Raw genomic sequence first — 144,179 nt, forward strand, 5'->3', positions numbered from 1 at the left:
GTGTCAGTCCACCTTTTCTTTGGTGAGAATGAGCCACAAATATCCAATATGCTTGGACTGATTTTGCATTTGAATGTTTGCAGCAACAGAGAACATGTCATAACAATAAAGGGGATTGGGGTTTGAGTGGGAGTCACTTTTTCCTCATTACTCTGCCATGACATCATGATTGTGTAACAGGTGGGATAACCTCACAGTCCCGCTTCTTATGCTTCAAATAAGTGGAATGAATGACTTCTTTGTTTAAAATAGTTAGCAACTTATTCTAACCATCCAGCAGCTGAAAATTTCCAACACATAAGTAGATGAATTGGGCCAGGCTCAGGTCCACTACTGAAACACTGTGATGTGGGGAACTTTTCTCAACTTCTCCCGGATCACAGACCACATGACTCACTAAAGACTAGATTAAAGAAGAGCTTGTTACACAAATGAGGTACAGGAACTGAGCAAGCAGAGAACCTGAACAGCAGCTTGCACACACTGGGACTCCTAATGGGAGAGGGAGGAGGAGAAGGGGGGGGGGCTGAGGGGACGGCAGTGAACTGTAAGGAGCCTAGTCTTTTCTCACAAACTCCCCGGGATGAGGCTCAGTAATGAATTCAGGCAAATTTTGGACCAAGAACTTCTATATGAATGGATGCTCTGTACAGACAAGCCCCTGTCGTCAGGTAGTACTCTACTGTACTATTTCAACAGTGGTGCTAAATTTTTTCATCAGTCACGCAGACTCAGACATTATCTTCAACCCAGGAGAAAAAAGTCAGTAGGGTCAAAGGTCAGCACGGGAGGCATTTATACACTGTTCAGTTAACAAAGGAAATTCAATTAACCGGTGGAGATTAAAACTTCTCCTGTACTGGGTGGCTGACTATAATATATGACCTGTACTCTGCAATGTATAATTGATTGACAAATGAGGTCATTTTTATATTTTGATAATTAGAATTATATATCACATTTAAAACAAAACCATCAGCTATGGCAAAAGAGTTTCAAGAGTTACACTTGTAGCATAAAGCACAAGGTTTTCCATTTATATCCAAATCTGAGCATGCCCAGACACTTCAACTGGAGAAATGCCATGGCTCAAGGTTTTCATTCAACCTTGTCACCTTGAAGGACACCCAAGAAATAACGTTCTGTAAAATAATTGCGTGACATTTTTATCCGGCCCCCACCACACACACACCCATTTGAGTGATGTTCGCTAAGAGCCGGGGGTTTGCAGCTGCTTCACTACCATCATTAGGAGCAAGTGGCTTTTACAGTAATTATTGCTCCTCTTAGGATTTGTTCCTGTGATCCTGGGTATATCAAGTGTCCTGTACTTTATTATATCCTGACAGGCAGCTTGTCAACCTGCCCCGTCCTTTCTCGGTTCCCTAGATACGATAAACTTGAGATGCTGAATCAAGCATTTCACTTCCACACTTCCAGTCTGCAACCCCTTGAGAAAAATCTTTACACTGCAGAAAAAAAAAGTTTGTCTTGCATACTGCAGCAAAACAAGTTCCAGTCTTATTTTGTTGTATAGCATAACATCCCATTTCATTCAGTGTCCCCTCAGACAGTGTGAGGATGAGGACACCTCCACTGCACTTTCACCAGCCCCAGAACTAATAAACGGTCAATGGCTGTGAATTCTCCCCCTGAGTATGTTACTGATCATCTCCCCTGGTCCCCAAGCAATGCATACCACAGGATATAAATTAAATAAAATGTTAACCCACAGGACAAACACACAAACACACACACACACACACACACACACACACACACACACACACACACACAAATCTTACCATTTCATTCAAAGTGCCCCTGTGTTGGGAATATACTACTGGTCACGATACTGCTGTGTATTGAGCAGGTACATACCAAATATTCCAATCCAATCCTGTCCAAAGCAACATATAAGAGATGCATTTGACCCCCATATGAACAAGAGCTAGATGTCATCAAAAAAAATGGCGGTGTAACTCTGCTAAATAAACAAATAAAAGTATGGAAAAAAGCACTGCACAGTGTACTTTACAGGATCTACTGTTAAAATGTCACAAATTCAGTGCAGATATTTGGAATTACGCTGACCATACAAAACGTCTCCTTCATTACAGTGTCATCTTTCTTTTTATAATGTCAACAATTAAATATTGATTCCTCGTCTTAATTTTCCACTTAACACAGTACAGTGAGTTCAATGGTTCCTGGTAATCAATTTATTTAGGGATTTATGGAGGACAAAAGGTGTGACACAAGTCATGTCACGCAGAAAATACACATGCAGTATACTGATATTCTCTCTCCTTCACATAAAAACACAATCATACACATACACACAGACATATGAAACTTAGATGCAGTCCTCATTTGCTCCCCAGGGGTAAAACCTTTATCATGTACCCAGTAGCTCTGAGAGGAGATCAGTTGACGCAAGAGAGATCACTGCTTGGGGAAACTGTCAGGCTCTTGAGCCGTATCTCTCCAGCTAATCAGCACTGATTTAATTTAACCCGGAGGAAACACGAAACCAGACCATATGTTTCGACTGAATCAGCAACCCTGCAGCACTGTGAATCCAAATCCGCCTCTTTGACAGTGCTTCAAACTCCCCGAGTGACGACTGCCATGGTGTAAATTCCCAGGCTGCGTTGCATCTGCTCAGACACCGCAACAGATGAGTCGAAATCTCAGGCATTTGAACGAGCTGTATTAAAGACCCAGAGTGATTGAATCATGGTGGGACTCAGTGGAGGATGAGAGTGTACCTCAGGCGTGTTTCCTTTTAGCTCTGTGTTGCTTCAGTTAGGCGATTAACTTCACAATCTTGTCTATATTCTCATCTCACTTAAAGTGTGATATGAGGAGTCCAGGCTGCAGTCTGGTGTGCCACGGGGGAGAATAATGTGAAGCGAGCTTCATGTGTGTGCAGTGAACCTGTTGATATCCTCCTGGGATTGCTAATGGAGGGGCTGCGAGTTCAGTCCATGTAACTCAGTGACTGTATCTGTCCCGCCCAGCGTGAACAGCTCAGACAGACGGTACGCAGAGTGGAGCCCTCACATCTATCATGTTCATCCGTCTTCCCGACAAGATAGAGTTTTGAGAGCAGGGAAGATCTAATGATGGAAAATCTGCCCCACAGTGTATAGCAGTAAGGGAAAACACTGAGAATGCTGCATGAACGTTGGGGGGAAATGGAAGCCTGCCATCTTTTCTGTGTCAGATCAATAGCCAAGCCAACGAGGACATTCTGCATCTACCACAATTTGGTTATTAAAATTTCCATGATGGATCATTTAATTTTATTTTTATCAGGCTAGTCCAAAGATTAAGATACGTGAATGACATCAGCGGGATCTCTAAACCACTGCCTTATTGGCCTATTGATTTTATTGCTAAAAGTCACCTTGAAGAAAAGCTGATAACGGTCATTAATCTCAATCTGTTCACTTTAGTGGGAAGAAGAAATGGTGAACAGCAGAGCTGCTGTTCGCCCAGTTTAAACTGAGATTTAAAGGAATAATTTGAAATTTTGGAAGAGACTCTTGGGAAATATTCTAATGCACACAACCCCTGTAAAACCACAACATGTCATTTTTTTCATTTCCTTTTTGCTCTGTGTTGCTTCAGTTAGGCGATTAACTTCACAATCTTGTCTATATTCTCATCTCACTTAAAGTGTGATATGAGGAGTCCAGGCTGCAGTCTGGTGTGCCACGGGGGAGAATAATGTGAAGCGAGCTTCATGTGTGTGCAGTGAACCTGTTGATATCCTCCTGGGATTGCTAATGGAGGGGCTGCGAGTTCAGTCCATGTAACTCAGTGACTGTATCTGTCCCGCCCAGCGTGAACAGCTCAGACAGACGGTACGCAGAGTGGAGCCCTCACATCTATCATGTTCATCCGTCTTCCCGACAATATAGAGTTTTGAGAGCAGGGAAGAGCTAATGATGGAAAATCTGCCCCACAGTGTATAGCAGTAAGGGAAAACACTGAGAATGCTGCATGAACGTTGGGGGGAAATGGAAGCCTGCCATCTTTTCTGTGTCAGATCAATAGCCAAGCCAACGAGGACATTCTGCATCTACCACAATTTGGTTATTAAAATTTCCATGATGGATCATTTAATTTTATTTTTATCAGGCTAGTCCAAAGATTAAGATACGTGAATGACATCAGCGGGATCTCTAAACCACTGCCTTATTGGCCTATTGATTTTATTGCTAAAAGTCACCTTGAAGAAAAGCTGATAACGGTCATTAATCTCAATCTGTTCACTTTAGTGGGAAGAAGAAATGGTGAACAGCAGAGCTGCTGTTCGCCCAGTTTAAACTGAGATTTAAAGGAATAATTTGAAATTTTGGAAGAGACTCTTGGGAAATATTCTAATGCACACAACCCCTGTAAAACCACAACATGTCATTTTTTTCATTTCCCCTTTTTGCTCTTCAGATTAAACAAACAAGATATAATGTGTTAATTAGTGAGTTTTAGAGCTGCTGACAGGCAGGTCTTCGGACAGAGCCAGGCTAGATGTTTTCCTGTTTCCATTCTTCCATTCATTTTGTGCCAGGCTAAGCTGGTGGTAGCTTCATATTAACTGTACAGACATGAGAGTGGTATCAATCTTCTCATCTACTGCAACTCTTGGCAAATATAAGACAAATCAGTTCATCACGCTCACATCGTATGGTGGGTGTTTCTCAAGGCAACGAATCTATATCTGTATAATTATCAATGGAAAATCCATTAAATTTGAGATTAAAATCTGAAGATAATTAGTAAATGTGTGAAACATAACAGGCCTCCTTAAATTTTGCTGCGCCCCCCCCCCTCCAACTATGTGCTCATTCTCCACCTCCCCTGCAGCCTCTGTTGTGTGTCCACTTTGCAGGCTGCATCGCTTTGTGCAGCGCTGGCGAACTTTGGCGCACTGGCCATGGAGTGACCATCATCGTAATCCAGATCCGGGGAAAACAAGAAAAATTATTCTCTGAAATTGTGTATTATATCATATTCCGAAGACAGATGTGTGTTTTGTGCATTCATTGCCAGAAACCACTGAAAAAAAAACCAGATGAAATACTTTTACAAGGATTAGCTGACTGGAAATTACACTTTGCTCTCACTGTTGGAGCACTTACACTTTTGTGAGCATAATTTTCTTACAGCACCTTGAAAAGGTCAAAGATACTGATGCCTCCTTTAATTGGTAGAGGTGAACAAGGAGAGATAAAAGCAGAAAGCCAAAAAGAGAGAAGGAGAGGGAAACATTAGTACATTTAAGGTCATACTGCAAGTGAGGGAAAAATGAATGATTGTCTCACCCCTCAGCCAACTGTGCGCAGAAAGTGAAACAATGACCTGTTTCTGCATGTTCCTGCCACTGTAACAGATGGTGGTTATGGTGGATTTGACTCCACACTTTCCATATATACAGTATAGTTGATGTGGGGGAAGTATGGATGTGTGTTTCTGTACTCAGCAGTCTAGCTGGGAGGTAGCACGTAGCTGATTTTGGGTGCTACAAACGCCTCTCATTTTCTCCTCTGCTCTTTATCCTGGACAATGTTGGTGCCACGAGGCCTTCTTTTCATCAATTCTTAGTATTTTTCTCGTTTTTTTGGATAATACACTACACTCATTCACAGGATATTTTACCTTTTACATCCAGGAAGTCTTTACACTGATATTCCCAGTATCCCAAAGCTGGGATGTGTCAGTGAGCATATTAAGTGGGTAACACTGTGTATTGATTGGAAAAATGTAGCCCCGGTCTTAAGCAACATATCAGTGTTTCCCACAGGTTGTACTGCTGGACTATTTTCAGTAGTGATAATAATGTGCTCCCTGAAAATTCCCACTGGGATCGCAAAACCATTGGAACGGCCGACACTCTGAGTGAGCTCTCTGTGTCTGCAGGCACCGCTAAACCAAAATGGAAAGGAAGAGCGCAGAGGGGTGACGTACAGTTCAAAAAGAGTCATAGGGATTGCAGTTCTAAATAAACAGTACATGTCCATGTCTGAGGACGTATTCTGTTTCAAGAAGCCTCCTCCAGTCAGGGCACTCTGGCCTGACCGCCAACACAAAGACACTTCCTGTCTGATCTGTAGAGAGAAAGTCTGCATGTCCCTGGTGGAACAAGCCTGAGTGCAAAACACGAACTACTGACTATATAAGGAGCTTATGGACTTTGTCACCACAATACAGATCAGCCATACAACCTAGCTTGTAAACAAAATTGAGTCACACGGTGATGGGGAGCACTTTCAGAGGAGAAAAAAGAAACAAAAAAAAGGAAAGAGAAGGCAGAAAGCAAAGATTATCACACGTGTACACTTGTGAGCTGCCAGGCCTTCATTATGAATTAGTGGGGACCTCCGGTAACTCATCCACCATTCACATGCTGCTACAGCCTTTTAACTAGATTAGTGGAGGCTTTGTCTTTTCCCTGCACTTCCTCACCGTCTCTTTTTTTCTCCTCTCCTCTGTAGCTGGAGTGTCAGTCGGTGAGGGAAGCAGCGAGGAAGGGGATGGGGTTGCCATGACGATGCCAACCTAACGCGCTCTGTCTGTCTTCGTGATTGCGGGTTTAATTGGATGTCATTGAGGAGGAACAAAAACACATTTGAGCCGAGTGACATGAATGCAATGAATCTCTGTCTAGCTGTCTGTCTGTCTTAATGTCATACCCCCCCCCCTTTGTGTAGTTATAAATGATTAATAGTGATTATGTAAGAGCTGTAGTATGTGAAGTGCATGTAGTCATGTAGTCCACTGAGGCAGAGAGAGGGGACTTCCACATGTACTCAGAATATTCATGTATAAATAAATCTTAATAAGAGCATTTATGTCATCTCACATGCTTTCAACTGAATTAAATGTTTTATTTATTTAGTGACAAATTCATTCTTGTTAAGAGATAACCGGTTATACTTTTTTTTCTTAAATGTAATCCTACGTAAGTTGCTTGGCCGGCAATGCGATGTTACTGTTTTCTATCCAGCTTCTCTTTGACATTTGATGAAATCCTTTTGTATACAATATGAAGTGCAGCCTCAAAAATACTTGTGATACACCAGTGATTGTTGATAACTTAATATGCCAAATCCCTCAAAGGCAGAGACACACACACACACACACACACACACACACACACACACACACACACACACACACACACACACACACACACACACACACACACACTGTGTGTGTCTGTGTCAGTAACAGGAAGGCAGATAAACCAGGCAAAAGGAGCAGGCAGTGGCAAAATCCAAAAACAGGCAAGAGAGGCTTGAAAGCTACAGCATAGAAAGTATAACAGAGTCTGGCAGAGAATGAGTGGAAATGGGCCGGTATAAATACTAAGAGCTGATTAAGGGAATCGGGAACGGGTGAGTGGGTTTGTTGGGAAGCGTCGGGTGGCTGAAAGGAGGGAAAGCCCAGGGTTACTGCAGGGCAGGGGGGCATGGCAGGGTCTGAAATGACAGGAGAGTTAGTGATATGGAAAAGGCATGCAGAGAATGAATGAACCCATGAATGAACTATGACAAAAATGTATTGCTTCACAGAAAAATGCAGCTGGTTTTCACACATACTCTTTAAAAAGAAAGCTAAAGAACAAAACCGCAATCAAAGCAGAGTGTTGGAGTGATGCACAGTTACAAGTTCAATTACCACTGGGACAGCAAGCACTGAAAAGTGGGCTAATGTTGTAAAAGGGAAAACATAAACCCTATAAACAAGGACATTCCTGAGAGACACAGAAACTTTATTGTGAAATGAAAAATATTAATAATCATGCATAAGCAGTTGAGTTTCCTTTATGATCTTGCCTGGTTTAGGAATATTTTCTCTCCTCTAAAATGGACAAAGTATTAATATAAACACAAACACAAAACAACACCGAGGTAACTCCACAAAATCTGGCCTTTCCATCTTCATGCCACTCTGCAGCAAAAAACCTCTGATAAAATGTGATGCTTTTAAAACTATCCAACTGTACATGTACAAATATATTTCTTTTTCCTCATCATTAACTGTCATTACCACATTTAGCACATATAACTAAGGTCACACTAATGACACATCATTTACTGATGAATCGCTGCACAGCAAAAATGTTGCTCTTGCATTGATTTATGTATCAATGTATCAATGCTCTTGCACTGATACATGATAACTGACAGGGTTTCAAAACTTGTCTGAATTTCAGTAAGACTGGGTGCAGTCTAAATGTTGTGGTGTAACCCTGAGGATAAAACATTTTATGAGGCAGTTAAGACATGGTTAATACCTATCCATGTCCACTCACGCTCATTTAACACATGGACCAACATTTAAATCATAACCAAAATAATCAAAGCCTTGTAATTTAATGCAATTTATTACTAATTAATAAAAATCATGAGCTGCTCAGTGCCCTGCCCTGCTGCAGCTCTTATTTGCGGGAGTTTAACCCCCCCCCCCGCTCAGATGCCAGTAGAGCTCTGACGTAATCATTGGAACCTCTTCCACCTGAAGGTCTTTTTACCATTTATTGCTCCACTGCCTCAGTTTTTAATTATTCATCCTCCCTTTATTGTCCAGCTTGTCCCCTGCTTCTTGTCTCTGCAGTCATTCATGGGACGTTATGTTTTATATATTATCTATATATTATCTTTTTTTAACACTTCATCTCCAGAGCTGAGTTGATGTTCCTCCTGATAAGCAATGAAGAGCTCAGAGTTACAGAGCCGTGATAACATTCCACCAGAGATAAAGTTTTATAGTGTGTGTAGTCTGCTGCCAACTCTGGTCTATATAAGGTGAGGGGTATCCATCGTCTGTGTCCATGGGAAAGCTCATTACATTTGGTTGTACTTGCGTCAGAATGTTTCCGGTCAGAATTTCCTTGTACCAGTGTCAATTTGACAAACCCATACATATTTATAGCTCTTTTTAAAATTACGTCTCACTGATGTCAAGTATATACCAGTAACGACTTAGTGACAGCACAGCATGTGGTGTAAATCCTTCTGTCTTGATTCCTAAACCTCATATTAGTAGCTTTCCACTCTGGCATTTCACACGTTTGAAAACTCCCGAGGCTTTACCATGATTCAGGAAGTGTTTGTTGAATGAACTCACGTGTAAAACTGCAGTCAAGTCAGATGAGCGTTTGTTGGTTAGTACGTGCTGACCCCTATTGGTTACTGCGGCTAGGTGCAAATAACACAACCCTGCAGCTTCAAACTTAACATAACTAGATTATTTCACTGTAGAAAGAAAGAAAAAAAAAAATGCAACCTCAATGTATGATGACAACTTCAGAAAAATTATGTAGAGGTTATGGAAAAAAATGTATCATAGTAAAACTTTAAACATACAACATTTGCAGTTTGATGAATTGTGAATGTAGTATAAAATTCCTCTGTGTATATCCTTAATCTTGATCCACCCTTTCTTGTGGAAATGGGTTCTGGGAAGTTGGTTAAAAAACAGTAGGTGGTGCTAATAGTAAGTGAAGACTAAAAAAGAAAGCTGCTGAAACTTTCACCTTTTCGGTGTGTTAAAAGCCATTCTTACCTCTGACCTTTAGGGTGATTCTTTCCATTGCAACTTCATGATGCAGTGCAAGGTAGGGTGACATCCTGCTCCATATTATGTTGTGCTTGTTTTTATCTCACAAGGACAGCATGCCTGAAAACGTAATGGACATGTGACATGTAGTATATTCAAGAACACGTGGAGATATAAAATGTGCACACATAGCCCTAACATTACATTTATACCAAACACATTTTATTTGCTATTTGAGACTCTAGGAATACATTTAGTTCCATGCACGACTTACAAAATATATGTATCATACCACTATATATAAAATCTTCATGGATGATTAACACGTTTTTGCACAGTGCAATGTGGTCAGTTTACCAAGAGCTGATGAGACCATCACTTGTAGTCGTTTTCTTAAATGCATGCCCCCCCCCAAAGTAAGGCAACCACCATCCGTTCCCATTTATAAAATGGGATTGGCTGATGGATTTCACTTTCTCTTCCAAAATAGATGGCTATAACGGAGGGCTGGGTCGCCATTTCTCCACCCACACCAACACCATTTCTAATGTCGCCAAAGGTACTCTGCTGTCAAGATGTTTCGCCTCCTACTCTTCCGTAACAGTAACCACTGTGTCTGACGTGGGTGGCGTACAAATATTAAAAAAAAAAAAAAAAACACAACTCAAAAACAAACAAACTAGACAGACAAAAACAAAAAAACAAAAAAAACAAAACGGACGAGTGGGTACATAAAAAGTCACCTAGCAGGAGGGCACAGTTTCTCTTTTCATGTAAAAAACGGAGAATATTACTTTCTGTCTCCACCGGATATAACGCGCATGCTCACAACGGGAGCGCCGTTTAAGAAAAAAAAAAAAAAATAAGTAAAGTTTTTGTCGATAGACCAGGCCGCTAAAACCTAAAAAGGTTTCACCCAAACCAATTCAGATACAAATATATGTAACATCTCATGACATTTAACCTTATACCAGTCCTTATTGGGCCTCATATAAATGGCCGTAATGGTATATGGTGCAATACTATTGCCAGCATTAGTGAGAAACTGCAAGGGTTTTACAGAATGAAGTCATACGTGCCATATCATGGCCCAATGTAAATGCTCCCACTGACCCTGTTTTTCCACTGCTACAGTTTTCTGAAGCTGACTGGATGTAATATCTTTCGCAATGCTTGTGTAATGTGGAATGAGTAAGTCGTCAGTGACAGACTTCGTGACCTTATCCTGGCTTGGCCGCATACACACGTATAAAACTAGCTGCCTTTAAAAAGAGCTTAAAGCAGAATTTGCTACTAAAATGTTTAAACTTGTGTATCCTGAAAGGCTGAGGACTTCAGACCTGGATACTCTACTGTGCTGTTATTTCCACTTGCCACATATTGTGTTTGTGTATATTTCCAGTTGGATTATTGTTTGGACTGATGGTACAGATGATTTGGGAACGTTTAGCTGTGCTTTTTAAAATTTATTATTATTGTTTCAGGGTTCGTTTCAGCCGTCTTCTCGTTGTAAATGTATCTGTGCATGCAGTGTCTGGGCCCCTATTCACAAGTTTCTGTAGCTTATCGGAGTGTCCCATTTTCACCCATCCTTATTATGTTTTGTATGATTTTACTTGTACTTTATGTTGATGTTTTTGGCAAAAAAAAAGAAGAAAAAATGTACAGCTCTATTTGTGAGGCACTTTCATCGACTCCTAGCTAAAAATACGACGTCTAGCTCTCCTAATGGGCGTTAGGCGAAAGAGGAAGTGGCCAGCAGTAATTCTCTCGCCCTGGTTTTGTACTCTTTGCTGGATGTGTGCTGTGGCTGACAACCTTCCAGTCCGTCGCAACAACAGCGGCAGCTGCAGCTGTAGCAGTGTATTTATAATCGCAGCAGCCGAGGGTAGCGAAGTGAGCCGGAGGACGGAGAGAGAGAAAGGATTTACGGATCCCGACCAAGCATGGCTACCCAGACGACAGCATCATGCACTGGATCCACTCTTTTGCAGCCAATCAGCGAAATTATCAATCTCCCTGTCGACCAGGTATGATTTTGGATTGGAGAGAACACGGATTCGTGAACCGCCCGAGTTGAAAATGTACTTTAAACGGCTTTTTTTTTTTTTTTTTTTTTTAATCGTAGTTAGCTAGCGTATGTGGACAAAACGTTAGCAGAGGCTGATGATGCGCACCACTGTTATACCTAAACGTTAGCTTAGCCTGTATACGTTGCGGATTTACTGAAAATGAGTGCACAAAAAAAACAAAAAAACAAAAAAAAACCCACTGTCGGTGTGTCGCTATCACCATCAGTTTGCACCCTGTCAAGATACACTACAGCTAATACCTTTAGTCTCTTCCTTTCGATTCACAGAGCCGTATCCAGCGGTTACCGAACTGGGGTCCGAGGACCCTCAGAGATCATTTGATCTGCTTTCCGCCAGTTTAATCTGGATTAACTAGTTAAATTTCACTAATATTCACTGTAACTTAACCTTAGAACAGAGTGTATTTAGGCCGCAATGATTAATCTGTTGTTATTGTAACTGTTTTTTCATTGCCAGGAAGTCAGACAACAAAATGTAGTTATATGTTAGGAAAAAAAAAAACAACTCAGCTGTAAGATGGTTTCTTAAAAGCCAGGGAACCTGTAGTTTAGAATGAAATCGTATTCTGGATTTGGCATGATCCTAATATGGTTGTTCAGTGGTTCATAGCCACTTCAACACATCTAGTCTGGAGAGACCAATGAAATCCATATGTTATTATGAGGCAGAGCCTGAATTTTAGGAGTCCATAATTGTGGGGATCACAGCCTTTGGAGATTTACATCTTTAAACCTAAATAGGGCCAAGAGAAGGTAAAAACATGTGGTTTGTGGCGTTCATTCAGGCACACATGACTTTCCTGGTCATCATTGCTCACCTGTTATGAGACAGGGCACCACACCTTCTCTGTCAGTCTTTTCACGTTTTGAAGCAGTGCGGAAATGTGTGGCTTATCTGGAATATGATATGATTATATTGGGATTGTATTATATAGTTTACTGCAGTGTGATTCACTGCAACCTGTGTACAGATGTTTTCTTTGTTAACATTGACACTGTCAGATTCACAAGCACCACACCCACCGACACACATGGATGTGTGCAAAGTACATTGCCATAGCAGTGAACGAAGCTCACATGCTGGAGAGCCTGTGGTCGTGTGGGGAAGTATCCGGTCATGTCAGCAGGGATCAGTGACTCAGTGTTTGTTAGACAGGCTTCTCCCGAGCCCAAATACCCCCCCACCAAACCACCAGTTTTTTCTCTTTTCTGCCCCCGCCTCAAGTGTTGATACCTTTGATTTGTTGAAATGCCAAAGTGGCTTGTCTGAAGAAAGTTAGAAATTTCGCACGTTAAATTTAAATTTATTGTTCAAACAACTACCCTTTTTTTCTACCCTGTGTTAGCAACAGAGTCAGAGATATTGTTTTTGCTGTAATCCGGCGAGGTTCTGTTCTGCTGAAGCACTTTTTGATCTTGAATTAGACTTGATTTCCAGGCTTTCCAGTTTATATGTGAGCATCGGGGAAACCTCTGTCTTGTGCCATGCCCATTGCCAACATCAGTCTGAATAACCCTCTCTGGTGTAGAGCACAATCAGAGTCAAAAAAATACACGTTGCCTTTTTTCTTTCTATGCTGACGTAGCTTTCCCGTGCATTTTGTCTGTGTCATCAGTTGGAGAATCAGTGGTTCTTGTCTTTACTCCTTCCTTATAGACATGGGGACACATATAGATGTGCCCGTTTCCTCCAACCGCCAAGTACTTTTATGTGCAAGCCACAAGCTCGTGACTTACTTCATTTTTTCCAATTGTACAAAAGATTTAATGTTTGAAATCATATAAGAAAGCGGTGGTGGTCCATCACTCTCTACACCCCTTTTTTTGAAATAAGATTTAACGCTCTCATACCCACTTGTCTTACAGACGTGCATGATATTAATTTACAGTTTCAATGTTTAAAATCATGCATTGAATCTTTTCATATGACCTGTGTGTGCTAACGTGATCTCAGCTTCTTCATCAGCAGATCGTGTCAACAGCTACCAAGCCACGTGACGCGACTCCTCGTCTTGTAGTAGCTCAAACGCAACAAGAGCTCCGTACTACCTACATGTGCAGACTGGAATGTTTCATTATTTGTCTCAACCCTAAAGCGCTGAAACCTCTGACAGGAATGTTACATGGCAGGAACTCATCTTCTTAAAGGATCTGGTCTGGATCGCAAAAACAGATAATTCTCTGCACTTGGAAAGGAGTTCAAGTGTATTCATACCGTGCCTCTAATTAGTGGAACAATGACACACCTCAGTTGCACTCTGCGTTGTATTTGTAATTGTTATAATAAAAAATATTTATGAGAAATAGGAATTAGAAATATTCTAATATAATAATGTAATTTATAATCGGTTTGACCCAAACCATGTTAAAAGTACTCTCCGAAAAAAGGACATACAGCCTGAGCTTATTTGAGGTCAAACTTGTGTTTCAATGAGGCTGCTGCATCAATACATCATATCACTCAACGTAATGGCCTTGTAGTTGGAAATATTCAGCATCAGTCTACACCACTCCTTTACATTCATTTAGTTTTTAGCTGCATTGCTGAATCTGATCACTGACTTGAATCTGGGGCCACAATTACCAATCATAACAATAGTTTTTACAGTTTCTACAGCTTATTCTGTGTTTCGACAGTTTCCAAGCCCTTTGCATCAGTGCCATAGCATTGTAGTCACAGAGGACGTCTAGCAATTGCTATGCAGGAAATGAGAAGTCACCCACTCTGTCACATATTTGTTTACTGAAATATTGGTATTGACTCTTGGAGTTATATGCCTCTGGCTTAGTTGTTTCTCTCTGTTTGAATGAATATTGGCTGAGTATGGAGAATGGCATTGCACAAATAGGACACATAATCATGGGCTATCGTGGCCCACACTGCTTTGCTGGACAGTTGTCACCCTTGTGACAATGTGGTTTGTTAGCTTCCTGCCAAGTGGCTGCCCTACTGTGCTAGGGCCACTGTTAACATCACAGAAATCAATACAGCCACTCAGATACAGTGCAATCTGTGTGTACCATGGACACTGATATTATTATAGTGTGGCACCTCACTGTATGTTGTTAGGACTGTGTGTAGCCCGTTGGAGAGACAGGCCTCTGCACTGGCCTGTGTCAGAGCTATAATGGAAGCTGTGAAATGTGAACTAACACTGCATATGCTTCTGCCTCTCTCTTCTTCTCTCCTTTTCTCTCCTCTCTATCACATACAGCCTACCACAGCCCCCCCCCGTAACATGCTGTTACTATGTTGACTAAGGCCTCGTATTGCATTTTTGTGTGCCCACACAAACACTATGTATGTTCACCCACTCTGGTTCATGGGTTCTGAGATGAAAAAAATGCTTTATAGGCTCAAAATTGCACGTCCTGACCCCAAGCTGTGTCTTTCCCAGATTTGATTGTATTTAGCTGTTTTCATCTGCTTGTCACAAACCTTGCAGAGTGAAGGTTATATCCACTATGAAGTGCTGCTCCTACCTGACAGTGTTCATCAAGAAAATCCTTGACATTTTACTGCATCTTATCTGTCGTCCTCCCCCCGACTTCTAGTTTAAACATCCAGTTGTTCAGCTGTCGCTTTAGACCTTCTTCTGTCTGCTGGATTCCAAAAACTAAAGGTCTGATTTCGAGCTACCATTTCTGTTAGTCGAAAACTAGTTTCATCTGCCTAAAAAAAGATGCGTGTAAGACAATTTTAGTTCTCTTTCAGATCACCACAGAACACATATAGACACAGCTGTTTTTTTTTTTTTTCACTCCAGATGCCGCGTACTGCTCCGTCTCAGTTCCTTTAGGCCGTAGCATGGCATTTGCTATAACACATTGACTCTGTTAAGCAGAGCTGCTTTCAGATTAGCTAGCATTTTCAGGGACAGTGTGCAGCTGAACCAGGTCCAGCCTCTTGGGTAGAACATTTGCTGTCCAGTGGTGCATGTCAGTATCGCACCAGTATGGTTTCCATGCCGACATCATTTGTGGTGTGTAATGTAAATACCTGCAAATGTATGTCTCCATGCCATAAACATTGGTACACTGTTTAACTGCCAAAACTAACTAGCTTGAAAACTTGCAAGCCCTGGTTTATCCACCTGAAACATTTGTTTAATTTTAAGGTATTTCTTCCCTTTGTTGACCTTGAAAGTGTTGTGTGCTCTGAGAAGGACTTTTGTATCTTGCTTGGTTGTATTAATAGCTGTGAAGTTATTTGTTAAATGCCCCAGGTAAAGGTGACTTCTTTAGGTAAAGTTTACTGATGCTTGCATACTGCAGGTTTTCACCTGGGGCTGCAGGAGCACTAGGTTGTGTTTGGTAGACAAGCTACACCCGACAAGCTAACATTAAGGATGATTTTTAACCTTAAAATGCGGGGTTTCTGCTGTTAGGGTTATCCTGTTGACATAATTATAAATATTAGATATTAAGTATTTGGATCAGTTGAGATTTTGGATAATGTTGTTAGTGTCAGCAGTGACATCAGAAAAAGAGGCTGCATATATACAGATGCAAATATGGCTGTGACATCTTGTCTACTGATTATTGGTGACAGGAGTGTGGCACTAGATTATTCTTGCTATGACAAATACATTTCTACCCCTACATACAGAGAAATGATAGACGGTAGATGACACTTTGCTCTCTCTAGTCTCCCATGGTTAAAATAACATAACAAAAGAAAATGTCAGGCTTCCAGCTTTGCAGTTTTGATCTCAGAATAGCAAAACCGTCATGCGTGTAATGCCTCTATAGAGGAATATGCAGTCAACATGCTGGCTTTGCAGCTCATCGGTCGTTTCAATGAGCCAACAAAGTTGGATATGAAGATGCAGTCTCACAGGTACCAGCTCACAGTGTAGAGGTGGTGCTGCTGTGTGCCCTGTGGTTACAAAAGGCTCGCTGCCCAGCTGCACAATCAGTCTTCAGTTTATGTGGCATATTGGATTGCAGTTTGTCACAGTCGACAGCCACGGCTTTTATCATGATAACAAGCCTTCTTTTGTTGTTTCGGCCTGTGAGCCTACACAGTGCTTGGGGTTTGACTCCTAGCTCTCCTTTTAACCCCTGACAATTCCCTGCCATCAGTGATAGTCTGAGTCTAATACTTGTCGCATAATGAATGGGAAGGTGAAAATCGGGTGCTCACGTTACTCAGAGTTATTCCTAAAATCTCTGGATCCTTGTAAAACAATCAGCATTTTAATCTCATTAGCCCTAATGTCAACATTTTTTTTTTTTTTTTTCATCTTTGAGTGGATTTTTAAATGTGCTAAGGTTTTGAGTAGCTTTGCCTGAAGAATCTCATGTTGGCTTCCCTCAAAGGTCTCCTGTCGCTGACTCAGTCCCCAAAGCCCCTAGCTCAGGACTGCTGGTCTCACTTTAAAGCCCTCGGGTCTTGTCAGAGTCCCCCCCCACCCCCCCGGTCTTTAATTGGCTGCCCTCTGGGGACTCTTATCCCTCCAATTGATTTCTTTCCCTTCAGCTCGCTCTAATGGAGTGCTGCTGGCTGCTGCCATTATTATGGTGCACAATCAACAACACAAGCATGTGTGATTCCTCCTGGGGAACATGGAAAGACTTGGCTATGTTGTCAAAATTGCTGGGTGGTTGACAACACAGTAATGGTTACAAATAGGCAGTTCCTCATAAAGGTGCCTTAGACTTTATGATCATATGTTTACTTTGATACTGTCACATGTTCACCAAATTAAGCATTGTACAATACTTAATTTGGGATGAAGATAAATAATCTGTGTTGATCTGATGAAGATTAATTGTGTAATATTAAAATAGATAACTTTGTGTGTTTACTGTGTCTCCTTCAACACTCTGAACTTTATTTATTCATTTATTCATTTATTTTGCAGAGTTGACCCACCTTGAGTTTGATCATTTTGGTATTTTTGCCTCAGTGAGCCTGTTAGATCATATGTATCATGGTGACTTCCATGGGTGTAGGTTTATTTCCTGCGGTTATGCTATTGCAAAGCCATTATACTAAAAGCATCAATCAAATGTCAAACAAGGCCTGTGTTATCTTATGAGAGATTTGGAAAAAAAACTGTAGTTTCTGTATTTTGTGCAGTGTCTCGTGTAATCTGGCAAAACACATAGGCTGGCTGTCTTACTGTAGATCTAAATAGGCAGCGAAATCTGTGCATCTGTCATTCCTCTTCACTCTGAAGTGCTCGCTGTTGCCATGAAAGAGGATGCCCACGTGACTCAGCTTACTAACTCATTAGTTCTGTTGGTAATGGTGTGTTCTTATGAAGGTGAATTGGGTTTCTGTGCTTAAAAAGCCTGCACTCGTGGGGTTGGAGTATCAGTTTGTTTGGATGCTACAGTACAGAGACAGAAGGAATCATCTTAACAGCTGTGAATTACTGTACAGGCCAAGCAACTAGACGTGTTTAACGTTGATTCAAGATTGTGGATGAATGCTAACAAGCAAGGCCAGCTTTGAATATGTATGTATGCATTTCTTACTTTGATAGTTGTTAGTCTGTCTCGAAAGGCATTTTACAAAATTTGTTAGCTCTTCTATCCAATTTCAGGCCAGGCCACCAGCATCTATGCGAACATGTGGCTGCGGCCTATAATTTCTCTGCAAAACTGTTATGTGCAACAGCTGTTTCTTTCTGGTTTATTCTCTGTACTTGGGCGGGTGTCCGATGGGATGAAGGAGATGCATCCAATATGAATGAAAGGACATGAATATTTATCAGTGTGACTTTGCGCTGTCACTTTTAACTCCACGTACGTAAGTCAGTGAGGGCATTCAGCTAAATCACCTTCATAGGAACATATAGACTCACCAGCCCGCTGTCACCTCATTTTTCAATGGCTCTTTGTTACAGTAAATAGACAGTCCTAGTATTGATCTTCTCTAACTACAAGTTGCGCTATCATCTGAAAAGTTCAGCCACGAAATGCAGAATTGATTCACAGTGTTTACTCCTCAGGGCCTTCTGCTATTGATTCCCTTGAACCTGATAACCTGTGCCACAAATGGCTATATAATCCATGTTGAAAGGAGTGTACCACTCAGTTAAATGTTTTACATTAGTTCTCTAGGTGATTAAAAAACAACAACATTTAGAGTATAAAAAATGCAAGGCAAGGCAAGTTTGCTTAAAAAGCACCTTTTAAACACAGAGGCCATAGTGCTTCACATAAGACATAGAAACGCAATAGAACAACATTCAAAAACACAATGAAAGCAATAATAAAATGAATACAATTAGAATATAATGAAAAAAGGGCTGATTTTGGAGACTTGCTACTTTGAGAGGGGACAAATCACCTTTGCATGTCTGCTACTTCAGTTTTGCTGATTTATGTCTGCTGCTATTTTTAAAGTAGAAATGAAGATGAAATAACGAAAGGAGAAAGTAGTTTCAGTTTCGGCTCAGTGTGACTCTCGTTCTCTCTTGTTAGGTGTGAAATAGTGCGAGATATCAAAAAACCTACTGTACGTGATTTTGGATCAAGTGTGTGCACCCACAAACAAACACTTCTAGTAATTCTTTTAACCGTGTCATTAAGTCACTTCTCTTCCCAGCTGAAAATTACACCCATCAAAGGGGACATGGCTTCGGATGAGAGATCTTCCAGTGAGCGTTTGGCCTTAGTTGATGTTGTCAGTCATGACATACCTGAGCAGAACCATAGTAGAACAACCACAGAACATTCACTCAGCCAGCAAATGTGAATTACTTAACATGCTTATATAATATTTGCCTGGCATTTTCAGCCTTTTGTAACTTTACAGAAAAAAAAAAAACTGCCTTTTGTGCTGTGTTCAATTCTGATACTTGAGCACTATTGTGAAATTTTGCGGTTGTAAATGGACTTTTGTGGTGACTTGCAAAGACTTTATAAAAGCTTCCACGCTCTGCTGTCGATGTCAGGACTTACAAACGGTCCTCTGAGTACTGGACTACAGCTTCTTGCTAAGTCACTCCTAAAGATCTGTTGTTGAAAGGTTGTCTGCTCATTCTCAGCACACCATTGAGGATTCTTACTTTCTTTTTACATCTAGGTAGGGGTTGCCAAAGCTAGGAATATTGTGTGTTTCTTCTTTGGAGTCAATGCAATTTCCCCTTTATTCACAAACTGTTGTTAAAGTAGGTTTAATTACATGGGCGTACGTGCAATGACAGTACGAGTCAAACTTAGGTGCTGCTGAGTTTACAGCTTATGCTTATTACATTGATCCACTGTTAAATCCATCCATCCAACTCATGACAACTCATGACAATGACAACAAACTAACTTGATCTGGCATGTTCGTATTGTTGAGGATTGGGATTTCTGAAACACTATGGAGCAAGGTTCTGCTTGTATTATCTGTTCTTTACTGTATCTTCTTGTGTTTCATGACTTGCAAGCGTTATGTTTTCTCTAAAAGTTACATACAGGCAGTTATTTGAGTACTTGAATGTACTGTAATAGTTCTCAGAGAGTCTCAGTCTTCATTAATGATGGTTTATATTTTTATTGGGTGTTTCTGCCTTTGGCTTTAGTCCACAGAGCAACAGTAATGGTATTCCAGCAGAGAGGGGACAAAATGCGATGATCGATTCCCATTTTTATGTCAAGGAGTTACAGTCTAGTAACTCTTTCATTGGGTCATTTCAGAAACATGCAGACTATTTGCTAAAAACTGACACACAGTGAGAGAAGCATGAGTCAAAAAATAGAGGATCACTTTGGGTTTCAGAGTGAGAGAGATATACTACAATGATGTCTTTGAGATTAAGTCTCACAAAGCCTGTGTTTTTTGACGCAAGACTGATCATGGATGGCAACATATCCTCCCTTTGAAACTCTGTCTTTATACATTCTATGTTGAGGATCTTTAGCTGTGTTCCTGTGTTCAAACAACATGAGGATGGTGATTACAGTTTGGTTAGAGGCTGTCTCTGTATTATATTAATGCCAAAGTCTTGGTGATTCCTCATGAGTAACGGGGTGTTTCCTTCAGCAGCTCTGTGTGAATGAAACACGGTGAGCCAAGCAGGCGGTAGACCAGTGCTTTTGCCCCTTGATCAAGGATTTGAGACAACACTATGACTCACTGCCGCTCAGCTGCAATGGCCTCTTACACCACATCCACTGCCTACCATTACAGCCTGAAACCAAAAATCTACAGTATAACTCTTTTTAGAAATGGAAAAATGGCTACTAACAGAATATCTTGCATTTCTGGTCTGTTTTGTTTTTTGTTTTTCCCCCCAAAATATAAACACGTGCTTTGCATAAAGGCCATGACTCTCACTTCTCAACAATAATAACGTGACGTAATATCATTCTCTACCAACATTTACAAGGATGAGTGGCCTGCGGTACGTTCAGGCTCGTACTGTGTGGCTTGTTAAAAGCCTTTTTGGGGAATGGTGGCAGTAAAACCTGCTTGAATGTGTTAAATATTACGGATTAATAACAGCAAAAAAGGACCTGCAGGTGGAAGATTTTGGATTGATGGAAATTTTTTTCTACCTTGCTACTCTGACGGTCCAATGTCCCTCTTTTACACTTGCATAGACTGTGGGAGTACACCGTCATTCATTTTTACTGATGTCTGAAAACCAAGAAAAATAACAGTAGTATGCACTAAGTCTGTGTTGGTTCCAAAATTTTCCAGATTTCCTCTTAAGAGCTCTTTTAAAAGTCTCTTTCCGTGTGTCTCTCTGAGCAAGTAAATCATATTATAAATCAAATGGCCTTACCGCTGGCTGTTGTTTGATAAGACTTATGTGCATAGCAAAAGTGGGCGTCAAACAATGCCACTTGCTTATAACTTTATGCGTTCACATTATTTAGCACTTTGGCAGAGACATGCATCCACAGGCAACAGGAATATATCTGACGTGCGACATAATCAGTCAGCAACAATTTCTTCGGTTTATTGCTTTATACCCTACAAAATACTTTGTTGAGCATACCTCATTTTTCATTCAGACATACTGCAGATTATTTCTTAAAAATATTTCCATTCCCCAATCTCCGTTCGTCCCTCTCTGTCTCTCTGTAATGATGCCAGTAAATATTAAATATATATTTAAATATATAAATTTTATGGCTGGCAGTTTTTTGCTAGGAGTTGCATGTATCTAAAGGGGTAAGCGGTGTCGAACAAAGCCCATTGAGAAATGTAAAGAGAGAGTGGAGGAAGATAAAACAAAGAAGCAGCCTGGAGAGGGACATGTCTGCAGTCAGTGGAACACAGACAATGGTTGGCAGTCTAAGTCTGCAAAGCCCACACAGGACTTTTCTACGAAGAATGTTTACTTATTATATTTACAAGATTCTGTTTCTTACTCTCCTTCTTTCTCTCTGTCCTCCTGTTCCTCTGTTGTTATGAGTTTGTTTTTGCACTGACATGGTAACATCCAGTATGTACATACATAAGCCAAGGTCACTCATCACTGTGTAATTGCGTCCTGCTGTGATAACATTACTTCATTGTTCCCTTCCCATTGAACAGCATGATGACTGCTCAGAGCACAGATGATGTTTCTGACCAAAAGCAGCCCTGTAATCTTTGCATTGGTCCGGTTCGTTTGTTTCAGGAAAGGAGTCTCTCTCTCGCTCTCTCTCTCTCTCTCTCTCTCACACACACACACACACACACACACACACACACACACACACACACACACACACACACACACACACACACACACACACACACACACACATTGTGTGCTTGGTTCTGGACCAGTGCTGCTGGCTGCCATGTGGGGAATGGCTGATTGTTTGGCTATTAATAGCCGGCCTGACCGTAGAGCCTGACTGGGATCCGTGGATCAGCTCAGAGAGGAGGGTGCCATGCTGCGGGCTTTAACACTCCTGTGTGTGCGTGCATCAGTGCATGCTTCCTTTGGGCTGCTTCTTTCCCCCCATGGCTCTTTCCTCATGATTTCCAGCATCAACACAATCACATTTTCAGCCTTTAGGATTGAAGTAAATCTACTGCTGCCTCCACCTAAACAAAAAACTATGCAGCCAACCCATCATGCAGAGAACAAGAATACTGTTGTTCCCATACTGTCAGCATTAGCTACACACACGCACACACACACACACACACAAACCCAAAAGTCAGTTTGTCTCGAGGAGCTGTGACCAATTTTACCACATTTGTTGGACAAGACTAAAGTAGTCATGACATTGCCTTTGTCATTGTCTATCTGCAGATCTTGTGTGTGTATATGCACGTGTTTGTTTGCCCGTGTGTGTTTGCATGTGGGAGAACACTGGCAGACATTTCACTGCTCTCATTTCCCTCCGGCTAAGGATGGTGTTGAATGGTAGAGGACGAAGCAGCATTATGTGCATTCTCCAGCTGGCTTTTCCCACTACGTTCTTCTCTCCGTGTTTCTGATTGGAAGCTAAATTTATTGCTTCATAAACAGTCCAAGTTCTAGTCTGGGCTTCTACAGTACACTGCACTTTTCCTACATTTTGCAGGCTGTTTTAAAAGAAAATTTCTAAGCTCTGTCTTTTTCTCGCTCTTCCTTGCTTCATCTACACCCTTTATACCATTTGCAAACACTCTTATCATCACCTGTATTTAATCCTCTGTGGGAATTAGACATCCATGCTCTCACCTAACACGAAAACTGCTGACAACAGGGTGTTTGCGTTGTAGTACTCCCTAAGGCGGATCAGGACAGTATATGTGTAATATACAATATATGCTCCATAGCCATTTTTTGCTTAGAATTCAGACTGTGACACTAGTTGAGTTCGGGCCTTTGATTCCCACCCTCCATTCTGGCAGCAGCGCCCTGAATCTGCATGAGTCACTGTGGACAACAGCTGAGGGGAATGAAATGAGAATGCACAGAACAGGACTATAGTGTCACAGAAGCTGTACGGGTGGAGGAAATGGAGAGGGGTGGGGGGGGGGGTGTGGAGGGGGTGTGACTTAATGACATGGAAAAAAGGGTTTTATGGTAATGACTGTCTAAATTTATCTCCCACTTTGTGTAGACACACACAAACAGATACATGCACACATGCACAGACAAGAAAACCCACAAGTCGCTGTGAGTAAGGCTTGGACAGGGAGGCATATTCTGCTCTTTGCTAAAAGGCGCTATTTTAGTCTCTCTGGGCTAAACGCGGAACATGCACAGGGAGGAAGAGAGGAGAGCACTATTTATGAAAAATTATATTACCCCAGTAGTGTGGGTGTCACTGGGGCTCATTGAAGGTGTGAAAATCATTACTCAAGCAAAGAGCTCTCCCACGGGAAAGGTGTCCTGCACCTATAGAGAGCAGGTCAGAGTCAACAAGCCAGTTTTATTAAGATGTTTATCTGCCTCAGTTCCCCAAGGGAACCTTCTGCATTTTCTCCTGTCTTCTCATCATACACATGCTGACAATGAAAGGTAAATAGAGGCTAGAAAGTACCGATAAAAAGGTTAGTCGGATTAGATACACATTTTCATTTTCTGCATAATGCTGTTGTTCGAATCCTGTTCCTGAGATGCGTGTGACCCTGTTTAGACTACTGAATCAACCACTTTTTCTTCCACGGTTCCTACATGATTTTGACTTTGGTGATCCCCTGGCTTTTCCTCTAGAGCTCCCATGAGGTTGACATTTTCGGTTTTGAGTAAAATATCAAAGGCCCTCAAGGATAAATTGGTGATTCTGGGTCTTGTTTTTATAGAAAAGGAAAGAGGGGAAAAACTGTGCCCAGAGGAACAATAACTCGGCATCCGTCTGTTCCCTCCTTCGCCATCACTAGCTTCTTCACAACCTCACTGCCTGCCTGCAGCTCCTCTCAAATGTGACATCTCCAGCTGATGAGTTAGACTGAAACACGGGCAGGGGAAAAGAAGAGAAGTTATGGCGAAATCATTATTGTTGTAGTAAAATCGTGATTATGGGTGAAGCACGGTCAGCCTTTTGGTGATCATTTCAGGAAAAACTGAGACTGATTAAAAACAAAAGGAGAGACAGAAAATGGAAAAAAGGGGAATGTGGTGTGAGAATGACATGAACAGGAGCAGTGCTCTAGCCCCAAGGGTCTTGATGTTTCTCTCCCTCACACGTACACAAAGAGACATGCACACTGTATTTCACTCACTAATGAGCATCAGGAAGCAAAACCGTCTTATCTCTGTCTTCCACTGCATCCACAATGACTTTCTCCCCCCTCTTCAGCTTCTCTCCCTCTGCCAGTCTGTGTGTCAGTCTATAATGTAGCTTCTTAAAGCTGAGCTGAGCCCTGCGCCACAGCTGCCAAGAGAAACAGCTGACAGCTTATTGCCCCCAAGCGCTAATCGCCCACCGACGCCTGCCACCCATCAAAACATCTGCATGTGTGTCTCACTCTCTGTCCTGCTAATCCATACACTCTCTAATGATATGCAATTCATATGCTAAGACACTATCCTCTGGCACTGAGATAAAGTGAGAGCATGCTGTAGATGAGGGGAGGAAAGAGTTCTTGTTTGAGTGTGTGTTCCCACCAAGCCTGTTTGAAGTGGTTTTATTTGAGCTTCCGGGGCAAATATTGTGTCAGTGGGGTTGGTTAACACAGGTGAAAAGAAAAGAAAGGAGTAATGGTCTGCGTCCTCTGCCAAGACAACTTTGACGCAGTTTGTTAGAGGATACCAAAATCTCCACTGTCCACCTTTTGTTTACATTCTTTGTTTCCTAGTAATTGCATAGTTTTATAGTTTGAACTACAGTCACACCTAAAGGTCATTCAGTGTTTCTCCCCAATTTAGCCTTTTCACATTCTATTTAGTACCCCCCCCACCCCGGAACATATTTGACTGGGTTTGCTGCAGTGCATTTATCCAAACTAGCGGCTTTTTTTCTTTTTCTGTGGCTCCCTTTGAATCTTTAACAAATCGTTCTGCAGCACAGATATTCTGCCGTAGACTCGGAAACAATAAAAGCACTGTGCCCCAGGGTAAGGTTGGCTTCAGAATGAATCAATAAGGGAGGTGGAGATCCATGTATTATGAATGAAGAAACAACGCATCCTGGCACAGGAGTTTGTCTTTTACAAAATGTTTATTCAGCAAACTACTATACCAGCTCTGGCGACAGGCTGAGGGAAAACATATTTGGCCTTGTCTTTTAACAAAGAGTGATATTGTCTGCCTGTTTTTGTCATGCAGTGCATTATCTAACATTCTCCTTTTACCGTAACTTTTCGGTGAAGTGCAGCTTGCGCCCAGCAGGCGTAAGCAGTTGCTGCATACCCCACAATTTTTTGCATTTACGTGGAAGGCATCTTTACTGTGAGGCTGTGGCGTCAGTTCACTGTGTAAAATCCCATCTGTGAGTGAAATGTAGCAAGTCGACTGGCATGTGGTCTCATTACATAACTGCTGCTCAGGCAAAAGAACTGTTATATTTACTTTGACAGTTGATTTCCCAACTGGTGTTATTAATTTCCAATGTCAGTCTACTACATAACAACATTTCATGCATCTTGTGGATTTAGCTCCATTTAAAAACAGTAATAAAGTGATAATGCGGCACTTGTAACTGTGAACATTTGACGTTCTCTGTAGCTGAGGACAGACTTTGAATAATTCTCCCTTCTGAAAGCAGTCATCTGTCCGACTGCTGAACTGAAGTGACAGTGACAGATAGCACAGGGTGGCAAGAGATACTATAAGGTGTTGATTCAGTTTTCAAAAGGATAGTTCGGATTACTGACATTTGGTCATCATGAGTACCTAAGTGGTGTTGATAATTACGCATAAACACTAGGAATGGGAATGGAAATGTTATCATATGTGGCTTGTGACTAAAATGGCTTATTAGCAAGCAGCCACTTCTTCTTGCACACAACGTATGCGTGTATGTTCACATGCATACTGAGATCATGAGGTTTTAAAGTGATCAGGAACAAAATTGGACTCTTAAGTACTGACTTTTAAAGATGTTTCCCCGTTCATTAAGCATCGGAGTTTTCTTTGTGACAGTTTGTCAGTGAGTGACACTTCAGGGCCCCTGAGATCTCTGATAAACCAGCCATTAATCAACAGGTCCAATTACAAGCCTACACGAGGAAACAGCAGCCGGCTGTTTCATGGTCGGGCAGAACGATTTCTGCATATCTCATCGCCACTAAAGATGGCTCTTTTGAAAAGCAGGCTTAGCTAATCTTACAAACAAACACAGACTGGCTATTTGAATACAGAGAGGGTTTGTGTTTGTAAGGTGGTATTTTAAAGTATTGTTAAATATGTGTTCCATTTGCTCTGTCAATATTGACTTCAGCTGCTCTTTTGACTTGTTTTCACGTCATACTGTGTTTTTTTTTTTTTGGACTGAGGTGTTTGGTTTTGGGCAAACAGAGGATCTGCTGCAAAATCATCAACTCCATGCCTTTTTTTTTTTTTTTTAAGCTACAGCCCCTAAAGTAAATGGGTGTCTCTCAAAGAGTTTTCAGGAAGCCATTTGCTGTTGTAGTGTAGTTCCAAATTCTTTTTTACTCCATTCTACAGATATTATTTATTCTACATAATCAAATGGTTGGTAGTGTAATAGGTCAACTACAGCAGTCTTATTCCTCATATTACATGAAAAGCTTGAGGATAGATGATTCAAAATTGATAAATTGCTCAGTCGGAGCTTTTGCCGCACAGTCAGCTTTCAAGCAGCCACCCACAGCTCGACTTTGCTGGTGCCTTTAACAATACAGTTCCTCTGCCACGCCCATCCACTCTTTCACACAAAATTCCTTTCTTACAAAGCACTGTGTTGATATCCAGGGAGGGGCTGGTTTCAAAACCTCTTACTCTCAGGCTATTGCAGTTCCCCAAGTTCATTTGTCATTCCACTTGTAAAGTCATTTGTAAGGACACAATCACTTGAACAGAATGTATTGTATAAAATAGTTCTATTTGTGATTTTTTTTTTAACAACATACTGTATAAGACAGGCACAGGAAAAGTAGCTTGATCCTTGCTGTAACTATCTAACTATTTGAAATTTCTGGCTATTTTTGCCTCTTCGGGTCGCTTTTAGAAATTAGTGACTATAGTAAGTGTGGGATGTTTCCCGGTTTGCAAATGATTCAGTCGGCCATACTGTGGGCAGGCACACAGGCTGGCAAATCAGCTTTTCATTCAGCCAATCAAACCAGCAATGGCTTCTTCAGCAAGAGAGCAGCTTGAAGTAATCAAAGCATGAAATGACATCCAAAGCTGTGCATTGGGTAAACACTGTTTGAAAAAGAGACCTGCATGAGAAGAGGAAGCCGGAGGAGGTCCATTTGATGTGATTTGCTGTCATTTCCAGAGCATCTCATTTTGTTTTTAGCAGTTTAGATTTGAAAGGAAGAGGGGGCGATTTGCATTTGAACCTTGGTGTAATGTTGCCAGATTTGCCCAACGCTCATTTATTCACATCGATTTAGACTAAAACTAGGCCTACTTACTGTATTATTCATGGTTGAATGAAGGAAATAGCAGCCAGTGTCAATAAAAACTAATCTTTACTGGCACATAGCTGGGTTGAGTTGTTTGTCTTTGATCCATAACAGATAGTGTAGCTAAATAGATAGTTAGATGACTAGTTGTTTGCCTTTAGACACTGTAGACACACTATCTGCAGCTAAAATGACACACCATGGTAGAAAATAAATGGCCAATGGATTACTTACATTTTGTTTGCTTTTGGGTTAAGCTCAGACAGTAGCATTGGGTCCAGCTCACAGCCTTTTGTTTCAGGTTCTCTTGCTGGATTATTTGTTAATTAATAGTTATCTTAGTGCCAACTGGGATCCACGCTTGAACAATACCATCCATGACAACCGAAGAACAAAAGAGACAAGCTCCTGTTATTGAGGCTCCTGAGCTTTGTGTTTGTGTGTGTCTGTGTATTCATGTGTACAGGGAAAGACAAAAACCCCAATATTCACTGCCACATGCCACTGGATATAATACACTCAGGCTAATGCTGCAGATGATTTTGTGACTACATCTGTTAGTTGTGCAGACTTAGAGGGCCCACGAGCGTAAGGCTGTATCTGTCCCTCTCCCTCTCTCTCTCTCATTAATCATGCAGGTTCCATAGATATTGGATGGCGCTCATGGTGTCTCTAGCCTTTCACTGCTTACTGGCCAGACGGATCTGTTAACATGACCTATATACATGGGCCATTGTGTTTTCAGACATGCATCACTTAACGTGACATCAAACAATGAAGGGTTCTTAGAGGATAAGTGCCCTTTTGCAGTATTAAGTGTGATGATTTTTTTCAATTACTCATGTCTGCTTCTCCTTTGTCCCAAATCAGCCTTGTAATACCCTGTAATTTAGCCTGGGTTTTAAAAAGATGTGCACAGTCACTGACCATTTATGACGTCATTGTACTCCATCAACAGCTCTTGCTTTGCAATGTCTCATGTACACCTTTTTTATGTTATGTTTGTGTGTGTATTTGCATTTTTAAAGGGAGACTGAAGGCAGAGAGAACTGACTTAGAGGATATGGAGAAGTTAATCAGGAAGCTTTTACTTTGTGCCTGTGTGTATCTGTGTGTGCAAGTGTACAGTGTGATGATGAGAGTAAGAAATAGATTATTAATAGCAAGACTATCCCTGAGTCATCACTCTGTAAGGGTTGAAAAGACTGAAATACGTATGCAGGCATACACACACTTTCAACACTGTGTAATACCTACAGCAATGAGGTCAGGGAGTGATAATTGAACAAGCGGTGTCTACAGAGGGGTGTGCCATGGTCATGCTGGTGGTTTCATCACTTAGACTTAAAATAATCAAAATGACAGGATAACATGATCCAGTCAGATCAATAGGGCATGATGGACATGCCCTTCCTTCAGAATGAGTAGAGATAAATTGTTAGTAATCAAACAGAGAGGTTTCCATTGTCCCCTCCTTGATTGATCCAGTCAATCTTACTATTGCCTGGAGTAAAGCCTCTTTGCTGCACCATTTGGAGACATTAGCAGATGAAACAAGGTCTCAAACACCCACTGTAACCCAGGTTTACTTTTTTTTTTTTTTTTTTACACTTTTGTTTTACCAAACCTCTGTATTTCTACAATTTCCACAGTAAACCGGGTCAACTTTGTGGTTCTCTCTCTCATTATTTCTCACTTATTTATCTGCCTTAATATTGCTCTAATCCCGGAACTTGGCCCAGCTCCAGCAATCTGTCTTTTTGGATTCATCTTGATTTCATACGTCTACAACAATGTTTTTGTGTGTTCCTCTGTGCAGGTAAACTTTGTGGCATGTCAGCTCTTTGCCCTGCTGATGGCTGTGTGGTTTCGGATCTACCTCCACCCCAGTAAGACCAGTCCCTTCATCAGACATGTGGTGGCCACTCTGCTGGGCTTCTACTTGGCTCTTTTCTGCTTTGGCTGGTGAGTCACTCCTCTGTTTATCCATCAGCGCTTTTCTTGTCATCATTGCCCTCTTATACTCTGCTCCTTGCTTCCTTCCTTCCTTCCTTCCTTCCTCAGAATTTCTTTCTAAAGTATTATATTAGTGAGATCCCTCCTGCAGTCTGGGGCCATGTCCCAATTTGATAATATCGTGTATATATATTACTTCAGTAAATGCTGTTGGATTGTTTTAAAAGCATATTGTTATTCTCGTAGTTCAGTTATTGTCCATTTCTATTTAAGTTGTTTTCCTACATTTCCCAGAGTGCTACTTCATAAACCCCAGAGAATATACCTGAGCATTTCAGCTACAGCTAAAAGGATAAGTCAGTTACTTTGAATCAGTTACTTTACTGACAGAAAAACTATATTGATCATCAATTGTTTGATTCATCTTTCAGTCAAAATCTTCTTCAAGCTTCTGCAGTGTGGTTTTGCCACTTTTCACTGTTTTACACCACTGGGAACTTTATATCTTTGGGTTTTGGATTGTATGTTGGACAAAGGAAGACATGGAAACTTGAAGATGTCACTTTGGACTCAGGGAAACTGGTGGACATTTTTCACTGTTTTCTTACTTTCTTGCACTAAACGATTAATCAAGAAAATAAGGGGCAGGTTTATCAATAATTAAAAATATGTTTAGTTGCAGCCTAATTTCAGCTGTATTTTTTTCTGCTACTTAGATTGCTCTAAATCTCTACATGAATTATTCAGTAATTAGTAACCACTCACATAGTCTGAAATGGCTAACTAACATTACTAATACATTTTATCAACATTTTTTTGCTTATCTGGGGGAATAAGAAACATACTTAGCACTTAGCATTGTTTTAAGGTGGATTTTCCCATTATGGACCTCAGTGAAATTAGATAATTCAGTGTTGTTGATAGTTTTTCTCAGCTACATGTACAATAAGCTATAGACACAGTCTCTTGTAAAGAGTATTTCATTCATTACCTTTCTTTTCAAAGGTCACTCCATTGAGTTTGCTGTATCTTATTCTGCTTTTGTTCTCCTGTCTTCATCCCACACCCTTCTCCTTGTTTGCAGCTTGTCTGCCATCATCCTGTTTTTCTCCTATCACTTCTGCCGCTCCCCTCACTGCCCTTCCCTTTCTCATTCTCCCTCACCCTGTCCTCATTCTCTCCATCCTGGCCAAAGCAAACGGGTCGATGGGGTAGTAACTGATATCTAATTAGAAAGCTATTGCCGTGTAATAGACAACCCACTGTACCTCTGGCAGAGTGCCTCACAAAGGGGCCGCTATGTATGTGTGTGTGTGTATAAGAGAGCAAACCTAGGAAACATTAGCTAGATACCCAGCTAGCGGGAAAATGCTAACCAGATGAAATGTTACCTGGTCATCAGGTAATAGGTGATGAGGAGTGAGGTGAGAGCTTTATTTGATAACCTTGTGACACAGTTCATGCACACACTAAGCCTGACACTGAGCTGTGGTTGGATGATATCATTTGTTATGGAGAGGGGAGCTAATTTTGTACAATTCATTCCTGAATCAGAAACAAGACTGTCCAATAGTTAAATGGCATGATAAAGGCACATAAAAGTGAAAGCATGGGCTGATATGTATGATAAATTATGCAACTACATCATCTTTTAAAATAAATTTGCACTAAAGGGTTGTCTCTCTCTTTTTTTGAGGAGAGATCAGCAACATTTTCATGAATCTGCATTTAACATGAGAAAAATGGTATAAAGTAGAGGTAAAAGATATATATATATAAAAGTGCAGAGGATGTCAGTAACCATAGGCTCAACCACACTGTGAGTTGGTTTATAGAATACTTTGCTCAGTGCTCCAAGTTATGTACTATACTTTTTTCTAAATTATACACTATTTAAACAGTAACAGTAACTGGGAGCCATGCACACGTTTATCGATAGGATCCCATTCAGCTTCTGCCGTTGCACCCTGCTCGTGTGTAATGCGTGAATTACTCTTTTATTCAGACTTTTATTCACATGCACACACACACACACACACACACACACACACACACACACACACAGAATAATTTCAACTTTTATTGTACACACAAATACTCACTCTGTTCTGTCTTGGAGGGCACCTGGCTACAGGTCCTAGAGGATCTGCCTTGCAGATGCTGCAGAGCCTTAGTTTATTTTAGGCCGTGTTCCCTCGCTGTCAGATGTACAAGCTTGTTTTTGAATGTCACTGGAGAAAAACGTCGGCGATTGTTGAGCTGTTGAAACATTTCCGCCACCAAAGGGGACTGAGTTCATTTTAGACATGAGAGCAGATTGTCATGTTTGTTTAATACTTCCCAAGCGAACAGGTCAGAAGTTATAATGTTCTTTGGTGTAAGAATTTTAGATGCCTTTTCTCTCTCCCTTCCTCAGATATTACTACATTGATTTCTTTCACCCAACCTATCCTCCCTTGTTTCCTGCCGACCCCTGATGCCCTTGCCTCTTTGTTGACTCATTGCTAACATACTGTGGCACCTCTCCTCTCCTGGAGGGCTTGACTTTGGCAGCATTACACACTGTGACCTTCAAAGTCCCATCTGGTAGCGGCTGCTGCTGCTGTTGATGAATTGTGTGTTTGTGCCCTGTTTTTGTTTTCCATGGGAAGGGAGAGAGGTGGCTGTTTGATCAACACGGACACACACTGATACACAATTCAATGTAATGGTGCGATATAAGAAGTCTTACAGCCGGAAGGCATGGGAATCATTTAAGAACATAGTGTGTCTTGATCGTCACCATCCTGTCCTGTGACCGGAGATGACACATTACTGGGTCGTAAGGGGGGAGCTTCACATGGCTGATGGTGTGACTGTGGTTTAGTAATGGTGTAATGGTGTAATTTCTTCTTCCCAATGACTGTATGGGGTGATAAAACAGGATGTGGCTTGTAATACAGAGAGCAAATAAATTCTGGTGTAGTCTGGTCTAAGCAAAGGGGCATGTGTCCTTGAAAGAATACGTTTTCCGGTAAATAACAGGCCAAGAATGAACTATGTCAGCAAAATGTTAGAGTTTGAATATAGTGGTAAGCTGAGACAGCATTCAGAAGCCCTGGGTTTAAACCTAAAGGATATGTTTTGAATCCTGAGCCGCCAAGTATCAGCCGCACCAAAGTTTCCTGTATTAGCACACTAAATGCCCTAGCAGTTCCTTTGTATTCTCATTTGCAACAATAATGTATTATTTATGTCGCCTGTCTCCACACAGGTATTCCCTCCATTTCCTGGTGCAGAGTGGTCTGTCCTACAGTGTGATGGTCTTCGCTGGCCTGGAGCACATGCACAAGTAAGGTCAAGTGGAGTAGAAATGAACTGCAGAACGTGATTTTAAAAATGTGCAAGGTTTCTGCCCAAATTGTTACGTGCACTATTGGTTCCTCGGAGTGTTTTAATCACGCAGAATTGCAAAATGCCTCATCATTTCCCACATTAATAGGCCTGAAAGGGCAAGTGGAAGATTGACAAAGACATCTGACAAGGCAGTAAACCAGAATTGTGTAAGAAATGTTACATTACATGTTAGATAATATGAATGCTGCAAATTGGTTGACTATTGATCAGTCTCATATTTGCTCCTTCATCCGTCTGTGTTTTTTGAGGCACATGAGCCTGGGTCCCGATGACGATGATTCTGCCCCCAGGCTTCCATCTGTGCCCATGGCTCATCGAGACAACCACACACACACACACACACACACACACACACACACACACACACACACACACACACACACACACACACACACACACACACACACACACACACACACACACACATTGATTTGATGTTATTTTTACCCGAATTCAAGGTTATGAGTGCAGGTGTAAACAGTAGATGTTTACCTCTGGGGAGAGCACTTTAAATAGATCCTTAACAAAACATTAATCACAATAGTGACTGCGCTCAGAAAGAGGAAGGACTCAGAACCCTGTGACAGAATGACATTTCGACATCCAGCAGTGTTTTACATCAAATGGCACATCACATATTTCCTGGACGTTAAACCCTTTACAAACAGTATAAGTGTGCTTTTAGCCTGGTGTTCTGTCTCTTACATAAGTGGGTAGATAAGCAGTGTCCACGCTATCTTACTCTAGCTCCTATGAAACTGAGAACCAGGACCATCACCCAAGCCAAACCAACACACCTCCATCACAATTCAGAGATAAAATTCGCCCAGACCCCGCATGAAGGTGCAGCTAAGGGGCCGGGAGGAGGAGGAGGAGAACCTCAGAGGCAGGGCGCACTGACATGTTCATGTTTGCAGGGAGCGTTGAACCCACTGCCTCAGGTTTTTGCATAACAAATGAGTTATTATTGCAGCAGCCGGTTGAAATTTAACTCTGGGCTCTGTGCTTTTGCCAAATGAGCATAAGTCATCCCAATGTCTCACCCATGGCCTTCGCTCTTTGGAATAACCTTGAGTTGGTTGCACAGGTAGTCAAGGCTTTCAGATATTTCAATACATAGGTGTAGGCCTCACTCTGACTCATTTTACACTACCTTCATTTTTTACTCGTGTCATATTCTGTCCAATCTTCTCCCAATAATAAGGTTGTCCCTTTCTCACTCTCTGCCTCCTTCCCAGTTTTTTGTCCCATTCCTTTCAAATTGCCTCTATTGTTGCTGTATTTCTCATCGCAGCCATCCCTCCTCTCTGTTTTCACAGTATTACAATACACGTTGAGGGATTTATTTATAGACCACTGCTAATGATAATGCTGCTGAGAGACAAAATAAATCGGATTAATGTTGAATACATATACACGGTATAAACTGGACAAAGTCTTGTTATCAGACTTGCCGGCTGATGTGACAACACACAGGCTTGAGACTCACAAACTTTGGGAACACACCCTGCACAGCACACCACTCCCAAGACCAGTGCACTGTGGCAGGACTTATGTTCTCAATTTGTTGTTCTGCCACTAAGGCACCCAGCGCTTGGGGAAGAGTGTACAGTGAGTGCAGTGTGACAGCTTTATGGACTTGCAAAAAGCTTTTTTTTTTTTTTTCCTGCACTGTGGCACTTGCTATGAATGTGCGGCTCTAGACTCACCAGACCACTTTTTCACATTTCATTTCATACCATACACTCTCGTGCAACTCTGGATCTCTGACTCTTCCCCTCTCTCTTTGACTGCTCACCTGTTGAATTTGGTGAGCAGACCGGGAATGTTCCAGATGCTCTCCTACTTGCCTCAAGTGTGAACACAGCACTGCCTGCTGGTCAACAGGAAGGAGAGACAGAGAACTGTGAAAGCGATAGATATGGTGTAACCAGTGAAGAAGGCTGCGACAGTAACGCAAGTGCCCTCATTAATTGAAACTGGCGCAAAAGAACAACCATAACAAAATTATAATATCTGAGACTGCTGAAGAAAACAGAAAAGACCTGGTGCTTGATGCAAATATAGTGTTTTCAAGTTATTATTGTATTCTATAGCCTATTTTATTTTTATTTTTTTTATTTACAGCATGGCAGGTTGGTATTTTTCTTGGTCAGTGGCTTCCAAACTTTTTGGCTTGTGAGACCTTAAAAATTCAGCAATTTTTGGTTGCAACCCCCTGCAACTGGTGTTTCCTGGTTTTTCTCCTTTCTCATCATCTGTTAATCACCTTACCAACCCTCGGATGTATCTTCTGACCTCTTGTGCGAGCCCCCGCCCACAGGCTGGGAACTACAGTTAAAGCTAATGGTGTCTACATATGTCAGTTTATTACCTGAAGAAGTGGGGGTCGACTGACTGGCTCTCAGACGAGGTTCGACATGGAGGAATGAAGGGTGATGCTGAAAGTTGACACTTCGCCCTCTAGCTATTTACCCAGTATATCAGTCCTGGCTGACCTAGCAGCTCAAGAACAGTAAAGCAGAGCAGACACTTTCAAGTGCAGAGGCAGTGAGCTCTCTAGGATGATCTCCCTATCCCTAGGAGGGCCTCAATTAAGGATAAAATTGAGAAATTTTTCTCTATATACATAACATAAGCATGCTATTTAGTTGTAATTCATATGAGTTTTGGTGTGAAAGCATGACTGTGGACATAACGCTGATAAGTGTGCAAATTACTTCCTCACAGTTGGATGCTGAACACATGGAAATTTCTTCTGGATCTGTGTATGCATTTGAGCAAGCATGAAGTATGCCTGGAGGCATTTACTATGTGTAAACAACCTTGGAGAGAGGTCTTGGTGTGTGTCTATAGTGTGTATCTATACCTCCAGCTCCTGTGTGGATCCTTGTCGTTGACCTGTCTACCGCTGTCCCACAGTGGGGGGCCAGCCTGCTTCAGTCCCAGGCTCCATCCGATGCCTTGAGTGGAAATGAAACACCCCCCTCTGAGCTATAAATTACACAAACACAAATCAAATAAGGATAAAGACTGGATCCCCGGTGCGCTCACTGCAAATATAGCTGCTGCAGCACATATAGCTCATGTCCTCACTGATAACTGCAGCTCTGTGCTGCCCGTAGGGAGAGCCGAGCTTGGTGAAATATGGTTGTGGCTATGGACTGAAAATGTTTGTAGAGTCAACAGAAAAACCTTAAACTTTGTTGCACTGCTAAAATGTCAATCTATGTCATATAGCCTAGTTTCGATTTGGGCTTTGGGTTAAAGCAAGTAAAATATTTGCCAAATGTATAATTGTTGTTATTTTTTAACGCAATATCATTTTATTTTAAACTTGACATTGCTGGAATGGTCTTCGATAGGATATTGTCGCTTCAAGAAAATGTCAAATTCAGTGACACCCTACTGTTAACAAGTGAAAGAGGACAACTTACCTTACTCTGTAGGCAGAATTTCGGTTCATGGGGTTTTTAGGTCTGTGTATAACACATCAGTAAATGGGAAATGAACTAGAGAGATTCACTTTTATTTTTCGTTTGTAGCTTTTAGGTGTGTATTACAGAGAATTGTGTTTAAATTAGGAGACATTATGAATGAGATGCAAAATGTTTTATTGAGACAAGTTTCAGTGCAGATACAGACTATACAGTCCTTGTCCTGGCAGCGATGGCGTGACCCTCTTGGTGCTCCCAATTTGGAGCGCTGGTGATGTACAGTTCTAAGCTTCGCCAGGTGCTTGGACCCTGGTATACCTGTTTGCAGGTCCAGTTTAGTTACACATTTTATGTCCCATTAAGAATCCTGTTAATCGAGATTGAACCTTGTCACATTTAAACAGTAGCATGTTTTGGGGCTTTTTTAGAATAAAATCAAATAAACGCACCGGAACATTTGAGACAACTTTGTAAACCAGATTTAAAAAACGTTGTAGAAAGTAGTAAAGTTACTTGTCAGGATGCTGATTAAAATGAGCTTCTGGGTTTGATTCCACATGAGGTCACTTAGGCTACAAATGTGCACTTCTTTTACTGTAATTCCATTTTAAATAAAACATCCATAGCCAAACTATTAATGAGTATGCAGACTAAGTTTAAAGGCAGATCAAAAATGTCTGCCTTCTGTTCAGGAAACTGATGTTATTTCACCTCTCTTGAAAGGTCGTGTTTAAATTAGGAGAAATTTATACTGGACAATGTTAGCTAGACAGCACTTAGGGTGTCCACCGTAGAAAGCTCTATGGATACCAGCATTACCACAACACACACATTTAGGCGAGTATTACTGAACGAGCCCTGGTGCTGGAAGGCGGGTCTGGGAGTGTGGTTGCTATTGTAAAGAGCCATATGTGTAGGATGCTGAAGAATGTTGTGTTCACTGTTATGCCCATAAAAAAAAAAAACGCCAAGTGTGGGCTGGATACCAACACAGAAATCTCAGAGCACATAAAAGGACTGTACAATGATGATCTCCTCTTCACAGTGCCTTCTCTGAGGGTTTTGTGATTAATAGTCGTGCGTAACAGTAGTAGTGAGTTTTTGGAGACTGAGAAAGTGCTTGAAAGGTCTGAAAAATTTTCATATTGCAGCAGTGCGAGTGGTTCATTTTACTTTTACTTAAATTCTTGGCATTTAGGATCAGATGATGTCTTCGCTGTATTTCGGACTGCAGTTACAGTGTGCTCTCAGAATCAAGAGGTCCCGTTAAGTCTTCTCTCCACTGCAGCCTCGCTCTAGCTGGTGTGCTGTATTCCTTCACAGAGCAGCACAATCTTCTTATTGTTGGCAGCAGAGGAATGCTAGCCGGCTAGCTTTGACTTGGGCTGACTCTGCAGCAGCTTTGTACCACAGGCTTCAGGACTGCGCTGTCTTTAGTCATCTGTTGAAAGGTTGTGTTGTCCTCTGTCTTCAGCCAATGACAGTGACACATTGAGCCTCCTTTTGTCCAATTTGTGACCCCCTCCTCTTTCCATAGCTCTGCCCTTTTACCGTATCCACTGTCTTTTGCATTGTATCGGAAAAAAAGGACTTTCTCTCCTCAGAACTATGAAATTAAAGGTTTACATTACGTGTATCAGGATGAAAAGCTCTGAATCACTGTGTACGTCAAATTAATGAGAACAAATACACCAAAAAGTAATATTATTTTCAAGTCTCAACTCAAGTTTTTTGTATTTTTTTAGATATTACTTATTTGAGATATAATTTATCCCCTTTCTATTCTTGCCTTTCTCTGCACAGGTACTGCTTCATCGTGACACTCAGCTATCTGATCTTGTGTCAGATCACACGAGTCTACGTGTTTGACTACGGCATGTACTCTGCAGATTTTACAGGGTAAGCTACACTAACAACACAGAGCTCTTTATAATCTTTTTGGTGCTTAATTAAAAACCGAAGGCCTCCCTTGGTCTTAATTTTTAATCCTAAATGGTGAACAAATTATGCTAAAAAGAGAATTTACCAGTAAGAGTCAGGGGAACATTGCATATGACTCAACCAGTCTGAGCTGAACAGTAACAAGAGCTTGTAACATTGCTCAGCTGCGTCCGCAGGAGGACGTCGATAGGGACTATAGTTCCTTGTGGTTGGTTCCCACTCCTCTGGACTGTCTGACAATTCAAGCAGACAGCCTGCACTCCCAGCAGGGTGGGGGTGGCTAGTTGCTAAGCAACCTTATGCAAACCCATACTGCCTCTGCGAGGGCAGATATTTCATTCTTTCAACTACGGCGTCTGCTGTCCCTCTTTCTTGAAAATGTAATACATGGGTTTTTCAAAAATGTCAGTGAGAACGCTAAAGTCAAATGTGCTTTGTTCTATAGGACCAGGTAGTCTATAATTTTCCTCAAAACTGAAGTAATTTTATTAAAAGACCAGCAAATCAGTGGCCTGTTGCTTGTTTTTGACTCTGTAGCTTAACTTGATGCTGACACCAGCAGTTTTCATGCATAAAATTAGTCAAGAACTAGGACTTGCTGATGCAGGTATCAACAGAAAGGTATTATATATCTCAGTGCAAGCTAAAGAACATGAGAGCAGACTGTACAACGTTATACATATACTGCTTTGAGAGACAGTGGTTTCATCAAGTCTGGAGGAAGAGGACCGAGTAGCATAGGACTGGAGCGGTGCCTAAAGAATTCCGGAAGAAGAAAAAAAATTGCTACAGGAAGTTAAAAAGGGCCTGCAATTATCATGGAGGAAACTTCCCATTGTGAAAATATTACTGCAGCTGACTGTTACTATTGTTACTGTGTAATTCGGCATCTAGGGCCATTAGTTACATGATGCCACAAAAGGTTTCTAAATTCCTGCCATACAAAGTGCAATAATGCTGGCTGAATAAGTGTGTGAAAGCAGTTTAACGGGATAATGTCTTGATTAAACTAAAAACATCCACAAGAAAGGTCAAGTATGTAATAAAAATATTTATCAGGAAATGTCAGCTTGTGAAGAAAAATAATGGAAATACAGCGATGAGTTTGTTGTATGTGTTGTACATGAGTATTTATGTTGTAAGGAGTGGAATGGGTTTGAAATTAAAAATATTAAATTGGTCTGTTTCTGTTTAACGCTTTTTATTAGGCCCATGATGGTCATAACACAGAAGATAACCAGCTTGGCGTTTGAAATACACGATGGTAAGATAAGTGCGTGTGTTTTTAGTGTGTGTGTGTTTGTGTGTGTGTGTGTTGGTTGGGGGGGGGCAAACATGAGCGAAAAGTGAAAATGCTGGTTCTATTCCCTTAAGAGTTTAAAAAAAGGTTCAAATGGCCACGTTTCCGAACCAGTAGTCACTTCTGACAATGGACCAGTGAACGAGAAAGAGAGCATAAACACTTATGTAATGGAGCACTGACCAAGTATGCACTCCCCTCCCCCTTTTCTCTCTTTATGTTTAATGGCCAACATTGAACACAAGCTGAGTTTGAACTACACTGCATAGTGTTAAAATTGGACAGTAGTCCTTCAACCATTTATTACAGAATATACAAACCCAACCAAGGTATGTGTAGTAAGCCAATCGTGTGCCATGGAAGTACTGTAGACCCTCTGACTTCTAAGGCAGAGCAGCTTTAGTTGACATGCACAGGGTCCAGTTTATCTTCCACTGGCTGACCTGTATTTCGCTTTTTGAAGCCTAATGGAGAGTCGGCTGCTATAACTGAAGCACCACATGTGCTAATGAACAATAAATAAAGATGGAGACTTGACACCGGGGGTTAAAATAAACAAGTGTGATCGAGTATCAGAGGCAAAGGAGAGACTTGGAAATTGAGGGAATGATGAGTCACTCACAGCTTTTTTAGTTCCCACTTGGAATCTTAAGTCCCCCTCAGGATATTCTAGACTGAACACAATCAGCAGTCTAATAACAATTTGTATATGGGTGTGTGTTGGTGGGTGCATGCATGTGTATGCAGTGAAGAGTATTATAGTGTTTTAAATTCTGTTCAGATCACTGATTCTCCTCGCAACTGAGACTCTAATGAGAAACTAAGACTGTAATCCTCATCCTCAGTCAACTGTCACACTCTCACACCACTGTGCTGTGTATACTTACACACATGTGCGCACTGCTCTGTTTTTGCACTTTTTTGATACAATAAAATGCTTCAAAAGACTGCTCATATTTTAGCCCTCAAGAATACAGAGTATTAACGGCACAGCGAAGCAGCCTCACACTTCATCTTTTCATTCATTCGACTGGGATCAGAGGTTTAATTGTGGCCAGAGGAGCAGCAGAATGTAACTAAAGTCAGCTCAACCTTGTGTGTACCTCATGTTGCCAGAGCTGGCCGTGAGTGTTCAGTCTAATGAGTTCCATAACCGCAGGTCTTCATAAACAAAGCGCAGACTGATTAAAACAAAATGACTCCGATACGTTCAGCCCATGAGAATAGAGCCAACCTTTACAAACCCTCTCGTTATTAAAGGTAACCACTATCTACTCTTTGGCCAAAATTGTCCTCTTAGAATATTTGTCACTATGGGGCCAAAACAAATATACAGCCAGAACAATGGAATGACCTGTGTTAGATGATGAATTGTTATTAGGTTATGTGCACAACAGCCTGCTCTCCCTGTTGCATCATCTCCTCTTTCCACTCTTTGCTTTTCCTCTCTCCCCTTTCCCTTACTGTCCTCTGCTAACTCAGCTGAAGGTAGCTGGTTTTATTTACATTACGGGACCATGCGCACATGTCCTTCCTGGGCTTGTGTGTTGCAAGGTGGCCCTGACACTGGTTAGGTTGGGATGCAGTACCAGCAATCCTTGTTGTTACTGTGCACATTCTATACTGTTATTCTGTTATTGTGTTATGCATCCATACCTCATGTTACTCCTGAATCAAACTCCTTCTCAGATCATGATTTCCAGGTGTACATGTATATAAATTAAAGTAAGTGTCTCTCTGTGTCTGCCTGTAGGTTTGACCAAGCGAGAGGCGCAGCTGACTCCAAGTCAGAAATACCTAGCTATCAGGTATGTGACTCAGGTATGTTTTTACTGCTTTAGATTGAGCCAAATTAAAAACTTGAGCATTTATGAGCTCAGTCTGAAAGAAACATTGCTCTTTAATTTAATAAAGGCTTCATTGCTTTCTTGCATAGAAAATCAGCACACTGCCCCCCTTTTCAACCTCTCTCTGGTGCTGTCAAGCGGGCTGTTAGGCGCCCCGTATCTAGGAAACCACGCATTTACTACTCTCACGTGACCTGTATTTTAGGAATGCCCATTCCCTCCATCAATCCTGCATTACGGCTGCAGAACAATCGTCACGATTGGAGATGGTTGTGCAGCTGATTTGTGGACAGAATGCAAAAAGCAGGATTTGAGTGGGGAGAGGAGTTGCTAATGTGAGTCAACAGGGAGTTAATATATGTGACAACACGGCTGAGACAACAGAGATAAGAGACAGAACAGAGAACAAGCCTGACATCTAGCCATCGTTGTAAAAACTCATAGCCACAGAATAAGTTTCAGCTACAAAAAGCATTCTTATCTTGGAAATGCATTGGACATTTACAAAACACAGTAAATGCAGTGTAACTATAAGGCCCCAAACATGAGGCACCAGACCTTTGTTTCATAAACTGTCGCTGTCAGTCAGCTGCTAACTCATAGCTGTTGCCTGCGAACGTGGGGAATTAGCAGTTGAGACGAGAGCTCCTGTTCAGGCCGTTGGATTGCTGCCTCACCCAGCAGATTAAATTCATCAGGGAAGGGTAAGAGACTGCAAAATCTTCAGAGTCAGTAAAAGCACTCAGACTCTCCCTCCTGGTTTCACAGCGGACAGGTAGCCATCCCTACACGTGGTATTTTGTCTGGTGTACTATTACACTGTATTGTAAATTGATGTCTCAAAAAAGAGGGACTACTGCTCTAAGGCATGAATTCCTGGGTTCAGTCAGTCTTGGATTGTCGGACTGGACTGTGTAATGAATGTGAAACAATGTAATAGTAAAGCTCTGAAAAGATCTTTTTTTTTTTTTTTTTTCCCTGATGTATCTGCTCTCATTTCTCCCTCTGGCCCTCAAGTCGGATGCCCAGCTTGCTGGAGTACCTGAGCTACAACTGTAACTTCATGGGCATCCTGGCAGGGCCCACCTGCTCCTACAACGACTACATGGCCTTCATTGAAGGCACATGCTACCAGCCACGCCACCAGGAGAACGCCAACGGCAAGGAGAATGGGAAGTACAAGCAAAGTGAACCCTCACCCAAGGTACAACACACTTCGGTGGAGGTTCTGTACAGTTTTAAGAAACAGAATTTAGTCCCACTCATCTTAATTCATTCCAGTTGAAGATAAAGTCTGATATGCAGACATTTTTTTTCCCACACGAATAAAAGTGTATATGTCAAGTAAAGTCTGCAAACACTATGGTAAAATAGACCCACACTTTGCGTTATCTTGGGCAAAAAAACATTTCAAAGTTCTTTAAACCCTAAAAGAGAGTACGTGAAATCATCATGAGTGGTTTTGATATTACAAAATGGAATTTTAAACTATGCAATTCTCTTTTAAGTGCTTATTTTGGGAATGTTTGAAAAAGGCCCAGAGTAGAGGAGCTTTAAAGGAGACCAGGGTTATTATAATGCATTTGGCTCCCTTTAGAGAAAGAGAAACAGAAACTGAAACATTATTGAGAATTTGATGACCCAAATTTCTAAACTTCAATGTTATTTATGTATTCTTACTGCATAATGCATAAATAATTTAATTATACTCCAAGATTCGATTGTGTTCATCTCATAAGAGCAAGGAACAGAGTGAAACATAGATGTTGCTAAATATAAAACATGAAAGAATGCTCAAGGACTTGAGTTAACCTCGACTTAACAGAGTTTTTAAAGCGCAAGAATATCTCATAATAAGGTTCTTGTTCCTTTTTGAATATAATGCACTGTAATGAGTTTTAACAGGACTGGTTCTCTGTATCCGCCTCTCTCCTCTCTTCTTCACCCAGAATGACGTCATCTCCAAGCTGTGCACATGTGCCATCTCGCTGGCCATCTATCTGTCTCTGTGCAAGCTGCTCCCAGTCGAGCACTCCATAGACGATGACTTTGTCAACTCCACACCATTCCATCTTCAGGTCATCTACCTGTACCTGGCCATGCTGGCACTGCGGCCAAAGTACTACTTTGTTTGGACACTTGGTGAGTTTGACATGTCTGAAGTACACATTTCCTCCCGCACATTTGATATGAAGATACATGTTTTTGTCATGTTTGTGCAAATTAAAATTAAATAATGAATTAGGCTGACAGGTATCAAAAAGAGACTGGCAAAGTCAGTGAATTTAGAGATGAAGCAGGGCTAAAACTGAATTTTATGTAGAAGCGCTCCCACTTTAGTTGTTGTTCAATGGCTCTGCTCCTTTGAGTGGTGCTAACTCACTGAGCTGTTCTGGGTTCAGGGAATTTGGTTGTTTTTATGTGTTGCCCAAAAAGGAAGTTCAAATTCTTATTCAACAACATTTCTTGAAGTAACAGTGCCATCTAGTGCTGAATTGAAAACTACAGCTCTTTATTCTTTCCAATGACAAATACATGTGATGCAGTGTGTGTTTCTGTCATGGCGTCTCAAACTGATTTATTCTAAGGATGCATGGCTGTAGTCATCCTTTAATGTTGCTGTTATAGCGCTCAGAAACATTTGTCCCTCTCTCCTGCAGCTGATGCAATCAACAACGCTGCCGGATTTGGCTTCAATGGATACAACAAAGATGGCTCCCCACGGTGGGACCTGATATCAAATCTCAGAATTCTGGACATTGAGGTTGGGTTCCTTTTATGAGTTCCATTATATCCTGATAAAAGCCTTTTTCAACTAAAGCCTAAAAGTATATTGTTTGCGATCCAATTTCAGTTTGCCACCAGTTTCAAGATGTTCCTAGACAACTGGAATATCCAGACAGCGCTTTGGCTCAAAAGGTAAAAGCATTCAGGTTCTAAGACTGTACCTTGTTCGTTTTCTGTGAGAGGAAGCCCTGGCTGTTGAAAGTTGTTCAAATATCAGCATAAATGTATAAGGCAGGCATTGAATGTTTTGATTGCAAAAATGCCATGTAATTATTTTGCACATTTTTCGCTTCATAAAATACGCAGAAGTCACAAATTCTCCTGACAAAAGCAAACATTTATGACTCCTATTACAATCCATAATGTGACGACAAATATCCTTTTGTGTCTTTTTCAAATGGTGGCTTGAAATCTGCATTGAAACTTTTCATTTGTTTCTACTTGAATTGGTTTGACCAAACACTGAATGTGTGCCATCTCCTACCCTGTCCTATCCCCAGGGTTTGCTATGAGCGCTGTCCCATCAACCCCACTACTGCCACCTTCCTGCTGTCAGCCATGTGGCATGGGGTGTACCCCGGCTACTACCTGACCTTCCTCACTGGCATTGCCATGACCATGGCTGCACGTGCAGTGAGTGTACACACTGTTTCTGTCTATACAGTACCTTTTGTTGGAGCTTCTCTTCCCACGTTGAATGAAATAGATCAAAATTGAAACTCTACAGTTGTATATTTTGCTCTTGCAGATTAGGAATCATAATATAAGAGCTGATCCCTGCATTCGTTCTAGAAATTCTGCCATGAAAAATGATTTATTTGCTTTTCCACTGCCCTGCCAGAGTCTAAGAGCCCTTTAGGTTTACCACAGCTACTTAGCAGACCAACAAACATGCAACAGAATCCCTTAATGGCAAGTAAGGGGATAATGACAAAGTGTGTACTGCTCATACCTCATTTTTAGTGTGAGGCTATTACCACTAATCTTTGCTAAGCCAAACTTCTTTACTCTGGTCTTGTGAAATAAGGAGCCAAGATGATATTTATGTAGAGACAGTGGAGTGTTGGTACAGGATGAAACACACAATAATTCTGGATAATCTACCTGGGAAGGTTTGATTAACTGAAACCCCAGCGCAGTAAATTTTGTTGTGCAGGTGAGTTCTTGCAGGGACTCTCTTCTTCTCTATCAAGAGGATGACACAGAGACCCCTGACCCAATAACACCATAAAACTACTGGCCACCGCCACACAGACATGTCCAGAGATAGAGTTACAAGATGCAAAAAGACAGAAGGAGAGGGCATTTAAGAAGCAGAACTAGGCAGTAATGCCTGCTGTCGTGAAAGATTTGAGAAAGTAGGTCAGTTAGCTCAACTCAAGTTGAGTTTAGTTTGCAGTCGGATGAGTGGAATACAATTTTAGGTTCAGAGCTTCATTTACTTAAAGATTATGTTGAGAAGTTCAACTCACAGGGCGTTTTTTTTCTTCTCTTCCAGGTAAGGCACAACATCAGACCGTACTTTCTGGGCTCTGACTCGTACAAGTGCATCTATGATGTCATCACGTGGGCATGGACTCAGGTTGCCATTAGCTACACAGTGGTGCCATTTGTCCTCCTTGCTGTGGGACCCTCACTCAAATTCTACCGGTATGTGTGTTTGATTGAATTGTGTGTCGATAACACTGTGGAGCCCATTAAACTAAGTAATCAGATAACAAGTGAGAAAACTATGGGCTCTGCTTTTCTGTGAGGTAATTATTAGAGGGAGTTGCACACAACACTGCTATGTAAAATAATTGTAATATCTAGCTTGTAAATGAAGTTATTGCCTGCAGTGTAGAGATGAACACTTTCCACTTTTCATTAACCTGGTTCACTGTTATTGGCCGTAACAGGCTGTAACAGTTAACGAGACAGCTTAATGAGCAAAGGGTGGGGAGGATTGACTACGAGGAAAGACAACGAGCGGCATTTACAATGCTCGGCTGCTGCTATGAAATAAAGAGCCGACAACGGCTGCCGTTAAACTGGCACGTGGCAGAGAGACAGGCAGTATAAAACACACTCAGTGAAGGATCAAGGAGGTGGGAGGAGAAGGAGGTGGAACTGTAATATACACGCAGTGTTGTCTATGGGTATTCGTTTAGGTCAGTAACATAATAAGCATAACTGAATAGTCTGGTAATGGTCTTTCCATATATAGATTAGGTTGACACTGAGCAGTCTTGTCTTGTTCTTCTGTCAACAAGAAGTAGCTTTTTTTGTTTTTGTTTTTAAAAGCTAATTTTAGTTATTTTTGCTCAATAAACTTAAAAGTTTTATGTTTCTTTCTGCTGTAATTGAAACTTATCGAGCCACTTCTCTTTTCCTATGGCTAGTTATGATGCAAATTATGGGTTGTCTGTGCAGGTCTTGGTACTTCTGCTTACACCTCCTGTGTCTGCTGGTGGTGCTGGCCCTTCCTGTCAAATCGAGACGCCGGCAGGTTAAAGAGCAGCAAGACTGCCTACAGAAGGGCAGGCTACTGGACAACCAGACAGAGTACAACAGCACAGACAACAACTGCAACCAGAAAGACAAGGCCACATGAGGCTCGGGACGGCGACGCACAGTCCCCTTCAGCAGCAGAAACACTGAGACGAACTACGAAACCACTGAGAGCTGGAGTGTGGGCGAGTCTGTTTACTTGACAAAGAACCAAATATCGGATGCTCTGAATATCCTAACAGGGAGAAAACACAACGTCAATGTCCTGTCCAAACTTCCAGTAGCAAGGATGACAGCAATCACACTTCTGACATGGAAAGGAGACCAGGATGTAACAATGGCCACCGTGTAAACTAATGAGTGATAGTGGTTACTTTACATTACATGAGTGAAAATGAAGACTTCCAAGCTGCCTTAAACCCTCTATGTACTGAGTTATGATGGCATGCTGCAAGAACCTAAATACAGTCACACCATTGTGGTGTTGGGTCATGCTCACTGAATAGAAGTGCAGTATGTGGAGGGTTTTTGTCATTGTCTGGATACACACCTCTGTTAGGGGGAAATGGAAAATGTGTTAATGTAAAAGAAACATAACCTTTATCATCAGCTGCCAATTTCAAACAGGCCTTAGGATCCTCAAAATATTGTTTGATCTCTGTCTTTTTTAAAATCTTTATTCGAGAAGAATTCATAATGTTCGTGTTTTGTATTTAGATGTTTTCGACAACACTATTTGAAATCCATTCTTAATGATTTTTTTTTGGGGGGGGGGGGGGTGACTGGAATTCAAATTTCGTCCATCTCCAGCAGTTGAGAGTCTAAAAGAGGCACTTGAGTTACTAAATGGTTTTTTGTTTTTTATATTTTTCATATCTGCTGCGTTTTTGACAAACATAACTCATCAGATAAATGTGTGTTTCAAAGGGAGTTTATTTAACCTGTCGTGATGTAGAATTCTTTTGACTTGGGGTTCAGGGGTGTGATGATTTTCTTTTTTTTTTTTTTTTTTTTTTAATGTCTTCATATTTTTCACACAACAGGTTTCCTCTGTGTTCAAATGTCTCTCCTCTGTAATACTGTAAGTCTCCAAAACTATTTAATCAATCCAAGTCCTAAAAAATAAAATTGTATAATTGGTGAAACACAGTGAGTTAACATCACTGCTGAACACTTGTACAGTTTAATTCATCGTCTCAAATCTGACAGATGCAACAGAAATCTAATCAGGTTACCGCATTCACTGACAACTTATTTAATTGTCATAAGGTTTTGTAGCCATAATTATTACAAACCAGTTCATGATAGCACACATTGTGTTCAGGCTATAAATTATATAAGTGTGCAATTTGCATTTGTCTGTGAGGAAATCTGATAAAGTTATTTATGTATGTGACATAATATTGTACAAAATTCAAAGACATAGACCAGCCGTTTTGGTAAGTGGTCTCATTTCATATTGTGTGCTCTTATGTTAGGTTAGGGGATGTTCCAGGGTGCATTTACCGTATGGCGTGAGAGACACTGGTTCCTCATGTTCTTTCCGTCCATGGCTCACCTCAAGCCTTTCAAATCATCCAGGTTACTTTTTTTAAAACGCGCAGCAGTTCAAACAGCCTGTATCATAAGACATTTTTAGGGATCTAGTGAAGAAAATGTTGTCCAGAGAGGGTAACCCAAAAAGCACCTAACTGTCGTTTAAAGAGACAAATGACACATTTTTACGTATCTGTTAGAGCAGGAAACAGTCTGGTGATTTCAAACCCGCAATATCATAAACACTAGTGCATATTTTTTTTTCTAAAAAAAATGTCAGTAAATTGAGTTGGTTTGGTATATTTGTGATATGTAAAATAATAACAAAGAAGCAGAGGTGAGCTTTGAAGTATGGACCTTTTTTCTTTTTCTTCCGGTGACTTTCTAACATTGCATATTCCTGCCATAACTGTGTGTGTACCAGTATTCATGTGATCCGTACATGTCAATGTGGTCTCAAGTAAGCTATATTTGTAGCCTGGGCCCCTTGTAGGCGAGTGTGGCCCACCTAAGGGAAAGGGATGTCATTCTACAAACATAGCGATTATTGCACTGCATGGCCACCCAAACCAGCAGATCAATGCAAACTGCTCCATATGTCCAAAGTGCCAAATCACGAATGGCGCATTTTGTTTTGTGTGTATGTATGCGTGTGTGCCTGCGTGTGTTTATTTGTGTGTGCGTGTGTGTGTATGTGCGCGCGCGGGAGTGTGTGTGTGCGCGCGCGCCTGTGTAACATAATGGTTATTTTTGTGTCAGAAGGAAATTTATTGAAAGATTTGTATAACAGTACATTAAAATTCTGATTTATGTGGCAAAATAAAGAGAAATTATTTTTAAACACTAAAATGATGTTTGAAAATACACCTTATTTTTGTCCAGTATTGGAAATTGATATTAGTACAAATAATTACTTCAAAATAGATGCCTTGTTTTGTATTACTGTTGAAAATTAATATTGGCATTAACACCGAAAGCAAACATGTTGCTTGTGCTTTTTCTGCTATGATAAGTCAAAATGTCTGCTGTGAAAAAGGCCTATGTTGCTTAAATCTTATGATAAAACAGGTATTTATTTTTGTGAACTTTAGCTGATCTAAAAATATTTTAAATGTTGTCATAACGATATACTTTACAGTATCTTCCCAAAAACTGCAAACACAAGGAAGGAAATGGAGATTAGCAATCACATGTTCATTGCAAAAGAAACATCAGTTTGGCGAGTAACTTTACTTAGTGTCTAACACATTTACAAATAACTGTTTAAATGATCATAATTCAAATCATGTGTTTAACTGGCACACCCAAAGACACCGTAGAAAGTGGGAGAAACTTTCTTGGGATGTAATGAATTGGGTTTCACCTTTTAGGTTCATCATTTATTGCTCAATATATGCATAAAAATAAAAGGTAATGGAGTAGAAGCTGGAGAGTGAAAGTCAGTGGTGGAAGTATTATTAGAAAAATTTGCTTAAAGTATTAAAAGAAAATAAACACTGATTATGCAGTAGATTATAACTATTGTAGCTTGAGCGCATTTTATGTATTTCACCTGCTCTTGGGTAGTTTCATGTACTGAAAAACAAATAATATTTTATATTCTCATGACAGGCTTTTAAAATCCGAATCAGTAAAGTAAGTATGAGGTGTAGCGCCTCAGGGTCGTACAGTATTTTGAGTTCTGCCACATGCTACGCCACTGTAACCAGGGAAAGTAGGAGGTGGAGCTCTAGGTCAAGGCTGCTCCGTTCGGCAGAAAAAACAGAGAGGCAACAAAATGGCATGAAAAAGTGGTATTTTTGACCAAATTCCCCGGACCGGGAAAAGTACATACGATTTCAGAGCAGCCCAGCCTAGGTAGGAAGACTTTGGTTTGTACTTTTTTTTTTTACTTTTAGAGGTGAAAAAGGAGCAAGGACCTGTTGGAGAGCTAGCCCCTCTGAGCTAACGTTAGCCTGTTAGCCGCTGGGAGCTCAGCTAGCTTCTGCTTTTGCTGCTGCTTCCTAGTGACAGCACTAAACACGGGAAGTCAATCTGTTTGTAGAGTGCGTGTCAAAACCTGTCTCTCATAAACCAGAAAAAAAACCAAACTATATTATAATTTTTATTATTTCACATCATTTTTTATTTTATTTTTGTGAGGCAATTTGATATGTGAGTCTCATCCAGATGTTTTTTTTTTCTTTACAGTCCGAAGACATGCAGTCGAGAAGGGGCTGACTCTCCATAACGTTACCCGTTGTTTGCTAGAAGTTTTAATTAAAGCTGCAGATACAGTAAGGAAACATGCAGCATAGACCCACAATATGTTTATCACCTCTTTGTTGACAGTGTGTCCTGGCTGCCTTGTTTGTTAAGCCTTTACTTTCTTTCCAGCAGCTCCTGTGACCAGGCACTACTTCCAAGTAGCAGGTTTACTCAGATACAACTTTTCAGAGGAAAAACCAGAGCCCCCTCTAATCTAAGAAACACACTGATAAAAGACCATGTTTTTCTTTTTAAAGTTTTCCAATAATCCAGTGAAACTGTTGGGAGGGGCAGACCCTGGTATGTACCAGGGAATGAATCCTCAGCAGTTTCATACCCACATGACAAGCCTTGAAGAGCTTACTGGTTAAATTTAGAGATCCTATCCAGTGTTGCCTCTTTAGTTCTTACTACCTACATTTGTGTGTATTCAGATAACAGCACAGCCGACTAGGGTGTTTTTGGATTTGTAGGTTGATATCCGGGCCATATCTGACCCGTAAGTAGATCTGGACCGTTCTGTATATTGATATAAACAATTCTGATGTGTAGTGAAACCGGAAAAGATATCACCTGGGATTTTGGTTGCTCTACATTTCTTTGTGCTTTCCTGCTTTACAGTTATGTGATAAATATTTCTGTGTTTGATTAAGTGATTTTGTGGGGAGGCTGGAAGAAGCAGCGAATACCTCTACCTGTTTGCTCATCATATTACTTTGCTGCTAATTTTCTTTTTCAAAATTCTCCTTGTGTACCTTCCTATTCTTGAGTGTAACTGTCTTCTAAAAGCACAGACACCCTTCTGTAAAATAGAGTTGAAACAATTAGTCAATTAATCAGTGAGTCAATCAAACTTGATTTGCAACGACTGTGATTAGTGATTTTTCTTTTTTTTTAAAGCAAAAAATTATTTTTAAATCAAACATGCCAAAAATTCACTGGTTGCAGCTTTTTGAGTGTGAATATTTGCTGCTTTTCAATTAATTAATGGAATACGCTTTTGGTTTTGACTGTTGATCAGACAAATCTTTCACTATTTTCTGACATTTTATTATACAGAGAATTAATCAATTATTTGATAAAGTAATGGTCAGAATAATCTATAATGAAAACTGTTTTTTAGTTGCAGCCCTACTCTAAAATATATTTCACATTCTGATATAGATCAGTGCTTTTAATTTAAAAAAATATTTGGATATTTATCATATTTTTGTCAATACTTTCATGCCCAACATTGAAGGTTAAGATGGCCAACGGTAGTGGATATTTAAAGAAAAACTGGGGAGAAAAAAAAAAAAAGGTGCACCAGCATCAATTTCATATTTTAACTAACTAACTAATTAGCAGGTAGGTCATTTAAACACACTTAAGTGAGTACAGTAATAATCTGCAAGTGATAGCTCGCCATTAATATCAGCCAAATTTTACTTTTTTGCATTACTCATAAAATGAAATTACCCAAATTAGGCCAACATCTTAATTGTCTCTCCCCTTTTATCTGTGTAAATTGGTGTCGAGCCAGTGCATGTAAAGGACGCGTGTGTCTATTGTGTGATGGGCGTAGGCCAGCCCCCCTCATCTAATATTCAGCCTTGAGTGAAGGGGGGATGCTGAGCGTGAGCCGGGCAGTGCTTGTTGATACAGTGTATGAGTGAGCAAGGGATAAAAGGTTGGTGTTGAATAGCCAAATATAAGTTTCATCCCACACTAAGGTAAGGGGTGCCTCTTTTAACCTTTGTAGTTCTTTCCACAGACCATGTTTCACTCCTTTAGCGGCTTTAGTAAATTTGTTTTTTGCTGTTTTTATTGGTGTTTGTCTCTGCTGGCTTTTACTGGATGTGTGTTGTGTTAAAAGGATGTGTGTAATCTGCCATCTGATCTTTGCTCTACAGAAAGAGAGAGCTAAATGTTTACTGATTGGTTCTTGTGTGGTGTAATCGTCCACCCATTGTGCTGAGAGACAAGGAGCTGAGGAGGGTGTGTCAACAGGCTTCCCTGTAAACAAAGGATTTTTTTCACTTATGCATGACACTGTGATATGAGAGAACAGTTATATGTGGTCCCTGATTGGAGAAACAGGGTTAGAGTTTAGAAAAAAAACAAAGAAAGAATATGAACATAGTCATTGATTGGTAGCTTTAAATTTGACTGAATTGACTGTTTTGTGCCTTTGTACTGACAGCCCAACAGGCATGTGACATTTAAGCGTTATTGACCTGAGCCTGAGCTGCTTGTCTCAAGGATTATGGTGAAATATTGTGCAGCATGTTTGGTAGTCTTTATGTGAAACCCATTTCCGAGACAACTTCCAAGCAATAAATGCAGCTAATTTTATGTCATTGTGGCAGGAAGTAAGGCTGACCATGATGCAGGAGGCCCAGCGAGATGAAACATTTATGAGTTTCTCATCGATCAACTGAATCTCTAATACAGTGAAAGCAACCATATCTGAGGGGCTTTTTTTTGTTAGGTTTATACCTATAATACATTAAAAGTCTGGGGCTTTTAATGGGAAGATCTTGCCTGAATATAGGAGGAAGTCACTTCCAAGTAGTTACAAAAATGTAATTTGTAAATATTTCTGATGAACTCCAACTACATTGCCAGGATTTAGCTATGACTAGAAAAAATCCGGCCCACTTGCCTGCATAAAAGGGGTTAACATGACTCAGTATATAGAGGAACATGCTGGTCTATTTCTGGGTTTAAAATAAGTCTTTAGAATAATGCAGCCTAATTACAGATTATCTACCCGAAGTGGGCTGCCTGCATTGATTTTCCAGACGCAGACGATTACCTAACTGCGTCTTATTGCTATATTCCCAGCAATGCAAAGCAGTTGCAGTGAAACAATGTGCAGCTGTGCACCTATTATACTTTCGGGTCCTTAACAAAAAAAAAAACAACAACAACAACAAAAAACAGCACTTTTCTTCTTTAGCGTACACAAGTTTCACAAAGTCCAATTTAAGGCAGTGGAGGAGGGTAGAACTGAAGTTGGTCTTGACATAATTGGAGTGCACAGTCAAGTGCATCAATTTTCCATTATTACTTCAGAGGAAGAAAGTTTAAAGACTATTGATTGTTGTCAGTGGTATTTGATGACTTGGTGCAGTTTCTTGAGTGGAGCGTTGTGATTGCTCTGCCTTCATTATACTGCACAGACAAACTTCAGTTCATGTTTTCAGCCTGAGTAGGCAGACGGGACTAAACTGGACTGAACTAAGTGCCCCTCTTAGCTCTTGTGTAATGAGCTTGTTCAGTGCATTGTCCAATTGTAACCAAATTATAACATCCTGGTAGAAAAAGTCAACTTAAAATTACCACTGAGAAAGACATATAGGGTGTGATGGTATTTCTGATCACTTAATTTGTGGAAGTTTGTGTATCGTGTATGTGCCCGTACAGCAAAATTGCCTTTTCTTTAACTTTTAAAAGAAAAAAGAATACAAAAATGCATGGAAACACTGCATATGGAAATGCATACAGACACACACACACACACTTGTACTTATTTACTAAGTGTACTTTTATTCAGCAGAATTTTCTTGTATTATTTTCTGTCATTGAGAAATAAACTGTTTCATATGTTTTTTTAAAAATATGACACCCTCTTTTCTGATTGTATTTTGTAATGTTTTCGTAATGTTTATAGCTCCGCTTGTATGGATTGGTTTGTGCATGTGAGTTGGGTTTGGACAATACTTGTTTATTCCACAGCATTACTTCAAAGACACACCACATCCTCTTCCTGGCCAAGATTTTAACTTCTCTGTTTGTCTCTTAGTAGTGTTGCACAGTTAACTGTGCTGGCCACATAGATGTTGTTGCTGTCCTTTGCTCACTGTGAATGCTAATCTGCTTTCCTCTCGCTCTACAGTGGTGCACAGGTGTTTAGCAGTCAGCCATGGATACCACCACCTCCCTGAAGATGACCTCCCTGGCCGTCCAGAGTCTGTTCAGCTACGTGGAAGAGGAGAACCTGGCCGCCATCAAAGCACATTTGGACAAGTTCAAAGATGTGGACAGCAGGAGCGATGTAAGTCAGCCATTTCACAACAACCCCCCTGTTTGCTCAGGACGTTTATTTTAGGGATAACTATGTAGTAATCAAAGTCTGATGATAAATTGTAGAGATACCTTTTGACATTAAAGGGTCTTTTTCTATTAATCAGTGTCAAAAAGCCACACGAAATCCCCTTTGATTCAATGTTGTACACCAATAAAACGAGAACTTCAAAGGGGCTGAAATACTTTTTATAGGCACCACGTACTCATAGAAAACTTAAAACTGATGTAATGTACCCTGAAAAAAAACGGGGAGTTTAGAGTGGTATAAGGAAAGCCAGTAAAAGCTAAAGCATTGCCCCACACTACTTACAGTACAGTAATTTGATCTGTTCTAGCTGCTGTCATTATGATGTTAAGTCTGCTACCTGTATATACAGTGTGCACATTAGGTTATTGTCTCAAATTTAAGGATAATGCTGATAATACTGTATATTCTTCTTCTTGAAAACGAATTAATCCAATGAGAGGACTAAAACCAAGAAAAATTGATCCTACTAGCAAGTATTGTCCGTGCAGCCATAGCCTGATTTTTAAAGATTTTTGTATTCAGTCGGAATGAATGAGAGCCCCAGACGGGCTGAAGTCAGAAATGATTTAGACCAACGCATCATTGGTTTTGGTCTTTTCGTGAGATTTGTTGATGATAAGAAAAATGTTGCACAGTGGTATATTTATCCCGTAACTTGACTAATAGAAAAGCAGTACGTAGGCCATATCTCATCAAGGGATCAATTATTTGGATGTCATGCAGGATCGGATTGGAGTTCAGTCATCAAATAGTATCACCATCTGTCATTTCTGTCCAGTGAGTTCTCAGAGGGTTATGGAGAAAACAGTACAGTTAATTAGCTTGCAACAAATCCTTATCCCAGTTTGAGTTCCTTTTCTCTCTCTCTCCTTGTTTCAGAATGGACAGACTCCCCTGATGGTGGCAGCGGAGCAGGGCAATCTGGAGATAGTACAAGAGCTCATTAGGAGAGGAGCCAACATTAACCTGGATGATGTCGTAAGAGTGCATACGCACACACATAACATCTCAGACTGCTTAATATGAGCACAGCCCCACACACAGGTACACGTGGTGTTGTTGCGATATTGAGAGCACATCAGAGTCGAGGCACAGGTGAAAGACTGTGGTCATTTCAACCACATCATCCACTTGGCAGTGAAGACGTTGGTGATCTTCCATCTTGCTGAAATCACCACACCCGGGCTTAGTCCTCAGCTATTATGAGCAATCACGAGCCATAATGACAACTTACTACACGATTTTATCTTCACTCTTTTGACTAAATGACAGGATCCACTGGCTGGCCAACACCCTGTGTCTCCAGAAGCCAGCCCCCACACACACACACACACACACACACACACACACTCTCGCATGCATACACTGTCCCACTTACATGCATGCTTGCTCACACACCTCTCATTAACATCTTACATACATGTAACCTGCTATTACACATGGTTCACTCAAACTTGTGTTCATTTTCACACCAATGCAGAAGAGGAAGGAGAAGCATTACGTTATAGTCGCTCTTGTCCCTCTTTCTCTACTCTCTGACACCCCTGCCTGTCCATGCGACATTGTGTTCCCATGAGCACCTGGTACGACCAGCTGGTATGTACAGTGCTTTGGCCATTCCCGGGATGTGCCATGTAGAGCTCGGACAGACGTTTGTCCAACTGGATTTGGTGTCGAATGGGATTTTCCCACGGTAACCAGTTGTCTCTTTGTACAGGACTGCTGGACGGCGTTGATCTCGGCAGCTAAGGAGGGTCACATCGAGGTGGTGAGGGAACTGTTGGAGAACAATGCTAACCTAGAACATCGAGACATGGTGAGTACACAGACGGGGTGATGTAGCGGGAAAGGAGATTTAGTTTTAATTTCACAGTAACTTTCCAAAAGTTTATTTTTTAAATCTGCTGTTAACAGTGATTTTCTATTTGAGTGTGAGTATTTCAGTGAGGTTGAAAAGTCTGAAACCGCTTTCCTATTGACTTGAATGGGAAAATGGTCTCAGACTTTTTTGGACCCATTGTATGTAAAACTTAACTCTGACATCCCATTATCCAAAATTAGTATAGTACTATAGTACTAGTACCAGATACTGTATCATAATTATGATATAATGTCAGTAATGATATCATATTAATGTTTAGCCCAAAAGTAGTATAAAAAATAAAGTAAAAAAGTTGAATTAGGTAAGAATATTGGGTAGGGCCATCCTATGGACCCCCCTCGCTTCCCCGCCTTATTTCCTGTCTATCTGTAATATCTGCTATGAAAAAATGTCAGGATTATCTTAAGAAGAGAGAAGGAAAAAAGGATTGTAAGTTGATAGCTAAAAACCTGTGTCAATCTTTTGAATATCAAAGAAACATTAAAATGAAAACTTGATTAAAGGTTGATTAACAGTCTGCTCAAACCTATACTGTAAATTGACAATTAAAAGGTATCCTTTATAAAATTTAAAAATATAATAAAGTTACGATGCCTTGATTATATGTACATTAATGGTTTCTCCTCGATGTGATGATCCCAGTACTGTTTGAACAACATGATACATTACCCTTCAAATGGACATAAAATGAAATTGCTTTCTGTGTGATGGCTCCTCTCTAGTATTAATCTTACTTACTGAGCTCTGGTTGTCTCTGCAAGGAGCAGTGATACGATTTAGTCACTGAATACAGAGCTGTCAGAGGCAGGCAGTTGTCTGCAGGCTTTTTGTTGCAGCCATTCTGTATATTCATGAGCAGAGCATTGGGAACATGAAGATGAGATACCCATATTTATTACTTGGCGCTAAACATATTTGGTAAGCATTTGTTGTGATGTAGATGTCCCATTCAAGAGGCGTTGTGCAGCCGAAAATGCCAAAAATGCAGATCTAATGAGTATTAGCCATCAGTAGGTAGCATAAAAGATGCATTAAAATTCTCTGTTGGCACTCAAAGGTTATACATTTACATGACATGTAGAGTTGATTTTTTTTTAAATTCCCAGCTTCTATGACGTTACGGAGGTGACTCAGGACAATAACTGACTCACTACCGTGCGGGGCGTGTGTAACCTGCACACCACAAACCAGTCAGCCAGTCATCACAGTGAGGTTCTAGGAAACCACACTGTGGGTACTGTTCACTCACTGGAAAGTGTGTCACACCAGCTGGAAATAGCATATTTTCCTACCAATAAAACCGGCTTGGATTTGACCCATTCTGTAAGGTTTGCATTTAATACTGTTGTTGCCCTTACACCTTGTTATAATAAAATGATAGGTATAATTATATGTCCAGATTATTACATATACTGTATGCAGAGCTCGTCATGAGCAAATATTATCTATCCTCTTATCCTCATAATTTTTCTATTCAATTGAACTATTTTGTATGTGCTTTCTACTCAGGGGGGTTGGACTGCTCTTATGTGGGCAGCCTATAAAGGTTGTACAGATGTGGCCCAGCTGCTCTTGGAAAAAGGAGCTAACCCCAACATTACTGGTCAGGTACTAAGACTGAACACACTGTATTTCTTCTAGCATCACTGGTATTTGTTGTTCCTTTTTATCTGTTTACAGAACATGAAATATTTCCATCTATTAAACAGGTTTATACCACTCTTTTCAAACTGAATCTAATCTCAGAATTTAGTCCAAAATTTAGTCTAATGGCAGTGTATATTAGAGGAGGTGTTCACATGATGTGTTTTTTTTTCTGATTGTTTACTCCATGTAAATGTAATGCAGTGTTGCAGCTCACTAGCCATAAACTGATAAACAATAGTTGTAAGTGTCAGTAAACATAACTTTAGAGTAACAAAAATGTGAGCACAACAGCAACCCTGCTCTTCACCTGCACAGTGTGATGCATGCCCCATCATCTGCTGTTTCAGTCATCTGAGGTGGCTGAAAGTGTTAGTACGACCGCAGGCCTGACACTGATCATTAGTTACTGTCAGCATGACGTAACCCCTCTCCTCTGCCCCAACAGTACAGCGTCTACCCCATAATCTGGGCAGCAGGTCGTGGCCACGCAGACATTGTCCATCTCCTGCTGCAGCACGGAGCCAAGGTCAACTGCTCAGACAAGGTAACGGCACACTGAAAGATGTTCGTCGCTCACTTCTTTTCGCGCAGACAGAAGATTTACGCCGTGGTATGAGCTTAAAAGATTCAAATGCATAAGCCCACATCCACCCTCCAGGACCAAAATCCTTCTCCCCTCTGCCTTTATTTATTAATGCTCCTTTATAATTACTTACAAGCCCCTGGGTTCTTGAGTGAATCATGTCTTGCCAGGCAAGTCTCATGCATGCTATCATATTTCCTTCTTTTCTCTGCAGTATGGAACCACTCCTTTGATCTGGGCCTCCAGGAAGGGCCACTATGACAGTGTGATGCACCTTCTGGCCAACGGAGCTGATGTGGACCAGGAAGGAGCTGTAAGTAGACTGCAGATTTCCTGTGAATGGTTGTTCACTTCTCAAAGTCTGACTTTACAAAGCCTTATTGGCCTTTTTACAGACTATGCATTATCTGTTGCAGTCTATGTTTCCAATAAATTATTCTGATTTGATAGTCAAGTTGCAGTTAAGTAGAACTGCAATTTCTTATTGTAGTTAAGATGATTAAAAATATGAAAAATATTGAAATCTCTATATTCATGAATAATTCTTATCATAGTTTAAACAAGATATTAATTATGGTGCAATATATTATTTTAAGTACAGAAATAATAAAATAATGTTGATCATCATTGCTCATCATCAACTCATTGATTATGATTGCAGCTTTTATTGTTGGGAAATTTTGGAAAGCCTTTGAAAGTTTGAAGACTGAAAATTTTTTATTTTAGTTTTTGGGTGCAGTTATTTGACATAGTGTAACATTTGGCAGTGTTTCTTGAACAGTGGTAAGATTTGATTTGGTAGTGTGATCAGGTACCTTAACAGCAGAGCAAGTCTAATTTTGTCCTGGGCTCACTGTGGGTGCCATGACACGCAGAGCAGTTGCCTGTTCTCGCCAGTGTAGTTTTCACACAATAAACATTTAATGCTGCCAAGCATCACAAATGTGTCAGTACACTACAATATTAAATAATTGATTCCACCTATGACGAAGCACATCTGTGCTCCCCTGAGTCTTGTTGCATCTGTGCCGACACAAACTGAACGATATAATAGTTTGGTGTGTAGCATCAATAATCACATGGAACTATAGTAGCTAATGTTGCAGAGCAACTCATTCATATGTGATTAAGAGACTCTAGTGCCTGGAAAAATATACGAATTATTGGGCTTTCTAAATGAGATGTCAATAATAAGTTTTCATTAAGCCTGTAGTGTCTCTCAGAGCTGCTGAAATAAACTGATGTGGGAAATGCAGTTTTTTGTGATCAGCCACAAATGACTGAACATCTGTCATTTGGGCGTTTGAACACCAACCAAAATCTTTAGACCCAGTCAAGTAGAGAAAAACGTCTGAGAAATGTTAAGGTAGAGGGACTCTCAGACGTGCAAATGACTTCTTTCTGTGCTTTTTCAGAATTCAATGACTGCTCTGATTGTGGCTGTGAAAGGTGGCTACACAGAAGTTGTCAAGGAGCTTCTAAAGGGGAACCCGAATGTCAACATGACGGACAAGGATGGCAACACAGCCCTTGCCATTGCTGCCAAGGAGGGACACACTGAGATTGTACAGGACCTGCTGGACGCCGGCACCTATGTCAACATCCCAGACAGGGTGAGGCCTCCCTGCTACAGCATTACCAGGGGCTGTTTGACACAAACGGGAATTCGTAAAATGGGCGATATGAGAAGCGATTCATGTCTCTCCCTGTCTGTTTTCACTTCTGTCTCTCTTGCACCATGTCTTTCAGAGTGGGGAGACAATGCTGATTGGAGCAGTGAGAGGAGGTCATGTGGAGATAGTCCGAGCTCTGCTGAACAAATACGCTGATATTGACGTCAGGGGCCAGGTGGGAGTCCCACTATTATTGCTGCCTTATTGATGTTTAAAAGCAAGCAGGAGGCCTTCTTCTGTTCTGTGTGAAATGTCAACGGCTACTCAATACTGTTAATTTAGCCCTATTGTTTTTTGGTAAAGTGAACTTTAATACAGGGGCGAGAATTGCACAACTGTATTACTGCTATATTAACATACACAACCTGACACACTGTGCATAGTGTTACAAATCTTATATATACCTGTGTACTGCATTCTCAACCATGCAATTTCAACATTATACATAAGGTTTTTTTTTTCATTTCTGACAGTTTATTTTAGATAAACACGCTAATATTTGCATTGTCTTTTCAACATCAGGATGGAAAGACTGCCCTCTACTGGGCAGTGGAGAAGGGCAACGCTACCATGGTGAGAGACATCCTGCAGTGTAACCCAGACACCGAGAGCTGCACAAACGTAAGGCACTGTCAGTAATAAAGGATGAATATGCAATCTCTCTTATCTTTTGAATTTCTTGGTTGTCACTTCTAAAGTGTCACGTGTCTCTTTTTATTTGTCATGATTTTTCATATACTGCATTTGAGAATATTGTGTATTGTCAAATTTTTACAATATTTGCATTCACTATATTAAATAATAGTGGGCATAACAGAAGTCTGCTGTTTCTGTAAAATCTGTAAAAATACTGTTCACCAAAGATGCAGGCAGACAACTATGGATATTACCTCATAACAACCTACAATAGTTTTTCTTTCTGAAAAACTATTATGTCGGGGGAGTTGTATCTTTTTCTATTATGTAGTGTTGATTAATTGTAAATTTTAAGATCAAATGTGTATAGACTTATACGTACAACATAAATTTCAGAATGAATTTGAATAAACGTTGTGAGTGTTTGTGTTTTAGGAGGGAGAGACCCCACTTATCAAAGCCACAAAAATGAGGAACATTGAAATAGTTGAGCTGCTGCTGGATAAAGGAGCTAAAGTGTCTGCGGTGGAGAAGGTACTGTTTAAAACACACTTGCACATAACTCATGCTTTTATAAAAACCTTAATCGTAAATAACAATTCTTTTGTGCTGTTATTTAGTTTTAGTGATCTGGAGGATTCTTTTTTGTCCACTATTTCTGGAGCGTTTACAGATAGTCACTTTCCAGTTTTTCAGTGTACAGCAGTGAGTCAGTTCTGTGTTTTTCTTCATATAGAAAGGAGACACCCCTCTCCATATTGCCATCCGAGGGCGGAGCCGAAAGTTAGCTGAGCTGCTGCTGAGGAACCCTAAAGATGGCCGCCTGCTTTACCGCCCCAACAAAGCTGGAGAGACACCATACAACATCGACTGCACCCACCAGAAAAGCATCCTCACACAGATATTTGGAGCCAGTATGACCCTTTCTCTTCATTTAGAAAGGATTTTGTGACTAAATGAGCTAATTGCGTTCAGAAATCAGAAAAGATGAAACTGCTTTACGTTATCTTCTCTCATCTTCTTCTCCACCCTTTACTTGTTTCTCTTTCAGAGCACCTCTCCCCCTCGGAGTCAGATGGGGACATGTTGGGTTATGACCTGTATAGCAGCGCTTTAGCAGACATCCTGAGTGAGCCCACCATGCAGCCACCTATCTGTGTTGGATTGTATGCTCAGTGGGGCAGTGGCAAGTCTTTCCTCCTTAAGAAACTGGAGGGTAAGTAAGCAAACAGCATTAAAAATGTCTCGTACAAAAATGAAAAATGAAGGAATTATGGAAACTATTTTGACAGTGCCTTTCCTCAGTTTCTTCAATCCCTCTGTAACAATTAAAGTCAAGGGTTTGTTTTCATACTAACTCACACTATATACTATATTTTAATCTCCCCATATACTTCATTGAAACATCTGATATGTTTGACATTCTTTCTTGGACTTCCCCTTTATTCATTAGATGAGATGAAGACATTTGCAGGCCAGCAGATAGAGCCGTTGTTCCAGTTCTCATGGCTGGTGGTCTTCCTCACATTGCTACTCTGTGGCTCAGTGGCTGTGATCCTGGGCTTCACAGTTGATCCCAAGCTGGCAATCGCTGTCTCCCTCAGCCTCCTCACCCTGCTCTACATCTTCTTTGGTGAGAGGACAGAAGTTGTAGAGATGTAGTACCGATGCGGAGAACTGAAGATTATGAGGAAATTCTGTTTTAATTTGAGCACGGAGGGAGCTGCAAATAGAATAAATAGAATTTTTTTTATACAAAGCTGGTACTTTTTTTTTTTTAATTTTGATTCCGAATATACCAAACAGTAACATATATATCTTACATATCGCCTATAATCTCATCCCAGCATCCGGGTTTTTGTGTCCTGAGCCCAAGTTTAAGAAACTGGTTTAGAGCCTCAGCAATGCCAGCCAAGACAATATTCAGATTGCTAAGAAAACAACTATAATGTAGATGCATAATACATTTCCATTTACAGAGTGAACCTTTTGTGATACTTTTGAGACTCAGTTTGAGACACTAGAGGGAGCCATTATACAACAATATTAAACATGATGAGTTGACCCTCTTAATTTACACTGTTGTTGTTTTTTTAAGAGAAGAGACCTTACTAATATTTAAGAATAGAACTTAAGTATAATAATGATAATAATGAAATTATATTGTTTTGGTTTTATTCCTCAAAAAACTAAAGAAAAGAAAAAGAATTCTTTGGTTGACGACCTCTTCTTCTGTTTCAAGTGTTGGTGTATTTTGGAAGCCGACGTGAGAGGGAAAACTGGAACTGGGCGTGGGTCATCAGCACCCGTCTGGCCCGCCACGTCGGCTATCTGGAGCTGCTGCTCAAACTGATGTTTGTTTACCCCCCTGAACTTCCTGAGCAGACTACCCGTGCCCTGCCTGTCAGGTGACAACGACGATACACAGACAGAAGAACTCTTACTCTAGTCTCTACCCTTTTCTGCTGGAATATAACAGAATCAGTCTCATAGCTCCAAGACAAAAAATATAAACATTTGTTAACAATTGCATTACAACATTACATTCATTATGAACCATAAAACTCAATAGGTGGTTGCTGTGTATCTGAGAAAAATAATCATTTTCCCATCTCTCTCTCTCACATGTCACACAGGTTCTTGTTCACGGATTATAATCGTCTGTCCAGCGTTGGAGGGGAGACATCCATGGCTGAGATGATTGCCACGCTCTCAGATGCCTGTGAGAGGGAGTTTGGCTTCATGGCCACAAGGCTTTTCAGGGTTTTCACGAACGATGAGATCCAAGGTGACGACACTGTCTTTGGCTTTAGATGTCAGTCATGTCAGTCATCATGTCACCTTTCAGTCTGCACACAAAGTCCCAATCTGTTGCTGAGACTGAAAAGAATCTGATGTTTATACTTATCAGATTACAAACTTATTGTCGAATTATTGACAAAGAAATACTCGATAGTGGTTTTTGGGTTGTATCAGTATAATAAGTGGGTGCCGTGCAGTTTGTGTTGACAGTGAGACCAGAATAGAAATAGTGTGTCCTTGTTTAACAGCAGAGCAAACCAGTTCCCTTAATTAGGTTTCTTTTACTAGTATTTACTTTCATCAGTGTTGTTTTAAGCATAATGAAACTTTTGTACATAACCAATGCTTAAAACTAACTGTTTAGTGCGTTTTTTCCTCATTAACTACCCCCTACATTACCAGATAACAGTAATGCTAGTCTGCGTAGAAAATGGTAGATACAAATATTTTCCTAATGTTTTAACCCTCAGTGTATGGCCCTACCATGACCATCTGCATTCCTTTCATACCCCAGGTAAAAAGTGGAAGAAAACATGTTGTGTTCCCTCCTTCGTGCTGTTTGCCTTGACACTAGGCTGTCTGATCACCGGTATGGCCCTGTTAGCCATCTTTAAGGTGGGTTAGATCAATGAATTGGGATCCTGCGTTAAAACAGTATGCCTTCCAACCACTATGTCGCTGCACGCCCCAGTAATCAGTTTAAATCCTTCTGTTTTTCAGGTTGACCCGGAGAACTTGACAGTAAATGCAGTGCTGATAGCTATGGCCAGCGTGGTGGGTCTGGCTGTACTGCTCAATTGTAGGACTTGGTGGCAAGTGGCTGACTCCGTCCTCAACTCCCAGAGGAAACGCCTGCACAGTGCTGCTAACAACTTGCACAAGCTCAAGAGTGAAGGATTTATGAAGGTAGACTAATGCACTTCATTGTACCTAATCAGGGACGAATGGAAATCCTTTGACATCCTGTTGTCGGGCCGCAAGGGGTATTTAATTTGTTTATGAAGTTATGAAGTTGTAGTTCCTAATACAGTCAATTTCCTTTCTCAGATAAACATTGAAATTTTAATTGTTTTGAGCCACTGATTTTTACTCCCCTTTCTCTCACCAGGTTCTGAAGCACGAGGTGGAGCTTATGTCAAAAATGGCCAAAACCATCGATGGTTTCACCCAGAACCAGACGCGTATGGCCGTCATCATCGATGGGCTGGATGCCTGTGAACAGGACAAAGTGCTGCAAATGTTGGACACGGTGTGTGTTTGCATGTGATTGTGTTTGTGGGCACATAGATGACGGATGCAGCTTCCTCTTGACTGATAACAAGATAATATGAAAGAATTAAATTTTTCAACATCTGTCACTCAAGTAAATGTATAACTATGAAACAGTCTGTAAAGCACCATGTGGCCTTAACCTGAAGTGGGTATTTCACCTGTGCACACGGAGCCCACACATCTTCGTCGCAGTGCAGCCACCCTGGTGTTCCCAGCTGCCTCAGCTCACCTCCAAGTTTAGATTCTTCCTCCCAGTTGCTGTAATAGAATTTACTTTAGCCAAATGTTATTATTTGGTGAAGTAATCCCAGAGAAGATGGCAGCCCCCTGTGTGCTAATGTAATCTTCTCATCTTTTCAAGCACCTCCTAGTCACTCTGAAGTCATCTACTATTCAGAGATCAACGCACACTCTGAAATCCATTTTTTGTAGGTTACACAAATTGCAGATCAGATCTTTTTTTTTTTTCTTCAATCTGTATACTTTTCCTACCAGATAATGTGCATTAAAGATGCAGACATCATGTGATGGCGCCTTATGGTGCTTACAGCTGCTGCAGGAATGGAGGTTCATCATCCTGTGGGGCGAGCCTGAGGGTGCTGGCCAGCGGTTAACAAACCATGTATGCATGTAGCACAAATCGATGTCCTGTGACACTTACACAATGTCCCTTAGTTAGCAGAGTGGAAATCCCCAAAACCATGTGCTGCAGACAGTCAGCTCTCTCAGGAGTTGTTAAGTTTAAGTACTGCAGCCGACCGTTGCCCCTAGTCGTCTTGTTGTTGATTGATTAGATTGTAAACCACCCATTTTTACATTCAAGTAGTGGACTCTCCACAGAGGGTTCTATTATGCTAAAAACCTAGTTTTTTACATGGCTGAACCAAATCAAGTCCATGCTCAAAACCTTGTATACTTAATAATAATAGTAGTGAAACAGGCTGATATCATAGTTTTAAAAAAAAACATATTTTACGTAATAGCAAAGAATGTCATGAAAGATGTCGATTACACACTAGTTATGTTCCTTTCTTGTTCCAGGTGAGGGTACTCTTCTCCAAAGGCCCTTTTATCTCCATCTTTGCCAGTGATCCCCATATTATCATAAAAGCTATCAACCAAAACCTCAATAGTGTGCTGAGAGACTCCAACATCAACGGCCACGACTACATGAGGAACATTGTCCACCTGCCGGTATTCCTCAACAGCAGAGGCCTCAGTACGGCCAAAAAGCTTTGCATGGAAGCCCCCACCAACGGAGAGGCATTGCCTGCTGAAGGTAAAGGACAAGTGATAATATACAACACATTTTGATTTTTGCATGTACATGGAGATTTGCACCGAGTTTTGGGCCATGGATTGACAGGTTCAGAAGCTTTATTTCTGTTTGGATAGATACATCTAATTTCTGGTGTTCACTCACAGCCATTGTACAGCTATCATTCTCTGTGTCTCTTCCTCTCTCTCCCTCCAGGATGGCATGAAGACATGGACAGGAAGTTGTCTCAGAACAGCTTGGGCCAAGACCAGGCCAAATTTGGCAGCAAGAATGCCCTCAATCGCAGGGTAACAGCAATTCAAGTCAAGTTTATTCGTACAGGCCGTACAATGCTTTGTTGCAGTTTATAGCCCCACATTAAGGGTTCCTGACTCCACCAAGCTCCCTAACTTAAGAAGACAAAGAAGAACCATGGTACATTAACAAAAGAGCTTGGAAGAGGAAATTCAAAGAGCAGTCCCCCTGCTGAGATTGCAGTGAATGCAGTATGAGTTGTAGGTGGAAGAATGACCAGTAATTTGAAATACAAGTCCAAGAGTAGGATAATAGTAATTTGATTATAGTCAAAATTAGATATATTATGACCAATATATCAAGTACTGTATATTCTAATTGCCACCCTTAATAGACACTGTTCGTACCCCACCCTAACCTCATAACAACCAAAACAAAAAAGCCAGCAATAATACCAAATTACAGAGAAGCTTTTAATACAAAATTATAATGGACACAGATGTTTGTTTATGTTCCACTACAGGTATTCCCACAACACTCATGTTATCTGGAAATATCATAAAGCTGGAAATGAATGCTTGATGTCCTCACTCCTAATTAATCAAACAAAATTAAAATGCTGTGAGTTCACCACAACTTCAGTAGAAAACACTGGATTAGGGTGAGATATGCTGCCTTTAGAACCCTCACTGATCTCTCTTTTCAGCCACCTTCTTGAAGGAGGTGTTCAGTACATGCTCGTTGTTGGCAGGCATCTCAGAGGCCAGAGGACAGAATGAGACACACAGACAAAAAGAGAGAGGTGCTCGGTGTGTGGCCAAGGTTCCTGGTGTAATTGATGTAATGGCTGGTTATTCTTCCTGCTGCGTTGCCACAGCCTAATGACAAGGCCTAGCAGCAGTGGGTCCCCGTGACAAAACACTGGCACCAGGTCTGCTGGCAGGAGGCTAAGTGACTCTGCTGCTGTCGCAGATATTTCCTCCCCCGCGAGACCTTCCTAATACCCCCCTTCCTTCCCGCCTCCCTCTCTTGTTTGTTTGTTTGACATTTGTTTGTACATCGGGTTTATCTAATACCGTCAATTATTGGTGTTGGCCCTTTTATTACGGGGCAGCATCGTGCTCTTTTTATTTGCCCTCCCCGCTCGCTAGCTCTTGGCAGGAGGGTTCTCTTTCTACAAGTGGAGATTAAAATGAGGGCAGAAAGGGGAAAATCAAGTAGTGGCTCTCCACTTTCATGTGGCTTCTTAGGCTGTGGATGACATTATGAGTATCTTTACCATCTTATTTCCATTTATTTGAATTAAACAAATCCTCTTTATAAGGAAGAAAATTATTACCTGGAACTCAGCATTCAGTATTTCCACCCTTTTCTAAGTATAACCGTTTTGTTAACTGAATGATTGAACAGTGTATAAGTAAGGAAAAGAAGAACCTGTAAGCACATACAAAAACATCATGGACCATGGACCAGTAAAGCTGTAAAAAACTACAGTAAAAATCAATATATGTTGGAAAGTCAGCCATACAGGGCTTTCTTTATGATAGACCTTTTCAGGCCTGACTGAGCGGTGGCCATATGTTTCATCTCTGAGAAAGAGGTCATGAGACTGGTGTTATGACTTCAAAGTCAACCAAAAGCCTCGCCTTGGCTCATGACCATGGCAGCTGTCTGATATCATCACAGATGTTCTCCGGTAGATCTGTGTCAATAGCTCGCTTGTGTGTCATGACTGTTCTGCTTTGGACAGTGGCTCTTTGATTTTTATTTGCAGTCAAAGGGAATTACAGAATATGTTTTTTTCACAAAGAGATCATATTGAAGGGGCTGAGTGTGTGAGAAAAAATAGCTTTTAATTGGTTTAACTCACACCACTTCGCATACTTAAATTGCAGCCCTCTGCTGGGTTATCTCGTCGAATGAGAGCAAACAGACGCAGAAATGTATAAGTGGACTGTATGGAAGTATTATTAAACATGGACAGAGTTCAGATCCATCCACGTTTTACTCAGCTTATTCAAGCGTCAGGTTTTATGATGACGGGGCCTTTGATCACTTGTTGACCATGAAAATGCCTCCTCTCCTGTCACATGATGCACAGCTTGCAACCATTGTAAAACATAAGATCCAAAACCTCTGCCAGGGTGAGGAGAAAATGTTTGACTTGTCATTTCACTTTGTCATCGAGATCTAATTTTAAGACTTCCTTGTAGAGTATGTTTCTGTTAAATGCCTCCTGTGGCTGTAATGGTTTTAAATCTGTGGCTTTAAGACAGTTTCTGTTTTTTCTGTTTTTCTGTTTCTGTTGACACTGTAAGAATGATATAAAAAAAATTTGATATGATTTTTCAGCACCACGTCAACATTACTTACACAACAAGTGAAATATGAAACATGATGGATCCAAATGTGCATAATTTCCAGTGCTATGCTAACTAGACTTTCTGCTTGTCATTGTACACTTGCTGCCTGTCAAGGACACATACCGACGTCGCCAGATGCAGAGGACTATCACCAGACAGATGTCATTTGACCTTACCAAGCTGCTGGTGACCGAAGACTGGTTCAGTGACATCAGCCCACAGACCATGAGGAGGCTGCTTAACATTGTTTCTATCACAGGTAGAGAATAAACCACTCTCTGCTTTAGCACAACCCTCATCTCCTAACAGTAAAAAATAACATTTTGTTTGTACAGCATCTTTAAAGTTGTTGAGCCTTTATTTAACTTGTCATTGTTAAGGAGATTGGATGGTACACTCATTCTTAATGCTTTGCTTTTTAACTTTAATCAGCTCTTGGGAGAATATGAGGGGATTTGGAGGAAGACAGAACCACAAAACAAAGCTCTGATGGTATTTTTTTCTAGACCAAGGGGCTAGAGGCGGTGCAGTTGACCAAGCATTTTAATGAAAAGTACATTTTCCTTCCTTCTTTCTTAAGCAGGCATTTAAATTAAAAATAAGTATTATTTGCAATAGTGACATGACAGAGAGTTGGAATTTACACAGTTAATCGGTTGTTAACACATTATAAAAGAGCAATAGAACCAAGCAGCAGCTTGAGAAACAGTACACAGCAGACAGTTCGATGTTGAACAGCTTGTGGAAAAGTTGAGACAACAAGCCTCCATAGCTGATTGGTTCATGAGATGTGAACCGTAATACGTTAAACATATCAAATATACTTTACATACAGTTAATCAGATGTTTGCAGGATGTGAAAGCAGGTCATGTAAAAGCGATATCAAAATGTATAAAATCATCTCTGTGACATTTCTTCGTGATTTAAACTGATAACTTTGCAGCTACAAGCCACAACTTTGTTCAGATTATTAATTGACAGTGATGATCAGGAGGGTGCACAATTCTCAGGTGTTTCTCAGACAGACTGGGATTAAGAGTAGACCAGTGACTTCTAAGGCCACGAATCCCTTGCATCATTGTTGACAGGTCGTCTGTTGCGAGCCAATCACATCATCTTCAACTGGGATCGGCTGGCGTCGTGGATCAACCTGACAGAGGAGTGGCCTTACAGGACGTCATGGATCATCCTCTTTCTGGAAGAGACTGATGGAGTGTCTGACCAGGTCGCTCTTAAAACCATCTATGAGAGGTACACACAAACACACATAGATAGATAAAATGTCCCCTCCTGCATAGTTACTTATCTAATCTACGAGGTGTATAGGTTTCTTCAATGCACCTGTGTATATTTTCCTTCTCCCTTTTATTCTTTCTCACATTCCTTCCCTTTTTGTTTTATCGTCTTTACTTTCCTCTCTTTCTTACTTGGACACAGCATTGGCAGACTGAGACCACTTTTAACACAAGATAAAATTTGAATTATCTCAATGGAAATTAAGTCAGAAGAATTAAGCCAAATGACCCAGCTTTTATCAGTAAAACACTAAATCCTCCCTGAAGAGATCAACAAGCCAGAACATAATTTCAGTGTTGAGGTGAATATAGAATCAATTTACTTGTTTTTCTCTCGTAAGTAAGATGTAATTAACTTTGACCAACAGATGGCAGTAGAGGATTTTCTTCTCCATGTGGGTTACATTAGTGAACAGTTACTGCCATTGGCTGAGTGCATCACTAATTGGCAACTGACAGACAGATTTTGAAATTGATAATATTGCACAAGGCAAATGATGACTGTATTATAACCATGACTGCTCTAGATTCAAGAAAGGACAAATTTCTCAAAAACTGGACAAGAGACAAGTGAAGGTCAGAGGTCTTTATTGTAGCAGTAAAGGGAAAGTCTTTGTGTGTGTGTGAGTGTGTGTGTGTGTGTGTGTGTGTGTGTATGCATACAGTTTGAGTGTTTATGCCGTTGTATGTGTGTGGTCACAGATGCTTTTAGTCGTGCTCGCCGCAGACGAGAGGAGGAGGCTGATACGGGCTGAATTGCTGGGTTTGGGTGCTGTTGTGCATCATTCCCTGGCCTTTAAAGGTTGCACTCTGTCACAATACACTAGCGCCCACGATTCCTGCGGCAGGGAAGTGCCACAGACAGTTACTGTCAGCCACTCAGCCAGCTAGATACAGCTGACAACCCTCCCTCCCCCATCTCCAAGGCGAACCTCTGCCTCATTAGCTGTTTGGTTTTCAAGGGACAATAGGCATTACTTTCCTTTTTTTTTATGGCGGTTAAATGCTACATGTGATGTGTACAGTATGGGGGGCACAGTACAAGGTAATAGATGAGAAGCATTTCAGTCAGAAGGAGGTAACTTGATTATTTCACTGGATGTCATGCTCTCTGCCTTCTGTATTTGTTAACTGAAATGGAAAAATTTGTTACTACACTTCTCTGTCGTATATCTTTATCGTGTTTAAATATAGTGGACACCCAAAAATGAAAATGTCCATATTTTTACCATAATTATTGTGGAAAATAAAACTGGCAGATATAATTATACACTAGACCGGGATTCAAGTGCCTTTACCACAGCATGATGTTGTGCTTACACTGCTCATTAAACTTAATATAGCCATCATCTTGTTTTTGACCAAGGGTCCTGTCTTTCTTTATCTCCCTCCTCACTGGGTGTCTTTCCAAATGGCTGCTCTGTTTTCCGCAGTGGCTGTCGGAGAAGCGGCCTTAATGATGATGACAGGAAGCCTCAAACAGGCTAAACGCAACGCCTTGCCTAGAGGCCTTGGCCTTATCTCTTGCACTAATCTTCCGCTGATAAGACTCTGGCCTCTGTCTGTGTATCTTTTTCTGTCTGTCTGCTTGCTCTTTTCTTCCTCTTTCTTATGATCTGGGGCTCTTTGGGTCCCCTTTTTGCTCTGAATGAGTTACTCTGTCTTTTTCCCTGAGCAATAGATGGGCACTTGACTGGCCTCTCAGATCCTCAGGCCCCTTCTCCCAACTGTCTGTCAGTCTGAGAAAGGGATAGCTGCTTCTCTTTGCTTTCTTTTTCAGCAGTGTATATGAATATGCACATGTACAGCACATGTGCACACAGGCACACACATTGCACATATATACAATGGATTCAAAAAAGACTTTTGGACCCCACTGTACATGTATTTTTTTTGTAGATTCAACCACTTGACCATTTAATGTATGTTATAATTGGCTTTTTGTGGTTTCTTCACTTTTGTTACGAGACCAACCTGGTTCAGACCTCATGTAAGTTCATTGTGCTGTAGCATGCATACGTGTGTATGAGTTGTTGTGCTCAGCCATTATTTCACAGCGGAACTGCACATCCCCTGAGCGTTACTAAGTGAATATATTAGTGGTGAAGTGAACGTGGGGGTGAGTCAGCCTCTTATAGGTCAACTGTCGCCCTGCATCTCAGTCACAAAGCAACATGCTCTTACTCTTCTCTCCTCTTTGTGAGGCTTGCTACAACATGGTAGGCCATGGCACACAGCGCATCAGAAAAAAAATTATATATTATAAATCATAGGATGAATAAACTATACAACTGTAGTTGGTACAAAAGATGTTTTCTGTTTCCATGCCCACCCGTAAAAATAAAATACAAGTTTTATCCTTGCCTGAGGTTCTTTAAATGTAGCTGATTGCCAGAAGATTTTCTCAGTTAAGGTTGTATGCCCTACCTAGCCTATTAAATCAAAACTAAATTACTAAACCACATGGAAATATTATGTGAATAACTGAGTGGCAGCCACTCTCTGAGGCATGTACCTGAACTCCTAGAAAGAGAGGGAAAATAGAAACACTTGCCCACCTTCCCTCATATCTCACACAAATGCATACGCTTTCAAAATGGCTAAAAGCTGTTTTTAGCAACTTGCCTGGCAATAACAAGCGTCCTTGGAGGGCTGCAAACTGTCATTGTAGGACACGGTGTGAAGAGAAATGTGTAGTGCTAATTCCCATAGCGAGAGCCGACCAGTACAGCCTTCCTAATCTGATGGAGAATGTGTAATCGGTTAATAACCTCAGCGATTTCTATCATTAATGGTAAGACCAGGCGCTGCACTAATGCAAGGTAGCAGGGGGAAAGACTAATGCAAGGTAGCAGGGTGAAAGCACTGTGTAACAAAGATGGCAATGTCTGTAGGAGATACTGGCTCAAATAAATCAAGCTTACACACACAGAGCATGTGTTAGTTATGTAGGGAAAACTACAAATTATAGCTCGAGCAATGAGCCAGCATCGTGGTCTGCCTGACACACTAACAGAAACTGAACAGAAAACCAAACAAGAAGTGTTGGACTGACCCTCATATTTGTAGCTGTCAAGTTAACAACCCCAAATCCATGTTTCAAATGCTGTTATTTATTTATTTATTTATTTTTTTCACTGGTAAATTGAATTGCCTGCAGCCTTGTGACCTTGCATGTCATTTCTTCCTTCTTAGCGTTGTCTCTATCAGGAGTCAGTTGTTCATTGTTTTTTCTGCCATTAGAGATTTAATGGCTACAGCTAACCTAGCTCTCTCCTGCTGGTTATTGCTTTAAAGCAATCCTGCCATTTCCGAAGACTGTTAATGGGCTTTTGTATGTTTATTTCCTTGATGTTGTTTAGAGTCGTTACATTACATTCAGCCGTTGCTTGGAAGCCCCTCTGTATAGTGACTTCAAGTGAGTGAGCAAGTATAGCTTCTGGATCTTGTTCAAGGACACTCCTGTTGGACACATGGCTGTAGTTGTGACCTTTAAATATGTTTTTGAACGTCTACTCACCTTGACTGTTTTTATTCTGTATTTGGAGCCCCATTAATTTTTATAAAATGGTTGTTAGTCTTCCTGGGGGCCTGCATCTTTAGAATTCAATAACCAAAGCTGCTTACTTAAATTGCAGATGTCCCCTTCCAAGAGGACGATCTGATTGGATTTCGTTGCACCTTACTGCATAAATTTGCTTTATTTTTTATGATCAGCATTTATTAGCTACTTGAGAATTAACAACAATGCATATGCATATTAATCTTGCATTTTATATACACTCTATAAAAGTTTACAGGAGATGCTCGTACAATATTAATGGAACACCAGTCAATACAGTGCAAGTAAATTACAGAAAGAACTAACCCACACAATAGGACAGACAACAACTAACAGACAGTCAGCAAAGGACAAAGAGACCAAGTTAGCATTTGAACAAACAAAAATCAATGTTGCTCTACTGTAGAGACGTGGCCATGAACATTAGGCAGTTCACTTTGTTAATAGAAAACAAGACAGTGGAATAGAAGTAATTGTAAAGTGTAGAGCTGAAGAGATTAGCCGATTAATGGATTAGTCAATCAGCAAAAAGCAGAATTATTTGTTGTTGTTTTTTTCAAGCAAAATGATAAGAATTGTCTGTCTCCAGCTACTCGTGAAGATTTGCTCTTTTTTGTTTTGTTTTCTATGATAGTAAACTGAATATCTGTGATCGGACTAATAAGATGTTTGAACATGTTAACATGCGTTCAGGGAGATTGTGATCGGTATTGTTCTCTTTCTTCCAATATTTTATAGAACAAAAATAATCGACAGGATAATTGATACTGAAAATGTGTATTTTCAGTTATTTGTGATTTGTTTTGCAACTGTACTGTAGGAGAGAGAGCTCTCACAATCACATTGACTGGCACTGAAGTATAAGTGCATCCAAGATCAGGGGTCATGATGATTCAGCTGTAAGTCTGGATACACCTTCAAGGGAGGTAAAATGACTTTTGATACAGTTTGTATGCATTTTGTAACAGTGTCAGTCAGTGTCTCTAATGATGAGTTTTATTTTGTTTTGAATGTTTTGTCAGTGTTCATTAGTTTGAAAGTGAAGAAATTCTGTTTTTCGGTTGAGGGGTTAACATATTTGGACCTAATGACATATGGGGGCAGGTTTAGTCAGCCCCTCCGAGAGTTTATTCCTGGACGCCAGGATCCCGTTTTCAGCTCTAGAAAAAAAAAAGTGTCACTGGTCCACCAGGCAGATTCTTGCACTGTTCTGACATCTGGTGCCCTGTCTGTGCCAGGATGCCCCCGCCACATTCAGGAGTGTGTTTCTGGCCCTGCACCTGAATCCTCTGTTCATTACACAAACCCACACACACAAACACACAAATTAAATGTATGCCATACACCTATAAACACACTTATACACACAGGGACTTGTGGTAAAACGTGTGTATGTTGTAACTAAAACAAGCATACATACAAACACTATTTGCCACCACAAGCATTTGCAATTGAACATATGTATGCACACACCTCAAATCATACATAAAACTGGTGCATGTGGTAGACATGCAACACACACTTCCATATACACACATTTTCTCACGTGCGCGCGCACACACACACACACACACACACACACACACACACACACACACACACACACACACACACACACACACACACACACACACACACACACACACCTAGCTTTCACACCAGTGCATGAACATATGTCACCCTAACTCCTCTGAGAATCAGTGTAATTAATCAGACCCTGAGATGCAGGCTGCGTTCAGCAAACACGCAAATGTACACACACACATGTTCACGCAGCCCAAGAAGCAGAACGCAGCAGAGAAATTGTTGTAAGGTAAGGTGGTAGTGTTTAGAAGTGCCGTTCATTGCAGTGTCACTTTGTTTGCTAGTATTTGCATGTAAATAAATCTCCAAAATTGATGTACTTTATGCTTTTGCTCTTCATGTCACAGTTTGTGAAGATTCAACTATTCCTATCCTGCCTTTATCGTCTCTTCCCCTCTGTTTTGTTGGCCTGGCCCTGCATTCATCCACCAAACAGTCCCACTTTCAGAGACGTGAATAGAGCCAGGCACTTCTTGGACACTTCAAAACTTTTTTTTTTCTTTTTTCTTTTTTAGCACTAATCGCACTCTGAATGAATATGTAGCCAGGCTATTTAGTCTTAATTAGAGAGACTCTTATCCCAAGTACTGAAACATTAAGATGACACTCTCTTCATTCAGGATTACTTTAATTGGCACAATTATTGTAATTTGGTTGCAATTATGTTTCGGGATAAAAGCGTCGTTCCAAAGCTCATGCGGATGATTCCCTTTATGTGGAATCCTTTAATAAGCTCTTAAATATCTGGCCGCAAAAAAAAATGGCAAGATCCTATTCTTTTCTTATGATGAATACTTTTGAACTTTTCCTGCCCTCAAATGAAAAGTCTTTATTCTTTGCCACGCAGTCTATTGTTCATGTGAATTCCTTTTGAATTTGTGACACTTTTGTAATCTGCGTGCTCTGCAAATGCTCAAAAATAGTAGTGTATAGTTTCTCTCTCTCTCTCTCTGTCCTCTTGGGGAGCCCATTGTCCCTGTGCTAAATCCCTCCAGGAGGTATTTCAGTGAAAGATGGAGTTAAACTGGTAATTTGATCGTTCATTGCACTGCCATATGACAAGAGACCCGAAAACGTGTGTGAATTTGTAAACGCTGGTGTGATGTCTCAATAGAGTTCTGGCTCCATCACTGATAGGACACCAGCTTTGAGTGTGCTGACAGACAACCTGACTGACGAGTAAATAAATAACAGAAAGTGTCAAAAAAGAATGTATGGTAGGCATGAGATAAAGATGGAAAAGGGAAAGGGGTGAAAAAGGATAAGAAAGGGCATAGAGAGAAAGAAAAGACAGTCCAATCTCAGGAAGTGATATGAGGTAAAAGAATCAAAATGTGTGAATACTGTAAACGATCAGGCCAGATACCAGTAGGATTACTGCTAGACCCATTTGCCGTTGGTGCGTTCATGTCTCAGGTGATGCTGCTGCTCCAAGTGAGATAGTCCAGGTAGTTGACGCATACAGATTTATGCACATGTCTCCCTGGTTCCCACATGGCTGTTTACATTAGTGGAACTGGTCCACTGCTGATTCCAGTTTTGTGTGTGTGCTTGTGTGTTGGTCTGACCTGCATTGTTGTGCTACCCCTCAGGTGTTTGGCAGTGGTGACTCAGGCATGAATTAGCCTCAGCTAGCTCCACCAACACTCAACCCCCACTGAGCTGCTCAGAATGTAAAAAAAAAAACCAAAACAAAACAAAACATGGCAGCAACTGTATACAGGGGACACAGGATGGTTTGTGTTTGTGTGTGTGTAAGGTGAGGTTTTGATTCTGTATATGTGTGTCGGTGTATTTGTGTGTGTGTGTGGAGGCTACCACGTGAGGAAGGAAAGAACGTCATGCGGCATTCTTTGCTAGAAAATCCTTAAAGCCCTTTTCATTTCTGCCTGTAAGCCAAGGTCGAAGGATTAGTCTAATTGGTCTGAAACAAGGGAACTGCTCTGTTCCCTTTTCTGTACAAAGCATAAAGAATCATTTCAAACGTTACAAAAGCCTCTACTACACCTCTCACTGGCCTCTGCTCTTCAGTCATAAAGTCGTCCTTGAGTGACGACAAGTTTTTGATCCACATTTAAATGTGACACTGAGATAGAAAGAAAGAAGTGGAGGGCTAAGAAGCAGACATCTGCCTGATACTTTTCTATTTCTCGGGTGTTGAGCATTATCGCTGATCTCGCTCCCACTCTGCCATCTCTTTGTGCTGGAACTACTGGAAGGTGGGGGCGTTGATTATAAATAGCAAGAGGGTCAGCACTGACCTTTAAGTGGACAGTGAGATTCGCCACTCGGCCGCCACGGGAGCTACGGGCACACATGATAGTTACACACACACACACACACACACACACACACACACACACACACACACACACACACACACGCATCCGGCCCTTAACTGATGTTAACATCCTGGCCCTTCAAAAGTCAATGGAGGTTAGGTCCTTTTAGGGTGTGTGTGTGTAGAAACCACATTGAAATGGCAAACTACAACTAAGCAAGGGAACAAGCCCAAAGAAGGCGAATTAAAGATTTAGCTTATATTGGGAGGGATCATGAGTGTCCTTTTCCACCCCATCTTTGCTTTTAAAGCAGCTCTTGATTCGGCACTCATGCTGCCAGCCACTGTATAGCTTAAGGATTTAGTTATCAGATTTGTCTGCTAGGGTCTCTTGAGCAATGTGCTCCAGGTTCTAAAGAAAGTTTTTAATAATCAAGAGAGGCTTTTACTTGCTGCCTTTGATTCAGACACATATTGGAGTTCAGAAGCTTTTGTAAAAATCAGTTTTACTGTACCGTATTTTCTCCTCTCTCTCTCTCTCTCTCTGTCTGTGTCTAGCTTTCTCTCCAAACCTCAAACACTCATTGACGTTCTCATAACTCTCTTTCATCATATTTCTAATATAGACTTCCCACTCTGTGAAGATAACTGGAGGATTACTGGTTCAGCCTGAGTATCCCAAGCTTTATTTGTCACATTCATCACTCACTGTATGGATTTCAGGTCCAGAACAGACTTATTCCAAATTTATTATCTATTGCAGAAGAACAGAAGAACAGAAGAAGCAGTCCACCCCACTTAAGTCTGCATCATATAGCCCATCAACTGGCCATTGCAGATATCAACAACCACATGCGCTGATATAAACTTGGCGGTGCAATTCATAATGAACAAACTTTGATTTGGCCCTGTGATGCTCCAAACTCTCCTCTTGCACTTCAATCAGGGAGCTGAGGTTTAGTGTTTCTACTATTTTTCAAGAATAAGGCCTTAGCTACTCTGAGTGGAGGGTTCAGTTAAGGTTTTTGGGGTCTGGAACAAGGAGGCTCCGTTTCGGCGCTACACATGAGTTTAATCAACATTTCAGGGAACCACTGAGTTCTTAGCCCATCTCACCGAGAGGCCGCTCACGCCAAAGTTGCTTGGTTTTTTTATCAGCCTGGTGTGTTTCCCATTAGCCTGCTTGTCTCTGTGGTTTGCTTTGGGATGCACAGGTCCAGCTTAGTACACGAGAGTTTCAATTATTGGACTAAACTTTGCCACGAATGTATATGGAAAGCAGACGCTGCCACAAGTTGTCACTTGGCGCTGCCAAGACAAGGAAGCAAGAAAGAGAGAAAGTTATAGACAGAGAGGAAAGCAGAGACACAGGGTGTCCACATTACTTGAAGCATTTGATTCAAATCAAGGAAATACGTCTGGATTTTAAGGAGACAAAGAACATGGCGTCATCTAAAATGAAAACATATTTATGCGCTCCCCCTCTGCCTTTGGGGTGGTGGAGGGCTTGGCAGCTCCCACTGTAACAATAACCTCTCTCAGCATTGATGCTGCAAGTCCACGTGCCAGCCTGCTGGTCTGTCCGCCTGTCCACTGTTTTCCCAGAGAGGGCCTCACTGGTTTCATCCACGCGCTTTGCAGACACTGTGCCAGCTGCTCTGACATGACTCTGACCAGGAGAGGAATGTGCCGGACCCGGGCCTGGTTAACTTCTTCACCCACACTTTGTTGTACTGGTCACACAGTGTCTCACACTGAAACTCTTGAGCTTCTCAAGCACAATGTGCATAGGCATTTGTCTGTTCTGTAGGCATCTCTCTGTCTTTGGACCCCTTTATGGAAATGTTTGGCAGCAAGACCACCTCTTTGTGGCATGCATGCGCATGTCGTCCGTAAGCACAGAGGGCAGCTGTAAAGCAATGTCAAGTGGTACATTCATAGTTTCATTGCCCGAAGAGAGGACGGAAGGGATAGAGTGATAAATTCTGCTCATTCCTGTCAGCTGCAGCGTGTGGGAGGTTGAGAGGAGAAGAAAGGCTATGCTCCAGTCAGCTTAGGGACCTATTAGCATTTGGATAAGCTCAGAAAGCTCTCAGTGGCCACACCACACAGAGAGTGGTTGGACCTAAGCGCCTGCACTGCTGCAGCTATAAGCTTGGTCTTGTCAATGGGCCCATTGTGCAGGAATGGTTGCTGGGATTCCTGCTGGCCTTTATCTCACTCCTCCTCTTTCTGCTTGAAGTAGAACGCTGGCTTCCTTGGTGCTCCATTCCATACATCCATCTTGTCATTGGCAACTGATTGTTGATAAGAATGGCTTTGTTTATTTTGTCTGTATCGTCTGTTCACTTTGAGGATGACTAAATCTGAAGTGATTTGTGTCAGTAGCTTAAAGCATAGGCCAACAACTCATGATTAGTTATCTGCAAAGGATGCCATTTACAGTGGTTAAACCTTAATAGAAAACTGCTGTTGGCATTTAAAGAAAGAATTAAGTGATTCTGGAGGAGACTGTTGATATTTGAACTCAACAGCAAAACAAATGCACCCCTCCCTTCAGTGCTCCTTAAGAAGCCCCCAAAAAAGTTGATGGACTCGCAACGACAAGGCAATGATATTAACAACTGTGCTAGCTGACCAGAACAGAAAAATGGCAAAATCCACCTTATACGGCGTGACTGACTATACCTTTAAGGGGGTACTGTTTTTTTCTGCAGTTCAACATGTTGGCCAGGATCACTCAGGTTAGTATTCCAATCATTGTGTCACTTCTTTATAGTTATCTCCTTCCTTCTCTTGCATTTCTATAATTCTCCTTATCAGCCATCCATTGATTGGTGCCCTCTGATCTTTACCAAAGATCTTACAGGGCCAGTATTGAAGTGTGAGCTCCACTTTGTGTCTGGCATGCCTCTCCTGCAGACATGTCTGACCAGTAAGCTGGGAATGACAGGAATGGACCTCTTACTCTCCACTCTCCTTTTTTCTTTCCATCTGTCTGGGTGTAACTCCATGATGGATGTCCTTGATTTGTTCCTCTCACCAGCCCCTGGTTGTCTTTGGAAGTCACAACTGTCTGTGCTTCTCCAGGTTTTCAATGGTACGACAGCACGCCAGATCAAACATGCAGGTCAGCGCAAAATGGGCAGTTGTAGCTATTTTTCTGGGTGGCGTTGTTGAATGGCATGTGTTTGGTGATGTATGTAGCATTCAGGATCATTCAGAATCTGAAGTAGGCAGAAGTAATATTACTACATTTTGATAAGTCTGAGTTTTAATTACATTATTACCGTCCTTTCTAATTTTTGACACAAACAATCAAACTGTGTGGACACACGACTGAGTTACGTTAGATGGTCCTATAAAAAAAGATTCAAGATTCCTTAGAAAGTCTTTGGAGGATGTTCTCTACATAGCAAAAGGAAGTGACCTGTGTGTGTGTGTGTGTGTGTGTGTGTGTGTGTGTGTGTGTGTGTGTGTGTGTGTGTGTGTGTGTGTGTGTGTGTGTGTGTGTGTGTGTGTGTGTGTGTGTGTGTGTGAGTCACTGGCTCCTGTTGGTCTGTGTCTGCAGACCCACAAATAAACAGCAGTAAGCCAGCTGGAAATTGGGAAAAGCACAGGCTTCTCCCAGTCTGTATAGGGGTTAATACAGTTCATGGGAAAAGGAACCAAACACGCACACGTGCGTGCACACACACACACACACACACTGTATATGTACTTGCGCATGAGCACAAACACACACTCAGCTCTTCATCCGTGCCTTTGAATTTCCCCATCCACACTGCCCAGGTGTCTGCAGTGGACACTACACACTGCTGTCTTTGTCGATGTTGTTGGATATCTTCACTGGTGCAGTTCACTGGTGCAGCGTATGTGTGTGTCTGCACGCAGGTAACATCTGTGCCTAAGGTGTCCCACTCATGTGACCTCTGCTAGGGAGGTTGAGCGGGACACCGAAGGCATAGATGTTAGAGGTTCATCTGTGTGCTAAAATGGAGCTTCTTCGACCTTTTGAGTCCTGTTAAAGGTTCTAATAGAGGAAAACACTGAGAGGGCTTTGTCCACTGGAGCCCAGCTGTGCCTCTGTGTCCTCCCCTCTCACGGCCTATTCTCTCTTCTTTCAGTCCAAGTGTGTCTGTGCTGGCAGTTGGGGGGGGGGGGGGGTAACCCACCTGGGTTGGTCTGCTGAGAAATTAATCTCTGTAGGAGGATCATACAGGATTTAGGAGAGGTGTATAAATGGAGCACAGATGAAAAAATGTAGTTTTAGTGTCATTTTAGATTGCACTTCTTTGCCAACTAAAGATTTACAGATAATTGTTTTTTTTGGACTTAGAATACATGCAAAATGAGCCACGGCTTTTCATTGAAAACCCTGATAAAATTATGATATCTACACATTTAAATCTTTGATTTTTACTTCTTAGCATCTCAAAATGCCTCCCTAGGACACATCCTCCTTATACACAGACTTGTACATTTGGTTGGAGACATCCTTTAACCACAAGGTCACAGGTTTGAGCCCTGCAACAGCAGATGTGTCCATCACCAGCCATCTGTCCTGTCAAAATGTCCTTGAACAGAAGACTGGACCCCTACCTCTTCACTCACTGTAAGCAGTCTGAGTAGGAGTATCAGCTAAAAGCCAAAAATGGAAATGATGTCACCTGGAACTAAGTGCAGTGTTCTTCCAAGCTCTTGTTTTTGTCCACCATGAACCTCACTGGATTGGGCTGACTGGGGATATTGCAGCCAATATGTTAACTGGAACAGGTTAGCTGATAGTTTGGATTATTAGCTAACAGTGTGCTGTGTTGAGTCTTCGCCAGACGCTGACCTCACCCTGACTTAGCTAGCGTGCTGCAGCAATGGTACTAATCATCCAATCAAGTCACAGAAAGGCCTGTCTGTGTTCACTCTCAAAAACAGATCAGGCCCAGGGAAAAACCCAACTCATCAGCCAGGGTTTTCTCAGCAGAGAATACCAGTACACAGACTGGGTGATGTATGGAGAGGAGGGTGACTCAGGGTTGATCTGAGAGGAGGGAAGGTTAAGCAGGATGTATGGAGAGAAAAGCATCTACTGAGAAAATGATGAAGGGTTCGGATGAGAAATGGAGGCAGTGATGTGAAAAATGGCCACTCCCTGCTGGAGTCTCCTCATTCATCTGATAAGAGTGGCACATTCTGGTGATGAATGGCTGGTGTCATAAGTCACTCAGAGTTTCATATTTTCATGTCTGAATGATAGGATTAATGAGATGTACTGATTGCTCTGGGTTGTTGGTGTTCGCTTCCCTTGTAGCCTTGGCCACATGTTATACTGTCCTTGATTAAACCGATTCAGTATTTGTATTCAATATTCATCCTTTCAGAGAAGCTGCTTCCACTTCTAAACTACTGCTTTAAGCTTTAATTCATATCCTGTGATGCCAGAGTTTTTGCAGTTTTCGAAAGATATTTAAAAATTAGATATTCTATAAACTGAACACAGCAACGTTCTTAGTACAATACAAGACTCTTTTTTTTCTACAGTATAGACAGAAAAAACTGTATCATGCAATAATGGAACAATCTCCAAACATGGTGTTTACTTAAAGCCTGTGATAGCAAACATCATGTTAACTGTAGCAGCACATCATGACGTGCTTCCGTCTGCTGCTTACTAAATTACCCTGATTGTCATCTTCTCAGGTTTCCTCCTCTGCTGAGAAAAGATAACATCCCTCACTCTATCTGTCCTCGAACATCACCCCTTTCACTATCTTGCCTTCTCTAAACCCAGTTATCTCTCTGCTCTCATGATGATGATGACCGTTGCATATCTCTTTAATCTTAACAGTACTGCTTGTTATTTCCTCTTTTCTTTTTTCTTTTTTTTATCAGAATGCGATGCTTTGCGTTTACGGCTACGAATGTCCAAGTCAGAACTTGCTGTAAACTGACATGTTGACATAATTGTGTCATATGTCAATAATGCTGCACAATTTATTGTATTGTCCTTTATATCCATTTGGTTTTCCACAGTGAAGAGTTTTTTTACTTCCAATCTACTGAATTTGAAGATCCTAAGTCCCAACAACGAAATAGTCTCTAAATTATTAAGATTAATATTTGTAAATAGTTATCATGATGAGTGGATCGACCAAAAGTATCACTACATTGACTTGTGCTAAATCCTCCCTCTCTATTTCTTTTTCCCTCTGAAGAATCTCCAAGAACATCCCCACCACTAAGGATGTGGAGCCACTGCTGGAGATCGATGGAGACATCCGTAGCTTTGAGGTCTTCCTCTCTTCCAGGACACCTGTTCTCACTGCCAGAGATGTGGAAATGTTCCTGCCCTGCACTGTCAACCTGGATCCAAAACTCAGGGAGATCATAGCAGGTTCATACACACTCAGTATATAGGGCAGATGTGTGAAAAAACAGCATAAAATAACTTAACCATGATGACCACATCTGGTGGCCTTCCACAGCACATAGAGTTGCACAGTTGTCATGGAGATGGTTTAATTGTTATCGTGTGAAAACAAAACAACAGCTAAACCATCTCCATGACAACCACAAAATGTTATTTAAAGCAGTTTAAAGTAGTTGTGGTTTAAGTAAGTTGGACCTTTTGTTAAGATGTTTTTTTTCAGAAAGCCACAGCATATGATTCACATTATTCCTATAATCATCAAAACATTGAGTGACCTGCCTTTTAATACAAGCATCTATAGACAGTATCTGTGCTGACATTTGTAAATGCTGTTATAGCCATTTTTATTTACATTTAGCTTTACAGAGCAGTAAAGCTAAATGTGACTAACTTTAGATAAATGCAATGAGAATAGAGCTGTTACACATTGCGTGTAAATCAACAGGGGCGCATAAAAAGACGTTATGCAAAGCTGAGGCATGCCATTCATCCAAAAAATGGAATGGTGCATTTGGGAATCTTTCAGGTCCCACCCCTCAATCTTCATATTAACAGGTTTCTCGACACAATTTTATTTGTTTAATCAAAAAATGCATTTCATTTTAAATTTTTTTCTTCTTGAGGCTAGCTCAAGATCAAACTATTATCAGGCTTTTAATGTGTCATCATGATAAGAAGTATGCAAATATATGTTTGTTTGTATGTGTTTGTATGTGTGTGAGAGAGAAAGAGGTTAATTGTACAGTTATGTTAAAAGTACATAAAAAGACTGATTATACAATAGTTTGGAGAAACAGAGAACTGTCCTCCATGTGATGTGTTGAATTCAGTGCCAGCTCATTTGGCAGTGACATTACTCATAACATTGCAGTGGGGTCAACTCTAAAATCGCTCACTGCAGGGGCTCTCAGAAACCTACAGTTTGGTTCTCATTCCAAACAATCAAATGTTGAGCAGGTTTCCACGACCGCACAGTGGAATGGGGACAATATTTTCATTTGCTATCAACATTCTGCCTCCAGTGCTGCACCAAATTTCACAGTTTGCAGTTACAGTGACGTAATACTGCATCAGTATTTAATTGTAAGCCAGAGCGGCGCTCTACTTTTGCTAACATGCGTCAGCGTCCATTCAGTCTTTAGAGGAGTGTCAATGACGCCTAGTGTGAAGCTGCTGCATCATAGTGTCATGAGACCACAGAAAACACACACACACACACACACACACAAAGTCTGTTCCATTAAGCCAACGTTGAGTCATGGAGGGCGCAGCTGACCAAGCTCTACAACCAGACGTCCAGTCTGTAAGTACAGTACTCCTCTCCTAAAAGTGTGTAGGTGTGTATACTGTACATATCCACTAAACACACATTTATTTGTGTGTGTTTGCCCCTAAAGTGTATAGATATTTTCACCTCCACATGTGTCCCCAGGGAGCGGAAGGTGACCAATGCTCCTACCCAGTCATCCCGCTCCCTCCACTCCCTCCTTGGCCAGTTGGTACTTGGTGCCCAGTGTCCTGTGGCCAGCCAGTGGGCAGTGCTGTCAGTGATACCCGCCCATGAGGCTGACTCACATCATAAGGCCCCCATTGTGTTCACATACTGGATTGGGTCTCACTCAGTGTGTCATTCAGCAGCCACTTGTATAACCAGGAGACATTCTGGTGCCTGCTTCTGTTTCTGGTTCTTACTTTCTTGCCAGCCACACAGAGCCACTCTGTTCTGTCTCTGGGCTTATTTAACTTTAATTTGGGAGGTTTTACCAAAGCTCCATACTCAGCTCCTACTTGACGCAAAGTCAAATTGATTTATGTGAAAACAATTGTGGCAAAGCCCTTATGAGACAGTGTCTATGAGTTCACATGGTCTGCTTTGTTTGTTTACATGGGCAAATTTATTTTTCAGGGACAGCAAGGGGCTCCATGTGCCAGAGTCGTCACATGGCTGGTATATAATTTGGAAAACAGAATATCAGCACGCCTGCTGGTTTGTGAGCAAACAGAGCAATAGAACTCAAAGTGAGAATGGAATTCAGAGTTGAAGGTTGTAATCGTAACATCTGCGCTCGTTTTCTCTCCAGCATTTAGTTGTTTGATTGTCTTCTATTTTGGATAAGGAGAAGATGTTCAGGAACAAGGTTCTTGTTGTATTTCCCACAGAGCTTGGAGAATCAAGGAATTTTGCTCTTGTGTCCACCAATTGTTTGATATGTATTTTTCTCTGTGGATTCACAACTGTCTAAACTCTCTAGAGATGATGAAATAAAGCTAAATTATTGATGTGTGGGTGGATCTGAAGGGTCTTTATAGTCATCGCCAAGACATGATCATCAGCATTGCAGATAAACAGTTCCTTCTCTCTCCCACTCTTGCTCTTTTTCCCCCGGCCCTGTCCTCTCTTAGATGTGCGTGCGGCCAGGGAGCAGATGCACATGGGAGGAGTGACCTATCCCACGCTGCCCCTGCAAGAAGCAGTGCCCCGTCCCCAGTCAGGTTATGGCCACCACTCTGCCGCCTGCTCACCAACAGGCTCCTTCACTGGATCCCTGCCTCCTCAGCCCCACAGTGCCTACTTTAGCGGGATGACAGGCCCACAGCACCCTTTCTACAACCGGGTGAGCCAGAACAGGGACTTATGTTTAGATAACCAGTAATATACCCACTATTTTTAGTCCATCAGGTGCCCATATTGATGTAGAAAAGCCCAAGTGAAAATGTGGTCTTCTTGATAGTCCAAAAATAAAGTAAATGTTGGTCAGGATCTCCACTACATAAAATAAAATTGGAATCACTGGCTGCTTTCTATCAGCGACACTAGAAACAGTTCCTGCCACCTGCGTGGCAGTCACTGATCTCCACAACCATATACAACCACACACCTTTATGAATTCAGCCGTTCTGTCCTCTGCAAGCTATCATAATGTAGCACTGCAATGACCCACTAGGCAGTTATACTTGAGTAAATTGTGCTGTGAACAGATCTTTGCATGTACACTATGACCATAGTTTTTCATTTAAGCACCTCACTTTACTGAGCATGATAGAGTAAGTTAGTAATATTACCTTTTTCCCGTGGCATTTTTGTCATGTGTACCTGAGCACCCTCATATGATTTTATGATTTTCATTTTGTTTTTACCTCCTTTCCTCTCCTCTCCTCTATCCGTCCTCTTCCCCACATTCCTTCCCTCTCCCCTTTCATAGCCTTATTTCCCCCATCATGTGTATCACCTGCCACGGCATTACTCCCACCATGTCCCCTTATCCTCACGTCTCTCCATTAAACCACCCGGCCATCCTAAGGACACCAGTGGACTTGTAAGTAAAGAAGTAGTGCTAGATCCACTTAACGTTTACTTTCATCTTCGACTCGAGCAGATTCATTACTTGTTGTTGTAGTTACATTATGCAACAAAATTATCTGTATGATTGGACTATTTGAAAGTTTAAGCAGTTTCTGTTTTCTTCATTACCCTGAGCAGTTTCCTGGCAGTACCATTTAAAGGAGATGTTATTCCATTTGTATTAATAATTTCCTAAATATAATAAAACTTATGTAGACTCAGGCTCAGGATATACTGCTGTTATATCTCTCAATGTTTAATATGCTATCAGGTCCATTGTGTCGACTTACAGCGTAAACAAAGTGTGACCTCCTTTCTTTTTTTAACACCTCCTCTTCTTTCATCTACCCTTTTCCACCACCCCTTGTCTCCCTCTCCTCAGTGTGATGTAATATGTTTTACTTTTACTTTTCCCATAACCTCCTGACGTTTTTGATATCACCCTGTTTCCACTGCCCCTGTGCCCGGCCACTGTCCAGCTTCTGATGCTGTTGGGCCTATTTCTCAGTTTGTGAGGCCAAACCCAGAGTAAAGAAGTGAAAGGTTATTCCATAAATTGAGCGGTCATGAACTCGACCTTCATTAGCCCTTCTCTCTATACAATCCTTTTCTCCATTCTGTGCCCATGTCAGGATGTTATTGCAGAGGATGCCAGAGAAAGCCTCCCCTCCTGTCTCTCTGACCCCATCATGGTAACCTTACTAACATCAGCTTACGTATTAGCACACACACACACACACACACACACATATACGTCCATAGTTGTGAAGCACTATGGCTACAAGAATATGCAACTAGTCCTTCAATTATCTGCCTGCTGACATGATGCATTTGTAATTTGTTGCATGCATAAAGTGCACCCCTGTATGTTTGAGGGACTACTTATTTTCTTGCTGTGATTTTCTAAAAGCAGAGAGAAAAAATATAATGATCACATTTTTGGCTGCTCGCTGTAGAATGCTTACAGTAAATACACTACAACAGCACATGTAAATATAACATTCTGACTGAAGTTAACTGATAGCGGTAGAGTAGCAGTTTCCATTTTCTTATTAATGGACATAAAAATGTTGTTAACCCACTTCAGGAATGCATGGAGTTACACTGAAAATAACCCCAATCTCTACAACAACACATTCACACATTTCAAGAGAAGGCAGCCACTATTAGAACAATTTAATGATAACACTACTCAGGAGATTTCTGCTCCACAAAGCCACTTATCAGGGCACTGCCAGCAAGCATTTAAAGGAGCTGTATAAAAGATTTAAATATAGATTACTTTGTAATGTTCCTTCCGTCTATCTCTTGTCTGTCTGTATTTTTGTCTCTTTAAATTTTTAAATCCTTTCCTCCTACACCTTCATCACTCTCTTAAATTTTTACCCAATTTTTAATTCCTCATATCTTTCCCTGCTGTTTTGTCTCCTTTCTTCCTCATTATAAATTTCCAGTTTCCTCCCATTCCGGCTTTTCGATGCACATTAGCCCATCTTATCCCTTTTTGGTTCACACTTTATCTCTCAGTGCAGTGCTCATGTGTGTCTGTATTTCTTCAAATCTCTGAATGTGGATGTGTGTGCACACTCGCTCATTTGTGTGTGACTCTTTGGATATGTAAGCAGGCCTAGCCCAGTGTAATTGCCTTACTGATATAAGTGTGAGTATGGATTCCTCGGCCTGCCGGGATTATCATCAGAGCAACTGTTGGGGCTGGCAACAAACACACACACACACACACACACACACACACACACAGACACACACACAGACACTGACAAAGAGCCTAGCGCTGGTAGAGCTTATCTCCTTACCAAGACGCTTCCTCCCTCACAGAGCTCTGTTTCCTCTTCCCCATCCTTCTGCCCAGCCCAGAGCTCAGCCCAGCTGTAATTACAGTCTTATCACACACATTGGAAGGGTTCACACAAACACACACGCACAGAGAGACATTTATGCTTTTGCTCACGTTTCTAGAACACACTCTCGCAGTCTAAATCGAGGAGTCGTATTCAAGGCCTCGTCTGAACTGAAACTTCTGCTTTTTCTGCGCAGAGTGAGAGATGTCTCATTCTCTTACTGGGTCTTTCTCTCCGTCTCTGTCTCGTCCACAATCCGTTCTGTCTACAAAGATTATGGCTGTAAAAGCCTGCTGACTCCAGGAAAAACAAATTCTCCTTGTGTAATAATTCGGCTTCCAATAGCCTCTTCGTTGCCAGTCTGACATGGCTGGCTGGCTGTACGGCAGCTGTAAAGGAGCCGTCTCCTCCCCTGCTGTGAGGCAGATAAATGTCTGTCTGCACTGTCGTCAACATCTCTCCTGTCCCCTGATGATGAGTTCAACATGTGTGAAGCTTGTCTGTCTTTTCTGTCTTAATTTCTGCCCCCCTCCCTTCATTTTTCACAGGTACAGTCCTGGCTTTATAATGTTATAAATCTCTGTGTGTATTTTTGTCTGACAATTTGTCTGTCTGCTTCTTTTTTTCTCCTTATGAAGCATTTAAAGTCGCTGCCTTACAAATTGAAGCAGGTATAACTTTGGTTTATGATTACTTTCATCACCATATCCAAACCTTTTTTCATCTTCCATCTATCACTACTTTGTTTTTAACGCTAACACACATTCATAAAGCACGCTGTAGAAAGAGATATTATAGACTAGATGTCAAAACACAACTTAAAGTCCTGGTCTCTATGTGGTAGTTCAGTAGATTTACTAACATATTTTCATTCCAGAGAGAAATCTCTATTATGTGGACATAAACAGCGGTTAAAGTCCCTGAGTGCCAGTTTTCCTCCTCTTGCCCACCACTACAGAAAGTTGGCACCTACTATTGTGTACTGTATCGTGTGAGCTGCTTATTTTTTGTCTAACAACCACTCACAGTCCGACTAAGCTCTGCTCTCCTCTCCCTCGAAACCAGAAACAAAGCCGGAGGGCTTAGTCTGAAGCCATGTCTTAATGGTGTTAATAGCTGGGAGAGAGCAGAGATGACGAGGGAGGGAGTAGGAAGAAGAGATGGGGAGAGAGAGAAACAGAGTGATGGAAAAGACAGTAGGAGGTCAGTGCGGGAGGCTGAGAGGAAAGAAATGCGAGAAGGGAGGAAGGAAGAGAGGGAGGGAACGAGAGGGAATGTTCACAAAGACAAGCAGAGCCAGAGAGGGGAGAGGGGTGAGTGAAGAAAGTGAGGAGAGTGGGACGAAGGAGGGTGGATGAGGTTTGTTTAGTTTGTGTGCCAGCGGGGTGGCATGTTGGCTGTCTGTGAGGCCTTAGACAGCATCAACAGGCCACTGGTATTAGTCACATCAAGCCTCGTAGCGCCTTGGCGGCCATGCTTCAGTGAGGCTCAGCTCAATGGCGGCTCACAGACTTACAGACTCCATCCCTTAACTCTTGTGCACACACTTTAGTTGCTTATATATACACTGAGAAAAAGAATAGGCGCAGGTAACAGTATATTTGGATAGGCTGGCAGCTTTGTTTACTTTTACACTTACACTGTGTAACTGATAGAGAGAATTAGTGTGTGGGATTGTGGTTTTGTACCTCTGTGTGCCTCGCAGTAACAGGCCTGCACGTCTCTTTGCCAGGAATTGCTGCTTGTTTTGCCCTAATCAATGGGTTAGAAGCGATGAGTTGCTCTAACAGAGTGTGCGAGTTTGCCTTGGTAACCTTAACTCACGAAAACTCTCTGAATAAGTTGTCTGTTTTCTAATTGTATATGCATGTGTTTTTGTAGGTGTCTCCTGCAGTCCTGCTCAGCTCTATGAACACAGATACAGTGTGTGAGCGTCTTAAACAGATGGATGGAATCGACCCCAACATGCTGCCTCAGTACACCTCCACCATCAAGAAGGTGCATCTGTTAATAACATTTAAAATCTGATCCATGTCTCTATTAAACATGATTGAACTTATTATCTTAGCAGAAAATATCAATTTCTTTGAACAGTTTTGTGATACTTTGCACGTACTAAATGTATGTGTTCTTCTCATTCTCTTTGCATAGCTTCTCTCCGGTTCCTTTTGCGCTCTCTCTCGACATGATTGTGTTATACTTTTTCGGCCTGATTCAAATTTACACACATTAACAAGGTCGGTCAATCAGTGGACAAACCAGTCTGTCCTTTCCTTGTCCATCACAGGCTAATATAAATGGTCGGGTGCTGTCCCAGTGCAACCTGGACGAGCTGAAGAAAGAGATGGAGATGAACTTTGGCGACTGGCAGCTCTTCAGGGGAATGGTGAGACTAAATTCATCTCTCATTTCCTTCACAGCCTGCTCCAATATTGTTGCTCTGTGGGCATCTTATTTATAACATATAGAGCTTTAAATATGATAAAAGAAGATTTTTGTTTGTTGTGTCAAATCAAAACAAGTGGGCCGCAAGTAGACTTAAATGATAAAGAAAGCAGTCCACCTGCAACTATCCAAGAAGGGTTGAATTGAGTGTAACTGGACTTGGTTGTGGATACTTGAAGATGTTTTACCGCTCATCCAAGAGGCTTCTTCAGTTCTGACTGGTAGGGAGACCCAGGTCTGGTGTAAACTGGTGGTGTAGTTAAACTGCTGAGCCTTGACCTCAGAAGTTGACCTTGTATAACAGGTGGTTTGAAAGGAGGCTGAAGGAGGTTATCTACATTAAAGTGGAGAAACCATCCCTCAACAGAGGAGGAGGATTGCTCTCCTTTCATCCCTTCCCAGGAGATTTAACAACCGCTCACACTTGGCCTCAGGTGACTTCAGTGACTCTAACGACTGTTGTTACAATCTTCACAGACATCCACCTACAACTATATCAACCACCCCTTCACTACCCTAGAGTACAGGCCTGAAATAGATTGACAATAGCATACATTCTCCTCCGTGATACTCTGCAGACACTTAGCCTGCCAGGGCCCTCCTGATGATGTATGTCAGCTCTTGTTTATTCCAAAAAGAAGCAAGACAGCATCACATAATACAACATCTTGTGTTGTGATGAGATATTAGGATGAGAGATTTTATAATCCGTATTACGAGAGGGACGCTAGTCATTCAGCCAGGAGTCCAGTCAACTGAGGCGGGGCTGAAATCACTAACACATGTAGCCGGCTCCAATTCATCAGATGTCAGTCTGTGCTCCTAATACCAAACCACAGCCCCGGATTGATCGTGTTTTACCGGAGATCTGATGCAGAGCTCACATAGGAGCAGCTGGAAAGTGCAGTGGCCTGACCACTCCATGTACTAGCCAGTGTTGTGTTGCCAGGACGCAGCCAGCACAGCCATCTGGTTCAAGATGGCTGACTGATATCTGGATGAAGGGAGGTTATTGTCGGGGAGGAGTGGACAGCTGAATAGCTCTACTTAAGGAACAGCTCACAGTTCTCTTCTCGCAAGCACATGTTTTTTGTTGTTATTGCTGTATAACGTACTTGTTTTGTATATCAAATGCTTTGAAAAAACATGTTTACGACTAACTCTGAGTCCTGAAACCCAAACCAAATGACTTGTTGATCTGAAATATTGAGCTGTGGAGTATTTTCCAGGTGATGGAACAACGTCATGCTGAAAGCCAGACTCTGCTTCAGGATGAGAGCCGACCTGTTAGCGAGCAGGGCAGCAGCGTGCACCATGGGGAGCCCAGCAGACGCTCAGGGGGAGCCCAGCATGAAGCGGCAGCCTTCAGCCTCAACCTCAGCTTTGAGGAGCTCAGTGGAGCGGGGCTGGAGGAGCCTCCGAGACAAAGCAATAACTCACACTGGCCGGTCAGTCTTCCTACCAGGAGCTCAGTGCAGATATGATCCCACACACATCCAATGTGTGTATGCACATTATATTCACCCATATACGTGGGTGAGTATAATGTGCATACAAAACAGATAAGAAGTATAAAAGTTAGTAGTATAAGCATACGTGTGACTGTGTAACACTCGCATAAGGGATCACAAGGTCACACACCCCAAACTGTCACATGGCCACATGTGTTCTGCATCAAGCACTTATTTAGCCCGTGTGTTAGTGACCCCAGTGGTTTCACATCATTGTGGTTTTGAGTGAGAAAAAGAACGGGAGAGGAAGCTCATGGTGCTCTCGAAGATGTAGGACTTAAAAATATGCACACACTGCAGTGCACCAAAAGGTGTCAAAGGGCCCCCCGTTTGTTATTTTCACCTTCCCTATCCCCAATTTTCAAAATCTCTGAGACGCGAGCAAACACTCACATGTAGACAGCTGGCTCCGCTGCTATTTTATATGATCTCACTTTGTGATCTGTTTCAAATTCAGATCATCCATCACTGAAAACACACCACGGCTTTGATTGCCACTCAGCCTACGTTCTTTGCCAGCAAGTTTTTCATTGTATCCAATTCTCATAACCTGAATTTGTTATTGGTTACTAATGTAATGTATGTGCCACATTTCTGTATTTATTATATTGAACTGTCATGCATTTTAGGTCAACAGGCCATAACCATAAAGTAAACATATTCCTCAACAAACTCATGTGGATGTTTACACACCAACCCAACTCTTCCTCGTTTTGTCAGGTGGCAAATCACCGCACCTCAAGCATGTCCAGCCTCAACTCCCAGGAATCCTCTAATGACATCTGCAAGCTGACAGACAAGCAGCAGGCTGAGTATCGTGATGCCTACAGGGAGTACATCGCTCAGATGGCCCAGCTGGAGATGTCCGGCAGTGGAGGAGAGAGGCCTGTGCAGCCCCACCCTGGACAATTCCTTCAGGCTGCCAGCTCAGAGGACAAAGGGGTGGGTGGACAGTCACAAGTATACTGTCAAGTTTTTGTCAGCGCATCACTGATGGCATAAATACTTTAGTCAAATCAGAGTAGAGGCTCCCACTGTCAAATTACAGGAAAATAACTTGTGGTAATCGTTGTCATTAACTTGTGTAGACATAGTTCTGAGGTCAGTCTGTATGTTATGTTATTCTAAAACTTGTGTTTTATTTCTTTGGCCCGTGCAACGGCAAAAGTCTTATTCTGGGCCGGGAAAGGGGAAATCACTGCTTCTTGCATTTCTTAATTATTGGCTTATACTCTTTGTTTGTCTTGGCACATAAAGGAGGGACAGGAATCCCCTCTTCAGAGGCCTCCCAGCCAATAGCACAGTATACTGTCTATTTTCATGTTGTTCTCACTGAATTCTCTTCCCACTGCTCAGGCCAAGGAAGGAGCTGACCAAGACGGTCGCAAGTCCTTCACCAAGAGAGGCTCCAAGACTAGCGATGCCACAGACTTCCCCTCAGGGACCGATGCCCAGCCCCTAGACCCCATCAGTGAAGAGGATGAGAAGCTGGACCACAGCTCATCCTCCAGGACTTCAGGCTCCAGGAAAAAGGGAGCTGGGTTGTACTACCACAAGCTGCCCAACGATGAAGACTCAGGCCCAGAAGAAGCTGACAATACCACACCTCTCCTCCACAAAGAGTCAAGAGCTGGTGCTGTGTCTTCCCACAGGGCCTCCCAGCCCAGTGGGCTGCTGACCAAGCCTGGCTTCCTCACCGAAATCCTCCTGGATAAGAAGGACTCGTCCGACTCAGGGATGCGCTCCAGTGACAGCTCCTCAGACCGCTCCCTGGAGGAAGCTGAAGGAGACGCTGACAGAGAGAGAGATGCTCTGAAGCCCAGTCTGATTGAACTGGAGCTGGAGGGGCTGGTGAAGAAGAGAGGCCTCCTCCCCAGCAGCCTAAGTGGCCTGCAGGACGCCACAGCAGCCCGCATGTCCATCTGCTCCGAGGCTCCGTCCGAGGTCAGCCTAATGGCCAGCAGCCCAGATGAAGGGTGGCCGTCCAGCGGGGTCAGCAACCTCAACCGCACCGCCAGCAACACCACCCTTAATAACAACACAAGCAGCCCAACTGACACCACCACCAACACTAACACCAACAACAGCCGTCAGCAGCAGGCTAACATCACAGGCACACAGTCCACCACCTCCCCTTCCGGCATCGACGTCTCGCCAGCTGTCATCATCACCCCCGGCAGCAGCAGCACTGCCAACACCACAGCCGCCACCATCCACAACCAGAACTTGCGCACCATCAGCCTGGGAGATGAGAGGGAGAGTGTCCTCTAAGGAGCCATATGTGTTCGTTATTCTGAGAAGGGTCATGTAGGCTGATGTTGTTGTTTGAGATAATCACGCTGTTGTTGTTGTTGTTGTTGTTGTTGTGATGTGTTCCAAAGTATTAGAGGACATATATGTTCTACTGTTAGGAAGAAAATGTAGGAAATGTTGGCTGTGAATCAAGAGTAGCGCGATTTAAAGCTAATTAGTCGGGTCGTAGCGAAAAAAAAGCACAAATCTGATACATGTATAATAACGTTTGGAATTTAATTATACCAAAAATGTTTCAGTCAGGTCAAATCGGGAGTGCTTTAACTTCTTTCTTATGTTACGAGGCCTTCTGCTGTTCTTTGTCTTTGGATAGTTACAGTGTGAATGTGGTGCTGTAATGTGGATATAGTGTGTTTAAAGATGAAATGTTACATGTCGTGGACATCATATGTCACAGGAAAAAAAAGTGTTGTTTCAGGAAATGTAATTATGAGTGATAAGGGTCAATGTTACGGAAGCCTTTGTCTCAGAGATGTTTTGTGCTGAGTGTGGTAGTTAAAACATGTCAAATAGATGGCAGTGTAGACAGAGTTACAGTGTGATGTTGGTAGTTTCTGTGATAGTAGAAGTGCATGCACTCCACTCCAAAGAGGTGATGGTCTTTTCCAAAGTTCCTTGTGAAACTGTGTTTTGTGAATCAGTAAACATTTCAACTATGTGCACCCTTGAAATCAATGTCATGTTTTCTCTTTCTCTGCTCTCTCTTGCAGGAAAATCAGCCGTGTGTACAGTGAAGTCTCTGTAGACTAGGATTAACTGGTAAATAAATTAGAATATTTCAACTGAAAGTCTTCTTTTTAACTTTTTAATATTTTATCTAATGCGGTTTACGGGAAAAAGTCTATCATGCGAGGGATGGGTGTCATTGGGAGGTTTCACATTGTCCGATAGATGGCGCACTCTCCATGCAAACGTGCTGCAGGCTGGTGGCAAGGACTCTGCCTGTCAGTTTTATAAACTACTGAGAGTGACAACTTCAGGTCAGTGGCTCTGAGTTTTTATTTAATTACGTACTTTTGCATTTAACTGCAAAGTAATCTTAATCAGAATTCAAATATAAATGAATATAAATTTTGATAGTTTTTTTCATGTGTTATATCAGGTAAAGAGTGAGCTCACACACTTGATCAAAAGGTCCCATAAAGTGGTCCTTGGGGGAAAATCTTAGAATGAGGGTCTGTAGCCTAATGGGCGAGGTTGTGGTGTGAAAGTATTTGAGGAGCCATGCTGTATTTGTGAAGGCGATGCTAATTGACAGATGGGTTTTCTCTACAGGGCAGCAACTGTATCACCCAGCAGTCCGGTCTTTTGTACCTTAATTCTTGTGATTCATGCCAACTTTACAGTGCAGTGCGCACTGCCTTGTCACAAGAAGTGCCTGGAAGGTCAATTAACTGGAAGTTTTTAATCTTAAATCCTCGGCTGGCTGATTGGCCACCCCCAGTAATATTTGAATACACCTCGCCATTATTGCGTCACCGAGTTCATATTACTGTCCCTGGGTGCTCTCACTGCTTGAAGTAACTAGTGTGGGTGGTAAAGTCAGTGCTGTTGGGTCTATCAAATGAGAAGAACCAGTATTTGAAGAGAGGCAATGGAAAGCAACACAGGCCAAACCAAACTACTGTTTAAAAAAATAAAGGGATTATTTCTCAAAGTAATAGGTTGGATATTAAGCTACTTTTGGAACAGTAAAGGCATCACCAGCCCAGTTTCACCTCAAGTTAAATTTCTATAATTGTCAACTTTTTTTTTTTCCTCTCCTTTTTAAAACATAGTTTGCAGCCCAGTGCATTAATGGTTCAGCGTGTCATGCTAAACCATTTAATCCTATTTACTTTACATGTGAGAAAGTAGAAGAGCAGTCATTGCACCTTAAATAAGCCTTTTGCAACTGTGTGCCCCCAGGTTGTGTTGGCCTCAGGGAAGAGTTGACACTGTTTCAAACTGTTACAGGCCACATACTGCAGGTCTGACAAGGACACTGTTGTGGGATGCCTTGTTGAAGTGCATCACATCTTCACTGTACATGCAGCGCGGCCACGTCCATATACTTATGGGGAAAGTCAGCAGGATGCACAGCTGAGAAACGGATTTTACGCACTGGTTTGAGGTCTTCTGAGCCACTGAATTCTCACTCTCTTCCCCCAAAACCGTAGTTCTTCCCCAAATGAAACATTTTCAAATTGTGTTTTTGATTTATTTTTGTATAAAAAAGGTACAATTTACATTACTTTTATAAAAAGTTTCAGCATAATTAAGTACAACATTACACTTTTGCAGAAGTTTCAAATTCCTGCAACTATACAAGATAAACTCCAGATAAGAGTTCACAAGGTTTCATTCTTTCATTTTCACTTTTTTTTTGTTTTGTTTGTTTTTTGTTTGTTTTTTTTTTTTAAACAACGTCCAGTCCATGTGCCAACAATTCTGACAAGACAAGACTAAACTTTTTACAGTAACTAACCAAGTTGTCTTTTCTATTCACGTTCCCACCTCCGCAAAAAAAGCGAAGACTTCAACAAGGAGAGGGAAAGGGGTGTGGAGGGCGTGTGTGTGTGTGTGTGTGTGTGTGTGTGTGTGTGTGTGTGTTGGGGGGGGGGTAATCCTTGTGACAATAATCTCGTTTTTCCTCCCACTGTCGGGAATATAACGCGCCTTCCATTTCCAGAAAGGACCCACAAATAAAAAAAAATTTAAAAAAAAGTCTTAAGTTAAATAATAATGAAGTGTCCAAACAGAAAAACACATCACATAAGATTGTCCCATAATAAGCAAAAGTCTCTTGATTTCAGCATCAGAAGAAAAAAGAAAAAACAAAAAATCCAGGCCTGGAGGACAGAGGTTGGAGAGAGGGGGAAGGTGTGTTTGTGTGGGGGGGGGGAGAAGTCCTGCTCCCCAGGTCCTGCGTGTGTTTTTGCGTCTTGACCAAACACCTGCAAAAGATTGAGAAAGAGAGGCGTGTTTAGAAAATGCAAACAGGGCAGAGATCCGGACAGACTGGCGCCAGGGAGGAAGCCGCAGTTTTTAACATTTAACCAAACACTCCCAATACTAAGCAAACCCTGCGCTCCAGATGTACACACACACACACACACACACACACACACACACACACACACACACACACACACACACACACACACACACACACACACACACACACACACACACACACACACACACAGTTTTCGCACAACTTCAACCTACAATCTGGGGAAGAATCAGCGTAATTGCCGCTCAGCTGGCGCCTACCCACTTCTTGTACCAATTATGTGCAGACATCGTAGTAGCAGTAATCCAAACAGCCATTATTTCTCCTGTTGCAGATGCTCTTCATTACAGACACAAGAGGGTAGAATACAACCCTGACGACTGCTACTTAAACCTACAGTAACCCAAGCAGCCTGGAGCCAATACCCTGCATCTGATTCCACCAAACTCCAGAGCAAAATATCTGTCAGCAAGATGTCTTTAGACACAGCGGATGAGTCACAGAATTGTTTCATTAGGGCGATGGAAATCAGTGGACCGGGGTCACCTTACTGATACACTAAAGTCCCGAAGAAGCCCACGATGAGATTTTTTTTGCCCCCCCCCCCCGATACAGCTCGTGGCCAAATGTCTGCTTTCAAGTCTCTACTGGCCGACACTTATATGAAAAAAAAAAAAAAAAAAAAAATCATATGATCAAAAAACTGGATTCAAGTCAAGCCAACTGTCCGTGCCTTGTCATTAACTGACGCCACAGTGTTGCAGCGCATTCTCGCATGAAACAACACACACACACACATACACACACACAGTTTTCGCACAACTTCAACCTACAATCTGGGGAAGAATCAGCGTAATTGCCGCTCAGCTGGCGCCTACCCACTTCTTGTACCAATTATGTGCAGACATCGTAGTAGCAGTAATCCAAACAGCCATTATTTCTCCTGTTGCAGATGCTCTTCATTACAGACACAAGAGGGTAGAATACAACCCTGACGACTGCTACTTAAACCTACAGTAACCCAAGCAGCCTGGAGCCAATACCCTGCATCTGATTCCACCAAACTCCAGAGCAAAATATCTGTCAGCGAGATGTCTTTAGACACAGCGGATGAGTCAGAGAATTGTTTCATTAGGGCGATGGAAATCAGTGGACCGGGGTCACCTTACTGATACACTAAAGTCCCGAAGAAGCCCACGATGAGATTTTTTTTGCCCCCCCCCCCCCGATACAGCTCGTGGCCAAATGTCTGCTTTCAAGTCTCTACTAGCCGACACTTATATGAAAAAAAAAAAAAAAAAAAAATCATATGATCAGAAAACTGGATTCAAGTCAAGCCAACTGTCCGTGCCTTGTCATTAACTGACGCCACAGTGTTGCAGCGCATTCTCGCATGAAACAACACACACACACACACACACACACACACACACACACACACACACACACACACACACACACGGGGACCATAACAGCTACGAGAGACGAGAACCACATTAGCGGGGAACAAATGGCATTGGTAGAATGGTAATTGTGACCCATTCTGCTCCAGCAGACTGGGAGACAGGCTGTAGCGGAGCCTAAGAGCCCTGGACAGAATGCAGCAGCAGACATGAGGACAGCCTACTTACCGCTTTAACGATGCAGAGTCCGGCTGTCATCTGTCATCAGCTCTGATGGCAACTCCGGGGACTGAAAACAAACAAACAGACCAAATGTTAATTCTTCACGCAGCATCCGACGGAGGTGTCTGGGGTTGCAACAGTGTTATGTAGGTCGAAGCGCTTCCTCGGCTGATTCTGAACAAAAGAAAAAAGGGAAAAGAAGGGAAAACATGCCATTTTCTTTTCCAACAAGCCATTTTGTGCGAGTTACGCATAGACTAGAAAGGCGCAATGGCAATGCGCACAAATAAAAATCCACCAAATATCTTCCACAACACAGCAGGCTGTCGTTTCTCTAATCGGGAGCAGTTTTTTTTTTTTTTTTTTTAGCTACGGTGTAATTACCTGTAATGACAAGATGCTGATATCTGTGTTGAGGGTGGTCAGAGGGGTCCTGGACGGAGCCTGCCCCGGCCGCGCGGGGTGATGCAGGCTGGTTAGTGCGACACTGGAGTCCAGCGCGATCTGCAGGTCCAGGATGTAGTCGATGACATGCTGCAGGATTTCCATCTTGCTGACGTTCTTGTTCTGGGGGATGCTGGGCACCAGCTCCTTCAGCTTGGAGTAGCAGTCGTTCATGTTGTACAACAGGCTGAGCGGGTCGTCCACCGGGGTCTTGCTTCGAGAGATTCCCAAGGAGTGCTCTGATAAATTCGCGTTGCTTTTCCGGAAGGACCGCACGGGGCTTATCGCTTTCATTTTTGTCGGCGTCGAGGTGAGCGGGAGGCTTTTCCTGGGTGGAGTTTCGGCTCCTGTAAAGTCCTGTTTTTAGCCAGACGACCAGCGATCAGACTGGATTACTAAACTGTCAGTGTGGTTTATATAGGCAGCAGGCTGGGCATGCGACACGGGCGGGCCGAGGGCGCTGATTGGGTGCGGCCTCGGTGTCACTCAACGCCTCCCCGCTCTGCCACTGGCTCTCTTGGCCGGAGTCCCGCCCCTCCTCCTCCGCGTTACCAGTGGCAACGCGAGTCGGAGGCGGAACCCAGAGGGCGCTTCAGCAGCTCCGGTGGGTAATTTGGAAAATTAAGCCCTTACCTGTTTCTGATCAGGAAAATTAATGATTCGCATGGCTGTCAATTGACTATGGCAAGGTGTGAGCACGCGCCAGTGCCTCTGCCCGCACCATTTCAACTCGATCTTGTAGTTTTGCCATGGAGATCAAGCAGAAATGTATTTGGGAAAATGTGCTTAAGAATCACAGGGAGAGCAGCCAGAATCAAAACTACTTTATAGGCAGCATGTGTCACAGTGCAGGAGCTTATGTCTCTAATAACGTGTCTCACTGACACGACGGCAAAACACCGCCGACTGTCCTTTACTCTCCCACTTGTAGGCCACCAGGACCCACTTGGCCGAGGAGCAGCGGGGCAGGCGCGCCTGGTGATTCCTAATTCGCACCAGCCCGGACCGGTGTGGGGGCAAGTTTCCCGGAGCCCGAGCAGCGATCTGAGGAGAGCCTCCAGCAAGGCAAACGTTCCAGTGGCAAAGTGACACGGCTCCCGGCAGGAAATCGGTTCTGACCGAGACGAGGCAAATACTTTTGAGTGTTTTTACGCATGAGAAAAACGTGTCCCTCCCTGTGCACCAAAGCTTGTGGATCTATCAGAGCCTATGTGGCAATACTTGTTCGAAATGTATGATTCAATACAATGACGATAACGCACGCACACACACACATATATATATATATGTGTGTAGATATACGTATAATTTTTTTTATTTACTGTTACAAGCGGTGTCACAAAGTAAACAGTCAAATGTCATTTGAAATCAAAATTTTAGAGATGGTGCGCCACAGTGCCCGCCAGAAAATAAATAAATAATTAGCTGACTTACAACTTGGGCGAATTATCTTTCACGGTTCAACTCATACTGTATGACAAATACAAGAATTGCAGTCAATGTAATGCTTTGCGTGAGCGCCCAAGAGGCTCGGCGGAGACGCGGTTTGGAGGCGGCTTTGCGTGTCTGCCTGAATGCACCAGGGAAGGTCCCGTGCACCTCAGTGTCAAATGTCACCTGAGCATGTTGTGTGTCAGGGTTAGTTCATTAAGTCGTGACCTACAAATGTGACTTCCATATCCGACCACGTGAAGAGGTGATTAACCACGACTGGCACTTCAGTGTTTTCGGGACGAGGCGTTTGTTTGCAGGAATTACACGCTTCATTCTCCGGCTGGGGCTGACGGGAGGCTGTTTGAGCCGCACTGCCTAATTGCCCCCCGGGGCAGTTGCTTGTGACTGTTGCGATGCGCTTTTTTTTTTTTTTTTTAGCTTTGTGAACCAAACCTCCTAAATAGTAGTATGAATGCATGTTTAAAGGGGAGAGGAGAAGGTCGCTGTTAAAAGTCAGGCTGGAGAGGGGAAAGGATTACGGCGGTTTGTTTTCACGGGTTCACTTTGGGGGGGGCAGTTCGGGAGGAAAAGTTGTGTGATGGACAAGTGACACAGTCTGCAGAGCAGGTAGTCTGAAGGAATAACACAAGCAACAGTGAAGAAAAAGACAGTCGTTCCAACCTTTAGTAATAGTAATGTATATAATGGGGATTTTTCTTGCGGAAATACTACTCGGAAAAGAGTCGTGTTAAGCAGTGTTTTACAAAATCCAGCAAAACACCATCTGTGTCTTTGTTTTTACGCGCGGCTCTATTCAGCTTCTCCTTCAGCTGTCTGCCGATCCCGGCTTTTTTATGCATTTCTAATATAATCTGCAGCTCCCGCAGTCTGTGTCCACATCTGGTGCAGTGGGATTTTTCCATTTTCTCCCCTTCTTCCGTTCGCTCCCGCAGCTGTGTACATTTCGCGCGACGCCCCCGACTGACGGCAGACAAGACAGGTGATGAATTGGCGCAAGGGCACGTCGGCGCAGGGCCGGGCGAACCGCTGGCGGCGGCGGCTGCAGCAGCCTCACCCTTACCTCTCCTCTCCCGTTTCTCTCCTCCTTCTCCCTTCTCCCTCTCTCCCTCTCTCTCTCTCTCTGTCCTTGGAGCAGACTCTCTGGCGCCGGCGCCGTGACGTCACCCCATTCACAGCAACCCTCGAGCCAGCCCTCGCGGCGCCGCTGAGACGGTTTCCATGGAGACGGGGTTTCGAGGTTGTCAGTCAGAGGTGGTTCTCAGCTGATCAACCCGGGACGGGCTTTGGGGTTTTTGCTGCGGGTTTCTTCCTCGGTGGCGGTTTCGGGGACCAGCAAGTATTTGTCAGGAAGCAGGACAAGATCCCATGTGGCCACTTTTGAGTTACAGAGGAGGCGGACGATCCAGGAGCCCTCATTTTAAAATTCAGTAGTGATGGAATGTAACCGAGCACCTGCAATTATTCACAAATGTAGGGTGTTTGTACGTATCAGAAATAATGCCACTCGATACTTGTAGTTCAGGTCAGAGGGAAATATTTTACTTTTTTATTACTCCGTCTTTAGTTACTTTACAGATCAAGATTTTACATCCAAAACATGTGATGATTTTATCAGATATAACGCACTGCTGTAGATCAAGCTACCCAACACTATGTAACAACACATATACCATTTCAAATGATCTCTGCCTGGATCAGTTTCAAAAGCTAAAATGCTTCTTACACCTTAATGCATCAAAAATAAATAATCATTTAATCTAATGTATATACTAATAATAGTTCAACACTCTAAGGGGCAATTTCCTGCATTAGGACTACTTTAACTTTTGTGACTTTAAGTATATCTTACTAATAATACTAAGTGCAATGCAAACTTGTAATGGAGTGTTTTGATTTTGCAGTGTTTCTAATTTTACTCGAATACTTCCCACCACCGCTGAAATCCACCAGTTCCGTCCTTTCTTTCCCTGCTGCCATAGTCTTTACTTTATGGTGCCAAGTGAATGGCATCTTCTTTCTGTATTCTGAAAGTGACCATTAAAATTCCACCTGTCTTATACTCTGTCTGTCAGTTAGGGTTTCAGAGTCTTCCAAAGACCTTGGATGAATTTATCCTAAGGCATATTTTCATTCATGACTAGGTCTATTTAAAAAAATAAATAAATAAATTGGAAAAACAGGTTAAAAAAGCTAAATTAGCAAAATGTTGGCTCTAAGAACATGGCACTTGTATTATGATGAGACTAAAGTTTCACCAAACTTAAGTTAGTTTTCACTCAGCTTGCTTGTTGTGGGAGAGCTCTATCTTGTTTGTTCCAATACTTATTTCCAGATGTGGCAGTGTGATGACCAACCTAGGCTAAATCTGACCCAGAATAAGGCTGACAAACTTCATGAATGACCAAGATTTGTTTGTTTATTTACCACAAGCCCTGCAAATTACGAGGGAAAGAAGCTTGAAAAAAAAAAAAAAAAAAAAAAAAAAGGTTCGTCGACAAACAGTCCAACTTTTCCCATGCAGCCCACGCTCAAGCAAAGCGCCACAAGTCATTTCTTGAAGTTTCTCTAAAGTTTCTTTTGCCCCTCCAGGACTCAAAGACATTCCTCAGTCCCAGCGAACAAATAAAAGCCTCCACATCCCCCCTTGTCTTCCCGGTCACCAGCCTATTAGTTTGGGTTCAGGAGATAAGGTTTAGAAAACAAAGCGGAGCTGCCAACCAGCTGAAGTGCGCCCTGCAGCCCCGGCGTCGCACTGTCTGCTCCGGTCAACTTGTTGATCCTCCTCCCTGCAGCTGCACTTTAGAGTAAATATTGGCCTGATTTGAAATAATTTACCCGTTTTCTCCTCGTGGCAAAACCATTTGAACGGCAGCAAATACCTTTCATTACTATTATTATTATTATTATTATTATTATAAAGAAACTTTTAGCGTGACCTGTCCTTACGTTTAAGACCCGTAACAGTGTAGGACGCTCAAATAAGACGTCGCCATGCGCCAAAAAATTGCTGCCAGAATGGCGTTGCGGTAATAACGATCAAACTAACGACGAACTGTGTAGTTGGTCTTTCTGTGAGGAATCGTTAAGGTACCAAATGAATAACAGCCTACTGTAGAAGGTCAGGAATGACGACGAAAAACAAACAAAACAAACCCCCCAAAAAACCCCATAACAAATGTGATGCGGTTGCCTTAAACCACCGACATGACTGAAGTCCTTGTAGGAGCTGAACAGCTACGGTCTAGATGTTTTTGTACTTAGGTTCCAACTCACTGCCCCGATTTAGACTTTTTATTTCCCAAATTCGAGGCTGCGTGTACGAACCGCGCACTTTGACACAGAGCCCACTGCGTCCCGCTCGTTTCGCGGTCCGTCTCCGTCGAGGTGGACGACAGCCCGCGCGCCGCGGCCAAACTTTCCGCCCCTCCGCCGTCCCGGAGCACGGACAAGCCTCGCGCTCTGCTCGTCTTCGCCGGGCTGCCACGCGCCTGTCGCGTGGAGGAGTGTACATGTCAGGCGGTGTCGCGGGGACTCTTGTAGCGGCGTCGACCCCGCGGGGCGTGGTTTTGCTATCGTACACCCTCAAACGGCACCAGGAGTGAATGCAGGAGAGGAGCGATCTGTGGTCTCCACTGGGTGAACATCAGCAAAATCTGGCAGGTTCTTTATATTATATTCACTGGTGTTAAAGTTCTTGCAGCGCAGTCTAGGGCTACAACTGAGACCATTTTTGCTATCTACTAATCTGCAGTTTTTTTTAATTGATGAATAGTTGTCTATGTAAAATGTATGAGAATAGTTCAAAATACCCATTGCAATTAGGCAGAGCCCAAGGAAGCGTCTGCTTATTTCTTGTTTTATCCTAACAATCAGTCTAAAATCTAAAGCTATTTACTTTATTATCATGTATGACCAACAAAAGTGGTAAATCGTCGTATTCGAGTAGCTGGAACCAGATAATGTTTTGCTTCCTTGATTGAAAATTGACTGAAACCATTTATAAGTTATCAAGCTGATTATCGTTTCATGATCATTAAAAGTTCCACCTGAAACAACCATCATTAAATTTAGCACGAGTTCATCTGTCTGGAATGAATATATTCCTCCATGAATATGAAAACGAACGTATCAAGGCAAATAGTAGCTCTGATTTAACCAGTCTTTGGCTTTGGCTGAAATACATCTGGTCTGTCGCTGTCTTCCTCTCTCTGTCCACCTCCCGCCTCTCTTCAGTCTCCCCTGTGGTCCAGATGGGACTCTCTCTGCTCTCTGAGGAACAGCCACTGAGGCCTGGCTCTATTGTAATGTGAGAGGCTGCAGCAGGCACAGGGGTAGGCAGGAAGCACTGGGAGAGATGGATGGATGGGAGAGATGAGGTGGCCAGATTGGACCGGGAGACAAAGGCACCATGGTTGTCCGAGTGCCTTCCAGGCTGGTCGTGGAGTGGCCACTCCAAGCCTCCCTGGAGGCCGGCCCTCCTCTGCCATCCGCAACACACAGCTGGCTGCAGTAGATGAGACAGGAGGCTGGATGGAGGTGGACAGCTGAGCCATGGAGATATATATATATATATATATATATATATATAGGTTATATAGGTTATATAGGTTATATATATATATATATATATAACCTGCATCTACAATGTAAACAACTTATGCAACTAGTCATTCAAAGTTGTTAAAAATTCACTTATTTTTTGTTAGAGCTGAACCACTCAGATCCTTTGGCCAGCGTGACAACCACCAACCAGTTGGCAGTGCGGAAAAGTTGGCTGCAGTTTAACTTTTGGGCAATATTGCCCGTTGGCATACAATCACACGTTAACATTGCTGTGTCGCCCACCTATCACTGCGGCACAGCTGTCACTGCAGCTAGCAGTCTGTACCCCCGTAATCAGATATCTGCATATCTTCACTTTCACACAGTGAAAATGACAGTGTGGTTTCTAGTTGAACGTACTGGTAGAAGATGATTGTTCAAATCAGATTTTCTAATGCAGCAAAGAGAAACGGAGGTGAGGGGGTTAGGTGTGTGTAAATTAGGGGCTGGGGGTGAGTTATCTGTCACAGAGTTATGTCGCAGAAAATTAGCATTTGGTGTTAATGACCTGGTGTTAATAACTGAGTCAGTTATTGTAGGAATGTGACAGGTGCAGTAACAATGCAGTGTCATATCACAGGGTTTATGCTTGTCGTCGCTAACAGGAGTTTTAGCAAGTAAAATCATTTAGTTTGTGGTTCAGTCCCAGGGTGCAGTTTTTCAGGTTACTCTATTCCAAGGGGAATTGAGAATGTGTATGATACCTGAAACTAGCTTCTGATACCAGCTTGGCCTGAGGCTTCTTGAATTCTGTGGTAACAAGGTTGGGTGTGCCTGTTTCTTGAAGACGGCGTGTGTCAAACAGTCCACTCTGAAGTTGCATTTCTTTTCAGCGAACATCACTTCTGTGTATGTCACTGATCGCTGTCCCCTTCACAGTTTTTTATTTTTGCATCTAGGACTAAAAATAGTTTTTCCCAGTTACATTAAAATCACCATAAATATGTTCAGACTGAAAGCTCATGCTAGATCTTAGAATGGCATGTGACATTCAAGGTCAAGCCAACATGGACGAGAAGTCCTTAAAGTTCGAACATCAAACATCAAACATCAAACATCAACAATTCCATGACAACCAAGGAAACTTCATCTGCTGAGGAAGATCATGTGTTATGTTTGAAAGCTCCAAAACAGCTACTAAGTGGACCTTGTGATGAAATTGTTTTGTCAACTATCATAAATATAATTTATCCTTTATACTGTAATGGTACAGTACTATAGTTGACTCTTCTAGCATACCAAACATGCCTTGTAATATAAAATATGCTGTGTTTTGGTGAACATCATCCAAAATGCTGTACATTGTTAGACCCCAGTCCTTCCTAAGTTCTTAGTAACAACTATCTAGTTTGAAACTAGTGATTTGCTTAATCAGCTTGCACCATTAAAACTTAAGAAAAGTCTTAGGTATTAAACAATAAACTGGATGCTATACATCCATAGCACTCCAATCAAAAGCAATCAACTACGTAAAAAAGAAGTTACTGTAGCATGGCAAGCTGTAGCATGACTACCAACAACTACAGGTTTAGGAGGCCAAATGATACATTTAACTTGTCAGCTCATTCTTGGTCAGTATATAAAATTTTTTTATTTACATCATCATACATAAAGAAGTATGTTTTTTTGTTTTTTAGTAAAGTGTGGAAATATCTGATGTTGCTAAACTAGCTGACGTTATTAGCTCATTTCGGCTAACACTCCAGATATGTTGTGTTATTTTGTGAATAATTTTGTCATGTGAAATCTTAGTTTACATGAATGTCAGCTCAGATATGTCTACCATATTCCATATTACCTCTTTTACTACTCATTCTAAACTGGTTTTGTTCTAGCAAACATGTTAATTTTGTCATTTAGCTCAATCACATTAGCCAAGCAACAGTTACACCCGGCAGATACTGCGTGTAAATATCTAGTAAGACATAATCTCTCCGTCATCACTTTGTTTTAATGTTTTAGGGATGCCTAAATCTCCTTAGGTTGAATTTATGACAGAGCCACCGGCTCCAGGACCTTAACTATGACAGTGTTTGGGTCATGATCTGCTGTTTTGATGTTCGTCAACCCGTGCAAACAGAATGGAGGAAGAACACGAGAGGGCAACGTTTTGGACTTAGCTCTCCCCTCCGCAGAACTCTTTCCCTCAGCTGTATCTCTTTTTGCAGCAGAGCCCACTTCCTTATTACCCTAAACCCTCTGACCAAAGTCATCTTGCTCTTACTCAATCTTTATCTATTTATAAAGCGCAGAGGGAAGAGAGAGTTAATGTAGGAAACACACTCTTCTGTGTTTCTGTGAAAACAGAACAGGTCAGAGAACAGGCCTGGCTGATTCATTGCTCTGTTCTATGCCATCTTTGACCACCCATACTTGTGTTATTTCTTCTAAGGTAAATTATGTGTCTGGTGTTTGGGGAAAGCCTGGACTAGTGGACTGAAGAACTGCTAGGTGCTGCCATAACACATTCTGGGGTTGGTTTTGAACAAGATTAAATGACAGAAAAAAAATCAAGCTGCAGTGTGTTTTGCTGTTTTGGTGAGCTTTCATTCATTGTAAATACATTTTCTGATCATTTTGTAAAAAGTCTTCCATCCATACTGAATGCCAAAACAATAGAGAAACACTTAAATCTATTCTATTCTAAGCCAACCTCTTTGTACAATCTCTGCCAAGCTGCTTTCCATTGTCTCTGAAGTGTTATTTATTGTTTACAGCACAAGTGAGAAAGTTTGGACTCCACCAACAAGATCAGGTTCTTAAAAACTAGATCACATGTGAGTAAGAGTGCACGGGGCTGTGTCTGAAATCATTCACTCATTCTCTCATTCACTATTAGTATAATTAGTACCAGATTACATTGTTCTTTCCAGAAAACTCCCAAGGAAACTTTGGACCAGTAAAATAAAGAGTTTCTCTTTTATTCATCAGTTCATCAAACAAGAAGGTCAAATTTCTGTTTCAAAACCCTTTGCATGCTGCCAGGTATAGAACTAAGATGGAGAAATGCTGGATCTTACTTATGTTGTTGGCCTAAGAGTGGTCAAAATTTAAAGCTGCAGTACCTTTATATTAACATTACATGTGAGTAAAAGAAGTTGCTCATAGTTACAAATCCACTGATAATTATCAACCACCTCAGTTCCTCAGTTCTATTGAGTTTTTCAGCATCTTTAAACTCATTGTTTTGGCTTTAGACCCACCGATTTTCCGTTTCTCCCACGTCTTAGCTCTCCACTGTACACTACTTTTCATGATACATTGTGGGAATTGAGTCCATTATATAAGGTATGACAATTCTCACTAGACATTAGGACAACACTACAAAATGGCAAACACATCATATAGTCAGATATATAGTAAACAGTGTTTTCTTCATTCACACTGCTACACAATACTTTCATTTTCATATTTATGTACTCGAGATCTTTAAAAATCACTTTTGACAAATTTCGAAATTTGTCCAAACTGTTGCGGACACAGCCTTGCATTGGTCCTTGTGTTTCAAAGGACCGCTGTAGGTGTCTCGTCGTCCCTCAGATGCAGATTCGCTGCTGTAAGCACGTTGAAGTGGTCAGGTGGATCATTGAGAGCCAGTGCTTTTAACTGATCACAACAACAAAGGTTCTCACGACCCTAATCCTCTTTGGCTCTTATCTCTCACCCCTCCTCACCCGTCACCCATCTCATCGGCTCACATAGGATCAGACCTACCAGCACAGACTGTCTCATGCCTTTCTCTTTTGGCATGCTCTTAATATCCCTATTACTCTCTCTTTTTTCTTTCCTCTCAGATTATCTGTCTTGCGCTGTCGTTGTTCTTTCTGTCTGTCTTTTCTTTTTGGTCTCTGTTTCTTTTCTGCCTCTCTCACTCTTACCAGTGTATCTGTTCTTTCCCACCAAGGGCATCTGGGTATTAAACGACCCTCTTCACCCTCTGACTAACAAAAGCTGAGTCACTTTTGAAATGAAGAGCAGAGTCTTTGAATGACACTTGCTAAGCCCCATTTGAAGAGCAGCTTCAATCTCTTATCAACAATGGCTTCAGCCTTGTGTGTGGACTATGATCAAGCATGAGGCGGTTCATTCAGGATGGTGGGAAACTAAGCATCAGCGGGAGAGAAAAGGCATTTGAATAACAACTTTCTTAAGCTTTGACATTATTAAATCTTGATGTCATTATTTAAAATCCTCAAAACTTGCTGTGTTTCATATTGCCACCAGTTTTTACTTCCTCTCTATGAGGAGCTGCACTACAATTAGTCTCAGCCAACAGAGGTTAATGTAGCCATTTACTTTGATATCAATAGAATGAATCAACCTTTAAAGGCTATTAGTGTTATTAAAAATGCCCCAGAGGGAGCAGCTATGGCTTGTGTATTTCCAGGGTTTGTGTATGTGTTGCAGTTAGCTTTAGATTATTGGGACTTATTGGAGTAACAAGCTAATGGAATTAAGGTGCTGGATTTCATGCCCTGTTGCCAAGATTCAGCATTAAAAGGATGTGTGCTGAATAAATAGTGCTTTAAGTAGATGAGATTCCGACACAGGAGAGATTCGCTTGTCGGAGCAGCATTGTTTGCTTGGCTCCTGAGCCAGTGAAACTGTCAAGTGTGCTGCTGGCCACGGATAGATGGATGGATGGAGGATTCAGAGAGTGGATTTCTCTCTTTAGAGTGCATTTTTAGAAGCTGAGTCGACAGACTCTTGAAATACTGAAAGCAAAGAAACTTTCCTCTCTTATCTAGTTTTCAGAACGGAAATGCGTGAAGTAGTTCTGAAAGGAACTGCTGGAAGCACACCTAAAAACACCAACACCCTCTTGATGAGAAAGCAAGGATTTCTACACAGATCTATATTTGCCAGCTAATTACGTGCATGAAAAGCAGAATCAAAATGAAATCCAAATATTTACCAAAATAAACTCGTGTTTTGTTTCATTTCTCCGTCAGCGGTGCCAGAACAGAGTCCTCTCCATTACAGATAATTCATCTGATGTTTGTGTTTGTTGGTGGATTAGCTGGGAGGCGTTGCTGTTGGCCCAGGCTGTAAAACGCTCTCATCTGTATTTTAATGGACTAAGAAGCAGTGGGAGGATGTGGCTCCGTGCCACAATTGCACTGTGAAAGAGGGTATCGTATGTAGCAGGTAATCTATTTGTGAGAGTGTTTTATCCGTATAAATGGAATTTGTGGATGGTTTGACGACACATTAAAAAGGCAACACTGAGTGTGTGTGTATGCATGTGCCTCCGTGCTTGAGGATCCATATTTGATCAACCTTAATTGGGATTTCTGTGCAAAATTTTTCTATGCTTTAATGATAAATGAAATGCTTTGGTATGAAATTAGAGCGTACACAGACTCACAAAATACACATGGCATGAAATCAGTGCTGAAAGAGATACAGCTGTATGTATGTATGAAATACACTAGCTACTGTAAATTTGAGTGATCATCTTGTGTAGCAAGATGGTGTCATTTTCACAGGAACGGCTATGGATTTGACTCAAATGTTCGATCATCCCTGCCAGTTTTCTGTTACGATAAACGAACGGGACAGAGAACCTGCAAATGCTTTATTTCCTGTATTTCACAGAAACTGTTAAAAACTCTTAAAGTTGAAAGCGAAATGACAGCGTGCGTGCAACTCATACAGTTACGCACGCACATGCAAGTACACACACAGAGCTTGCAGATGGTAGGGTCTCTCTAACCCAGCTCTTTGTAGCCCTTTCACAGTATGAGTAGAGGAAGAAAAGGCTTGTCTTTTATCAGGCTCTGAACGCAGCAGTGTTGACATTGGGATGGCACCTAATTAGGTTAGGCCCAGCACAGCATGCATGGTTAACTAGGCTGGCTTAGGCCTCAGGCTCCACAGATCCCAAGGTGACTGCCACACCACAGCTGAGGAATGATACCTTTGACTAACAATGTACTTTTAACGCCATCTAACTTCTAAAAATATTGCCACGGCAAATACAAACCGCCACAGTTATTTTTCTTCTCCATCTGCAATTAGCAGGTAAAACTCTTGATGGTGGCACGGTTTGAGAAATATGTAAGCATCTCACTGGTTGTGGAGGTGGGATTGAAACAAGTTTTATCAGTCTGAGTTACAATTCCTGTTACTTTTTTATAAATCAGGCCCATGTACTAAAAAGATTGCTCCTATTTTGTTAACATTTGGACACGCTTCCTGTAGCAACAGGTCAGAGGGCAGTAGACCGAAATCCAGTGCCTTGTCTTAGAGGAAAACTTTACTCTGCTCTGACCATTCGTTTTATCGGTCATAACTAATGAACCGACAGTTTTGCCAGATTAGATACCGATGTATTTGGTGGTGAAACAAAGAGTGTATGCACTTGTGATATCGCCAATTGACCCGTTGGTGCACATTAAAACTGTGAATTAATTACTGTGACAAGTGGAGTAGGTTGAAGTTGAACCAGGAAGTTGGTTTGTAAAGTGTTATGGATGTTACAACAGAAAGTTTGTCTCATAATTTTACTGTTAACCTTTGTTTTCTCTTACAAATGGGTTTGGCTAACTTGGGGGGCTAACTTTTTTGACTGCTCGTTGTCCTGGGCTATTATTAGTGATGTTGCTGAGTAGCAGTTACTTTGGTGAGTACACTATTATAATATTTGAAACAACTGAAGGCCAGAGCAACGGAAATAAAACTTAAGGTGTTATAGACTGTTGTTTGCCTTTAATGCAAAGTGAGGTGTAAGTAAGCTTGGATTTGGGGGTCAACAGATGTGTAGACATCTAGGCAAAATCTAGTTTTCTTTTAAGGCATTAAGTTATATAGAAATTGTTTCAGCGACATTTCAGTGTGTTGTAAGGATCTACACTTCAAAATGAAGTAATTTAAATCCTACCAAAAGTTATAAAAGTTCGGGTAAGACTGTTTGAGGTTACAAACCTCTTTTGCAAGGGTGACCTGGTCAAGATGGCAGCATAAAAGTTGCAGACAAAACAATGCAAATACCAGACAACAGATAAAACAACACTAAAACAGATAACAGTACGAAGAATAAAAAATAAAATAAGCTTACAATTAGTAAAGAAGTCATTTGCCATTGAATTTTTAATAGTCATGAATATGACTAGAGTTTTCAAAATCCTCCATTTTAATTCATTTCACAGACTATTCTGAGTGGCAGGAGCTGAAAACATGAATGACTGTTCCCCTATCTCTGGCTTTACATTAGGGACAGACTGAGATCATTTTTGCAAGCTGAACTATGTGAAACAAGTTTGCAGATATATGATGGAAGTTTGTCCCGAATGGCTTTATAAATAAAAATATACCAAGGACTCACTTAAAGAATCTGACATATTCATAACAAAGCCTTTCAAGTGCAGTTTCTTATTTGTCCACTGACTAAAGGACCAAGTGGGACAGAGGGAAGCTGAAAGACACTCTGTTTGGGGTGAGTTTCACAGTCCTCTTACTTCCCCCAAGGGGCTGTGCTTGGTAGCATCATTAACAGTTTCCTTGTATGGAATCCCCTTCACTGATTCCATTTCCGCTTTAGCGCCTGTTTGGCCTCATTGAAGTGAGATGGTCAAGCTGGAAAGGGGATGTGAGCTGAAAAAAGAGGATGTGGTCTGGGAGTATCCAATCTTTGTGCTGACATGTGAGACTGATGATTAAAAAAAAATACATTTGACTAATTTCTGCTTTAATATATCAAAGTAATGTATCAGTGTTGGTGGGGATGCAGATGTTCCTGTGTATAGTAAGACAAAGCAACAGATCATCTTGGTCACTTAAGGTCACATCAGCTCTTTACAGTTCTCAGGGAATGAAATGAGATCGTTTGAATGTCTGAGAGTAGGTAAAGGGAGGAGAGGAGAGTTTCTGGGCTGCTTGTGAAGACAGACAGAAGGAGAGACCTGTAAGAGGAGGAGGGAGAGTAGTAGGAAGAGAACAAGAGGGAAGAAGGATGAGGAATGGGGGGGGGGTGTCCGGTCATGCTCAAATCCAGCGTGTTTGAGAGAGGGGGAAAGACACAGGGAGAAAGAGGGCAAAAAAGAAAGGAGAGCGCTTTGCAAGCCACCCAGGCTTTATTACCATGTCAATCTGAGGAGAGAGAGATAGAGAGGGAGAAACAGGCCGGCCAGGGCCCAGCAGTGGGGCCGGATCCATATGGTGCTGCCGGCTCTGGAATGAATAGTGAATGGAGCGGCTGGGCGCTGGGCTGCTGGAATCTGCCTCCAAGCCTTTGTGAACAGGATGACCAAAGACAAGAGGGAGCTCTGCAGATGGCCCAGGCTATAAATAGGTAGCTAGTCTATCTCCGTGCTGTCACTCTTCTTGTCTATCTGCCTCCCAGTTTCCCCCTCACCCCACCCCACTCGCTGCCAGGCCCCTGGACACCACTAAACCCAGGAAATAAGCCTATGGTTGCATGCCTCTAAGATATCGCCACCGGGCTGAGAGTCTGAGTCGTCCTCTCTTTTTTTTCCAGCCACCCCCCGTCTTCAAACATTTATCTTTCAGATTTGTTACAGATGCAGGAGAGGTATGGGACTCAGTGTGTGGGAAAATGTGTGTGTGAGAGAGTTTGGTCTGCAGAGAGGGAGGCGGAGAGAGACAGAGAGAGAGAGAGAGTTGCTAAGTTGCTCAAACACAAGCTGAGGAAGGCAAAGAGATTGATCAGTTGTGTTTTCAGTCCAAACTTCTCGCAGATGGACTTTAAAGTCAGTGATAAATCCGGGTCCAGATTGAGGGTCCTTTTGTCATTAAACTAAGCCTTAGCACTGCTGTCCATCTGGCTCTGTGTATGTGCTTGTGGATGTTTATGTGTGTGTGTGTGTGTGTGTGTAGACACTGGACATGATCCGGTAGCGGAAAGTGCACTACAAGCCTTCCTTTTAAAGTGTTGCTGACTGTAGCTCACTATAAGCTAGCCTTCTGCTCTTACTTCTCATACATTTTCTGTGTCACACACTTAACACACACGTGCGTGCGCGCGCACACACACACACACACACACACACACACACACACACACACACACACACACACACACACACACACACACACACACACACACACACCTCTTGTAAACACATATCCAAGCCAGCATGTGCTTCGTCTGTAACAACCCCAGACTGTGAGGTGCCCGATCAATGCGCTAACACCAAAGATAATTGTTAGGAGTGATGGAGCTCAGAACCAGACCTGTGGAGACAGAGCTAGAGATGACGTGTGTGTGTGTGTGTGTGTGTGTGTGTGTGTGTGTGTGTGTGTGTGTGTGTGTGTGTGTGTGTGTGTGTGTGTGTGTGTGTGTGTGTGTGTGTGTGAGTGTCAGAAGTTACCCACTAGTAAACAGAGTGAAGCAAGTGGCCTGGATGAGTTACGTCTGGACCACACAGAGTAAAAGGCATCAGTCAGACTGGTGCTGTGTGAGAGCTGTGGCGTCGAGGCTGGGTGGCACTAGAGACAGATAGACACAGAGACAGACAGACACAGAGACAGACAGAGAGCTCTTTCCAAATTTAGCAGGTTTCTGTACCATCCAATGTGCTGTGATGTTCCAAGTTTTATTGTTGTGTCCAGTTGGAGTTGAATACCAGCTGCTGGCTCTGTGTGTGTGTGTGTGTGTGTGTGTGTGTGTGTGTGTGTGTGTGTGTGTGTGTGTGTGTGTGTGTGTGTGTGTCTGAATGACTGTGTGCTCTAAACACCCTCTGACATGTAATGGCTCTCTTGTGTTGAAAGCAGCCAGGTGCTCACCGCAGGCGACATCACCGGGTCGGCCGCTGATGTGATGCAAACGGCTTGATGACATCATCGCCCTCCTTCTCCTCGACACACTAGGTTTGGCTGACCAAGCAGCCTGTGTGTGTGTGTGTGTGTGTGTGTGTGTGTGTGTGTACTGTGTGTGTGTGTGTGTATACGTACTGTGAAAAATATCTTAATTAAGTCATTAAATCTAGTATTGAGAATATTAAAATTGTGTTTCTCCCAGAACAAATGAAAACGATCTTCCAAAAGCTAATTAGCAGATAATTTCAGTTGTTTCCAATACGAATAAAATTGGTTCAAGATTTTCCCGAGGTCAAGTAATATCTTGAACATATTTTCATCCATTTTGAATTGAAAGTGCTTTTGGAAACAATTACCTCTCAGATATTTTCTGTCTCTAAATGAAACCAAGAAACCAAGATTTTAACGATTGAATATGAGAATAAATGGCTTGTTAAGACAGACATTTTGCTGTGGGTTTTTTTTTTTGGAAGAAAACTCTTTAAAAGCCCTTCCCAGTAGAGGCCCTCCATCTGTTTAAACTCCTGCAGACACTTTGTATCTGTATCCTTACTCCTAGAAGACATTACAGAGCAGAGACAGATGAATTTGCGTGAGTTATCCTGCTGAACAGTCAGATATGCTGCTGCAAAAATAAAAAATGCAGAGTTTATCAGTCTGGGTGACTTTTTTGGTTTGGTGCATGGCAACAGTCAGTATCCATCACAGTTATGTTGTGTTTTGTGACAGCAACCCAGAGGTTGTTAAAATGTCTGCTCCTATGGCTGGGGTGTTTATCTCTGAGAATGTGCTATTATCAAGCATGCTCTACACAGATGGACATAAAAATATCTGCGTTGTGGCGCCATGACATCACAAACACTCCTTTTGGGTGGGGAAACAGGTCATGTAATTGCAATATACTCTCTCATTAGAAGGGCACAGTGTCATTATATAACATGAGTTATTATATAGATAAAAAACATATTCTTCTCCTGCTTTGACTTCACATGATTGCGGGTGTTTTCCCAGTTTGGAAATGTCGCTCTCTCTCTCTGTATATCTGTGCATCCGTCTGCTAAAAGTTTCAGTTCCCAGCTGGCCAGGGTGTGATTCAGCACACCTCCATGCTGTTCAAGCTGTAGGACGGTTGGGGACTCAGTAAGTTTGGACCAAGGCAAACAGGAGACCACCATGGAGGGAGGAAGGGATGAAGGAGATAGAGGGAGTTGTGAGAAGCAGGACAGATAGGGCAGGGATCAAGGCCCGTTCCTCTGTCCCTCTGTCCCACTGCCACTCTCTTAAGACTTGTCTTCTGTTTTTGGTTCAGGTCTTTTAGCCATTATGTGGGACCAGAGGACAACCAGCATGTGAGCATTTCTCATTAGGTATACAGATGTCTTCTCACCACTCCTCTTAAATTGTTACCATATTACTATGATATTATGAAACTCTATGTATAGGATTGTGGGAATAAAGGATTTTACCCAGCAGAGCCTAATCTGGCAACCTGCCTTTCCCATGACCCCCCTTCCCCACCACCACCGACACATGCACATAGAAAAGCACCAGCAAATGACAGACAGTGAGACAGAAGTTGTTTTTGTCTTTTCCTTTTTCTCCCTCGCTTCTGCATATGGTCATCCGTTCTGCCTGTCTATCTGTCTGTCTGTCATTACAGTAAATCAGAGGGCTCTTCGGCTTTATCCCAGCGTCCTTCTGGCTGGGACGGCTGCAGCAGATGTTGGAGCCTGGGACAAAATGGATTTCCCCCCGCCGAGAGCAGCTTTTCTTGCCCTCCTTAATGGAGGCTCCTTGAAATGCTAATGCCCCACCATTAGTATAGCAGTGGTCTAGTAGAGTAATGGTGGGAAAAAAGGGAAAGACCAAGATCCCGACAGAAAAACCTTTGTCGCCGAACAACCCCTGGAAAATATACTTTGCTGATCCAGACAGACAAGCTTCTGGTGGAGGTCTGAGAAAGAGAAAGTAAGAGAGGGAGATATTTTTCTCACCACACACAGAGTTAGGGTGTGTCATGGCATCTCAGCCACTGGCCTCCTCCCCTTTCCTCCCATCTCTAAACCTCCTCCATCCCTTCCTCAAAGTTCGGCTCAAAAGAGGGATAATGATTATCAAGCATATGAATGGAGGAAAAAAAAAAGAAAAAAGAAAGAACCAATTTCTACTTTGCACCAAGCACTGGTATTTAAGGGATCAGGCGGCGATTCCAAAATTAGGAGGCTTAACTCTTTGAAAACATTTGATGATCAGCTGCTGCTGGCTGTTTTGGAAGAATCAAACGGCGAAAAGCAAAGCTGCTTTGCTGAACAGCATGTACCACATGTTTTCGCTCCTGGAGGCGTACTGCAGGTACAGAGGAGGAGGAGGACAGCGGTTGTAGGAATTTATATTTCTATTTTGTACAGAAAGAGGCAGCTTACTGAGAGATGAAAAGGTTTGCAGGTATGAGTGAGGCAAATTTTCATGAAGCAGCTTTGACTGGCATATCAGGTTTGCTTCATATATGCTGTACAGTGACTTCTGGACAGCACGCAAGCCTAGAAGAGGCTTTCTGCTCTTTTGCCGTTTCTTGCTTAACCCCCTTCCCTCACACACACACACACACACACACACACACACACACACACACATGCTCACAGATTTATCGCTCTGGACACTCTTGTCCCTGTCAGCAGCTGGCGGGCTGAGTCTTGTTTGAGCTTCTGTGTGTATGAATGCTTGTGCACGAACGTGTGTGTGTGTGTGTGTGTGTATGTGTGCAGAGCTCCAGTAAAGCCTTCTGCTCTGCTCTGCTGTGCTGGCCAGGCCATGTGGCCACTTTAAAGCTCCTTTCTGAGAGGCCTGTGAAGTTGTTAAGGAGCTCCACTACACTGGCAGTTGGCTCTGGGAATCCCTCTGCCAGCTGTAGCCTGCACACACCCCTCCCTGCATCACTTCCCTCTCTCTGTCTCTCATGTTCTCCTTCTCATGCTTACACTTGCTCCATTTCTCTGTGTACGCTCCCATCTCTGTCCTCTCTGTCTGTCTGTATTTGTTTGTCGCCTACTCTCTGTCTCTCTGTCTGTTTCTCGCGCTCTCGTCCTCCCTCTCTCCGTTTTCCTCTCTCTGTCTGTTCCTCGTTCTGACCGTGGTATCTGCATAATCTATGTAGTGAAACATCATCGTGGACCTTCTGTCTCTTCTGGCACCGGTCCGGTTGCACATGTTTTCTCCTGTATACCTGCTCAGATCACTGGAAATGCACTTTGGCAACCATCATGGAGCCACGTGTGGCAATGATGGCTATTTAGAAAAAAAGACTGTAGTAAAGATGGTTGTGGAAAAAAAGATGAGCTGCAGGGAATAGATTGTAGCACTAATTCTGCAAATAATAGAGTTTAATAGATATTTACTGTGCATATTCACACTATGAATTTCTGAATCTTGTGCCACTCTCTCACACTTTCAGCTTTTTTTACTGGCTCACTCACACACAGATACTGGAAGGTTGCATCCCTGTCTGAATTTGGCTGACCTTTCATCAAGAGCAGGTGCACCTGCGTCCTGTTCCCTGGCTCATACTCCCAAGGTCTGCAGTGCACATCTGCTTGAGTGCACTTGCTTGTACACACAAGGAGGACATTTGCTTGTATTGTTATCAACTCCATTTGTGGTTGAAGTCCCTGGCTGCAGGGTTATGGATGAATTGTTGAAGAAGGCCAACGTCTCCAATATCTATTCGCTGATCTGCTGATATTCACTGAGGGCACTTGTAAACTCTTTTTAGACTATGGTACTTTTTTTTCTGTACAAATCATACACTAGCTCTTATTAAATTAATGTTTGATTTAAGGTGTGGCTTTTATGTCATGCAGAAGTATATCGCCATGAAATCACATGCAGTGTTTGCAATTTAGTGTGATGGGTCAGGAGTATCGAAAGAAACACTGAAAAAATGTTGACTGTGAAAAGTCAGCATTGTGTTTTTTCAATTCAAGTGACAGACACTTATCAGTTGATATGTTAACTAACAGTTAATCCTTTCATTTCAAGGGCAGTCTTGATTTAAAAAAAAATAGTGTGAAATAAGATTATAATTTGTCTTAATTTTAAATTGTTCCTTGAAAAATTGGGGAACTGGCTCAGTAGGGGCAGATTTGCTCAATTGTTTTACTTTAAGACTCAATACTTGGTTAAGCAACTTTACATCAAACATTTTAATTTCGGTCTAAACTAGACAGGACTTCTCTAATTATCAGATGACAGACAAGGTTTGGAGTTCCTGCCGACTCCCCTCGATTGTCCTGTCCGTTCTCTTTCTCTTCCTCTTCCTCTCCTCTTCTCTCGTCTCCTCTCATCCTCTGCTTTCTCCAGAGACGGCCATGCAAGCTGGCATCTTTTCACTCCACAGATGTCTCTGTTCCTATAGGGCTCTCGCTGCGAGGAGATGTGTTGGCAATCCTGTGAAACACACCTAACACACGCACCCGGGCACACACACACATTCACAGACACTCACTCACACACACACACACATACACTTGCAGAAACACCCAAACACACGGTGTGATACTGCTGTTGTCGCTGCTGGAGTCGATGTCTGTGAAGACTCTCTCATCTTCGCTCCTTCACTCTCTTGTTCCTTCCTGTAAGTCTCTGTTCAAAAGAGAGAGAGAGAGCAAAGTGCAGAGAAGTAGCAGAAAGTGTGTGCGTGTGTGTGTGTGTGTGTGTGTGTGTGTGTGTGTGTGTGTGTGTGTGTGTGTGTGTGTGCGTGTGCTTGTACACACAACACATCCTGTGTGACAACCTGGCATTGCCTGGATCCGCCAGAGCTCTCGAGTTGGGTGTGAGAAGGTTGTCACCACATACCTGAGGCTGGCAGGATTAACACCTGTTATGAGCGTGAGTGTGTCAGGTGTGTTTGTCAATGAACATCTCACTGTTTTCAATGTGGCTTTTACATTTGAGGCATTTACCTGATATTTTATGCAAAGAAACTTGCAGTCAAAGGAGGTTCAATTCCTTGATTAAACCATGGGAAGAAGTTAACTGCATTGAAGAGACACAGGATGCAGCTGATACTGATGAAGTGAACTATGGCCTCAGCAGTTTTTCTTGCGTGTTTCATCCGTTTTTCCTCAAACGCCTGTTTAGCCTAGCATGTTGGTGTGTTTTTCTGTTTTCAGCAGTCGTGCTCTGATATGTTCTCTTGCTGGCTGTACTGCTGTGTGTCACTCTCCGTGTGTATGTGTGAGTGTTTGTGCGTGTGTGTGTCTGTGCGTGTGTCCACAGCATGGCAGTCCATCTGTCTCCAGGAGAGCAGCTTCCTGTTCTCTCCCTCTCATCTCTGCCACTGCAGGAACACACAACCTGGTCTGACATCCGCTCACACACACACACACACACACACACACACACACACACACACACACACACACACACACACACACACACACACACACACACACACACACACACACACACACACACATACACGCACAAACACACATGTATATATACCTTCTGTCTGTCTATCTGTCTGTCTGTTTGCCCACACACATTTGTCTGTCTGTCTTTCTGCACACATCCCCATAAAGCTCATCAAAGCCAGTCATCTGCCTTCCTTCTGTCTCTCTGTCTGCCTGCATGTCTGCCCATCTATTTGTCTGTCATCCAAATGGTCACAAATCATGCGATTGGGGGGGGGGGCTTCACACGCACCATTTGGTATCCCCAGCTGAAGCTCAATAGATTGCTAAGGGGCAAGGACACAAAATGGCTGCAACAAAGTAGCTGCTGCAAAATGGCGACAGATGGGAGGTGTGACACTAAGTCAGAGGTTTCAAGATCTTACCGGCCTCTTCTAGGTTGTGATTATTTTGAAGTCTGACTAAAGTTCAAGGAGGATGCAACAGCCGTGTTGACTCCCTATATGAGATGGGCTGATCGATCGTTCTCCCTGCTGGCCGGGGTGGTTTAAAATGATTGTTCCACAGATCCTTGTTTGCTGGAGAACAGTGATGCCTGGTGGGGTGTGTGTGAGCGTAGCATGTGTATGTCGGTATGTGTGTGTGTGTGTGTGTGTGTGTGTGTGTGTGTGTGCATGTGTGTGTCCGAGGGGGACATTGATTGGAGCTATTTCTGCTTTGCCACATGACAGATGCAGCCTGTTCACAGCAGAAACGTCAATGCCCACACCTGCTTGGGTGGTGAATGTGAGACATCACTGACGATTGCCTCTGTGGAGCCAGACTGGGAGACTGACAAAGTAGGAGGAAGGACACAGATATCTGCTAGAACCTGAATTATCACTGTGGCACACCATCAGCACTTTATTAAGGATGGATATCTGGGCAAATGAATCCAGAGAAATGTTAACAGGCATGCATGTAGTCACTAAAACAGTCAAACAGCAACACAGGCTCGCAAGATATCAAACGGAGAGTTGTTTATCGTCGCTAAGATTACAGTATATAGGCAATACAGTGCAATATTATGAAAATAAATATTATTGTGTTTGACTCTCCTTTACAGTTGGTGAAAATTACCATACACCGCATGTTGCTCCTGCATTTCCATCCAGTACTATCAGCTTCTAGCTCTGCACCATCGTGGGGCAATCTGTTGACTGTTGATTTAAAGGAAAGATAACCCCATATCATATTATCCCTGCACATATGTGTCAACCACACAGTTTGAAGATTAAAAATACAGAGAGAGATATTGAGACGGAGAAAATCGTGATGAGGACTTTTCTGGCACATACAACTGTTTTAAATGAGGCAAAAAAAAAAAAAGAGCCAGCCCTAAGCGTCGGGGCGTGTTTGACGCAGGTAGGATTATAGGCCCTAATAAGTTATAAATGATAGTAATGGCCATCTGTTCGCCTATAGGGAGCTCCTAGCCAGCTCTGATTTGGCACGCTGAACCGCGGCACGACAGACACTCCTTTGAGCATTGGGCGTTTAGAACGCAGCCACCCAGTGCCTGGGCATTTGCTAAATTCAGACGTGACACTCTGACAGCAGATGCTCAAAGCTAGACTTCAAGATGAGGATAAGTAGAGATTTTTCCCTCCTCACCAGGACCATTATGAACACTGTAGTTATGGAACTGTCAAATGTGCTTCCTGGATGGACGACTAATACCAACAAATTAGGACTGATGGTTGAAGCATAGGGACATAAAATCCATACTCCACAGGAAATACACAGTTCCAAATGAAAATATGGTTTTAAACAGTACAAAAACACCTGAATGTCGCCCTGCATGGGCAGTATTCAACTGACTGCTTTGTCCACGGTAACCATGGCCTCTCCATCTGTGTGTGTGTGTATGTTTGTGCGTAAGGGCTCTGGTCTTAGCCCTGTGGCAGGTGTCTCATCCCAGTGCAGTGTTTGCAGTCTGGCCCCTCTAAGCGCTGTAGCCTGTCTGAGGCAGATTACACACACACAGGAGCAGATGGGTGCAGACCTCAGCACCCACAAATACACAAAGCAAGGCCAGGCCAGCTGAATGTACTGGATCTATATGAGTGAGTGTGTGTTCGTGTGTGTGTGTTCGTGTGTGTGTGTGTGTGTGTGTGTGTGTGTGTGTGTGTGTGTGTGTGTGTGTGTGTGTGTGTGTGTGTGTGTGTGTGTATTTATGTATATCAATGAAATTATGCATGCACAACACATGCCTGTTCTTTCATCTATGTTTGCATGTACAGTATCTACATTATGCGTATCAGAGTGTGTATGTATTTGTGTGTGTTTCTTGCTCCAGAGTAGCTAAAGACATTAGCGGGTAAACATTCTAATCCTGCTGCCCAGAGATGAGGAGAAGAGTCTCTCTGCTTCTTCCTCTATCTCCCACACAAGTCTAGTCCCATATCAAGGCTAGCTTAACTGGCATGGCTGGCTAAGATATTTCTCTCTTCCTTAGGTTTGCTCATATCAAAGCAGGAATTACTGGCATGGCTGGCTAAGATGCTACACTAATGCACCACATGTCCTCTTCCTTATCAGACCCTGTGTGGCTGGGATAAAATGCTACGCCATGCTAAATGTTAAAGTGCCCCAGGCTAGAACTGCACCAAAGCTTGCTGACACAAGAACATGGGTGGAAATGCTCTTGTAAATCTAGACAGGCATCGTAAGGGTCATATATTCTTAAAGCTACACTAGGCAAGATTTTTATGTAGGAGTGCTCCAGTCAGATTAGGGTAATTCACAAAGAGCACCTCATTCCCGTCACCCTGTTTCCTACAGTTACCGTTTTAGGTGTTGCCATTATGGACCAAACTGAAGAGAGAAAGCTGGGCTCACATAAATGAATCTTTGAGAGGACGGCTTTTATGCCCAAGGAGAGCACAGTTAGTGAAACCATTGCACCCTTCACTATGTATAGATACAGAAACCTCGGTAATTTTGGGGACTAAGGGCCACTGAAGCGTCAGTCTATATGGTATTATCACGGATAGTACAAAGTCTGTAATGCAAAAACCAGCTAATATCCCACATGCTCAAAAAATTGCTTTATTGTTTAACATTTTATTGCGAAACCATGGGCATTAACATTCCCAAATTTTGTTGCTGCAAAGTTGGAAGCACACTACTGACTGAAATATTATAGTATGTTGTGGCATTAAGTTTTCCCTTAATTGGAACTATGGGATAGCCGAAACTATAAAAACAGCCAAAAGTACACAAAAGCAAGTGGACATGGGTTTGCACTTGCTTGTAGCCATGATGTCAGTAATGTGATTTATTATGCGATTTGTTATGCCTTAAGCACTGTGCCATCATCTGGGTATTTCCAACAGACTAGACTACAGTTCTTTGTTTGATTTGCATATTCTCACCTCCCGTACTAAAAAAAAAAGAAGATGATGAAAGAAAAATATAGCATTTTTACCCAGCTGCTCCAAACAAGCAGGTGTGAGACCTTGCTTTGTCCTTTTCATCTCTATACTCTGTGACAGTTGACTCAGCCTTCTCAGAGATGCAGCTGTGGTTTTACACTGATTTGTTGCATTTAAAAAAAAATCATTTTCTGGATGCATTGTTTTCACGGAGATGACAAGGTGATGCCGGAAGAAACTTGTTTGGCTCAGACTAAACTGACAAGAACATACACACATATACATACATATTCACACATACATGCGTATACACAGATGCTCCTCTGTGTGTTCCTCGCAGCTGGTGTTAGATCTTTCATGTCACCATGGGCTGCTGGTCACACATGAAAAGGAGAATGTGTTACCAACAAGGCTGATAGATGGGACCTTATAGACGACACTATGGTGTGTGTGTGTGTGTGTGTGTGTGTGTGTGTGTGTGTGGATGCAGAGAGAGGGAGCTAGCTTTGTCCCGTCCCCAGCTGTGTGTGTCCTCAGGGGCCTGATGTCCAAACAGGAAGAGGTGTCAGATGGCCTGGGGATCCATCTCTGGGACACAACAACAGGAGAACTGTCTTTCTGTCTGACTGTCTGTCTGTCTGTCTGTCTGTCTGTGTCCTACACTTACACACATAAACAAACACACACACACACACACACACACACACACACACACACACACACACACACACACACACACACACACACACACACACACACACACACACACACACAAACTGTCATCTATACGACATAGCAGCAGTTTGTCTTCATTTCCCCAGCGCCCTGCATGGATGCCCAGTCGACAGCAGCCTCCTTCCTACCGAGTATGTGCCTGCCTCCTGTTTGCATCTGTTGGCACCCACACGCACACATATACAAATCCATACACACACGCGTGGAAGCTCTGATAATGAGTAATTAGCTGACCAAACAGGTTCTGCCTCAGCTAATGTCTGGGGGTGCAGTATTGAATCTAGGAAGTAGGAAAATATAAGGAGGGATGAGGAAACTTTTTCATCATCCAATGGAATCTGAGTTTGACTTCAAAATCCATAAGATGATTTGTTAATTGATACCTGACATCCACTACAGGAACACTGTCCTTTTGTGACATCAGATTCATATTGTTTGATATTACAATTCATGGCTGTCATGTCAAATTACTGTCACTTCTCACCATTAAGAATTGAAATTTGGACATGGCTACGGTTTATATGTGTATGAGCATGCATGTTAATGTGTTTTTACATTGTTCCACCTTTCTTATCCATGCTCTTATGATATTGTGTTTACACTAGTGTATATAAGAAAGAGAGAGAGTGTGTGTGTTCCAGTGCATGAGTATGTTCTTGTATTTGTGTATGTTGGGACAAATTAGTTTTTAGCTTGAATGCTTGTGTGTGTAAATTAGTTTGAAAGGCTATGTAATCACCCAAGATGGGGACTAAGTGTGCCCTGTGTGTGTGTGTGTGTGTGTGTGTGAGTGTTTGTGTGTGTATGAAGGCAGCTGGACCTTAGCCAAACCCTTGCCAGGTCCTTTTTAGTACGTCCTCTCAAGAATGAAGCATGCACTTGAGAGAGAGAGCGTGTGTGTACGCGCGTAAGAGAGAGAGAGAGAGAGAGAGAGAGAGAGCATTGGGAGTCATGTAACATAATTAACATCAAGAAAATGTCATCTCCTCTTTCCCTCTAAGCTACAAACAAGAAACAAAATAGATCAGTTTTGATGTCACAGAGCAGCAATGTGCCATCTGATCCTTCAAGACTACTATGCCACAGAATGAAGCTGTGTTAAATGTTTAGAGCGGGTGTGGAGGTGGATTATGAGAAATTCCTACTGATGTTTTTCAAAGTGTAGCAGACCAAACATCTGGGATGCAGAGCGCCCCCGACATAACCCCAATAATACACCCACACCCAACCCGCATCCTTGAACGTACAGCTAGCTTGCTGTTGACACATAGATGCGTTCTCTAAAAGTAGTACAAAGAACAGAGTTATAGCCAACTGTAATCCTTATAGCCATGGTAAGCTGTATACATTAAGAGGTCAGAAATGTCTGCAGGCAGGGGATCTTTCTTGAAAGAGGAATTACCCTTTGTAGGTACGTATTCACGTATTCAGCTTTAACTTTCATTTTCATTTAAGACCTGTTCAAGAAAGTGGCGCAGCAAAATTGATCCGCTGGTCTTTGCTTGGTGAAGAAGGGACCACTCAGCGGGCTAGTTGGTGACCTACTGTAACTGGCGAGCCAACAGCTAACACTCTAAAAAAACTCACCAAGTTCGTGAGCTTGCTAACTGTCAGCTCTGGGTTAAAAGTGGATGGTGTGACACAGCTAATAAGTAGTTATGATAGCTTCCTCCATTTTGGGCTCTCTGTTCCTACAAAGGTCAGCATTGTCTAGACGGCTTGCTATTGCTGTAAATTTCTGTCAGAATTCACCAAAGTTGAAAAAATTTTTTTTTTACAAGGATTTACTTTGCTGCTGCAAGAAAAGACATTGATTGGGGAAATTCCATTGAAATGAACAGATTTTGTTGCTTTAAATGCTGGAGGGAATGAGCATGTGAAGCATTCACACTTCACACAGTGCTTCAGTTCTGGGAAACATCTTATGTCCATATTAACATCTCATCTTTAACGAACCCTCTCCATAAAACATGTATTTTACAGGGAGATGCAGTACTTCAGTAGCTTTCACTTGTCCCATATTGATTTGCAATTCACTTCAAATCCTTATCCTCAAAATGTGCATACATTTACTGTTGTATCTCCTTTGTGTGCATTCGCAAAGGAACCTTTTTGTCGGAATCCTTGATGCTGTTTCTTAATTTTTCCTTTTTAATTCTAAAGATTTTTAAAAAAAATTATATCCACTTTAATTTGCATTCACCTTTGCATCCATCAACCCATCCAGCTACTTTAAATGTTCCCACACTACCCATGGTTGAATTCTTTTCCATTTCACTCAGTCCTCCTCTCTCAATTGCTTTCTCACCATTTGCACTGTTATTCCTCCTTCTCTCAACTCTGATATATTTAAACCATCCCCCTGGGGAGAACAGAAGCCCGCCTCAATCTGGAACCAATTGTTTTGTTCGGTTCATGAATCCAGAACCATACCCTGACAAAAGAACTCCTGTAAGGACCACTGTGTTATTAGTTTTTGCCCGAGTTATTTGTTTTTGCCCAAGAGATTGTGCTGTTATCAAAGTATTTATTGTGCTGCTGTGCTGCAGTTGTGGATGCAGAGAGGGCCTGAAGACTCACAGCACATCAAAGCTGTCACAAATATGGAGCAAGGGCGAAATGGCAAGAAAAGCTGTGGGCAAAAATGAAATAAGGCCGAACTGTTACTGATAAGAAGCCACTTTTGAAAGTCTCTCTCAGTGTTGCAGTGATTGTGCTGTGCAAGTTTGGGCTGCTGGTTAATATTCTCACACTTCTTTCACTTTGCTGACGACTCTGCGAGCGTCTGAGTTTAGTTCCATTCACATGTTCAAAGGGCGTACTAAATGGAAAGAAGCTTGGCATTGCAGAACAATGATAAGCAACTGATTAATAAGCTGAATTTGGAATTGTTCCTCTGTCAAACTAAATGAATCGTAACAAACTTAGGCCTTGCTCCACTTGAATCCCCATCAGAGGAGTCTTGTGCAGTAGCACATGTGAGATCAGGGAATTACAGAGTAGAGCAGACTGCAGGATGTATATCCCCTGGAGGTCATCTTGGACAGGACCTCTGGCTGTGTATTCACAGCTGTAGTGTGCCTGTGTGTACATGTGCATGTGTGAGTCTGTTACAGGCTGAGCCAATCAGCTGAGAGCCTGTCAGCATATGCCAAAAAGCTGAGTAATGCTGCCGAGGGTTAGCTTAGTGAGTGGAACCACCTGACCCCAACAGGTCACCCAATGACCTTTACTTCAGATGTGGAGCTGGAGACACAGGTTTCAAAATTACCAACTGCCAAGTGCCAAATGCCAGATCAATTAGTAAGAGTCAGCCACCATAAAAACAAGACTTTTTTGATACACTGACATTTAAATGCCTTTGTTTGTTTCCTTACTGGCCATCGTACACTCTCCTTGACTCAGTCAAAACAAAGCAAAAAATGGCTATTTATTTCAAGCTGTATTACTTCTGCTTATACTAACTTTAAACACACTGTGGTGTGTTTTGGTGATTTCTTGGCTCCTTGACCTTGCACGCGTCTTCCTGTGCAGTCACATGCGAAGACAGGAGACAGGAGGGCTCAGGTCTGGACAGAAGTGCGGGAGGATCTCCGACTGCTCTTAAACCCCTTAAGGCCACCTTGGTGTGTAGCCATGCATGGCTAGAAAGATGGCCAGGAGGTGTGTGTGAGCATGTGCGTATTTGTGTGTGTATGTGTGTGTGTGTGTGTGTGTGTGTGTGTGTGTGTGTGTGTGTGTACAAGCAGAGAGGTGGTCAGCAGGAGCAGGCTGTTCGGCAAGATTAGCAGGCTCTCACATGTTGCATAACAGATTCCCCCTCTCCTGAAAAACCTGCCTGCATGCTGCCGCCTGCTAAGCAGGATGGCCTTTCACTAACGCCCTCAATACTCACACACGGACACGTATGCATGAACACACCCAGCACTTTGCGAATTTCACCAAGATGCCTCTGCTGCTTTGCTTTGCATCATCTGCATGGCTATTTGTTAGTTTCTCTATTTATATCACTGATTTGTTAGAGGAAAGGTAGCCAGACCGGCCTCCTTACTTACGTAGGTTTAGTCAAAGCCTTAACAAATGTCATTACCCAGACCAGCCTGGAGGTGATTAGTTAGTGTGCTGCTTATGGCTCTGTGTTAACCATGTGCCTGCTGCATCCTTCCAGGCCAGTTGCTGTGTGTGTGTATGTTTGTGCATATGGGCCTGGGCTTGCTGTGGCTGTGATCCGATAGGTCCTATGACACCAAATCAAACACAGAGGGAGATGCGGCCTGCCTATTTCTCTGTCATAGTGAGTGTGTGTGTGTGTGTGTGTGTGTGCGTGTGTTTGTGAGCGCGGGGGGGGCTAAGTAATAAACAAGGTCTCCATGGTGACAACAGATGCAGCTGCAGCAAAGAATGAAGTTGAGTGTCAGCAGTAAAGGCCCACTGTGTACGCATGTTTGTGTGTGCGTGTGTGTTCGGGAAAAAACACCAGCAGTAGGGGCCCAGTGAGAGTCGTAAACACCAGCAGGCCATGACTTCCACAAATAGACCTCTTGGGGAAAAAAAGGAGAGGCTGATGGGGGGGGAGGTTCACACACAACATAAAAAGAAAGACGTGAAGCTTAAGAATACATGGAACGTAATGAGTTGACAATAGTACAAGCGGTTTCAAAAACTAGCTTACATGAAGGAAAATGCACAAACAAACAATCAGCTCTATAAGTCAAACTGAAAAAATAAAAATAAACATGTTTTTCACTGGAGATCCTGAGCTCTGGCATCCAAGCTTGAAATGTCAAGCTCCTCACAGACGCACGTCATCATCTTTCCCCCATATGCTAAAGCGCCAACAATCTATTCATCAGTCTTCATCATCTTTCATCATTATATGGTAATCTTCCCTGCTCACTCTGGGTCTGTCTTGACAGCCCCCTGCAGTGTCTCTTTCTAGCCCTGTTGTTGTGTGAGTGTGCCATCTTGATTCACACATCCTGTCAGTGGTTCATAATCCCTCCTTTATAGAGACAGAATAGCACACCACTGTCTCTCTTCAACGCCTAACTTCAAGGCCAGGTCGCCGCGCAGCAGCCTCAGGATGTGTGCTCATTGTCAGAGCACCTCTGCTGGCGGTCCACATCTCACCCCAGCATGACCCCCCCACCCCCCACCCTTGCCCAGGCTATTTTCCAATATTATTTATGCAGGGACTCTCTTTAGTCCTCCCTAAGCTGGCTTTTTCAAGGCTTTTCACTGAAAGGCTAAAAACATACAAATCCCCCCAGAAACCCTCCAAAAAAACCATATGGAGCACTATACCTTAATCAGAGCAGTCACTGTGTGTCTGTGTGTCTGTGTGTGTGTGTGTGTGTGTATGTGCTCACTAATATTAGAATAATCCCTGGTGATTATGGGAGTGGTTATTAGGATGAATATGGCAGCAGGGTTGGGTCGGGCCGAGCTGAGCTGAGCCCAGGCTGTAGTGAGAAACAGATGTCAGTTGACCCACATCTGCCGAGCATGCTGGGACATTGGAGTGTCAGGTCACGGCTCTGATCACCTCAGGGACACTGTACATCTGGGCCCTGAAAAATCACTGGCTTTTTCTCTTGGTTCATGGTGTCCCCTGAAAGCTTTCTCTCTGTCTCTTGCTCTCTCTCCACCTGTTTCTCAGTTATGCCCACATACACACAGATAACAAGACACACACACACACACACACACACACACACACACACACACACACACACACACACACACACACACACACACACACACACACACACACACACACAATTAGTACAAATACAAATATTTCTGGCATAAAGCACAAGTTTCTGACTCTGATCTCGAGATCAAAGGTTTTGGCCAACCTACCCTCTTGGATTGTGACCCACACTGCTAAAGTCTGGGGATGATCAAATGTACCACTCACTGGTACAACACTGTGGTTGAAAGGGGAAATTGGATGAAACCCTGGAAATGCACTGTTAAATAGTTTACTAATTCTATACAGTAATTATGTGTATGTAAAATATGTACATCTTTTGCATCTCTGACCCCATCTCTCCTTACAAGCAGCCGGGCACCAGCTGCCATTAATTTACTGGTCACCTCAGACCAAGAGGTGAATATACTACATGTAATTACTGCGGCAAAATGCACCACAGTGAGAGGAATACGCTAACTAACTAGAGCTAGATTTTGCAGGAGCTCATTTTTTAAGCTATGAATATTAAAAACACTATAATTAGTGACTTGAATCAGAGAAAGAAATTCACACAAAGTGTCATATAGACTGGAAAAGCAGCAGATCAGTACATGGATAAGTGCTAAACTTTGGATGAGTGTGGGATCAAGTCATTAAGGTTCTCTTAGTATTACATACTATATTTCTCTTCTGATCCTACATCTTTATGTTTTGTAATTTGCATACATTTGCACTGCTGCACCCATATCCAAGAAAACATCTTTCAAGAAGTATATTTACATTAGGTTTTGAATTCTTTCTGTTTTACCCTTGACATATTTTGCTCTCTTTGTAGGCGTTTATATTCTTAATGATCTGGTGGTTGCTGTGGTTAGTTAAAAGATGTGGGTTTTGTATTACATTTTCATAACATTGCCATCACTGTGAAACATACAAGAAAGACTTTCTCTGCAGCACTACAGAAGGATATATACATTGCAACGCATGTTAGAAGTCTTCTGCAGTGGCTGCAACTGACAAAAGAAAGGAGAGAGGCACAGATTTCCCTATGTCCAAACCAAACACTGTGGCTTTAAGGTATAGTTGCATTTACTTGAAATGATGCGGTAGACCAACACTGAGAATCGGCGAGCACTAATTGAAAACAGCTTGCTGGAGTTCTAGAAAATACTGACTGTGGGATAGAGCTCTTTTTTTTTCTTTTTCTATTGTGTTCTAATGCACTGGTTCCCTGGTCATTCCTCTGTGTTTCCCAGGAGGCCTGAGGGGTTACGGTCTTAAATAGCTGGAAGATGACTCATATGGGCCTTTCTCGCCATCAAATGACAAGTTCACACAGTGTCGTATTGCCTACTAAGGAGAGGGACATCAAATTTCTTAAGATAAATGGCTCCATGGTGAAGCCCAAATTGAAAAGTGAATAGCTGCAATTTTCATTGACTGTTACAGAATGCTGTAAAACTTCATGAAGTTACACAATCACTTGTGGGTTTAGTTTTCTTCAATACAAAAAGTTAAATGACATCATTATATTCCTTGAATAAATGACCAGCTTGCAAACAATTTACTCATTGATTTCCATCTGACTTTCTACCAACTCTCTCCCGCTGCCTGCCTGTCTTTCTCTGATCTTTTCTCATTCCTCCGTGTTTAATTTCTCTCTCCTGCCTTTCCATCACTCCGTCTCCTTCTCTCTCCCTCCCTCTGTCTCTTTTCAGCAGGATTAAGGCCCATCCTTGTCATCCCATAGGGCAGAGTGGTTTGACTGACAGCCGAGTTCAGCATCTTGACACAGGTCTGCGCCCCCGTCATCATTGCTGATCGTCCCACGCTGGCCCTCAGAGTGACAGGCGCTTGCAGAGCCATTTACTCCTGGTACAGCTGAAAAAAGTCCCCTTGATCACTGACTTTCACTCGAACTGCAGACGTATACCCTCCTTCCCTCTCTCGCTCCTGAAGTTCTCCCCTCCCCTTTCTTTCCTCCAATGCATAACTTATTCCCTTGAACTTTAACAGCCCCTATCCTTTTGTTTCTTAATCAACGATCAATTTTTCTTCTTCATCCCCTCAAGTAATTACTTTTTCTAATACTTTTTATGTGTGTTTTTGTCGCTACCTCCTTACTATTCCTCTTCTTGACTTCCTCTAATCCTCTTTTCTTGCCTCTGATATCAGCTGTCTGGTATCTAATGCAGGCAACTATTAATCTAAAGGAATCTGCTAGATGTTAATTAGGGTAATCACTGTGTTTGTTTTAACTTAACACTGACGACTTCACTTGTGCTACTATCTTTGAGCAGGCCATAACAGATGGGGTGCTTAGTAGTCTTTTGGGAAGGCTGACAGAAGTCAGGATGGAGCTGTATGATTTCTGAGCTTAATGTTTGTCAGCTTCATTTACCTTGCAAAACTGTTTTGCAGCAGTTCCTGCTAAACCTTTTCCATAAAGGATTTGAAGCCTCTTAAGGTGACAGTAATATTGCAGAAATGAAACAGAAATAGCTATTTGCTCTGGTGAAATGGCTTATTTGCGACTAAAATGAAATGTCACATTTGTTTTGATTGATGCAGAGTGAACAGGCCCGTTGGCCAAACTAGTTAAGCTTCATTCGCTTCCTCTAATACAACATGTTACATCGCCTGAAACTGGTCAGTAATGTCACAATGTGTTGCATTTGCCACATTACTGTTGGGCTACAAGTTTCTGGTTTATTTTCTGTTTTAAAAATGCCTATTTCTAAAATAAATCAATTTGAGGACAGGCTTAATTAAGTGGTGAAAGGATTTATGCACTTAAATGACAGCACAAGTTGTCCCATCTTTTTTGACTGGGCACCCATTAAAAATAAGCAGTGTTTTCACGAGACTTGTCGTCACCGGTTGCATATCTTCGACAGTTGTGACTAGTCACTTGAAACCAAAGAGTGACGGATGTTTGGCTTGTTGGGGTAAAGTTGTCCAATAATTCAAAATTAAAGAGCAAAGATTACAGGAGCATATGAAAAAAATATACATAATTGTGTGCAGGAGAAATATATTTTGGCAGCTTTCGTGTTTTGTCAATCATCACACAACCTCTTATTTTATTCTTGCAACTGGTTGTGAAAGTCCCAACCCCAAAGTTAGGAACCACTGAACTGCTTCATAAAGACCCACAGTGTCTCTTCCTATCTTGTAGTTAACTCTACAAGTAGGAAACTCCCAGGCTACAGTAGAATGTCATTTAAGAGACATTTCAAGTTGCTCTGAGTATGCAGGCATTTGCTGCTTGCCTAAAACTTCTTGTGTAATTTCATTTTCTACTTTCTGTCTTATAGGGGGCTACTACAGGGCGATTCACTGCAAAGCTTCTCAATCTGAAACAAAGATACAGTTCAGGCTGTTGAATGCACTGTAATATGACAGTACTGCTATGTGCAAGTAATATATTGTGTGTGTGTGTGTGTGTGTGCGTGCGTGTGTGTGTGTGCAGAAAGACAGGAGGGCATCAGATGAGTACAGACTGTTTCCACCTGCCAGGTGCCTGGTCTCTAATCCCCCCTCTCTGTCTGATTAAACACACACACACACACACACACACACACACACACACACACACACACACACACACACACACACACACACACACACACACACACACACACACACACAGACACGCACACACGTACAAACATAAAAACGCACACACACAAAGACACACACACACACAGACGCAACAAGGTCATCTCTCTGTCAACCATACAATAGCGCTGTGTACCCATCTGGCCTATATCCGAAATACTTCCTCTTTAGAAAGCAAATAAAATAGGAGAAGAGCACTAACACCTGGAGCCTAAGGAATAGGTCAGTAGTAAGTTCTAATTTACAATATTAAAATTCTTTTGAATTTTACACTAATTTATGAATGTTCCCTATTCGTGAGTCATCTGAGAGTGCTGTAGACAGAGTCTTGGTCACTTTGGGAAGAAACCAGCACTGAAGTTGTTTTGTCTTATGTGTTCCCTGCCTTGCTCACTCCTGAAACACTGAGCTCACTCCAGTGACGAAGATGCCTCACACAAGTCTTTCTTTGTATCATATCACAAACATCTTATAAGAACAATGTTTTGCGCCGTTGCATTGCCAAAACCACTGAAAATACCCCACCCCCATTTTTTACAATGATGAAACTTCTTTCTTTCTTTCTGCTTTTGCTTTGGCAGTGGATAAGCTCCCCCTGTGGTGAGTCATATCATTCTGACTATATTTTTTGCTGGGAGTACAGCGCTTTGATATCTGGAGGATAAGAGGGCTTTGTAGAGACGGTGACACCCATCCTCCTCCTTCTCCTCCTCCGTCTCCTCCCACTCCTCTGCTTTTCCTTCCCCTGGGGAGGTTTGGCTTCTTTTGCCTCCTCTGGCGGCTTTTATGTCCGACAACGTTCTTTGCTGATGAGGTGAGGATGAGGTTAAATGACTTCAAATGCTGTGCTGAGGGACATCATGTTCTAAATGAAAAGGGATTAATGCAATCATGTTTGTATGCAGTTGAACAAATGCCTAAACACTGTGTTTTTTGTTTTCCTTGCATTTGTTATAAATCCTTGGTGATTTGATCCTGTGCATAAGATGCTGAAAGTACCTCCACACTGTAACATAATATAATATGATGGATTATAATATCATGTGTGCTGGAAGTTGTACTGTGCAATATTTACTGTATTTAGTATCACAGAAGAGAGCTATATATATGCACCATAAATCTTGGATACTGTGTGTGTGGTTTGATCTACATTATGATAATGGAGGAATTCCATGTGGTGCCATGCTGTCTGCGCCGTCTCCTCTCCCCACCTGTTGAGGCTGTGATCAGATACTGTCAACCCTCAGGCCATAGCTATCACATACAGGTAGAGCACAGTCAGGCTATAGCTTTCCCTTATACTGTGGGATGGGAGAGAATTGGTGAACTCCAGAAACTGCAGACGGTGCTGAAAGTTTGTGTCACACTAATGAGCAATCTGTCAACAAGTGTGCGCTACGGGGAACTTGGAAAAAAGAAGAAACATTTGAAAAAAATGTAGATTATATGGCGGAAATCCTTGTATGAATCCCCCTGCCAACCACACACACACACACACACACACACACACACACACACACACACACACACACACACACACACACACACACACACACACACACACACACACACACACACACCAGCCTCCATGTCAGAAAAATTACAAAATAATCTCCCTGTAACAGAAATTTTTTTAGATTTCAGGTCTATACCTGTGATTTAAAGGAATAGTTTGAAATTTTTGGACTGCCCTTACAGTATAGCTTTGTATTGCATAAATTGTTGGCAATTATCAAATGTAGGGATATGAATCTGAAAAAAAAAAAAAAAGGTCCACTTAAATACACCTAGTGTGATTTAATTGCATACATTTCATAATCTCTTTCAAAAGTTATGATGTTTACATTAACCCATCTGATAGTCATTAAAGGAATAGTTTGACATTTTGGGAAATATACTTACTCACTTACTCACCCAGTGTTAATGAGGATACCGATACTACTCTCATTTCTGCGTGTTGACTTTGGAGCTCAATTGTTTGTTTAATTTGTTCACAATCAGAAACTTTCTTTAACATTTTTTTTTTAAACAAACAATCCACTCAGCACTTCTGTATAGAGTGTCTCCAGCTATATTGCTGGTTGCCTGACAACCTCATAATAAATGTTTCTACTGTTATTGTCGTAATTTTCAAAACTTTAAGTGGGTGGGAATATTTTTTTGTTATTTTTATTCCTTTGTTTTGGTTTCCTGATCACTTTTATTGCTGCAGTCTGCCTATTTTTTTTTTTTTTGTCTGACTTATTTTAGTTTATACATATCTGAATACAATCTAAACAGTAAATTGCTTTAAAAAAAGGATCCCTCACTACTCAATAGCTCTTTCTGCGATGGTCATCATGAGTTCAGAAAACCTCTAGTAAGTGGACATAAAGTCAGGATTATTGAGACAAACTACTATTCTGAAGGTCAAATATTAACTTTCAAATAAGTTACTTTATTTCTGCCCAGTTACTTTAATACAGGCACTTTCCAGTACTGCATTGTAAGTAGCATCACATTACTACTGACACCTATTTTACACTGATGTAACTCCATATTATAAAAAACTTAACTTGGTTTTGGTTGTTTGGCCTGATGGCCTCCTGTAGCTACACTTCCCTAGCAGAATGTTTGATGTTAAAGCTTGACGTTAATTATTAGCCATACTGTGAACACATTTTCTCAAATATGTTGTAAAATATCCAGTTAAATATCCAGTACCCAATAACGAGCTGACTTCCTATTGCCAGAAAACATTAGCTGCGCCATTTTCCTCAAGGATTTTGTGGACACGAAAGAAAACCTCGTGTTTAGGCTATTGTTTACAATTACAAATACTGTCAAAGTGATGTAAAAAAGATTTAATTCTCCAAGAGATTGCTCTTGTGTCTTAATTGTGGGATGGTTTACGTTATCTTTTAACTTTTGTTGTTAGCAAAAAGAGCTCGCTGACATGCTAACAATTCCCACAAGTAGGATGTTATCAGATTTACTTTATCAAATCATGTTTCAACAAACAACGTTTCATTCTCTGATGGAGTACTAACTGTGACTTCAACTCTGCCACAGCTCAGCATTTATTTGTCCATAAACAATACTGTTACCTTCCATCTTACCAGATTGGAATGTAGTTTTTAAGATAGCAAGTTAAAGGGTCAGTTCACCCAATTTACAAAAAACATATTTTTTAGCCATATAGATAGCAGAACAGACTGTGATCTGTTTTCTAGTGGAGTATTTCTTATTTAGAAAAATCACCTCCACTGTGTTGTGGTGGATCTCAATCTCAATAATATCTCAAAACCTTTGCACATAAATCATGCGCATCACTCCATACCACTAAGTGTAAAAGGGAAAATATTTGTTAGTGTAATTTTAGCAAACTGAAGCTTTAAATATAACTGCTTTTAGCCTAAAGGTGCCATAAAAGAGCTATATATCATTGACCCTGCAATCTCTTACACAAGATGGCTCTTGGTTGTGCACTGAAGGGGCCCTTCTTGCAAGCAGGGAGTCTGACAAAGTAGTTCTGACCCTGGGCTCAGGCGGGTTGTGGCGCTGAGTCTCTGGAGGTCTTGTCTGGAGGTTGGCTGTGCTCTGTCTGGGCCGCGCTGCTCTCTAATCACCCTGACACTGCACTTACAGGGCTGACAGCTATGGCGCCAGAGAGAGAGAGAGGGAGAGAGAGAGAGATTGTACACGTGACAAGGCCCACCTTGGCCCTCCACTTGTTCCCTCTCAAGATAATCACTTTTTACTGTTTTTTCTTGGCGCACACAGATCCCTGTTACCTTTCATCCTCTCTGATACTGCTTGTCAAAATATCCAAGGGCCACAGCATACAGACCTGTAACCTATTACCTTCCCCGATCCACTTAATAATGTACAATGAATGCCAATGAAAGAAGAATAGTGAGACTGCTGCAGGCCTTCACTTTTGTGCTGTGATCAATATTGAAACTTAATCGTAAGCAGACATTTTATCCATCCCGTTTAAAAAAATACTCACGGCTGTTATTGAGGGTAGGGGGTGTGTGTGTGTGTAAAGATAAACCCAAACTCTGTGTGCGAGTAGTTGTGTGCAGTCGATGCTTCATTCCTTTACAGCTCGTATCAGTGAGCTGAGGCGTCACAGCCGGCGCCCTCTGCTACTTACCTAATTAGCTCTAGGAGCCCCTGCATTATTAACAGACCCCCTAAATCATTCAGAGGGGCCCTAATGTGTGTGTGTGCGTATGTGTGTGTGCGAGAGGGAACACACAGAGGGTGTTCGTAGGATCACTGTGATAATGTCCCTCCCTATTCACGACATGTCAGACGTAATTATTCACCCTGGGAAGACACGGGTCCAGAACACTGGTAATGGCACTCTTCTTATCCCCTCCTCCGTCTCCTCCTCCTCCTTCCTCCTCTCCCTTCCCCCCTCTCCCACTGCTTTTATGACTGACAAGGTGCTAGATGGCTCAGACACACTCTATAGATAGACAAATAGTGGAGGACGGCCGGTATTGTTAGACAAGAATGTTTATGTTACAAAGGTCATGTGTTAATGTGGGAAGATCAGCAGGAATAGATGGATAATGTTTATTTTATTGTGTTCATGGATCTCATTAACGTGAGCAGCTATGTCATTGTAGGCCTCATTTGGTTATATTACATGTAATGTACTAATCATTTTAGAGGAATATTACTGCCATAATAGTTCAGCTAATTTTAATGCGGTATGACTCACAACTGTGGTTGTTGAGCAACAGAAGTGCTTGATGAAAAAACTAACTTGGGAAACAAAATGCAGCTGAATCATGTTCAGCAGAATGCGGTTGTTTTCTCTAGGTTTAGCAGCTGGAAGTGGTTTGGTCCTTTTGTCAGCAGAGTCAGCAAGACCCAAATGGAAAGTCAATATACATCACTTCCTCTCTCTCAGCCAATAGCTGCTGTGTAGGGGGGTGATATTGTTCTGTATGAGATAATATTTGGCTAGGCTGGTGACCAGGAGCTCTTGCCCTGGTAATTCCACATGTGTTTACTGGAATGTGACTGTTTCCTAAAACTCTGCAGTAGCTCTGGTATGTGGGTTGAATTCCAAAACATCGCTTTCTTCTTTGTGGCAGAGTGCACCCTCCCACATAGATTTTGAAGAGTATTATGAACGAGGTATGTAGACACTAGTAGAAGATGCCTTTTAACAGCACAAAGAGCACTGCAATGTATTTGGTTTATGTTTGAAATGTTTTTTTTTAACTAATTTGAAGTGCTCCTTCAAAAATCTGACATTCAGTTCAATTCAGTCAATTTTATAATTATATTGAATTGATGGATTTTGAAAGCAAGTGCACTGTCTGCAGTGGGCCTTAGTCTACTAACATAGACAATTCAGTAGAGACATTTTAAAGAAGGATGTGAGAAAGACTGTGCTCCAGTGGTCTTCCTCTGCAGTTTTTCTCGTACCCAATAGTGTCTGCAGTGCATATGGGTGATTGAATTCTGCAGGTGCATGTATTTTTGCTCTGTGGATAAACATGCATTCCTTTTGGTGCTTTCAAACATGCAGCTTTTACCATTGATTTTAATGATATTCTTTGGCACATATTAATATGGAGCTGATATTACAATGATGGTAAGTCGGTTTTGACAAATCTGGCTGCACAAGACATGGCGACAAAGCACTGGAACGCTTTAATCTGTTAACAGAAGTGTTACATTATATGGCTTGACCGATACTGGATTTTTGAGGCCGATACTGAGCAAACCTAGTTTGGCATATCGTACTGCAATTTCTTGTACCATATCAAAAATCATATCTTGTCATATCATATCATATCATATCATATCGTGATATTGGTGCTTGTGTGTGAATGGTCAAATTTTCTTGATGTAAAATGGTTGACGTATTGCCTGTTTAAATGACAAAGAAACCTATGCATTTCACTTTGGTATTTGTAAGCAAATGTATGTATGAAGGGCTACAAGCTCTCAACAAACAAGCAAGCCACACACAGGCACTTACTGTTCCTCAGAAATGTTGCAGCATAACCCTGACTCTTATTTTAAGATGGGTGTGAGACTATGTAGATTACAGGCTTCTCACTGCAGTTGCAGGATGGAAAAATTTATGGTGAGAAGTGAAATGGGAAAAAGAATTAGACGAGATAAAAGTCTCAAGATGGTGGGAGAGTGAGAGACAGAGAAAAACACTCCTTTATGTCGTTAATCTGGTCGGCCCCTTCCCCCTCTGTTTCAATTAAGAAAATTACTTTTTAGTTCAATTAACAATAATTCACGCTTAACTGAATAAAGTTTATTACACAATCAAGGCGACAACAAAGCAAGTGAGAGGGACACACTCACACTTACACTCACAAGTGCACACACACAGGAGTTCCTTGTTGCAGTGGGTGTCAAGGCCCCTGATCTGTTGACCCATGTGGGCTGTGGTGATCTGTGGATGGGGGAGGCAGGATATTGGTGAGGGCCAAATGCTTGTGATCGGGGGCGGACAATATTGTTAAGGGATGTTAGGGAGAAATATGTCATCACATTCTTAGATGGAGTGGCCTCTATCCTCTCTCCTTGGCCTCAGGCAGCAGCTTGCATCACAGCGATTAGCTTCCAAACACAGACAATAACACTAGCAGCCACATCGTCATAATCGCCATTACCACCACCCCTCACCACCACCACCATTGCCATGAAACATGGCAGGGAGTCATTTCTGGAAGCTTCCTCTCTTATGCAACTACAGATGAGCAGTCGGGCTATAAACAATTAGAAAAACGAAATAAACGCTGCATATAAATGGTCCTCTTTTGCATTTTTATACCAACAGTAAGGTGTTTGCTTCAGCCTCGGTTCATCCTCCTTTGTTCCATCCCTCCTCCTCTTCTCCCCTCTCTTCCCCTTCTCTCCTTCTTTCTGCCCCCTTCTGAAATGATTTACGCTGCTACAATTATTGGGTAATCTCCACTGTCATTACTCTTAACATCTGCTCTGTCACAATGCTAAGGGCTTTTGGCTGTGCTCGACGACAGTTTTTTTATGTGCTTACAGTCCTGTGATGAAGACAGACCCCCCCCCCCCCCACACACACACACACACACACACACACACCTGCCTTCTCTCTTCATGTGCTATCTGCATTATACAGATGAAATGGCTTTTATATGAGTGGGAGCAGTATGGTGGGGTTATTTGCTCTGGCTGGTGTATGTGAATTGTAGACTTAGCTAACAGGCACTGCTGAGGTATCTTGAGGTCAAAGGTCAGCTGATGGTGTTGACTGAAAAGTCAAAAAGGATGGGGGGAAACCTTTTCATATCAAATCCTAGGGAGCAGGTGACTGATTTAACTTTTTCCATTTGAAACTGACAAAACTACCACCCACCATCTTGATTTCCTCTTATGCATGCAACCGTTCTCTCATGTGTTCCTGTCTGTCTGTCTCTCTGAATGAAAAACAAGCAACCACCCAGCAGACAGGCAGTTAAGCAGGCTAACCTTTAGCGAGCAGGGAGAGGAACATTCTGAGACTTCCATCAGATTCCCTTCTCCAGTTTCAATTGTGTGTATTGGCCCCCTCCGTGATACCCCCCCCCCATTCAGCAAATTGGAACCATTTGGTATTCAGATAATGGCAAATAGCTCAGATCTGCTGGAACAATAAGCGATTTCCTACCAATCGCCCACCTGGACTGAGCTGTACTAAGACGTTCTTGATAGTTGTCAGTTCTTTCACCACCTCTCAATTGCATCTGCCAGTGTGGGTTTCTTTCTTTTTTTTTAACAGCAGCTAATGTTTCTAAAGCGTCCCTTCTGATTTCAGTTTTTCCTCCCTCTCTTCTCACTGCTGAGTGACCTTCAGCTTCTTCACAAATCAGATACCACTCAGGAGTGCCACACAAGAGGAATTCTTGTGGATGTCGCAACCTGGCAAGTGTTATAACTTTCTGTCTGTAATAGTTCTCAATGCACTGAAGCAGTTGTCTGTGAGTGTACATTTGTGTATATACTTTCTATGCTGCACCCTAGTGAGAGGAATGTAATGACAGGGGTCCAATACTGTGTGATTGAGATGGATGACCTGTTTTATTATCTGTGTTTTATTATGTATGTGTATGTGTGCATATACTCCCCGAGTGCTGAGGCAACACATTGTGACCCTAGTTGTATTTGGCCACCAGAGGCCATTCTGGCAAAGACTGAAATGATGATTAAGGACGGGGGGGCTGGATGGGAAAATGTGGATTAATGAAGCTCAGATAGAATTAATAGCCATGACATCCCACAACAGTTGAGCTGCTAAATGAGAATA

At 42.0% G+C, this 144,179-nt stretch overlaps 3 protein-coding genes across 7 annotated transcripts; 2 read left to right on the top strand and 1 right to left on the bottom strand.

Moving 5' to 3' along the window:
• The first annotated feature begins 11,368 nt into the window (after nucleotides 1-11,368).
• Nucleotides 11,369-48,246, top strand: mboat2a (membrane bound O-acyltransferase domain containing 2a). The gene is made up of 13 exons (XM_040137869.1): nucleotides 11,369-11,603; nucleotides 29,902-30,047; nucleotides 33,292-33,369; nucleotides 38,675-38,770; nucleotides 40,021-40,076; nucleotides 41,866-41,920; nucleotides 42,977-43,163; nucleotides 43,909-44,101; nucleotides 44,620-44,723; nucleotides 44,814-44,878; nucleotides 45,247-45,379; nucleotides 46,245-46,396; nucleotides 47,159-48,246. Exons 1-13 carry the CDS (start codon nucleotides 11,520-11,522, stop codon nucleotides 47,337-47,339), a joined length of 1,530 nt encoding a protein of 509 aa, XP_039993803.1. The 5' UTR covers nucleotides 11,369-11,519; the 3' UTR covers nucleotides 47,340-48,246.
• Nucleotides 48,247-50,466: 2,220 nt separating this feature from the next.
• Nucleotides 50,467-96,890, top strand: kidins220a (kinase D-interacting substrate 220a). 5 transcript variants are annotated; one of them, XM_040136587.1, is made up of 33 exons: nucleotides 50,467-50,629; nucleotides 50,963-51,048; nucleotides 54,900-55,058; nucleotides 55,998-56,096; nucleotides 56,836-56,934; nucleotides 58,510-58,608; nucleotides 59,093-59,191; nucleotides 59,445-59,543; nucleotides 60,646-60,843; nucleotides 60,980-61,078; nucleotides 61,426-61,524; nucleotides 61,975-62,073; nucleotides 62,276-62,453; nucleotides 62,591-62,755; nucleotides 62,993-63,172; nucleotides 63,782-63,947; nucleotides 64,176-64,327; nucleotides 64,856-64,956; nucleotides 65,062-65,247; nucleotides 65,450-65,590; nucleotides 66,655-66,892; nucleotides 67,088-67,179; nucleotides 69,604-69,748; nucleotides 70,579-70,741; nucleotides 84,425-84,603; nucleotides 87,043-87,254; nucleotides 87,843-87,956; nucleotides 90,480-90,512; nucleotides 91,723-91,839; nucleotides 92,129-92,227; nucleotides 93,516-93,734; nucleotides 94,518-94,739; nucleotides 95,154-96,890. In XM_040136587.1, exons 3-33 carry the CDS (start codon nucleotides 54,927-54,929, stop codon nucleotides 96,066-96,068), a joined length of 5,139 nt encoding a protein of 1,712 aa, XP_039992521.1. In that variant the 5' UTR covers nucleotides 50,467-50,629; nucleotides 50,963-51,048; nucleotides 54,900-54,926; the 3' UTR covers nucleotides 96,069-96,890. The 5 variants fall into 5 exon arrangements, with proteins under 5 accessions (XP_039992521.1, XP_039992523.1, XP_039992525.1 ...); XM_040136589.1 differs by lacking the exon at nucleotides 90,480-90,512; XM_040136591.1 differs by lacking the exon at nucleotides 87,843-87,956.
• A 1,406-nt stretch (nucleotides 96,891-98,296) lies between these two features.
• Nucleotides 98,297-101,560, bottom strand: id2a (inhibitor of DNA binding 2a). The gene is made up of 3 exons (XM_040138110.1): nucleotides 101,115-101,560; nucleotides 100,737-100,797; nucleotides 98,297-99,046 (listed from the first exon to the last, which is right to left on the bottom strand). The coding sequence occupies exons 1-2, from the start codon at nucleotides 101,466-101,468 to the stop codon at nucleotides 100,741-100,743; spliced, it is 411 nt and encodes a 136-aa protein (XP_039994044.1). The 5' UTR covers nucleotides 101,469-101,560; the 3' UTR covers nucleotides 98,297-99,046; nucleotides 100,737-100,740.
• Nucleotides 101,561-144,179: the final 42,619 nt, after the last annotated feature.

Source organism: Xiphias gladius, chromosome 10 (genome assembly GCF_016859285.1).
Source record: "Xiphias gladius isolate SHS-SW01 ecotype Sanya breed wild chromosome 10, ASM1685928v1, whole genome shotgun sequence".
Taxonomy (NCBI): Eukaryota; Metazoa; Chordata; class Actinopteri; order Istiophoriformes; family Xiphiidae; genus Xiphias; species Xiphias gladius.

Coding starts and splice junctions, on each gene's coding strand:
- mboat2a (XM_040137869.1), top strand. CDS start 11,520: ATGGCTACCCAGACGACAGCATCATGCACTGGATCCACTCTTTTGCAG. Junction 44,102..44,619: donor CTACTTTGTTTGGACACTTG/GTGAGTTTGACA, acceptor TCTCTCCTGCAG/CTGATGCAATCAACAACGCT. Junction 44,724..44,813: donor TCAGAATTCTGGACATTGAG/GTTGGGTTCCTT, acceptor ATCCAATTTCAG/TTTGCCACCAGTTTCAAGAT.
- kidins220a (XM_040136587.1), top strand. CDS start 54,927: ATGGATACCACCACCTCCCTGAAGATGACCTCCCTGGCCGTCCAGAGT. Junction 62,074..62,275: donor AAGTGTCTGCGGTGGAGAAG/GTACTGTTTAAA, acceptor TTCTTCATATAG/AAAGGAGACACCCCTCTCCA. Junction 93,735..94,517: donor GCAATAACTCACACTGGCCG/GTCAGTCTTCCT, acceptor TCGTTTTGTCAG/GTGGCAAATCACCGCACCTC.
- id2a (XM_040138110.1), bottom strand. CDS start 101,468: ATGAAAGCGATAAGCCCCGTGCGGTCCTTCCGGAAAAGCAACGCGAAT. Junction 100,798..101,114: donor TCAGCATCTTGTCATTACAG/GTAATTACACCG, acceptor GTTTGTTTTCAG/TCCCCGGAGTTGCCATCAGA.